Source organism: Saccostrea echinata, unplaced genomic scaffold (genome assembly GCF_033153115.1).
Source record: "Saccostrea echinata isolate AGI-Se365-2 ecotype Australia unplaced genomic scaffold, CSIRO_AGI_Sech_v1 ptg000058l, whole genome shotgun sequence".
NCBI lineage: Eukaryota > Metazoa > Mollusca > Bivalvia > Ostreida > Ostreidae > Saccostrea > Saccostrea echinata.
In genome coordinates, this window is record NW_026889807.1 from 5,101,351 (window position 1) to 5,245,529 (window position 144,179).

Sequence of the window (144,179 nt, forward strand, 5' to 3'; positions counted from 1 at the left end):
TTTCAAAAAGGTGTTCACATACATGTACAGTACAAGAACAAATTTTAAATTATCATAACAAACTATGTTTTAACGTAACTTTGCCATCTAGGCCTATTTCAAAAAACAGGCAAATTGTGTGTGTGTGTGTGTGTGCGTGTGTGTGTGTGTGTTGGGGGAGGGGGGGGGGGCAAAATTGATTGGGTATGGCTTTTCAAGGAGGTTTTTGCCTAATCAAATACTAAAAAGAGTTTGCACATTTTGATAAATTAATCAAAAACGCTATTACTAAAGTAATATTATTTGTTGAGAAAATAAATTTAAAAAGTTCAATCATGGGCCAAAAATTTATATCCCCCCTTTTATTAAAACCTATTTTGCATCATTAATTAAATTCTGTTATTTCAGACTGGTAATGAATTAAGAAAAGGAAATACCAATAAGAGACTCATAGGTCACATGGTCACCTGAGCATTTTATGCTCGAATTGACGAATACATGTACATGTACTGTGTAAATTATAGCATTATTTATGACTTTTTCCTTAGTAAGCCCAATATGAAGGAGTGTGCATTTAGAGGCAAACACCTTAGTGTGGGTATTACTGTCTCATGACAGCATCTAGTTCAATTTGCATTTAGTTCAGTTTTAAAGAAAATTTTCAAGATATTTTTTCCAGCTTTACACCAATTATATATTGATGAGAGCTGCTCAGCTATTACAAATTATGATACGTTCCTATGAGCTTGATGTCACTTCGACATAATTTGTGTAAAGCTTTTGGTTCAGTCTTCATTCACTGATACTTATTGATGAGGGATATTCATCTTCATAAACATTTGCTTTTAATTTTGATTATCTCTGTGACATTGGGACATTGACCTCACTTTTTTTCTCAATTTGCATGTAGGAAATTTTCAAAGAAACGTTCAAGCTATTTTTTATCAAACTTATACACTTTAAGGAAAACTATTCAACTGTATAATTATTTTCCTTTAACTTCTTATGACATTGAACATATTTTGATTCAGTCTGTGTTTAGTTCAATTTCAAAGAAACTGTTCAAGATAGAATTAAGAATTATAATGGAGAGTCAAAATTAATGTGAACGTCGGTGAAAATACAGGTATGTTTGACTCAGATAGTGATACCAAAATAAACATTCATAGATGAATGTTAAATATACTTTTCTTCTTTGATTGAAAATAAAAGAATTCTGAATGTCATATTAATTTTTTTTCACAAATTGATTTTAGAGCATAATTCATAGTATTACAAAGAATTCTGATCTGTTAAATTGGCCAGTTTCCTCGTTGAAAAAAAATGCAACTCAGTGGTTACAAAAAATTTTCTGATTGCTATCCCCAATTCTCATTAAAACTTGATATGCTGATACAAATTGGTGAGAGCAATTCAAAAGTGTTAGGATTTTCTTAGAACATTTCAACCATACATACTGTCCCTGAAACGTTCTACTTTTCCACTTGAACAGTGATTGAACGCTGAATGATCGCAGAGTGAATGAAAAACGGTGAGTGAACGATGTATGAATGCTTAGTGCAACTTGATAATTAGTTAGTGAAAGGAGAGCAAACACAGAATGCAAACTGAGCGTATGCATTGTAAAGCAGTGATTAACTTCTTTTTATATGACAAAAATCTCAACACTGTTGATTCTCGAAAAAATCCTTTGATGTATCCTTAAAAATTGTTTTCAATTGGTTATTCCAATCTATGCTTAAAAGTCAAACAATTCTTATTTTTTTCTTAGCGCGGTCCAAAAAATTCTATGTAGGACCCCTGTGTGATATTTGATCGGTAGATGAGATGCTTGACCACTATGACGGTTTTTGCGTTTTTAGGCAGGGTCAGCTATATGATATCTGCAATTGTTGGGGTTTGATAAAGTTAAATCAGAAGTGCGAGTAAACACAATTTACAATCAAATATTGTCAATATTGAAGTCAGTGCAAGATAAGTTATAACTAGTTCTAATTGTAACAGAGACCGTTACAGATGTTCCCCAAACGCTCCCCCTACTACTTTTGGGGCCCCATTCCTTAAAAACTTCATTAAGTTAAGGAAAATGTTTTACAACTTATTTTCAAAAGTATATATTGGGGGTAATAATAGTGCATATATAGCACAATGAGTGTCAGTAAATCAGTTTAAAGTACACATCCATGCACATGATTTCGAAAATTACCATATACATATATATCATCTCATTTTATACCATATTAAAGAGCTCCATTTTAGATTTCAAGGATTATCCCTGAAAACGAAGAAAGACAAAGCAATATAAATATTAACCAATCAAAAATCTGCACACTTGCATGCACATCCGTGTATTCATTTCTAATGATTGAAAAATGAAGAAACTCGCATTTTTCACACATACTCTGAGTTTCATCTTCTTTCGTTAAAAACTAAGAAAGTTATAAATACTAACAATCTTAGCCAATCAGATTTCAGCACGTGTGCTTGCTCATATTTTCTAGATTTCTCGCATTTATATTCTTATAGTGGTTTATAATATATACAAATGTCTTAAGGTATTCAATGTATAACGACCTTATTTTGTACCTAATAAATGGATGGTCCGAAATGATTAATCATGGTAACATTTTGAAGGTGTTATGAAATAAACATACCCCACAATAGGAATTTACAAAATTTTAATTGCACCTTAAGTTTTACATTGAAGTCTATGGGCAGCGCATGTTTTATTAAGATATTGTAAAAAGTAATGTGAATTTCATACAAATCTCTTGGTGAAAATATGCATAGACTCTCTTTTTATTAAAATATGAAATAAAATGAATCATTTACCACAGATATTTTGACAAAATTAAAATTTTCTTCTTTTCATCAAGGGCAGATAACTCTTCAAAAACTTTTCAGGTGCAAAATGATCAGCTTCTTATTTGTTATCAGTCATGTGAATTTGGCTCATTTCACTTTCATCGTTATCTAGCAATGTATTTTTAACTAGTTTAAAACGACTCAAAATTGTTCAAAATCCCTTCTTTATACATTGAATACCTTAAATTTCAAAGAATTATATTGAATAGTTAGAGAGATACAGCCTATAAAGTATCACAATCAGATTTCAGCACACGTGGGTGCATGTCCATGCATTCAGTTTTGATAGTAGCTAAATGTAGGAACCCATTATACCTATTTATATTCTAGATTTCATTCTTTTTTTCTTGAAAACTAAAGATGTTACAATCATTTAAAGTTTCAGCCAATCAATTTGCAGCACACGTGGATGCGCGTGTTTTCAGGAGTTTCCATGATATCATATTGTAGAACTTTATAATATATACCTATATCATAAATTTCAAAGTGTTTTGACAAAATACTAGGAAGTTATTGAGGTTTTTGTTTCAGCCAATCAGAGCGAAGTACACGTGCAGGCACGTGCAGGAATTCTTGATAATTTGTCCATGTCTTCTTGTATACACTACTAATATGTCTTCATTATATGAGTTTCAGAGCATTTCATAAAAAAATGAAAAAGTTACGCCTATATCAAGTATATTGCTTATTTCACTTACTGCGCACGCATGCACGTGTATGCATGTGCATGCTGACCATGTCGTCTAGTCTACACTATTTAAATATCCTTATATTCTGAATATCAAAGCATTTCATCAAAATATATAAAAGTTATAGCTATATCAAGTATATTGGTCATTTTACGCAATGCACGTGCACGCACATGCATGCATGTTCGCGTAAAATGACCTTGGTTCCGCGAATCTACACAACATGCCTATTGACCCTAAAAAGTTTCACCTTAATAGGATGAGTAGTTTCCGAGATCACTCACGGACAAAAAAAGTACCAGGAAGAAAAATAATAATAAATGAGTAAAAACAATATGTTCCCAAAACTTCGTTTGGGGAACATAATAACAAGAGACCCACGGGCCACATTGCTCAACTGAGCACACTGGCTAGGAAGAAGCAGAAATCAGTTCAGTATTTTGAAAAGCTCTAAGGGGGGATTAAATTTACACTACCTCAGGATGCTTCTATATCAACATAACTAATCATGGTTTTGCTGTTCGTAAACAGAAGAATTTTAAAGCTTTTTTTTTGCCATGTATTTCTATCTAAAACTCTGACTCGTCATTGTGGCCCCACAGTACCCACCGTAAATTTGAACAAATTTGAATCTACAATACCTGTGGATGCTCCTATAATAATATAATTAACCATGGCTTTGCTGCTCTTGAACAGCCAATTTTTTTCAAGATCGATGATTCCTATATATTCTTATGCAAAACTTTGACTCTCTGTTGTGCCCCAAATGCAACCCTTAGGGATCGAGTCATGATTTGAACAAACTTGATTCAACAATACCTAAGGTTGCTTCTGTATATATACAATATCTGTATGACTAATAATGGCTTAGTTGTTCTTGAAAAGAAGATTTCAAATATATTTCCTATGCATCGTGTATGATCAGGTTCTTACAAGGGATATATAGGTTTTCCTTTTACTCTGAGTTAATGCTTGGACAGCTATGTCTGAGAGTATATCACATAGTACTTAAATTTTCTCTTTCATCTAGAGATGGGGACTGGGTAAGGTACTACTTGCACCGTGTTTCTCCCGTACGTTTCTATTGATAGATAAGAACCAGTTGTCTCAATCTTCTTCAGATTTACAACACCCAAAACTTAAGTACTTAACAAAGATTGCATTAAAGTCTATGGAGCATTTTTATCTAAAATAAAGATTCAAATAATAAGAATATCAATAAGTACTGTAGTGAAAAAATGAACTAAAATACATGAAAAATAGAAGGACAATTGAACATGATATTTTTTACCAGGTAACGCAGCTATGTTAAGGCTGTCCGATGGCTTAATATGCATTAAAATATACATTTCATTTTAAGCTAGATTTTAATTTCAATTAGTAATCTATGTATGATTTTACAGTCAACTTGTGATGAGAGTGTAATCAGGTATTATAATAATACATTTTTGTGATGTCACATGACGTTGTTGATCACGTGATGGACACTTATAAATTCTTAAATGTTGCACAAAAATCGCATCGGCACAAGTGCAAGACAACATTATTGAGAAAAACTTGTCACATAAGTCAATTCATCGTGATCTTTGGTACATATAAAGTGCTGGGGGCAAGTCTGAATTTTACTTCTTGAGAAAATATTCCACGAGAAATTCAAGTTACCCACATACAAGGGGACATTTTCCACTCTTTATCGCAATTTATACAAAATAGGATAAATTACATACAATCCCCCAGCAAAATTCAGCTAGAGGGCATACTTCTTTAGTAGATTCACACAAAATATCTTCAATTTATCCTTATTAATCACTTGTGCCAGTCAAATATATACACGATTTATAAATTCTAACTCTGTCCACGGACATGTAAGGGGGTGCGTTTCTCAGTACAATTTTTGTTATTGTTTGAATATATGAAATTCTTACAAGTTAAAGGAATAACGATGTTCAACTTCATAACAGCACACTTATGCATAAAGAACAATCCATACACTTGAATCAAACAACAACGCTAAAATATTTCTACATGTGAAAGGAATGAAAAAGTTATGACACTTTCCCCGTCATGTCAGCTCAAGTATGCAGTGACTTGACGTCATATGCAATTATGACGTCATATCTAGGTAGTTCAGAGAAGTTACTACAGTTGGAACAGTTTGACATTTTACGGACAGCCTTATCCTAGCCGCGAAGATTTTTAAAATTGATATTTTTTTATCAATTAAAATCAAATAAAATAAAATAACTCTTACCAAAATTCAAGGTCATAAATTAGGACGCATCCCGCCCTAACTTGCTTATAAATAGTAATCAATGGGATTATGTCTAAATATACTGAGTATTAAAAACCTACACATCTACCTGTTATGCATTCAATTTCATTGAATATTTTACTATTAGGATGGAATACATTAACTTCTTTATTGCTGATTCATCATCCAACTTCTTCAGCTACCTACTTTCCCAAAGCTTTGCCTTACATTCCCTTAGGCTGGTCCATTCCAAGGGTTGTCAGGTCATTCCACTAAGTCTTTAATGCGTTTTACTCTTATGTACCTTAACCATTACACCTATATATCTATATATTCATATGTAAACCTTGACCCACTGTTATGGCCCCGCCATACCCCCAGGGATCATGATGTGAACTTTAATCTACGCTACCTGAGGACACTTCTGTATTAATATGTCTAATAATGCCTTTGCTGTTCTTGAAAAGATGAGTTTTAAAGATGTTTCCTACATATTCCTATGGTAAACTTTGACCACCTGTTGTGATCTTGCCCTACACCCAGGGGTCATGATTGGAACAAACTTGAATTTACACTACCTGAGGATATTTCCATATTAATATGTCTGATAATGGCTTAGCGCTGTTCTTGTAAAGTAGATTTTTAAAGATATTTCCTATATATTCCTATGGTAAACTTTGAACCCCCAGCCCCCTGTTGTGGCCCTGCCCCACCCCCAGGGGTCATGGTTGGAATAAACTTGAATCTACATTACCAAAGAAAAATTTTGTAATAATATGACTAAATATGGCTTTGCTGTTCTTGAGACGATTTTTAAAAATAGTTTTTCTTATATATATATTCCTATTGTAAACTTTGACCTCCTTGTTGAGACCCTGCCCCACCCCCAGGGGTCATGGTTGGGACAAACTTGAATCTACACTACCTGAGGATACCTTTTAAATAATATGACAAATCATGGATTTGCTGTCCTTGAGAAAAAGATTTTAAAGATATTTCTTATATATTCCTATGTAAAACTTTGACCCCCTCTTGTGGCCCCACCCTACCCCCAGGGGTTTTGATATGAACAAGTTTGAATCTAGAGTATGTAATGAAGCTTTCACATAATTTTCATCTTCTCTTGCCCAGTGGCTCTAGAGAAGAATATTTTTAAACGATACCACCAAATTTTCACGAATTATTATTTATCTCCCCTTGAAAGAGGGCGTGGCACTTCCTGTGAACAAATTTGAATCCCCTTTACCCAAGGATACTATATGGCAAGTTTGATTGAAATTGACCTAATGGTTCTTGAGAAGAAATCGAAAATGTGAAAAGTTTACAGACGACAGACGCTGGACATTCTTTGTTCAGAAAAGCTCACTTCAGGCTTCGGCTCAGGTGAGCTAAAAAGTAAAAGGTATATAACAAAATATTTGTTGACTGTTCTTGTGCAACATGTGTTTACCGAATCCTCGAATGAAATTGTTTGCCTTCTGCTTTTAATATATACTCAATATTTTTACAGAAGTTATTTTTATATAAAATCATGATTTTGTTTCTTAAACTCGATATAAGTCCATTATTGAATTTAAAAACCTGTAGACCTCTGTGCACACATTCTATTTTTTGACAGATCAATCCTTTCACGATTTCTGAATTACAATGAAGAAACAAAGAATGAATGATGATAGCAAGCTGATAGCAAAGCAAGTATAACGCAAAGTAAAGGAATGGTGAACGAATGTTAAATGCTTTGTATACTGTAAACGGTTTGTTAGTGCTTAGTGCATAACTGTGAACGATAAGCGCACGCTGAACGATGAATCCACGATGAACGAATGGTTAGCAAAAGGAAAAATGGGAAGTAGAACGTTTCAGGGACTGTACTAATGGCCAACTTTTTTCCCCTGTATTATGAAGTATTATTGGAATACATTGAAAAAATTTTTAGAACTCTTCTTAAGAACATCATGGCCATGATTAATTAAATCTAGTTTCAGACATCCTCAGGTAGTGCAGGTTAAAGATTGATCAAATTGTGGCCCCTTAGGGTAGGTGGGGATACATTAAAGGATCAGTTTTTTTTTTTTTTTTTTTTTTTTTTTTTAACTTTGGAATATATCGGGAATACTTTTATTTGAAATCTTCTACTCAAGAATAGCAGGGCCATGCCTAGTCATATAAGTATACAAGTATTCCTCAATTGTTCTGATTAGTATATATATATATATATATATATATATATATATATATATATATATATATATATATATATAGATATAGATATAGATATATATATATATATATATATATATATATATATATATATATATATGTTATAAAATTTTTAGGTGAGCATCTATGGCTCATGGGCTTCTTATATCAAGAGTTCATGATTTTGGTCTCAAACATTTATCATTGCAGAAATATAGCAACAGTATTATAATGGTAACCACAGGTACTCTTAGATATACTTACTATTTCTTGTCAATTCTCTGTATAAATCAGCAAACTTTACGTTTTCCTTTCATGCTGTAATAAACATCCTGGATTAATATTGATTTTGGTAGCTATGGTATTCTGAACAGTTGATTTAAATTTACAAAGCCAAACTCAGACTGGATCATTCTTCTATATCGATTTCATATGGTTAATAACAGAATTGATTTTTGCTGTAATGAGTCAGACCTAAAATTTGACATTGGAATAACAGTCTATTGATGAAAGGGTTGTTATCTATAACCTGAGAAGCATTTGTTTTTCAACCTCCTTGTTATTCCCTCATTACAACATAAAGCATGGCTATTGTGTATGATTGCGTGTGTGAGAATTTGCTCTTTAATTTTATTCTGAACATCATTCCATGCAGTAAAGAGCTTGCAGGCTTCAGGGTCTACAGTAGAGTACCAGTTACTTGTGCCTGAAAGATTATTAGAAACAGGGCTGAATGCTCCTAGAATAAGGTATTTATCAAGAAAAGAAATAAATAAAAGTTGTTTCTGTATTAAGGTATTTTCACCCTCACAATTTTAATGGTTAAGAGTACAAAAACTGCATTCATTTTAACTGAATATACTTTAAAATAACTAATAATTCCAAAGATGTATAGGTTGTCATATTTTTTGAAGATGTTAGACATGAATAAACAGAAGTATATGTCAGCATAAATATCTTACATTTTTAGTAAACAGATTTATAAAAACTAGGTTAAAATACATAATTCTGATGCTGAAAGTTCCAAAATAATTGCTACTTTATACATGTGTTTCAATTATGAATTTCAGGGAAACCATTTTCCATTGGAAGTACAAGAAAGGAAATGCCTGAATAGAGAGACATACCCTAAGCAACATTTTTTAAAGATGGATTAATTGATCAAATAAAGAAAATGTACATTTTTACTTCATAATATGTTTCATTGCAGCTATTGAAAAGCATTCCCCCAAAGGATATTTTTTCTATTGGGTTTGAATTTAAATCATTAACAGTTTTTGTAAAGACATCACAAGAGGATGTACAATGTAAAGGCCATAAACCTTTGGTTTTTTGCTCTTCTGAATAAAAGGCTTAAAGATCTAATGATATGGTCATTTGTGTGGCGTGCAGTGTGTGTCAACTTTTTTGGAATATGGATCAAATCTCAAGAACCCCTTTGCCATTTTGTCAAATTTGTAACAGAATATCCTTGGCCGAAAAACTCTCTTTTAAACTAAAAATAGGGATATGACCCATAAACAGGGGGAGATAATTAAGGAAATGAAAGTAGTGGTTGCTTAAAGATATTCTTCTCAAGAACCACTGTGCAGATTTTTACCAAACTTGCACACAAGGATAAGGATACATGTTTGTTGTCACCCTGGGGAAAAGGGCGTGGTCTCAAGGTCACTTAATAGTTGTTAAAAAAGTTACGTTTTGTTAAATCTTTGATATTTTGCCAACCATAAGGACTGCGATCATCAAATCTTGTCAGTTGATGCATCACAGGAACTGATATCATACTGACACAAAAGTAGGTCATGGTGACCTACTTTTTGAATTTTTAAAGTATTCATTTTCAATTTGACATTGTTGTATAACTTGGACACTTTAACGCCGGTATGTTAAGGATACACCCAGATGACCTACATGTCTATACAATATGACGTCTTAGTAAGGGTTTCCTTAAATTTTGACCCATTGACCTTGACCTTGGAGTTTTGAGGAACTTTAATTTTGGATATAATACTCGAACGGTTAGAGCTTGGGCTTTCATATTCCACAGGTATATTCATTGAGACAAGTCTTTTCTTTTCGGTAACAACATTTGTATCGCCTAACTTTGACCTTGGAGTTTTACTTCCATTTGAGAAACATTAACCTAAGCAATAATTAGATAAGCTGCCATATGTGGGTATCGGTGTTTCACAAACACATCTTGTTATTGTTTAAGACTCTATGAATAATCATTTAAACACCAAGCTAATGAATTTATTTATAAAAAAAAAAAAATCCCAACTAATACATCTGCAATTTTAGCGAAATTAGCCATTAACAATGTTACATGAAAAAGCTAGAGAAAGAAAATATCCCAGTACAATCCTTTCGTAAGCACCCTTACATTTTACCTTTCAAGCCACAGGGGGTGCTTGCAAGTAAATACAACTTCAAATAAAATATACAGCTGTAAAACATATTGCCCAAAGGTTTGCAATTTTATTGTAGAAACTCTTTAAATGTAGAGGGGGGCAATGATAAGATATTTTTTTTTAAAGTTGCACTTGTAATGGTAAAAAAAGCTTTAAAATCATAAATTATAAATTCCTCACTAAATTATTGTTTGTTTTTCCAGTAATGATGATGGTTCTCTTAGATAATACTTTGTTGCCAATATATATTAAACATGTATTACATAATCTAAAAATTCCAGAATATGGTCTGGAAGATGTTTTACGTACAATATAGGTCGCCCGCGTGGCGCAGTGGTTAAAGCGTCTGCTCTAGAGTCGCTAAGAAAGGAGTTGATCCTTACGTCGCGGGTTTGAATCCCACTGTGGGACGTGGAGACCGGTCCTTCGGATGAGACCGTATAAACCGAGGTCCCGTGTCGCAGTAGGTGCTGGCACGAAAAAGATCCCTCACTGCTCAATGGCCGTAAGTGCCGAGTACAGGACAAAATTTGCAGCTCTCCACCGGCAAGTGGTGACGTCTCCATATGAGTGAAAAATTCTCCAGAGGGACGTTAAACAACATATAAAACAAAACGTACAATATAGCAACGATTTATCTCATGGTGTCAACTCTTTATTACATATCACCGACATGTACATTAAAAAAACTCAAAATTTTTTAATACTTTAATGAATTATTTGATGAATTGAACAAATTACAACAAAATTATACTTTGCATAAATAAGAAAAAAACTGCAGGGTAAAGTTAAAACAGAAAATCATCAAGTTAATTATAAAGTTTACCTCATTAGATTAAAAAAAAAACATATTTCGAAACATATTTCAATTATAATGTTGAATCATAACTCTTTACCATTGTAAACACTTGTCTGTATTGACACTGTACATAAGCATTCCCGTTTCCTCTAACTGACTGTTAATAACTTAACATTATCATACATACTTGGAAACTGATTGGTATCATTACGAAATAAAGGAGAAAGAATTGTCCTGTCTTTAGCTTTCCTCACCAAGATATCTAATAACTTTTATTTTCTCGGACATCGGATCTCCTATAACCAGATTTCCATCAATATCCAGGTATCAATGATATTCTAAATAACGGAGAAAGGCGCCATTACAATCAATAAGGTGGAATATGTTGTTCGCAATGTCACTTACAACCATTTGATACTTGACATCAGTAGCGATATGGGATGGTTAACAAGAGGCCCATGGGCCACATCGCTCACCTGAGCACACTGGCTAGACTAAGGCACAAATCAGTTCAGTAATGAACGGGGGAGGGGGGGGGAGGGGCTTGAATTTTAAACTACCTGATGATGCTTTCATGTCAATATAACAAATGAATTTGTTGTACATGAGAAGATTTTAAAAGAATTTTCCCATTTATTCCTTTGTAAAAATTTGATTCCCCATTGTAGCTCCTCCCTATCTCAGGGGTCATCATTTGAACAAACTTGAATCTATATTACCCGAGGATGCTTCCATATCAATAAGACTAACATAGCTTTTCTGTTCTTGAGAAGAAATTTTTTTTTCTATATGTTCTTATGTAAAACTTTCGATCCCCCATTGGGCCCCACCCTACCCCTGGGGGTCATCATTTGAACAAAATTGAATCTACACTACCTGAGGATGCTTCCATATAAATTTGACTCATCATGGCTTTGCTGTTCTTGAGAAGAAGATTTTTCCAATATATTTCTATGTAAAACTTTGATCCTCCATTGTGGCCCCGCCCTACCCCCGGGGGTCATGATTTGAACAAACTTGAATCTACACATCCTGAGGATGCATCCATATAAATATGACTCTTCATGGCTTTACTGTTCTTGAAAAGAAGATTTTTTAAGATTTTTCCTATATATTTCTATGTAAAACTTTGATCCTCCATTGTGGCCCCGCCCTACCCCCGGGGGTCATGATTTGAACAAAATTGAATCTACACTACCTGGGGATGCTTCCATATAAATATGACTCTTCATGGCTTTACTGTTCTTGAAAAGAAGATTTTTAAAGATTTTTCCTATATATTTCTATGTAAAACTTTGATCCTCCATTGTGGCCCCGCCCTACCCCCGGGGGTCATGATTTGAACAAAATTGAATCTACACTACCTGGGGATGCTTCCATATAAATATGACTCTTCATGGCTCTACTGTTCTTGAGAAGAAGATTTTTAAAGATTTTTCCTTTATATTTCTATGTAAAACCTTGATCCTCCATTGTGGCCCCGCCCTAACCCCGGGGGTCATGATTTGAACAAACTTGAATCTACACTACCTGGGAATGCTTCCATATGAGTTTCATTTTTCCTGGCCCTGTGGTTCTTGAGAAGAAGATTTTTTAAAGATGCTATTAATTTTTCACTAATTCTTAATTATCTCCCCTTGAAAGAGGGTGTGGCCCTTCAATTGAACAAACTTGAATCCCCTTCACCCAAGGATGCTTTGTGGCAAGTTTGGTTGAAATTGGCCCAGTAGTTCTGGAGAAGAAGTCGAAAATGTGAAAAGTTTACAGACAGACGGACAGACAGACAGACGGACAGACGGACTACAGACAAAATGTGATCAGAAAAGCTCACTTGAGCTTTCAGCTCAGGTGAGCTAAAAAGCCGATTTTTCTCCCTTGTTAGAAAAAGTACCTCGGTAATTAAATCGCAGTCTTCCCAAGGCATCCAGCACAACAACATCTCTCCCGCCATAATCAGCAATACAAATATCCCTATTTCTGTTCTCAGCCAGATGAAGTGCAAAACTAACATTTATGGAAAATAAAGCTTTCCCCTTGTTGTTGTATTGAATATTTAGTGTCTATTTGGTACCTGCATACTTCAGGACTCTGCTGTGGTCCTTCCTAATTGAACGCATGCTTATAAACAATTCTCCATTCATTGTGCAACATATGCCAACTGGACACCAAGCGTTAAGATCCATTAGTGTTTGGATTTTATTGTTTTTCAATAAATACACTTTTGTATTTGGCAAGAAATGCAAATATAAGTTCCTTTTTTTACCTTGCTTGCCAGTATTAAAGGCCGATTCACTGTGTTTATTTTTTGTAGAAGAGTTCCAGCTCTGTTGATTCGTTGGATTAGACGATTACTTCCGCTAAGCCATATCTCTGATCCTATGCAGTACAAAGAGCAAGAGCCACATAGGGCCTTTTTTGGCCCTGTGAATTTCTGAAAATCTATAACTGTATGGTTTTAGTCGACAAGGCAATAAATAATACTTGAACACTTGCTGAATGAATATGTACTGAAAATGACGTAATTTTCTTTCTAGTTGATGCATTATGACGTCATGAATTGCGTCATTATTCACATATCCTGAATATTTCTTCAAAAATGGCCAAAATATATCATTTTTTTAAAATTTCGTATACAGCACAACCTCCGATCCAAAATGTGTAAATATATTATAAAAGAACTGTTAATGAAGATTATAAAACATATTTTAATTTTTGGATCGAGGGGTGTGCTCATATTTTAATTTTTTGCTGAAGGTTCTCAAAAACACCTGTTTTCTGCAACATTCAATAACAATGCGATTTCACACAACCTGTTTTCCAATGCCTGGACTTTTCAAAGGAAATTCTGTTATATAAACTGAAAGCACTAAGTCTCTACTTTACATTTATGTTGAAAGTGGTACACAATGTGTTAGTCAATAAATTGGTACCTGTACAGGGCCATTTTATGCATAAAGTGAACCTAGCTCTTCTCAAGCTTGGAGAAGACTTCGTAATTGGCATACGGGACTTTGAATATTGTGAACAGAGATATTGTGCATGAAACAAAACGTGGTCAGAAGTGCATCCTTTTCAACAAATCCATGTTGAAACGTTGGACAGGTACCTTTTTGTTTTGGAACCCGAACGTTTTGATTCTTTGTCTCATATCCCAAAAGTGCAGTGGCATCATAAGAGCAGAGAATGCTGCTGTTTTTTCTCAATCATTACATTAAGTTCCCCTTTAGTGTTACCAACCAAGGCTAAAAGTCATTATTTATTGGCTCTCTTTCTTGTTTCTTTTTGTCAATTTCAGCAACCAGCTGATTACCTATCTCATGCACAGCCATGCATATTTTTTCTTCTTGATCTTTTATTGCATGTATAAAAGTATCAAACTTGGCAACTGATGACGCTTCGTTAATGTTGTTGTACATTGGAATAATGATGTCACGAAGATCTGCGGTATCATCAATGATTAGCTGCTTACGATTTTCCAGGACTTTCTCAAGACTCAAAAAGGCATGATCTTTGTGCTTGTAACGCATTCTACACATATGGGAATTTGGCAACCTTTGCAGAAAATCTCACATCATTTTTCATGATGAGCCATGCATTCTGGAGATATGGGTACCTTTCTTCTAGATTTGAACTCAACCACCATTTTCTTGACTTGTCAGCCATGTGCACAGAAATGCACTTAGCACAGAGGTCAAAATTGCACAAATTGCAGTGATATTCAACAAGAATGGGACATAAACGACAACGAACGACATCCTGTCCTTGAAATAAAGCCATGTTCTTTTTTTTCTGAAATTATATTGAAAACCTAAAAATCAAAAATACAATAAAAACAGTCAATGTTGTTTTATCAAATTGTTAGACTTGATACAGAAGAGAAATATGGAGAACCAGAACACTATATACCGAACAAGATACAGTGAGAAATAGAGGTTTATATGCTGTAGATTTGGGCAATTTGGTCACTAAGCATAAGGATGTCCAGCAAACTTTAGTAGAAGAAGCCAAAATGATTTAAACAAGTGCAGGGGACAGACACTAATCATATTTCATCATTTTGTTTGTCCTTTAATTTTTTTTATTTTGAATTGCCGCAAGCGTTATCATTACTTATAAAAGATATTCAATTTAAAGATCCACTAAATCTCTAACACCTTAGCATCTCTGATTAATTTAAGATACTGGTTTTTAATACAAAATTTGTCAAAAGTCTGCTTTACCTTAGTAGCTGTACATTTTTAAACGCTTTCTACATGTGTGTAGATCCAAAATTACACATGCACTTTACCAAGATTTGTGGCATATGGATGAATTTGATATGTTGCCTTTAGATATCAGCAAAAATGTTCCGTACTTACTTTTTTGCTCTTGAATGGAAAATGACATCTTTACTTTGGTTGGTGGTGGCCTTCTCAAATAAGATAGCAGTTTGAGAGAAACTTATGTACCTGAAATCCTTATATACTTGATAAGGAAACTGTGAAGAGGTTAACACTGATTACTTGGAAAACTGTCAACCACGTAGGTATGGGCTATTAAGAATTATTTTAGCCTATAAATCGTCCTCAATTTTCATTGAAATATCGCTTGTTTAAACCATTTATATCTTCGGTAGGGATTAATCTTGTTCCTAATATTTGCATAAAACAAATTCCAAGAAAATTGATTATTGTGTTTTACATGTTTAGAATTCTTCGTATTCCTGAGATCGATCACTTTTTGTTATCTTCACCTTTTTTTCATTTGATAGATTTTTTTTAAAAATTGGGTTTTTCTTTTGAATTGCTTACCTGCAACGGGTGAGATTACTTTTCCCCTCCTTAAATGCCGCCTAGCCCGAGTTATGCAGCTTATAAGTGCTTTACGAAAAAAATGTTCAAATTCAGTTTCTTATTAAAAACAGTGCATTGGAACATTCCTTATGTTAACGGTACTTCCTTTACTTCATTAGGGTGCAAATAAGTATTTTTTTAGGAAAAAAATAGTGTAATTTGATAGCTCTAATAATTATAACATAGAGTTTCCATACTGCATGTTGATAATTCATTCTATAATTTAACGTTCTAAATCTGCAGTTAGTTCCAAACTCAGCGGTAATAAATCATTTTTTTATCAATGATCAATGGCTGATTGTTTATTTTTCTATAACCTATAAGAACTATGTGTTGATTATTTCTGAGTTTGACATAGCGTGTACGAGTACTTTATTAAATAATTGAGTTGAAATGACACTTTTATATGTTTCAATTTCTTTTAAAAAAAGTCATAATGTCTACAATTATTATATTTTACTTTTGCTAAGAATTTTAAATTTTACGATAGCTGTTTATTGCAAGGATGAACTGAATATATCAGAAATGAGATTATGTTTCACTGTTGTTGCTCCAAGAAATTCTTATTTTAAAATGGAGAATCCCTTTAATGCGTTTTGAAGAAACAAATATTTAGTATGAAAAAGAGCTTCTTTTTCTGTTAATATATAGCAGATGGATTTGTTCCCCCTAGATATCTTTTCTATATATCCTTCGATAGAAATATCATTACTCATTACACTCATCACGGTCTGACCACACGTATATCTCGTCTGTATCTCTTTGAAATATAGAACAAATTAATCATAATTATCCTTATCATGTAATTTCTAAACTGTTTTCAATTTGTCTAAGTAAAAAGAGACACCAAAAAATTATTATATTGCCAATCCTTCTGATTTCCAATAGAATTATGTAGTAGGTAACATCCTCTGCTATCTTGCACAAATGCCTGAAAAAGTACCCCTTTTTTAGGAAACGCGTTAAAGTAGCAATACATCAATGACAAATTCTTGGGAAAATTATACATTATTAAGGAAGTGTCGTCTGACCTTAATTGATATTTTGAATGTGTTTGGAAAAATGAATTAAATGATAAAAATATCCTGAAATGGTCAGATTTTAAAATAAGTGATGGATTAAGGACAAGTTGGTGCAGACTTTTATATCTTATTTAGTACACCAGTCCTATTTATATGTCAATCATAAATGTTTATAACCAAAAACAGGACGAAAAGGAATTTCTGCAAAAAATGACTTCAAATAAACTTTAATCCTGTAACAGATAACACATATGTTCCCTATCTTCTTTTAAAAGTACTTCAACCTATATATATTGTGGAAAAACAAGACAAAAATTATTATTTTGGCTGTGTTTAAGTTTGTTTCCTAAAGGTTTAAAAAATGATAAACTAATAGAAATCAACTAGATATTTTTAAGCACTGCAAAAAAGGGGCATCCGCCCTTTAATGATCTTTTTAAAAAAAAATAGACCTTGAATAAGAATACACAATAAATCTTAGGCTTTCTTAATGTAGGTTCACTTTATGCATAAAATGTCCTTGTCCATATAACAATTAATTGACTAATACCGTACGTCCCACAGTAAATCTCAATATAAATTACAGACACATCTTTTGTTAATGTGTTCCCTCTCAGATTCGAATTTTTGGAAAATAAATTCTGTGAAATTGCATTTTCAGAAAACAGGAGTATTTGAGTACCTTCAAGAAAGAAACATAAGCACATTCTTCTAACTATAAACGGAAATGTGCTTTATAACACACAAAAGCAATTATATCATGATATAACTGCACATTTTGGATCAGAGGAATATCGAGAATCAGCAGTGGCCATTTTAAAGTCATTTTCAAGATATTGAAAAAAAGAATCTCAGCTTACGACGTCACAGTGCATTAACTAGCGGGAATATTACATCATTATTAAAACATATTATGTTATCATGTAAATAAAAATTTAAATATGAAAAATGTTTAAAATGTTCTTTAAAATTTACAAATATCTTTCTACAGATTTAAATTAAAACTAGAATAGTGTTACTACTGAGCTTTATCGAGGGAACAAGAATAGCATCTTCTGCAATGTACTTATACAGGGGATATTCAATGTATTGTAGTTTGATGTAGAATTTATTTCACGTATATGATGGGACGTTTTTATATTGTCACAAATATATTGCACAAGAAAAATATATTTAAAAAAACAATCCTGTCTCATGGTAAACTAACTTTATTATACAACTATAAAGCATGGAATTTCCCGCCCATTACATGTCATTATGGGTTTACCTTTTGTCAATATAGGTTAAGAAACTCATCTTGTTAATTTCCGGCTGCTATTGGCTGCGGATGTCCCGGGTCCATTTCCCCGATCTTGACAGGGAGCTGAAGGCGGATGTGACCTGTCATAGGGGTGCCTTTTCTACGATGCATATATGGCACCAGATCCCACCTCTGATGTTTTCATGGGTTTTTGTTTGCTCTGATCTCAATACGGATAAATTGCAGACTCTCATCATTGAAAATGCAATAAACATGATATACATTATTCTTCATAAAATTTATCATAAATAATACTAATTAGAACGATTATGTAGATTGTGATTGAAGATTGAAATCTTTTTAAATAATTTGTTAATCTGTAGTTTAATTTGATAGATAAAGAAGGAAAAAAACTTAAAGAAGTGCTTGATTTTCATGACTCCCACTTCCTCAACTGCAACAAATCTGATCAATCTTCTTTTCCATAGAATTAGAGCACTGGACTTATTTTCAATTTAAGATCAACTATGTGATCTCAAATACCTCTTTTAATATTTATTCTGAAAGTGTTTATGCTGAAATCTAATTAAAATTATTCACTTTTTTCTTTCATTTAAACCAAATAATTTAACGTGTGAGAAAAAGAAAAAAAGAAAAGAAAGAAATGATACACCTCAGATTTTAAACTAAATCAAAACGGAGATAAAAATATTTAACATATATACTATTGTGATGGAGATTTATAGCTTTTAAGTGTTTCTAGCTCAGGGATAAAATGGGGAAATATTTAATAAATTATTTGATAAATACACATGTACTAAGGGGGTTTTTCTAAATAATAGCTCAGTGTTTATTACTTTTTCCAAACTGCAAAAGATGATATTATAAGCAATCTTAGTCATATATTTCCTTATTTAAATTACATTCGTTAACATGCAGGACTTAGTATATACACTGAAACACAGGGAAAAAATCACTTCAAGTTCATATTTTCCCAGGTGATTTTATGTGCAGGAAAAAATAAGAGATTCACACATCTCATAAAATCAAGGTAGGTTTTAAAGCTTTCTCGTTTCTTCACCTATTTTATTTTAATCCAATTAAATAAACAGAAAAAAGTAATTAGCGGATTTAGGAATTTAAAGAAATATACCGCAAATAAAAATATTTTCATCTATAACATGGACAACAAGGAAAACATTTTTTTTTTACATGAGCGAATAACATCGTGATTAAGGAGTGTTTGAAAAAAAAACCTTTAAAAGAGGAAACAGTCATAATTTATACTGTTATACCATAATATTTTAAATATAATAGTCATTTCCATCCTTTCTAAATCTCTATTTAATATGATTCCTCAATCTGCTTATATATTTCATCTAATTTCTAAATTCACCTATGTATTTCTAAATCCGCCTATGTATTTTTGATTTTGTAGAATGACGGACTTTAGAGTAATTGTACTGGGATTTTTTGTTATCATGACAATATTACCTCAAATTCTACCCCTGGATTGTGCATCAATCAAAAGCTGCGTATGCCATAAGGTTAACGGAAAATTATGGGCAAATTGTGAACACCTCCATCTTGCAGCAGTACCGTCATTTCGCAAAGACGTCGTAGGAATTAATTTGGCTAACAACGTAATTTCCCATTTTCCTACCAATCTTCCTTTAGATATCGCATATTTAGATGTCTCGAAGAATAATCTAAGAAATGTTACTCAGCGCTCATTGACAAGATACGGTAATTTGAAAAATATAAGCATTTCGGAAAATTTGCTACAGACAATTGAACTGGGTTCGTTTAAATACACACCAAAGCTTGTGCATCTTGATATTTCCGGTAATCAGGAATTAACTCTAGAGGTTGTGGCCAATATATCGAGTGATTTGGAAAATTCTACTTCGATTCGAGTTTTAAATTTTGAGAAATTACAGTGCACGTACGGAGTAAGTTACATTGTTAAAAAGTATCACATTATTGGTCTGAAGCACACGCGATTGGAGGAACTTAACTTGGCGTCAAATCGCATCAATAGCCTGGAATTTGGTGTTCTCAGTGAGCTTCCTAAGTCCCTGAAACATCTAAATCTGGCCAATAACGTACTCAGTTATGGACTTTATATCGTAGAATTCGGGGGTTTAATCAATGTGGTGACACTCAATGCAAGTTTTCAGTCATCATTTCATCAAATACGAGTTAAAGATTTTTTCTTAAGTTGCAATGATACGAGGCTAGTTTGTAGGACTTTATCAGAAAACCATCGTGGGAATTTAGTACGGAACAACAGATTGTCGTCTTACAATATAACAATCTTTATTCCACCTAAAATACAAGCATTTTACTTTCACGATAATTTGTATAAAATGACTCTTCAAGATTACGCACTCAGTTCTACCAGTAAGCCTGTCTTGACAAAGTTGTATTTGCAGAACAATATTATCTATAAACTGATTGGTCCCATTACAGGCATAGCCAGTGTCTTTCATGCAGATTTCTCCAACAATTTTTGCAGCTATATCTCGCCAAGATTTTTCGAAGATTTTAAAAACTTGTCTTTTCTGGATCTTTCCCATAATGCTCTAGGAGAAAATCTTGAAAATGACCTCGATGGAAATTTATTTCAAAATCTGCGCATGTTGAAGTCTTTGAACCTTTCACGAAACAGAATCGTTCGACTTCCCAAGAAAATATTTCGTAATCTAAAACAACTGGAAATTCTTAACCTCAGTTCTAATTCTTTGAGTAAGTTTACAGTACCCATAAATCATATGGTTCGTCTTTTTTACCTAGACCTCTCTGATAACCAGATATCGACCATGAGTTTAGAAACTAGGAACATGTTAGACGCAATATCACAAAAGAAGCTTGTTTATGTGAATCTAAAGGGCAACGAATTAAGATGCAACTGTGAAAACTTGGAATTCGTGAAATGGATCCTTAATTCCAAGAATATTGATTTTCGTCATTTTGATGATTATGTGTGTACTTTTTCAAATTCCTCAAGACTTCCATTCTATGATATCGATCATCTACTCCAGCTGTTGGAGAAGCAGTGTTCCTCGTATACTCTTATCATCGTCATTATGACGTCATTAACAGTCGTTATTTTGACAATCACCGTCAGTCGTATTCTCTATAGATATAGATGGAAACTAAGATATATGTATTATGTGGCCAGAGAAAGGTATATCGTTAATGTTCGAAGACAGGACGCATTACCAAATGATTTGTATCATTTTGATGCATTTGTATCGTACTCTGACGAAGACAGACTATTCGTCATCGACCTTGTTAAGCACTTGGAAAAGGAATTCAATCTTAGGCTGTGTATACATCATCGTGATTTCATCCCAGGGACAGGAATAGCAGATAATATCACAAACGCCATTCATAATAGCAGGAAAACCTTCTGTATTATGACGTCACACTTTTTAGATTCGTACTGGTGTATGTTTGAACTAAACATGGCACGCATGGAGGCCATTTATTCCCGAAACGGTGAAAATGTTTTATTTTTGGTTGCATTAGAGAAAGGTGTCATGAAAAACTTACCATTAGCATTCATGGATCTGATTGAGTCAAAATCTTACTTAGAGTTTCCAGAGGGTGGAGACGAGAATGAAGTCACAGCCTTTCGATCCAAGCTTGGAGATACACTCAGATCTGGTGACAATCAGTTTAGATCTTTATAAGCATGCAGAAACAAGTTGTATATTATTGTAATACTGCAGACGTACTTTTTTCCGCGTTGGATTAATTTCCGCTATGTATGCTGTCACATGTTTTCCGCGGAAATTTGTCACAGCTCACTAAAGATTCATTAAGAACATATAATGAAAATCCAAGATATCCGCGTTATTTTATACTCGTAGATTGAGCAGAAATTCTGATTCCGCGGAATTATGACCCCGTGGAATAAAGTATTTACAATATTAAAGGGCCTATTACTTTACCATGTAAGATGTATGGAGTGGATTTCACCTTATTGTTATATTATAGTACTTTACCATGTTGTATGTATATGGAGGTTTGACTGTAGAATGTTTCCTTTTTTCATAGGCTTATGGATTTTAATATAGTGAATTAGTGGTCTGTAGAGTAGTATCTAGCTGTAATTTAATTACAAATGATCTTATGTTAATTTTCGTTTGACAATCTGAATGTTTACTTATTAAGGTCTTTCGTTTCCAACGGAAGACCTTCTACTGATTCTGATGGTTAAGATTATTAAGGTCTTTGGTTTCCAACGGAAGACCTTCTACTGATTGTGATGATTAAGATTATTAAGGTCTTCCGTTTCCAACGGAAGACCTTCTACTGATTGTGATGATTAAGATTATTAAGGTCTTCCGTTTCCAACGGAAGACCTTCTACTGATTGTGATGATTAAGATTATTCTTTTTTTTTTTTTTTCCTAGACGCCAACTTTGACGCTTCATATCTTCCTCATTTCTAAACAGATTTTGTTCAAATTTTCAGAGCTTTTAGACTTTACAAAACACTGTCAGAATACCGTAATACAATTCGGAAATTACCTTCTGTTCACGAGTTATTCCCCTTTGATTGAATTTTGCATGCCTCCGATTTCCAGACAAAGGTTCAGAAATGGTTATAATTGGAGCACAAAACCCTTTGAAATTGAAAAGAGGAAGCATTGAAGTTGTGCACATCGGTTTTTGTTTTTTGATTTTTGCATTAAAAATGGCGCTAGAGAGGGGTCAAAAGTTAGAACGCGGAAAACAGCAAAAAATTTGACATATTTTCCTTTATATCTTGAAAACTAGAAATATTTTGTTAAGACATGTAGAACAAAAGTTGTGCATAATTGCAAGGGCTTTCATATTATACTATTTAAAAGGGGCTGGCCCCTATGATTAGGGATCTTGAGCCCTTAAAAGTTTTTGCTTTATAACTCAAAAACGGTAAATATTTCGATCTGGATCTTGGGAACAAAATTGTTCTTTTACACCTTTTTGATCTAATGAAAATGTTGTTTTGTTCGAGTATACCATGGGTATTGCGTAATAGGTATTAGAAAGCAGGCCAGGTAAACAGGTAACGTTTTTCATTCGGCAAGGAAATCAGACCTCTTCATGTGTATAACTTAAACAGACTTGCTATCAATAATATACCCTGCGGTATTTAATGTTAATTTTCTTTTAATAAGGTTTAAAACGTGGTTTATGGTTCACTATTAAATTATTTATTACAACTAGTCTTTCTTTTCTTCTTTTTTAAATTAGATTAATAGTGTTCAAAAGCGGCGAATATTAAATCTATCTTTATACGTTTATTATTACAACAAACTTTGTAAGTGATTTTAAACTGTATGCATTGAATAATTCACGATCATTAGCTGTATGCATATTACGGTCTCCATGTTCAGCTCGATGTTTAGTTATGTAACCCAACGCGCGAATCCCACGCTGTTGATCGAGGTCACCAGTGTACTAGCCACCTGTGGCCATAAACAAAGCTAGTATTTGTGATCGCGTATAATGTCAATTTTGTACAAAGAGCTATTAATTAATGGAAAGTTATATTTTCAATTATATCGAATCAGTAAGACTACTTTACCGATCTTTTATAATCTTAATTCCAAACACTGGTGCATAAAAATCATTTTGAATTTTAATCGCTGTTTTTGTCTGTTCACGCAACAATACATTTAGAAAAGAAAGTATTGCTCTATCCCGTGTTGTTGTATTTTAATTCATCTGCAATTGTAATTGAATGGGGGCTTCGGTAAATAATTGTAATTACTACGCATGCTACGCACATATTATTTTTACCATCACTCTTGTGAATGTCCATTTATTATTTATAAAATTAAATAAACATTAACATAAATAAAAAATCCTTCAAATATACATGTACTATAATTCAAGTCTTTGTAATATAGCAAACAGTTTCATCACTTCACCGACTTAACCACTAGGTTTGCAACAATTTATTTTTCTGTCTCACGTTTTAAACTGCATGTACACATGCATAATAATTGTAAGTGGAGGTGAGTCAGGTGACGTTTTCAATTCTCGGGAAAATCGAAAATTAAATTAATCACTTCTAAGTTTGCATTATTTGCTACCAAACTTATAATTGTATTGTACAGAATGATATACTTATGCATTTCTTTTATTTCGTCGAATAAACAGAATATCCCAATACACGATTTTACGGATACATGCTTGTAAGTACATGCAGTTTTACATGGAAGAGCGCCCAAACCAAATACATCCTAAGCTTTCAGAATACACGTGATTGTGTACAAAGCAAATGGGTAATTCACAGATAAGGAAAAACAGAAAAAACATGTCTCCATAAATTAAATACACAATCGCAATGATGATTTGATTGATCAGCATACGGTTTTTTATCCTTCGTCCATGCATTTCGACTATACGGAAAAAGATCCGATTCAGTAAAATTATAGCAAACGAGGTTGAAAATTGTCGGACTTTTTATCCAAATTAAAAAAAAAAGTGTTGGTCCTTTGAATGGCAATATATCCGAATAGTAATTAAACAGCTTATCAAATATATCACGGCGTCCATATAAGGATGAAACTTTGTTTGGTAAATAAAGTGGTTCTTACAAATATGTCACAAATCTTAAACATCTAAATAATTATTTAATTTTTCTAACAAATACTAATTTGGTTCTAAGAAAGCTACGCAGTTGTATGCAAATATTCCAAAATAATCTTTCATGTTTAATGGACTGACAGGTAATCAAATTTCCTCTAATCACGATACGTACCCCCCCCCTTAAAAGAATACAATGTTTTTCTTTAGAGCCGAAAATGTCAATCGGTTGGTTTGTTCAGGTACGTATACATATAGGTGAGGGCTGGTGTTGAATTCCGAGAGAAATCCACAACCTACATGTATTTTAAAGTAAACCAATAATCATACGCGACATTTGTTATTCGCGAATCGTCAAATGAATGAAAAACAAGGTCTGCAACGATTAATATCTGTGACTAAGCTTTCCTATTTCATAAACTTTTTAAGGTCTTTTATTTTATTTCTAAAACTTAAAAAATGTAACGATTTAATGTGTTCATTGGAGTGGTCAATTGCACATTGCATGAGCATCGAAGTGTGTACTAATAGTTTCTTTGGGTGGGGGGAGGTACCATTTTCGGTGCATTTGATTTCCGGAATTTTGCATTGCACATCCGACAATTAATAAATTTCACTTTTAACATTTATTATTTTCATTCCGGATTTTTTGACTATATTTCCAGCAATTTAATGTTAACAAAATAGATGGAATTAAAATTTTAATAGGATATAAATGGTGAATGGCTGAAAATTTATACATTTTATAATGTACATGGTACTTACGGCCTTTGAGCAGTAAGGGCCGATGGAATACGGAGAAAATGATCAGCATTCCACAGGTAAAATGTTAAGGAAAAATGTACTTTTCCTTTGTGGAAAAAAGTGAAAGAGAATAATCTAAATGTGGAGACCACACTCTCTTTATTTGATACATATGTAGGTTCTGTTCTTCATTATGGATGCGAGATGTGGGGATTTCATAAAGCCCCACATGTTGAGCAAGTACATATTAACTTTTTGAAGAAAATTATGTCGCTTCGAAAATCTACAAATAACTTAATGGTTTATTTCGAATTTGGTAGATGCCCAATGTATGTTCAAAGAAAACTTCGAATTCTGAAATATTGGTGTAATTTGCTCAATACAAATAATTGCATTCTGTGGACATGTTATAAACAATTGTTATGTGAGTATGAAGAACAACAGGAAAATTATACAAACTGGTTAAGTGCAGTTAGAAAGCGTTTTTAAAACGCTATTTGGTTTGAGTGATAAAATCCTTTAAAAAGAATATTGATGACAACCTTAATTCATCTGGAAAATCTGCAGCAAAATTTAAATTCTAATGAGTCGATTTCGACTTCTTTATCAAAATTTTCCCGAACTTTTCCGTAGACCTCTGGCTTTTCCCTAAATTCTGTAACACTCGGAAAACGAGAGTTATCCGCTAGGTGTCGTTTCTGCATCACTTCCGTATAATTTCTACTTTGACATTTCCAACTCTTACATTTTTTACGTTTGGCGATGAATACGCGGATTATTGTGGAATGCATAGGCAATTAAATAGCACGATTAAAGACAAAAAATGTCTACCGATACAAGATATAATAACATATTTTGGTGACATATGGTAGGTATAATATTTTAGGCCCGATATCGAAGAGTTTTCATATGGAATACATTGTAAATGTGTACTAGAAGATTAATTTATGGAAAAAGACAAATAAAAAATATTCTTGGACCCAGGGTGTATATGGGGGGGGGGGGGAGGGGGGGGGGGCTGGCCACAAGCACCTGTGCAGCATTCAAGCTTAAAAGACCATTCAAACAATACAAATCAGGAGCAGTGCAAATCTTTTGAAATCGGAGGTAGAATCAAGTGCCATGGATCTGTCATGTTGTAAATTTTGAACTTACCGGTTGTCAGTAAATACAAAATTTACATGTCATGTCGTAAATTTTGTATTTACTGCCACCCGGTAAATTCAAAATTTATAGCATGAGAGATCATTTTCATGCTAGCACTTACCCCGACACGAGACCTTATACGGTCTCATCCAAAGGACTGATCTCCACGTTATCCAAACTGGATATAAAACATTCTCAACGAATTTTTAAATCATTGTGTTCAGTTGAACCTAACAAATTATTCCAACTCGCTGTATGGTCTGAAAAAACATGGCTGAACTTATCCATTCAGACACCCACAGATTGGGATTGCTCTTAACCAGAGTGTGTTATGGCCAAGGTCATTTGGTCGAGTCAAGGTCACTGACAGAGAAACTGTAATTTCGCTACCGTATTTGTGTACTAGTGAAACATTGCTGGTATCATGCAGAGTGTGACATGGCCTTGACTCAAGTTCAAGGTCACTAAGGATAAGATGTTTTGACTGTATGTATGGACTAAAAGAACATGACGTGTCACTGTGAACTTTTCAAGTCGGTAACACACAGATTGGGTTTTATGACGAGAGTGTGTCATGGCTTGACGCAAGGTCATTTGGAATGTTCAAGGTCACATACATTCCTTTACTGTTTTTCCTAGCGAAATATTGTAAGTTGCTTCCCCTTACAAGATTGCTTACATGTAGAACTTTAGAATGTGGCATGACCTTGACTCAAGGTCACTTCTTTCTTCCGCAGCTCCAACGGAAGACCTATTCGTTGCTTTGCAACGAGCTCGCTCTAGTTCTTATTATTCTTTTTTTTTTTTTTCCTAGACGCCAACTTTGACGCTTCATATCTTCTTCATTTTTAAACAGATTTTGTTCAAATTTTCAGAGCTTTTAGACTTTACAAAACACTGCAGAATACCGTAATACAATTCAGAAATTACCTTCTGTTCACGAGTTATTCCCCTTTGATTGAATTTTGCATGCCTCCGATTTCCAGACAAAGGCTCAGAAATGGTTATAATTGGAGCACAAAACCCTTTGAAATTGAAAAGAGGAAGCATTGAAGTTGTGCACATCGGTTTTTGTTTTTTTGATTTTTGCATTAAAAATGGCGCTAGAGAGGGGTCAAAAGTTAGAACGCGGAAAACAGCAAAATATTTGACATATTTTCCTTTATATCTTGAAAACTAGAAATATTTTGTTAAGATATGTAGAACAAAAGTTGTGCATAATTGCAAGGGCTTTCATATTATACTATTTAAAAGGGGCTGGCCCCTATGATTAGGGATCTTGGGCCCTTAAAAGTTTTTGCTTTATAACTCAAAAACGGTAAATATTTCGATCTGGATCTTGGGAACAAAATTGTTCTTTTACACCTTTTTGATCTAATGAAAATGTTGTTTTGTTCGAGTATACCATGGGTATTGCGTAATACGTATTAGAAAGCAGGCCAGGTAAACAGGTAACGTTTTTCATTCGGCAAGGAAATCAGACCTCTTCATGTGTATAACTTAAACAGACTTGCTATCAATAATATACCCTGCGGTATTTAATGTTAATTTTCCTTTTAATAAGGTTTAAAACGTGGTTTATGGTTCACTATTAAATTATTTATTACAACTAGTCTTTCTTTTCTTCTTTTTTAAATTAGGTTAATAGTGTTCAAAAGCGGCGAATATTAAATCTATCTTTCTACGTTTATTATTACAACAAACTTTGTAAGTGATTTTAAACTGTATGCATTGAATAATTCACAATCATTAGCTGTATGCATATTACGGTCTCCATGTTCAGCTCGATGTTTAGTTATGTAACCCAACGCGCGAATCCCACGCCTTTGATCGAGGTCACCAGTGTACTAGCCACCTGTGACCATAAACAAAGCTAGTATTTGTGATCGCGTATAATGTCAATTTTGTACAAAGAGCTATTAATTAATGGAAAGTTATGTTTTTAATTATATCGAATCAGTAAGATTACTTTACCGATCTTTTATAATCTTAATTCCAAACACTGGTGCATAAAAATCATTTTGAATTTTAATCGCTGTTTTTGTCTGTTCACGTAACAATACATTTAAAAAAAGTATTGCTCTATCCCGTGTTGTTGTATTTTAATTCATCTGCAATTGTAATTGAATGGGGGCTTCGGTAAATAATTGTAATTACTACGCACGCTACGCACATATTATTTTTACCATCACTCTTGTGAATGTCCATTTATTATTTATAGAATTAAATAAACATTAACATAAATAAAAATTCCTTCAAATATACATGTACTATAATTCAAGTCTTTGTAATATAGCAAACAGTTTCATCCATCTCTGCCGCTTTGTGTCTTTAAGTGTTGTAGTCCAGTCCTCGTTTACATACACGTGGCCACAGAGAGCCGCGGGCACCTCGATGTTGAAATACATTGTTGCTCTACACCGCACAAACAACTAACGTGTACATGCAGTATAGTAATTGGCAAAGATTGTTTGAAAAATATAAACTCGCATGTGTTCGCTACGAAGCATTCATTTTAAAATTTTATTTACATGTGGATACCTTATAAGAACAAAATAAAGTAAATGTATAACACCTAGAACAATGTTTAAAAATTAAAATACAAATATCGTGTGCTCGGAAGGGAAGATGGCTTGAAAGGGTGTGTCTGTGAATGCTTAGATCTAGTAACACACTTCGCAAAGTTAAGCATACTTGTGTCCAAATCGTTTAAAAGTGGGGGCAATCCCCAATCCTCGCACCCTTCCTTTTTGAATCTAAAAATATATACCATACTGAGAGTTGTATATAGAGCGGGGATGTTATTTTATTAGTCCTTAAAGGCACAACTTAAGAAATGATTTATACATTTTTTTTTAGATAAGATTGTTTCGCGATACAGCTGTGATAAATCTTAGGAACTTCTAAAGTTATAACTTAGGCATATCTTAAGATAACTTAGGAAACGTTTTTGAAACAGGCATGTCAAGCATTCAGTCAGATCTATTACGACGTCCATATTACCATATAAGAGAATGAAATTTTGTTTTGTATATAAAGTGGTTATTACAAATATGCGTGTTACAAAAATGTATGTTGAAATCTTCAAAAGCTATCGAATTATTTGCATACGTGTACTCGTACATATGAACATTGATCAACACTGATCAACTGTATACCGGGACCCGGGATAGTCTTATTATAGCTCTTGCTTTGTCAAATCATTACTTTCATACCCCTTGCATTTAAGAAAAACAATGTTATTAAAAAAAATAATAATCTGACATATTACAAGTATACATGTAGCGTGTGCAATTTATTTGGCTAGGGGCATGTACACACGTGGTTCGACTGTAGGGGGCTACAAATGCGGCCATAACTAGTATATTTTTGAGGTGTTATAAAAAACAAATAATACTCACAAAAGCTTATAAAATTGCCGTTCTATCGATACCTTATATGCCATGTTTCATCCACCAACAACGCCACGACATCGATGAGAAATACGTTTCTACACGGGCATTTTCTTCGAAAAGGATAGGAAGTTAATGAATTAAAATAATTAATTCTTTTAGTTAACGCATTATGTTTACCTCTTTATTTGTTGTATGCAATAAGTATAGACCTTACTAATAATGACTGTTTAGTTGTCACACCTGTGCATGTGTCGTGCGAGGTACAGCGGTAAGGTAAATTACCGAGAGTCGCGATGTGCGGGGTGATTCGGAATACCCTAAATGACTGTGGTCCATTGAATTTCTACTAGTAAATCAACCTGTCAAATCTAACATGGGCCCACATAATACGACTAAATTCGTTTCATGAATGAACTGGTTCTTAACAAATATATGTACAGTATACAATATCTTTTCTTTAGATCTGTTTGTTTATTATTTTCAACCACAATCTGCAGTACATGTATAGTTACACGAAATCCATGCACAACGGCGCTACACCTGTCAATCAAAATCACTCGATATTGTGAACTCAGTCTGGTGTTACGGCAGCATTTCCGAAGTGATTCAAAATATTCTATCGGCTAATTCTAATTTTTCGCGTTGAATAATAATATTTTGGAACAAAGTTGGAATTAAGGCTGGAGCTGCATGCTGTGAATTTATCACACCTGCAGTCTTCCCTTCTTACATGTATATGAAGCATCTATTGAGTAATGAATCAGAGAGCATAATATGCGGAACAAGTTTGATTGAGATTTTTACTTTTCCTTTAAGATAAAATGATTAATAACATAATTTATGCATCTAATAGATACATATAAATGTACATGTATAGCTTTTTAAAAACAAGAATCTGTAATTGAAAATGTGAAAGTGAAGAGTTTAGGTAATAGTTTTTAACCAAAATTTAATGACAGTTCATTCCTTCCTAGTCTCTATATAACTTTTAATTAAGGCCGTGCCCTCTCCCCTTCAAAAGATGTCTAATACATGCTTTTAAATTCTGTTTATGTATCAAGAAATTTCCACAGGTACTTGTGGACAGGATCCCCCCCCCCCCCAAATTCAACCCCAATGTTTGTTGGACATTTTTTTCCACAAATTATATTTATTACACTTATTCATCATGTGTACCATAGGAAAAAATCGAGTACAAGAACCTGTGGAAATTTCTATTTGCCCCCCCCCCCCCTTCCCAAAAAAACTGAAATTGTTTTCTACGGGCTTGACAACAGGTACTTGTGGACAGACCCCCCCCCCCCCCGATATTCAACCCCGGGGCTTGTTGGACATTTTTTCCACAAATTATATTTATTGCACTTACTCATCATGTGTACCATATGAAAAAATCGTGAAAACCCCAAAATAATCGTTCCATACAAAAAATGCCTAACTATGTACAGTTAAAACATTAATTTTTCATATTTCTTGATGAAATTAACATTAATAAAATCAACAAAAAATTAATACCGTATTACATATCACTTGAATTTATCATAAAGCAGAAAATCTGTTCTGCGGGCTTCAAGGCCAGCTCAGGAACCTAAAGATGTCCTCATTTTCCAAGTCCAGTACAGAACGTAAATTAAATGAAATAAATCACACGATCACTGGGAAGAACTCAAAGAAAGAAGACTCTTGAGGAAAAGATATTTTGATTCGACTTATAGACTGAAATAAACCGATATTCTCTTTTTGCCACTCTTTCCTGGTGCCCTGGGACTCTGAATGTAGGATCAGTATTTTTCTCACAGGTCCGTTGTACGGATTGTACGGGGGGGGGGGGGGGGGGCAGACCTTCTGAAAATAGTCTTTTGTTGTAGTTTTAATATGTAAATTTTGATTTAGTTGTTGCTTGCACCCTCCCCACTCTTTGTTTCTCTACGGTCATACATAGGCGAATCCCAGCAAAAATGTAATGATCCCCCCCCCCTCCAACACACACTTTTTTTTAAATGTGTATTGCGATAGGACTTAAAATTGGAAAACATTTTCTGTATATCTCTACATCGAAAAATATAAAACAAATATTTTTTTTTATATATTTCCTTTTAAAACAACATAGATAATTATGCATAGCTAATTAAATACTGAATTAAATATTTATCTTTGCAGACAATATGCTCTGGGTTATAGAACATGATGTGAAAGCGTATCGTAATGCACCTTGTAATCCTTTGGATTTTCAGATTTAAGGCCAATGCGAAAACCCAAAGACGCCGACATTTTATCATGCTACTGTAATCGAAGATCCGGGGGGCATACAGTTTTTGTCCTGTCCACCTGTCTATTTGTCTGTTAGACTGTGTTAGCCTCTTTGTCCGCAAAAACTTTAACTATGCCCATAAAATTTGATTGGTTGGAACTACTGCTTTCATATTTCTTATGTGTATTCCTAGTAACAAGGACTTCCTTCAGGTACCAACATATTTGACCTCTTGACCTTGAACTTGGAGTTTGATCCTCTTTCGCAAAATTTTACCAAACTATAACCTTGGCCAAAACTTTTGAACAGTTGGTGCTATGGCTTTTATACTTCACATCTGTATCCCTTGTGATAAGTCTCCTCCTTGGGTATAAATATGTTTGACCATTTGACCTTGACCTTGGAGTTTGACCAACTTTTAAACAACTTTAGCCTTGACAATAACTTTTGAATGACTAGTACCAGGGCTTTTATATTACATAGGTAATTTTCTTGTGACAAGGCCTGTCATTGTATACCTTTAATTTTGACCATTTAACCTTGACCTTTGAGTATGTCCTACTTTTGAAAAGTTGGTGCTAAGGCTTTTTTAATACCACATGTGTATTCCTTGTAACAATTAAGACCTTCCCTCAAGTACAAACAATTATGATCCCTTGACCTTGGAGTTTGACCTTTTAAAGAAATTAACCTTGGCCATAACTTTTAAACTGTTGCTGCTGTGGCTTTCGTACTTGTATATATTTCACAGTATATTCTTTGTTCAAGACCTTTATTTGGGTAATAACATTTTTTTTTTATCTTTTGATCTAAACCATGGAGTTTGACTTGCATTTGAGAAACTTTTAACTTTTGCCATAAGATGCCATATGGGGGCATCAGTGTTTCAAAAATCACACGTTGTTCAGTATCCAAATCGGGCATAAAACATTTACAATGATCCTTTAAAGCAGTGAGTTGAACCTAATAAATTACGACTATAGAAATTATGATAATTTATTTCGATGTATGGTCTAAAAAAACGTTCATTATACCTCTGTGAAAACTAGCTTACAAGTGAAAAATCACTAGTAAAATAGAATTTGATTGGCCGAGAAAGTCACGTGTCCATCATGTTTGCCCTGCAACAAAACGTCGTGTTTCACGATTGTGACGTCACAATTAAACGAGTGAGGAGTTAGATTGTTTATAGCGACGCTGCTAACTTCGTTCGCGCGGTAACAACAACTAAAAATTCACCCCAAAAAATCACCTTAATTAATGGAATTGCATACAGATAGTAGATTAAACGTTCTTTGTTAAAATGTTTGCACTTTTCAAAATTCGTTTATGGAAATACAGCTAACATACGTCATAAGACGTCACAGTCTAGACGTTCCAAATGTCTCGTGCTGTTTGAAGAGGCGGATCTTAAAATTAAGTGAACAATGCACTCAACCAACGGTCGCACCGTCAACATATTATCGTTGATTGATTGTGTCGATTTAAATGTGTAAAAATGTAATCGTGTTTGAATGTTACTGGTGTGATCACACAAACTTGTCACGTAGGAATTTTTTTTTAATGAAACGAGGCTATTGGTGTACCTGTAACTTACATCTCTTTCATATCGTTCTCATCAAATGCATGTTTGCTTTATTCATTGGATCTCCTTTGTAATTCCTGCATTTTGGTTAATTCGGTATTATAAACAATTTATTGCATAATAGAGACATAAAGATTTCTTCGCAAATGAAAAATCATATTTCCCTCGGGCGTTGCCTTCGGGGAGTATGATTTTTCATGGGCGAAGAAATCTTCATGTTGCCCTCGCGGAATATGTTTTTCTGTGGGCGAAGAAATCTTCATGTCTCCCTCACTATCATGCAATAAATGCAAACTGTGAACTTGTAAAGTCCGAAACACACAAAAGGGTATCGCTGATATCATACAGAGTGTATCATTGCCTTGATCAGGCCCATAGGAAGCAAATTCAGTTTTTAGCTCACCTGAGCCGAAGGCTCAAGTGAGCTTTTCTGATCACATTTTGTCAGTCGTCCGTCCGTCCGTCTGTCTGTCTGTCTGTCCGTCCGTCTGTAAACTTTTCACATTTTTGACTTCTTCTCAAGAACCACTGGGCCAATTTTGACCAAACTTGATACAAAGCATCCTTGGGTAAAGGGGAATTTAAATTGTTAAAATGAAGGGCCAAGTCCCCTCACAAGGGGAGATAATCAAGAGAAGACAAAAATAGGGTGGGGTCATTAAAAAATCTTCTTCTCAAGAACCACAGGGCCAGTAAAGCTGAAACTTATATGGAAGCATCCTGGGGTAGTGTAGATTCTAAATTGTTCAAATCATGACCCCCGGGGATAGGGCGGGGCCACATTGTGGAATCAATGTTTTACATAGAAATATATAGGAAAAATCTTTAAAAATCTTCTTCTCAAGAACCACTGTGCCAGAAAAGCTGAAACTTATGTGGAAGCATCCTGGGGTAGTGTAGATTTTAAATTGTTCAAATCATGACCCCCGGGGGTAGGTCGGGGCCATAATAGGGAGTCCAAGTTGTACATTGAAATTAATAAGAAAAATCATTTAAAATTCTTCTTCTCAAGAACCACTGGACCAGAAAAGCTGAAACTTATGTGGAAGCATGCTGGGGTAGTGTAGATTCTAAATTGTTCAAATCATGACCCCCGGGGGTAGGGCGGGGCCACAATAGGGAATCCAAGTTTTACATTGAAATATATAGGAAAAATCTTTAAAAATCTTCTTCTCAAGAACCACTGGGCCAGAAAAGCTGAAACTTACGTGGAAGCATGCTGGGGTAGTGTAGATTTTAAATTGTTCAAATCATGACCCCCGGGGGTAGGATGGGGCCACAATAGGGAATCCAAGTTTTACATTGAAATATATAGGAAAAATCTTTAAAAATCTTCTTCTCAAGAACCACTGGGCCAGATAAGCTGAAACTTACTTGGAAGCATCCTGGGGTAGTGTAGATTCCAATTGTTCAAATCATGATCCCCGGGGGTAGGGTGGGGCCACAATAAGTACTACGGGGGGGGGGGGAGAGAAATCAGGTGAAAAACAGCAAGGCCAAAGTTACTCAGGTGAGCGCTGTGGCCCATGGGCCTCTTGTTTTTTTTTTTGGGGGGGGGGGGGAGCCACACATTTTCAGTTGACAGTTGAGGGGGCACTACTACCATAAATTTCCTGACAAGCAAAAAAAAAAAAAGGTCACCAACTACCAAAAATTCCTTGACAAGCAAAAAAAAAAAAAAGAAGGTTATCAGACGTTTTTATTGAGGTGGCACAAGCTATAGTATCTATGTCTACTATAGTAATCTATATATCGGCAAAATTATTGGGGGGCACGCCCCCCTCGGTTCCTACGGCCATGTTGATTAAATTTAGGGACACTAAGGAAAGAATGTTTTGACTGGATGAATGGTCTGAAAGAACATGTGTTAACTTGTCGAGTCGGTAACACATAGATGGGGTTTTCTTATAACCAGAGTGTGTCATGGTTTGATGCAAGGTCATTTGAACGAGTTCAAGGTCATCAAAGAAGAAACAACATTCCTTAACTGTCTTTCTACTGGTGAGACATTGCAAGTTGATACCCCTTACAAGATTGCTTATAACCTTAGAATGTGGCATGACCTTGACTCAAGGTCACTTCTTCCTGTTCGCAGCTCCAACGGAAGACCTACTTGTTGCTTTGCAACGAGCTCTGCTCTAGTTCTTATTATTCTTTTTTTTTTCCTAGACGCCAACTTTGACGCTTCATATCTTCCTCATTTTTAAACAGATTTTGTTCAAATTTTCAGAGCTTTTAGACTTTACAAAACACTGCAGAATACCGTAATACAATTCAGAAATTACCTTCTGTTCACGAGTTATTCCCCTTTGATTGAATTTTGCATGCCTCCGATTTCCAGACAAAGGCTCAGAAATGGTTATAATTGGAGCACAAAACCCTTTGAAATTGAAAAGAGGAAGCATTGAAGTTGTGCACATCGGTTTTTGTTTTTTGATTTTTGCATTAAAAATGGCGCTAGAGAGGGGTCAAAAGTTAGAACGCGGAAAACAGCAAAAAATTTGACATATTTTCCTTTATATCTTGAAAACTAGAAATATTTTGTTAAGACATGTAGAACAAAAGTTGTGCATAATTGCAAGGGCTTTCATATTATACTATTTAAAAGGGGCTGGCCCCTATGATTAGGGATCTTGGGCCCTTAAAAGTTTTTGCTTTATAACTCAAAAACGGTAAATATTTCGATCTGGATCTTGGGAACAAAATTGTTCTTTTACACCTTTTTGATCTAATGAAAATGTTGTTTTGTTCGATTATACCATGGGTATTGCGTAATACGTATTAGAAAGCAGGCCAGGTAAACAGGTAACGTTTTTCATTCGGCAAGGAAATCAGACCTCTTCATGTGTATAACTTAAACAGACTTGCTATCAATAATATACCCTGCGGTATTTAATGTTAATTTTCCTTTTAATAAGGTTTAAAACGTGGTTTATGGTTCACTATTAAATTATTTATTACAACTAGTCTTTCTTTTCTTCTTTTTTAAATTAGATTAATAGTGTTCAAAAGCGGAGAATATTAAATCTATCTTTCTACGTTTATTATTACAACAAACTTTGTAAGTGATTTTAAACTGTATGCATTGAATAATTCACAATCATTAGCTGTATGCATATTACGGTCTCCATGTTCAGCTCGATGTTTAGTTATGTAACCCAACGCGCGAATCCCACGCCTTTGATCGAGGTCACCAGTGTACTAGCCACCTGTGGCCATAAACAAAGCTAGTATTTGTGATCGCGTATAATGTCAATTTTGTACAAAGAGCTATTAATTAATGGAAAGTTATGTTTTTGATTATATCGATTCAGTAAGATTACTTTACCGATCTTTTATAGTCTTAATTCCAAACACTGGTGCATAAAAATCATTTTGAATTTTAATCGCTGTTTTTGTCTGTTGACGCAACAATACATTTGAAAAAAGTATTGCTCTATCCCGTGTTGTTGTATTTTAATTCATCTGCAATAATGAATGGGGGCTTCGGTAAATAATTGTAATTACTACGCATGCTACGCACATATTATTTTTACCATCACTCTTGTGAATGTCCATTTATTATTTATAGAATTAAATAAACATTAACATAAATAAAAATTCCTTCAAATATACATGTAGTATAATTCAAGTCTTTGTAATATAGCAAACAGTTTCATCCATCTCTGCCGCTTTGTGTCTTAAGTGTTGTAGTCCAGTCCTCGTTTACATACACGTGGCCACAGAGAGCCGTGGGCACCTCGATGTTGAACAAATTATTTTTTCTACTTAACTTGTTACTGTATGCGAACAAAATGATAAACGTGTAATTATTTATAGGTTCCCATTATTTTTTCTGAAAATCAGAACACATTTATCAGCTCTCTTAAGGTTTTACGGACACATACAATGTACACGCATGCAAGTACAGAACATGCACGTTTTATAAGTGCATATGCAAGAGCGCCCCAAATATATGCATATTGAGAGTTTGAAATACAGAAAAATTCTAAATCCCGTATTTTTTTTTTTTCATTATTTTTGCAATAAAATATCGACTACACTGAAATGATTTTATTGATTTACAGCATATATTAAAGTGAATTATAGGTCCGCTGAGTTGATCATGAGTTGTTTTTATAACGGGTAGTCCTCCTGGCCAGTCATCGTCACGGTTTGTAACATCGTAATTACACAGGTAAATGCTAAGATGTCAATCCATATATTTTCCATAAGAAATGAATTACCGGGAGATGTCTCGTTTTCTCTGATCATATATTAATTGACAGCGTTTATGAACAGCTGTTAAAACACAGGCCTTTGTAAACCGGTAAATCACAAAAAAGAAAAATCCGAGACATAAAAAACAGAAAATATAAATATCTCTGGAAATAACATTGCCTTTAGATAACTAAAATAAATTAATGTCCGCCGATTTTTGAATTAATCCGAACATTCATTGAACAGGGAATTATTTAATCTTAGACTAATTATAAATCCTGGATTTTCAGAAAATTTTGAAATCAGGTGTAGTGCCTGAAAACTAACTTAGTTTTGCTTGAAATATCAGTTTTCACAGTAGTAGATACTGTCTAAATGGGTAAGTGTGTATATAAGAAGCTAATATAATTGAATTATTGTTTATTTTTATTCATTCATGTTTTTATTGTGTTCCAATTTCATATTTTTATTGTTTATTTTCAGTCATAATTATTATTTCTGGGGTAAATGTCTTATATAGTGTATCTGGTGTTCTAGTGTTGTATCTGTAGAAAATAATGACGCATGCGCAGATGGGGGTTAGTCGATGCCTGGCATCAAAAATCGACTAACCCCCATCTGCGCATGCGTCATTATTTTCTCGCTAAATTCTGCAGTTTTCTGCAATCAAACGGCGATATTAAAATAATCCATCGAATGTCCGTCATTAAATTAACCTACGACTCCACTGTTATCGCAAAACGTTCCTTCCGAGTTGTAGATATCCATTAAACATTGCCAACAACGCACGGCTTCATAGTCCCCATGAATGAAGACCCGACTGAAGAAATGACTCGCAGCAAACGAAAATACATACCGATGCGTATTCAGCACGACAACTGCAAACACCTACATATGTTTTCACAACCGTAACAACTTTTAAATCCAACGAAACGCCCAGAAAAACGCAGCGATGTAAACGCTACCAAATTTACAGCAGCTTCCAAATGCAGACAACCACTACTCGACGTCACAGTCGTAAAATACGACGTCACAGGTACACCCTTTTCCCGAACTTTTCTAAAGCAAAATGGTGATTAAGCATTGTGCGTAATATAAGGCATACTGTCTTTGTTGTTCAGCACACGTACTTTTAATTGTTTGCAAAAAGTTCTCCTTTAACCAGGTAATTAAATATCACAAGAGGAAAAGAAACTGGAATGTCTTTAGTACAGAAATCGGTCTTTGAAAATTGAAGATCCATGATCCGCCCACTCGTTTCACCTCCAGCTAAGAGGTGCATATTTAGTGTGCAAATCGAGAGTTTTCAAGCCATTGTGACGTCACCCTCAATAATTTGTAACAGATCAGTGAAATCTTACAAATGAATCAATAAAAAAAGTAAGGCACAACGAAAAGGGGATCGTTATCCAATATCATATAAAATCGCTGGGGATTTATAGATATTTTAACTGAAATCCATTTGCTATTTGCTAAGGCACCTGTATAAACGATAAGAAGTCGAGCCCCCTGTTCCAATCACCCCCCCCCCCCCCGTTCCTGTCAATCCACTTCTCGTTAGTTCTTGATCATACACAAATTAATCGATAAAAGGGTTCAATACAAATTCATTTCGGGGGCAGGTGGGGTATCTCAAATAAACGGATTATCTACAGTATATTTACATGTACATCAAGTACTAACTATCATATTGTATTACATGTACATCAAGTACTACTATATCAATGCTGCCTTGTGGAGAATCGTTGTGCCTTACACCTGATTAGTCAGTAATAATTTGTTTATAGTACACAAGACTTGAAAACTAATGATTTCCACAGTTTAACTCTTTATTACTTTTTTTTTTATTGATTCATTTGTAAGATTTCACTGATCTGTTACAAATTATTGAGGGTGACGTCACAATGGCTTGAAAACTCTCGATTTGCACACTAAATATGCACCTCTTAGCTGGAGGTGAAACAAGTGGGCGGATCATGGATCTTCAAATTTCAAAGACCGATTTCTGTACTTAAGACATTCCAGTTTCTTTTCCTCTTGTGATATTTAATTACCTGGTTAAAGGAGAACTTTTTGCAAACAATTAAAAGTACGTGTGATGAACAACAAAGACAGTATGCCTTATATTACGTACAATGCTTAATCGCCATTTTGCTTTAGAAAAGTTCGGGAAAACAGTGTACCTGTGACGTCGTATTTTACGACTGTGACGTCGAGGAGTGGTTGTCTGCATAAGGAAGCTGCTGTAAATTTGGTAGTGTTTACATCGCTGCGTTTTTCTGGGCGTTTCGTTGGATTTAAAAGTTGTTACGGTTGTGAAAACATATGTAGGTGTTTGCAGTTGTCGTGCTGAATACGCATCGGTATGTATTTTCGTTTGCTGCGAGTCATTTCTTCAGTCGGGTCTTCATTCATGGGGACTATGAAGCCTTGCGTTGTTGGCAATGTTTAATGGATATCTACAACTCGGAAGGAACGTTTTGCGATAACAGTGGAGTCGTAGCATAATTTAATGACGGACATTCGATTGATTATTTTAATATCGCCGTTTGATTGCAGAAAACTGCAGAATTAAGCGAGAAAATAATGACGCATGCGCAGATGGGGGTTAGTCGTTTTTTGATGCCAGGCATCGACTAACCCCCATCTGCGCATGCGTCATTATTTTCTACAGATACAACACTAGAACACCAGATACACTGCATAAAAGACATTTACCCTAGAAATAATAATTATGACTGAAAATAAACAATAAAAATATGAAATTGGAACACAATAAAAACATGAATGAATAAAAATAAACAATAATTCAATTATATTAGCTTCTTATATACACACTTACCCATTTAGACAGTATCTACTACTGTGAAAACTGATATTTCAAGCAAAACTAAGTTAGTTTTCAGGCACTACACCTGATTTCAAAATTTTCTGAAAATCCAGGATTTATAATTAGTCTAAGATTAAATAATTCCCTGTTCATTGATGTGTACCGGTATAGTGTACCTGTACAGGCTGTGTGTATATTTTTATGAAGCCTTCGTCCAAACGAACAATATAATAAATCTTGAATGAATTAACTAACCCCTTCAGTACACACACTTTCGCCTATACCTGAGATCTAATCAAAATCAGATCTTTTTTACGGCCCAGAATTCTGATAGTCGCTGTATTTCTAATCTGATTGACTATACACGTACCTTTAACAAATATTCTTTTTCTTCGGGACCCCTGCATCACTTGTCAGGTGCTGTACCGACTGAGCTACCCAGGCCGATATCCACGACCCAAACCATTACAGTTTAAATAATAAATAATTAATAAAACATTTATTAACTAATATCTTCATTTTTTTTAAAATAAATTTTTAACTTAATTATAAGAAATCAATGCAGGTGCTCCACGTATCAATTATTGTGATAGAGGTACTTACCACGTGACCTGATCATAATGCATTCATATTGGTCAACTCTGTGATGCATGACATTGTGTGTATTTATCAAACCTTTCAAACTCTTTCCTCTTGACACCATCTTTAAGTGTATTAAAAAGTCAAGCGACTTCCTGTCAATTTTGAATATCGCCACCGCACGTGTATTTTGAACTTTGATTACCAATTTCATTATTTTCATCAATAATAAATATCCTTTTAGCCTGTCATTTTCGGAATTTTAAAAACTAAACTTCACACAAAAAATCACGGACTTCTTGTTAAGTTATAATGCAAACAAACGACTGAAACATCTTGAACACAAGAAGGGTTGGTGAGGTGCATAACTACATGTATAAAATAAAAAAAAAGCAAAGGCGGATCCAGGGCCGGCGCGCTGGGCGCACGCCCCCCCCCCCTTCCTTTCCGTTTTCGAATTTTTTGTATGTAGAACTTATATGTCCATTATCCTTAAATCAAGGAAAAAACATCTCTTATTTGTAAGAATTTGTCAACTTCTGGGGGCTTTGCCCCTGGATCCCCACCAGGGCTTTGTTATAGACCCTCTGGGGGCTTCATTGCAGCCCCCCCCAGACCCCTCCCCTGCCTTCTACTTTGCCCCCCCCCCCCCGTTATGAAATTCCTGGATCTGCCACTACAAGGGGCATAATAAATAAGAATAATATAACTTTGAAGGGATGTGATCTTCGGTATTGGTACTTTTACCTATGATATATACACAAAGACCTCTAGATCTACACGACAGAAATAAAGCTTGAGCGGCAGCTCTGCTTTAAAACATGTATCTACTTTTCTGTACAATCATAGAATATTATATTAAGTATTTAGCAAATCCTTGCTACAAAGCACAAACACCATAATATTAAACTTGACATGTAACTAAAATTATTCCATCAATAATCCACGAACATACATTGAAAGGATTATAAATATCTGTAGAAATTAAAAAGCAATTTGGAATTTAAAAAAAAAAAAAACTGTCGGCGAGTTTCTTATTGCTGCTATTGCGTTGAACATGCCATTTGATTGACAATCTCTCTATACATGTAATATAGAATTTTTTGTATTATTTTCATTTTTTATCTTAATAATTAATAGCCATTCTCTGTAAGCATTTAAACTCTTATATAGGGAGTGTGGCACGCTTGGCACACATTCCTATAATGATGTATGAAACTAAAATTCATAATAAAATGGTTGCTATGGTCAATGGTTACCATGGCAACCAACATACATTTTTCATGGCCTAAAAAATGCTAAATTTTGATGAAAAATGACCATTTTTGACTAATTAAAAGTCTTTAATACAACAAGATATTTACATGACTTTATCTTTTTGTCAAAATACATCATTTTTATAGTTCTTTAGATAATTTCTAGTATTTGAGTAACTTAACCTCATAGAAAAAATATCCCCCCTTTTTAAGTATGATTTTTCTAAGGAAAAATTGTAGATTTTAGGCTCTTTTGAAAAGCCTGGTATAAATTTTTGCGGACATATTGGAAAAAATAAATACATTGGTTTGAAAGTCCAAAAATAGTTGTAATATAAATTGTAAAGAACCACTTGGTATTCATATCTTGTTTTCGTGTTACCATGGTTACAAACTAATGCTTTTTTTAAGAATTCCAGACAAGGGCAATAGGTATCTACTATCAGTTTCCAAATAAATACCTGAGTATTTTAAAATGGATTAAAACCAAATTTGTACATGTAGTACACAATAGCAAAAACAAAGAAAAAAAATCAATTTTCATAACAAAAGGTTAAAGGTCAAGGTCAAAATGGCTCGATTTAGATGGAAAAGTAAGGAAATTTTTTCAATATTTTTTTCAATGCCATAACTAATACTTGTGATTTAAACAACATAATTATGAATAAACAAAATTACAGTTCTGTTGGACAATACATGTAACGAGCATCACATGAATTGGTAAATACGGACAGAAGGTCAAAGTTCAAGGACACAATGGTATATAAAATTTGCCTTTTTGTCCCCTGCTTTCACTTAAAGTGGGGGATATTTATTTAGGTCTGTCTAACGTCCATCCGTCTGTCTTTCTGCAACACTTTCATTTCTGCACGATGTCTCGTGAAGCCTTTGAGCCTTTGCAATGAAAGTTTATATAACAACTCCCTGTGGCCTAAGGAAGACCCCCATTGATTTTAAGGTCAAAGGTAAAGGTCATGAATTCATAAATTCTGTCTGCTTTAACACTTTATTTCCGCGCAATATCTCAAAAACTTCGAGCTTTTGCAATGAAATTTTACACTGAAACTCCCTATGGCCTAAAGAAGACCACTATTGATTTTGAGGTCAAAAGGTCAAAGGTCAAAAATTTATACATTCTGTTTGTGTGTAAAATTTTCATTTCCGTGCGATATCTCAAGAAGCTTTTAAGCTTTTGCAATGAAATTTTATATCATAACTCCCTTTGGTCCCGCCCGCAACTCTTAAAGTATCCCGTCCCCCCAACCCCACCATCCTCCGACCCCACCCCTCAAGATCCGTACATGCTCTTTTATCCTTAAGAAGGGTCACAGCTTCCCTGAATTAGCTTGTTAGTATAGCATTTAAACTCGGATATTGTGAATGTCGTATCCTGTTTTATATACAATGCATTTTACTGAAATTGGTATTACGTTCTCACCTTTAGCTTGATGCATAATGTTAAAATGCTATGAGAATGGTTTCATTTATTGAAAAAAAAGTAGCCAACTCAAAATATTGAAAGCCTATACACGTATCATATTGAGTGACTTGTACGTAGAGCATTGTGCTACGTGCATGTAAAAAATACACTCTTTTGTTGTTTTGGTAGACTAAGTCCTTGTTCTAAAATGTACAGTTTTAGACCCTATTCAACACTCCACACTTTTCCAGTGACAGTCAAAATGTGTTTTCCTGTGACTTTTTTTCAGAGAAGTTCACAGAAAAAGCCTAAATCCATTTTACTTTGCAATACAGTAAAAATCTATCATGTATTATTCTTAAAAACTTGAAAATTAAGAGACATTGATGATAAATATTTTAACCCAAATATGCCTGAATTTACGTAATAGATTTGCTACTTCCAAAATGTAATCAATAATAATCTTTTGTAAAAATCTGCTGGACCTGCTCAGATAATCTGATTTTGTGTTTTCTCGAATTTATGTCGGTTGCTAAGTTTGAGTTGGTTGGTAAGCGTGATAGAATCGTACACCTTATGGTTTGTATTGTAAACATAATTTCTAAACTTGAGTCCTTGAAAATATTGAAAATAATCTGTCCCTGCCTTCTTCCTATGATTTTCATTTTTTAAAATGAACATGATAAAGTAACCAAAGACCAGGACTTACTCCATCCCTTCCAGGAACAATGTAAAAGCACTTACCCCAAATAAATAAAGAGGCATTTGTAAGAAAAACACGGATCCCTTGTGAAACATTAAGAAGCGTTATATATAAATATGAAAGAAAGCGGTTCATTCATAAGTGATTAACCCCAACCCGCCCTCATTTCCGAGTATAGATTTTTTGTGTTTAATTTTATGATTTTTTTTTCTTTTGGTACAAAGGGGTGGGGTGGGGGTGGGGGGCTTGTCAGAAATTTATTTATGTTTTCATTATCAATAAAAAAAAAACAGCTACACAGATTTACTATTAATTTTACTGCTACAAGGTTCAATCTACATTTTTCTTAGTCTAGAGAAATGATAAACTTGATAAAAATGATAACTTTAAAATATGATTCAGACAATTTGTATTTCTATGCAACCCCCCCCCCCCCCCAAAAAAAAAAAAAAAAAAAAAATTGAAAGTATAATTTTCACTGGTCAAAAGGAATCAATTACAAAACAAAACATTTTCATTACTGACCGTAACAATTTCTTTTTTTCTTTTTTTTTTTTTTGGATAAAGACCATTCACTTAAAGAAAATACTTGGATCAGGAACATGATCAATTTCTTTATAAAATATTTTCAAAGTCATTGAATAAAAAGTTCAAATCTGAAATATACACAGATAACTTTTCTCTCTTTTTTTCTGAATCAGATACAGATAAAGGCAAACAGTAGTATTAAAAAGATTGAGTTTTCTGTTACATCCCTCACTAATACAGGGTTTTTAGGTGTGGATTGTTTTCTACTTGTAGCCTTTACATAGAGATAAAATATACTTTTACGTTCTTTAATTTCAGAATGAGGGTGTAAAGAGTATCAGTTTATATTTTAAATGTAGCAAATTCTATCAAGTGAAAACACTCATCATATAAAAGTTGTAAATTATGAATGACATAAATTCTGTTTAAAACTGCATAATATGACTGCGTTGACTAATGGGTTAAGGGACGACCATTTGATTCAGAAGGGGGGGGGCAATTTTTTTCCAAGTCAGATTATTTATTTTCATGGAATTGAAGGACACATTATTTATTTCCAATATGATCCAGGACAGATTATAAAAGTCTGAAAATAAAATAAACAATCCATCCCGCCCCAAGGGAAAACGCCCAAACTTTATTTCGGGGGGGGGGGGGGGTGTAGGCAGTTGTTTCGGTAATAATTTTTTTAACCCATAGTATAATAATAATACTTATTAAAAAATATTACCGAAACAAGTGCCTTTGGGTTGGAGGTTGTAGCACTTATTAAAGATGGATTATTTATTTTTCTGCCAGTTGAGGACAGATTATTTATTTTCAACATTTTCAAGAACGGACTTTAGTTTCTAAAATCTGTAAACCCCCCCCCCCCCTTCGCATCAAATGGTCATCCCTTTAATGATAGACATCAACTTACATACATCATTCAGTATTCAACTTCAACTTCCAGTTCTGTACAAACATGTAAATGTAGCTTGACTTTAATTATTTAGGTAAAATCAATAGCCTAGTTCTCTCACATTATAATTCAGTTTTTTTTTCCCACATTTGTTTTAAAAAGGCACTGACTTTCCAAGGCTGTATTTATTATAATATATCACTCTGACTAGGACATTGTACCTCTTCTTACAACCAATTCAGTATAATTCTGATATCTCAAGTTTATCTTTTATCCCCATTTTAAAACTCCTAAGACCTTGAGGCTTAGGCTTCAATATCATGAATGTGTACAGAGCTGATTTCCTGTACCATGTGGTCTTTTACATTTCGCCACTGTTCACTCATCACAATATTTTTTTTGCATGCAGGAAATAAACAAAGTGGTTAAAATTTGTATGCACATTAAATAAACAGAAAAAAACACTTGATTTTACTTGAAATCCAGGATACATGTTGATAATGTGAACAACTTCCAGTCAGTTTTGTCCAATGATTTTTTTATCTCTCGCACTAAAGAGCTCACAATTATCAAAGGGAGATAATTCAATTTTAAAATGAATGTTTGCTATTTTAATCATATATTTCTTATATTTATAGACTGAATACCAACAATGTTTTTAAATACCTTTTAAAATCAGATATCATACTTTTTATTTCTGTGAGTAACATGAATTGAATTAGCCGCATTTCATTGATTGACATTCCCAAAAATTGCATTTTTTCAGAAAAAATCAACTTTAGACACCGTTTCCATGGTAACTACTCAACATTCATATGATCTAACAATATTTTTTGGAGTAGTTTATGAGGTGGTAAATTCTAGCCAAATTTGAAAAAAATCTGTGACTATGCGTGCCACAAAAGTTTAAGTGGTTACAGAGAATGGCTATTAAATATTACTGATTATTTCTATTTTTATCATTATTTTGTACTACACGTATGTGTTTGTGGTTTAAGTGCAAAGTTAGGCTGTAGATTATAAAACTATAACATATGCCAGGACAGACATTTCTACATGTTACTTTTCAAGGACATAGCATCGTTTTTGAAAGGGGGGGGGGGAACCAGAGAAAAAAAATTAACTTACCTGAAAAGACTTTACAAGCAAAACCAAAATAGGAAAATAGCCCAGAATCCTATTTCCTGGCGGAAAGGGGTGGGGACAACGGGACTATACTGCAACAAAAAGTGGGGGCCAACGGGACTTTCAATGAACATTACTAAAGTAAAAAATTAGGTCTGAAAAAAAGGAGGAGGCTGATGCTACGTGCCTGCTCTTATAGCTCATGCTTTATTTGATCTGCAATATCATAAGTTTACTTGATTGAATATCTCGGAGTCTCTCTTATCCTTTTAGTTTGACCAACTATGCAAAATTTAGCCTTTTGAACAGTTGGCGTTAGGGCTTTCATACTTCACATCCGAAATTCTTTGTGACAAGACCTTTTCTTTGGAATAAATATTTTTGACCTTGTGACGTTCACCTTGGAGGTTGACCCACTTTTTAAAAAATCTAACCTTGGCAATACCTTTTGAACGGTTGGGACTAGTGTTTTCACATTCACAGGTGTATTCCTTGTGAAAACGCTGTTCATTGAATATCAACAATTTTCACTATTTGACCTTGACCTTGGAGTTTGACGTACTTTAAAAAAAATTAAAAGTTTTGACTTTTTACCTTTGACCTTAGAGTTTGACCTACCTTTGAAACATTTTAATCTCATTCATAACTTTTCAACGGTTGGTGTTAGGGTTTTCATATTTTTACATGTGTGTTTCTTGTGACAAGACCCTCCCTTGAGTACCGACAGTTTTGACTTTTGTCGTTGATCTTGGGGTTTGACCTACTTTTGAAAAAAAAACGTTGACCTTTGTCATAACTTTTGAATAATTAATGCTAGGGCTTTCATATTTCAATGTCTATTTCTTATGACAAGGCATTCCTTTGGACACCGTTAATCTATCCTTGACCTTAACATTTGACTTGAGTATAAAAAAAAATTAACCTTTGCCATGCTTTTCAATAGTTAGTCTTATAGCAGTTTCATATTTCACAGTTATATTCACTGAGACGAGATCTTTCTTTGGGTAACATAATTTCTTATCTCTTGACTTTGACCTTGGAGTTGGATACGGATTTGAGAAACTTAAACCTTTGCCATAAGCTGCAATACCGGGGCATCAGTGTTTCACAAACATGTCTTGTTCAATATCCAAACTGGACAGAAACATTCACAATGAATCCTTAAATCATTGTGTGGAACCTGATAAATTATTTGACTCGATCTATGGTCTGAAAGAACATGGCTAACCTTATCCAGTCAATAGCTCACAGATTGGGATTTTTCTTAACCAGTGTGTGTTATGATCTTGATGAAAGGTCATTTGGATGAGTTTGGATGAGAAGCTTTAAATTCGTTACCGTCTTTTTCTAGTGAAACATTGTTGGTATCATGCAGAGTGTGACATGGCCTAAACTCAAGTTCAAGGTCACTAAGGATAAGATATTTTGACTGGATGTATGGACTGTATGAACATGTGTGAATTTGAGAAGTTAGTAATACACAGATGGGGTTTGCTCATAACCAGAGTGTGTCATGGCTTTCGCAAGGTCATTTGGACAAGTTCAAGGTCACATGCATTCCTTTATCATCTTTATACTACAGAGTGAAACATTGTTAGTTGATACCTCTTACAAGATTGCTTATAACCTTATGATATAGCATGACCTTGACTCAAGGTCACTTCTTCCTGCCTGCAGCTCCAACGGAAGACCTACTCGTTGCTTTGCAACAAGCTCAGCTCTAGTATTATTGATGCAATACACATTGCACTTCGACGTTGTCATGTAAACAGATGTTGTTACTGTATTACTAGGTACACGATCTAGTGACATATTGTTGAATAGACAGTAAGAGACAGTGATACTAAGATTTTATATCTGGTTGTCAAAATTATCTCCCATATTACGACTGGAATTTACTTACTTTGTTTTGGTATTGTAACACATGTTGTACCTTACTTGTCTGCCATCTTTTTTACGCAGGAAATGGTCATGTGACATACATACTATCGTTTTACAATTGATCAGACACTGTCTGTGTTATCAAGTACTTATAATTGCATGATACTTGAATGTTACTTTCTTACAGAATTGTGATTTAATATTGTTTGATTTATTTGATTAAACGTTTTGGAACTTGAATGTGTAGCGTAAGACGACTGATGTGTACGTACTATAACGCCGTGGATTCTGTTTCCGTTTTATTACAGCTTGTTAGTTGAACTTATTTTATAGTGCAAATGAATTAAAATTCAAAGCTTTTGTCTTACATGTAGAAAGGACATTTATCGTCACATTATTTTCTTTGTATTATATAAAATATACGTAAAGTAGTTATGAGGGGCTCAATAAAGGACAATTTTTCAGTTTGTTTTAATCATGTGACTATTTTGGAAGCGTATATATGAGGACTCAGCATCAATTTCATCAGCAAATTACGACATCAACATTACTGACTAATTATACTTAATGCAATAGCTACTTAGGTATGATACAAAGAATGTAAATTTCAGTACAAAGTAGCATAGAACTCACCACCACAATCCACTTGATTAGGCCAGAAATGTCAAATTTATTACATACTAGTGTGCAGATTATTTATGAGTTTGCTACCGCGTGATTTACTTCTCATTAATTATTCAAAAGTTCCTGCACAATCTCGATATGCCGGGAGGTCACTCTTTGTTATTTGTAGAGTTTGTTTACCTCGCGAATTTGAACATATAACATCTACGGACTATGATAGGCTTTATTTTACCTATTTCAAAACGGTATGCATATAAAGTTCTCGACTTTAAGTACTTTTCTTTGTATGTCTTCGTCCTTTTCATACACCAGACAAGACCTTGTTGAATACCTTCCTCATTTTCTCGAAGATCTAGGCCTATATCATGTACGTATATATAACAATCATGTTTGTCGGCACTGCCGCAAAGTACATCATATAAGTAAGATTGAAAAAAATGTCCATTGTTAAGTTTCAATCAATTTTGATATACATGTAGATCTCCCCTCCCCCGTATAATGAGAAACCGTTTAACCCCCCCCCCCACACACACACACACGCAGACATAATAAAAAAAATATAAATCTATAGCAGAATGAAGTTTCACAAATGGGTTTTCCTCAGTGGCTCTCCAAAATCTTTTTTTATTTAAGAGTTCTTGTTAGTTTATAAATAACTCAGATATAAAAACCAAGTGAGGGTTATTTACACCGGTGAAGGAGAAACTTCAAGAGTACTGTGCAACAATATATTCGAGAAGAGGTGTAAATCAGATGTGGATACTTAAAAAGTCCAAGGAACTTTGTGAATATTTGAAATCACAAGATTTTACCAATATCAACAGCTTAAAAACTTATGACTTTTCAACTTTATGCACAACCATTCCCCAAGATAAATTATAGTCCAGACTTTCTGACATTGTTGACAGCTGCTTTTTCAATAAAAATGGAACTCGTAAATTTACTTACCTTGTCATTGGTCATTTACAAAATTATTTTGTGAAAAAGCACTCTGATTGTACACACAAGTACTCTTATTGACATTAAAAAGATGCTCGAGTTTCTGATTGACAATATCTGTGTGTTTTGGAGACCTGGTCTTCCAACAATCTATCGGAATTCCCATGGGTACCAATTGCACCCCGTTATTAGCAGACATATTTTTGTATTCATATGAAGCAAAATTTGTTCAAAATCTTTTAGGTGAAATGAGGAAAACACTTGTTGTGGACTTCAACTCGACATTTAGATATATCAACGACGTATTGTCAATTAACAATGGACATTTCCATTCTTATGTCGACACAATATATCCCGGTGAGCTTGAGATAAAAGATACAGAAGTGCAGATTCAGGTTTGTTTCAATTATGGCTCTGGTGGGATCGAATACGATAAAAAATTTAAATAAAATAGAGGCTATATGCATGCTATACATGCAAAGAGAAAATACATGTACCATCATGATCTCAATCAAGAAACAGTGGGTCGTGATTGTATTATATGTACAGTGTTGCATGTGCAGCCAGGATAATTCATATATTGTTCACATATAAAATTGATATTGGCACCGCTGCGGCATGGACAGGGCTACATGTAAAATAGAGGATACAATTAATTATTTACATAAGAATACAAAACAACTTCGAGAAAATTAAATTGCATGAGGTCCAGTGTTGATTCACAGAAATATACGCACACATTCCCAAGTTGCCTGGATCCAATTTCCCCCACAAATTACATGAATTATGTGGGTTTAAGGTACGTGCGGTTTAAATCAGGGGTCAAAATAATTTTACATCATTAATCATTTGTATGTATATACCGGGGGAATTTTTTTAAAAATCTTTTTAAGAACAGCATGGCAAGACATGATCATGTTGTGTGGATTACAGTTTGGTTTAGTACGTCATGACCCGTAATTGGACTAGGCTATATAGGGGTCATAATGTGTATCATTTTTAGCTGACCAAGAAAAAAAAACGAATGTATTGGTGTGTAGAGACGACTATTAACGGTCATGGGAGGTGGATGGAATATACAGACTGGTTAATTATAGAGTATGTATAGAATTATATATAGGGAATGGAAAGTAGTAATTAAAATGATTGACCAATGCTGGAAAATGGAGAAACACACCCCAGAACGTGCGCAGAAAAACTTGCGTCGTAAATTGCATCATATTTGCATTACCGGATCTTTAGCGTAATGGTCAATAACCAAAAAAATATATATAAAACCATAACGTACGCTATACATGTATGTACAGTTCTATACAGCTACATGTAGGTCATTTTTGCATGGGAAAAGGGGGGGGGGTTGAGGGAAAAATCTGAAGAACATCAGTCAGGGACGTGTCAATACCTTCTGACCCTTTCGGGCCTCTAATCCCCCATACATTAACTTCTGAATCCGCCACTGTCAGATCCAGTTACACAGATGAGCCTTGTGGCCCATGGGTCTCTTGCAGGAAATCAAGTCAGGACCTGTGTCTGAGTTGAATACGTCCAAACAGTAAAATCTTTGTACAAAGCAAAAAATAACACACACAAAATTACGCTTGTCAACAAAAAATAAAAAAAAGATTTTACATTTGTTTACGTTTGATATATGGCTAGTAACGCCTAGTACTACATGTGTGATTTAAATAAATAAGCCTAAAGGACAGTGCACACACACACACACACACAAAACAAAAAAAAACAAACTTCATTCATTTTTATTAAACAATGGTACCAAATAAAATCGGATTGTTCTTTTCTATTTTAAAATTTCTTTTTCATTTTTTTTATGACGAAATTACAAAATATACATACCATGAGCGGTAACTCCGTCTATTCATTTGAGATGTCTTTCCCCTAATTAGTCGTCACTTGCTTAACTTCCCTTTCAAGAATTATGGGATATGTTGTCAAATGGCGCTATCTTCGAAGGGATAAAGAATGTAAGCACACGTTTTCACTTTTCCTACATAGTTAATTACCTTTAAAAGAAAAATTAATGGAAGCCTTTTTGTCAGATTAAATGATAGATTTTGTAGAATATTTTTATTGCCAAGATTTTTCGAGCAGAAGCGACTGTTTGGGTTTCAACCGCGGCTCAGAAAACATGTCGGCACATGCTGAGAAGTTCCTGTTTTAGTCTGGGATTTAAATTCTTCACGTTGAAGCACGATTTGTTTTATGTATGACTTTTTGAAAAGGAGAGAGAGTCTTTCTTTCCACGAAATGATTATTGTCTGAATGGTAAGATTATTAGAGTCTGTGTAAATATTGCAAAATAAATTGCTGACAAGTTATGGTTTTGAGAGAGATCAGTCAGATTATTCAGCAGTCAGTGAAGTAAAATAAATTGGGGATGGGGGGGGGGGGTTGACTTGTACCAATATGTATGTTGATTGTATGTTGCATGGAGAGTGAAATTTGAAATTCCATACACAATAATAAAAAAAGGTTATCTTTTGATAGTATATTTCATAAATTACCAATGTTTACATCATGTTGATACCTAAACCAATGTAAACATGACATGATTATTTCAAAGTAATGGTCCTATGGTTTTACATTCAATTTGCTATTGACCAGATAATAACCTTTTTTCTACATTGGACAGGGTTGGAAACTCCCTAAAATTACAACTCGCAAATAATTGCGAGTACCAAGAAAGTGAACTCGCAATTTTATAAGACTACTCGCAATTTTCATACAAAGTTAAATTTATATAAATTAAATACATGTAACTTAAGGAAAAAGTAACTACTGTACAATACACAAAATACAGCTACAGTGTGACTTTTATTTAAATTACTGATTTAAATCAAAGGCATTGTGTTCTGTCATATTATATAATTTTGCTACAGTTTCAATGCAAAAAAAATCAACTCGCAAGTTTTTGCGAGTTACCTAATTTTTAACTCGCAATTGGGGAATTCTAACTCGCGTTTTGCAAGTTGTATATAGTGAATTTCGAACCCTGATTGGACATATTTATCTGCTTTGTTTGGAGTCCCTACATTAAAAATCTCTAGCTTTTATGTCATTGGTGGTGTATTCAGTTGGTGCTAGATCATGTTGATGGTCAGACAAAGGGTTTTGCTCTGTGAAAATCTATATTTACAAATTAATAAATTTTGCAAATAAACTCCGAAACGGGTGCACCAGAGTTCTTACTTACTCCTCTAAGAATACACTAGATACAAGATGATGTCCGTAAACTATATTCGGATTCCACTCGCATAGTAAGTATCGTACATTAAATTTAAAGTCTACTTTCATTTTCTGGAAACAGCCATGAAATAGCAAAATCGTAAGTATGGTGGTGGTTCAGGTTAATTGATCTAAGTTACTGGCAATTTTTAATGAAACTGACAACAAGCAAATGTTTGTTTATTTCATAAAACGTCATCACTGAATTATTCAATTAAAAAATGATTTGAATGATATGAAAGAAATAGTTGTGATAACCGATTAAAAAGGGAAATGTACAAATTATTTTCATCATTCACCAATCTTAATATTCTAGAACATCATATTGCATGATCTCGATTTTTAAACCGAAAACGAGGCGATTATAGGTGCATGAACATAAAAAAAAAGCTTTTTGTAAATGGTTATTGAAATAATGGTAAATCATTAATAACACTTTAAGTTGTAAATATATTTATATATCAAAAGACTATTTATTAGTAGGTTTTCCTAATAAATGTATTGTAAAACTTGCATATTTATCACTGAGAGCATAGTGGCAACGAACCCCAAGTACAATTTGAATAAATTTGCTTACATGAAAAGTGAAAATTAATGAATAAGGTATTGTTTTACAATTAAAAGCTGTTAAAATTTTGTGCTTTTATCAATACATTTCATTTTTTTTTTCTGAATACAGTCTTTTCTATCAAAAACTCGGCCTATTCATAGAGAGTTAAAAGCTAATGTTTTAAAAAAAATACAATTCATCATGGGGGGGGGGGGGGGGAATGTACATCTACTTCTTTTGTGATCCAAACTAAATGTGGGATTTTGACTTTCACACTTACAGGTGTCAGAAATGTTTCGACCAGTATTATCAATTTCATATGACTCTTGATTTTGTTTGTTTTTTCTGGTATTTGGTAACAAAAACCAAGGTGCATGCGGATGCTAAACATAGAAAACTTTGGAATGGCCTCAGCCTTCAAAAAAAAAAATTAAATAAAATTTTTCAGGTTTGTCAGGTGTCCCATGGCCATGAGCAAATTCAGGGTCCCAGATGTGAGGATACATTCCTATACTTTCTTTGTCTTAAAGATTTTTTTCATTTGCAGTTTGACATCAGCCATGTGACTGATGAAGCTCAAGGTCGTTGAGAGAGGTCAAGGTACAAGATGAGTACAGACCGAAGTGCATTGAATCCGGGTCTGAGTATGATGAACTTTGATGGCCTTGACCTTCAGAGTCAGCAGGAGAAGGAGCTTCAAAGGGAAAATGAACAGCAACAAAATGAGGTCAGTATCTGCATGGGGTCAAAAAGGACAGGAGTCGTTGGGTCATTGCATTTATATATTTCTTTCTTTTAAATTTATGAATTTGATTGTACATCTACTTGTTCATCCTTCTTTCTCTCTTCACCCTCCCCCTTGCAGTTTGATCATGGTTAATTTCAAATTATAAGGGTATTTAATAAAAGTGTGATTCTTAAGATCAAGCATGTATACTTGAGTGTACACATCAATACTGTATAGTTGTATTCTCCTGGGGGAAAATATAGTTTAGGTCTGAATATTACAGGGTAATATGAGATATGATGCTTATCACGACTTATTTTTCGCAGGTCTTATAAATATCTGAAGTTAATGAATAATATTCTCAAAGATTCAACGTGTTTCACTGTGGACAGATGTATGACCTTTTAGACCTGGATTTTCTAAAGCCTGTTTGACTTAAGTCTTAATTCCCTTGTCTTCTCAATGTCATTTTCTCTAAGATGTCCCAATCATAGAGTGATTATTGATGGAGATTGTTACCATAACAACATGATGCTAATTAATTGTTTCAATCAAAATGCTAGCTCCTAATCCTTTTTCCAGACTCTGTAAGAGATTGAAAATAATGCTCCAAGCAGTGAAGCTACGATCTAATGAAAGCAGTTGATGTATACTGAAATCAGAATTCATCCGATTCGAGAAAAGGGTATTAATGATTGTTTGATTGTTGATGTAATAGACACAGTCAGGTAGTTGTAGAGCAATTAAGATCTCAATGTAAAAGTCTGTTTTGAACTTTGCAGAATACATCTTTCTCACCGCATTTTAAAAAAAATAATATGGAATATATATAACTTCAACATTTTCTGTTTGGAAATCATGATATATGGAAAACATGTGATCATGTTGGATTTGTTAAATATTTTTCCTTGGAACCTATCAGAAAATGTTTTTCCATAGGGAAGTGTGATATGAAAAAATTGAAATTTGTTGAGGTTTTTTCCCAATTCCCTGACAGAATAATTCAGGATTATATTTTGAATTGAACTCTACTTATGTTTTGGATTTTATTCAAATTCAATTGTTTGTTGGTTGCCATGGAATTCCATGATGTTCAGTTTGGCACTGGAAAGGGAAACATTGAGCACTGTGTTAAATGATCTGAATAAGAGGTCAGATTTGTGTACATGTCAAGGTTATCTTCAGGTCAAAGTTCACCCTGCTGTGTATGATGATATAAGAGATCTGTATGTGCTTTTGTTACAGGTAGAGAAAAGTGTCAAAATTGGACACAATATTGTTTAAGACACCAGACATCAACAGTTAATGATACAGACCCTAAAACGTGCTACTACACCACTTGCACGGTTCGGTTCGCTTTGTGTACGGTACGGTACGCTTCTTGCATGGAACGGTACGCTTTGTGAACGGTATGGTTCGCTTTGTGCATGGTACGGTACGCTTCTTGCACGGAACGGTTCGTTTTGTGAACGGTACACTTTGGTTAACGGTATGTAAATTAAGTGGGCGGAGCCTGTATGCTTTAGTTTATGATTGGCTACTTCATAAAGTCGTTTATTTCTGTATTATAATCTCTTTATTTTATATAAATGGAAGGACGGTATCGCAAGCATTTTTAATAAGTTGTTTTTAAGTCAAAGCTGTTATAAATATTTCCTTTTTACAGCTGTATTTTCGTTATTACATGTAACTTGTCGTCTTATTAATTAACTGTATCTTTTTTTATTTACTTTCTGTATGAACTACTTTCAATTTTTAAAATAAAATAATTTAAGCTGTCTATTTATTATCATTTTGTACAACATCGCCTTATGGTTCAATAACTTTGAAATAAATTGAACATATCAACAAGCACTGCATAACAAGGATGAAAAAATATATTATGGTTGTGTCGCCATAAAGGCCTTTCTGTAATTTTTTTTTAAGAATAAGCATACATATTTTTTTTTCTTTTAATTTTCCTAATTGAATACAAGTATTAGTTTAAATATTCACTTATCACACTTTTATACAAATGAGTTTGATTTTATAAATCCCTCATGCTTTCATTTCGTCTACCATTCTTTTTACGTTTTTGTCGCTGTTGCTTCATTAAAAAAAAACAAACAAACAAACAAATTTTCTCTTGACCGAATGATCAAACAAACAATTAAAAAATAAGTTATTATTTTCATATTTATTTGCGAGGAATTTTATTTTTTTTTTTTTACACAGATTGCTTAGGCTCACTAGGAAAAAAACATTGAAAAGTAATCGGTAGAAGTGCACACAATTAGTGCAAAATATTACTTAATTTTTGTGCGCATAATTGTTTTCCTTTACACAATGTATAAATGTATATAATATATATATTGACTGCAAAGAAAGATTTCCGAAATAAATAATATGTCAAAATGTTAGAAATAGTCCGTTTTCAATTACCTAGAAAATAAATAATATGCAGCCATGTATGTCCTCAAAAACTTTGAAAATGAATAATTTGCCCATGCCGGGTGCTAACCCCCCCCCCCCCCCCCCCCGCCCTTGTTTCCTTGTCAAACCCAAACTTTTTTTATTAAAGATCTAGAAAAAAAGCTGACTGCACATGAAATTCTACTTACCTGCTGATTAAAACTGGTTCATTGTTGTAGACTTACTGTATAAGACAGCAAACTGTTGATACACATGTGAATGTAGGCATATCTAGACAAACGGGATTAGATACGGTTCAATATACACAGTTTAAGTTTTTATCTGTGCACGTGTGATGACAATACTTGATCGAGATTTTCAAATGTTTTAGAGTAAATAACGACAACATAGAAAGATGTCAGTCTAGATAACAAGACCATGGCAAGAAATGTACAGTGTTTCTTAAAAAAAAAAAAAATTGGATGAACATGCATGCACGGACTAAGCATTAAAAAAAAAAAAAGATTAAGCTGGGCTTTACAGGCCCGTAGGAAGCAATTTCAGTTTGGGGGGGGCACAGCCAAACATTTTTCAGTTGACAGTTGAGGGGGCACTACCAAAAATTTTCTGACAAGCAAAAAAAAAAAAAAAAAAAAAAAGGTCGTCAACTACCAAATATTCCTTGACAAGCAAAAAAAAAAAAAGGGTCATCAGGCGGTTTTATTGAGGGGGCACATGCTTATAGTATCTATGTTTACTATAGTAATCTATATATCGGCAAAATTATTGGGGGGGCATAGCCCCCCCGTGCCCCCCCGGTTCCTACGGCCATGCTTTATGTGTAAATTCCAGGTAAAATATTTTACCTGCAGGTTTCAGTGAATGAAGCAAATAAATAAAAATTAATTCTGAAATATATCCATTTTTTTTTTTTTTTTTTTTTTTTTTTTTGATTACGTGTATTAAACTGAAAATTCCATGCGAAAATGTGGCGATTGAACATTTTGACATTATGTTATATTGGCAATAACATCTTAGGTTGGTCAGAAGAGTGCAAACCAACACACGTTATTTATAGGCCTTTTTTTTCCCTAGTGATTGAGAGGCGTTTACATTTGAACATGTCCGGTTTCAAATTGACAATTCAGTTCTTGGTTTTTTTTATTTTTTTTTCCTGCTAAATCTGTAATCATTTCTCCCTAAAACTATTACTTACATGAATAAAAAATGAAACTAAGGGCTTGATTTCGGAAAATAGCATAGAATCCTAATACATTTTTCAATTTGTCTTGGTTTCCGAGAACGTTCAAAGAGACAAGAATAGGGTAAATAAAAGCTATAGAAATAAATGATAAAGTACTTAATTCACTTTTATTTATTATAAATTGTACACGAAAATATCACGATGCTGCATTTGATATGAAAAAAAAAAGTCAGTCAAGCATAACCTGATCATGCATAGTGAATAAGGAATCCCCTCACACTCTGTCGAGTTGTTTTGAAGTTGTTACTAGTTTTGGGTAGTTTCCTTATAATCAACAGATGTAAGTCCAGATGCACGGTACTAAATAATAATATTTTGAATTTCTAAGGTTATTTTCCATCCTTCTTTAACGGGCGCTGCGTCTAAAGAAATAAAAAAAAATACTTACTGTAATTGGTCATTGTAAGATCGGCGCGTGGCTTGCATAATTATTTCAAAAATTATTCATGAACGGTACGGTTCGCTTGTGCACGGTACGGTAGGCTTCTTGAACAGTATGGTTCGTTTTGTGTACAGTACGGTTCGCTTTGTGCACGGTACGGTACGCTTCTTGCACGGTACGGTACGCTTCTTGCACGGAACGGTACGGTTCGTTTCTGAGGTGTAGTAGCATGTTTTACGGTCTGTAATTTACATTCCATAAAAGTAGGGCTGTCACGGTTCCAAAATTTTTCGGGTTGGGTTGGTTCTGTAATTTTTCGGTTCGGTTTCGGGTTTTCCGGGTCGGGTATTGACATCTATTTTAAACCTTAATTTCATGAATTTATCTTGAAAAATCTTTATTTGTTACATTAAATTTACATTGAAAACAAGTCTTAACCATGCGAACGTCTAGACATCGGTGACTTGGCCTACTATTACTGTATATACTCGCCTATAAGTCGGTTTTTTGGGAGTTAAATTTTGGTCCAAAACTTTATGTCCGACTTATAGGCGAGTCATAGAAAGATTGGTATTTTTCTTGACAGCAAAATGTAGTATTCTATAAACATTTCCAAGGATTATCGTTGAACAAAGTCTGGATATATTATATCATTTGTGTACTCTAAAATTATACATAAAGTACAAGTATTTACATATTTTAATAACTTTATTTTTATCTTAAGTGCAATTAGTCTTTTTCTTGATGATTTAAAATTAAATATCTGCGTCATTTCTAAAAACATTAATCGAAACCAGGTTAAGACAGTAGAGCATTCATTTGAAATTGTCAACTGATTCTTGCAAAAAGTTGCACCGACTTATAAGCGGGTCAATGGCCAATTCCTCCAAAATAACCTCAAAAAATACAACCGACTTATAGGCGGACCGACTTATAGGCGAGTATATACGGTAGCCACAACCTGACCATTCCTGCTCGTTTTGATAATTGTCTAATACTTCCGTGACACGTGTTTTGTCATTGGAATGAAGTAGATTTCAGTTGTGATGTTTATTTATCACTGTTATCGTCATCATTCCTTTGATTTCGACGCCATTTTTTGTATTGAACAGACTCTAATATATAAACCAGACCCGAACCGAAATCCAGAAAAATGGAACCGGAACCGAACCGAACAACTTGGACCGTGGTTCTCGGTTATTTCGGGTACTCGTGACAGCCCTACATAAAAGCTATAATTCATACCTGTGTCATACTGTTTTATAATTAAATCTTAACATGGACACAGAATAAATTTTTCTGTAAAAATAGATTATAAAATATACACAAACAAAATATCATAAAAAATAAACAAAATGATATATTCTGATGTATACATTTATAGCTGAAAGCTTTGCTGAAGGATGCATTTGATGATTTAATTGATGAAGATGATGAGTTTTCTGTGACATCTGATGAGGGTGGAGACTCACGGAATCAAAGCCTCCATTTCAGATCTAAGGAAGATACGTAAGATTTTACTACTTTTTGATTTGATTGACTGTAAAATTTGCTGAAGAAACAAAAAAAAAAAAAAATAAATGGTTGACAAAATTATTTTTATGTAAACTATTTGAATTGAAAATAGAAATTGAAGAAAAAAGACCTATTGCTTATTATATTAAATGCAGGAAACTGACCATTTGACCTAATTCTGACTTTATTCTTGCAGGGAACCCATTGTGGAGGAGGATGAAGAGCCTTCTGGAATGGTGTTTCCCAGGGAAGGATGGAACAGAAGAACATTTCCCCTCCCCACCTCCACCCCTCTTGGGGGCCTCCCAACAATAGCACAGAGTCCATATGGCTCAATGTCTTCACTGAGACAATCTCAAGAGAGCCTTAGGGCATCTCAAGAGCTGCTGAGATCATCTCAAGAGGGAAGTACGTATTATTAAATCTCTCTGTAATCAGAGTATCAATACTTGCACTTAGCTTTATGTAAATTTACTGAGATAAAAGTCCTGCAGAGATTGGACTCCTATCCCCCTGTTTAAATTAGAATTTATATTTATGACAATTCAAAATTTTATTGATTTCATTACAAAATATTGTAGTGTTTGTTGAATTATTACCTACCCATAGTTTGAAATAAGTTATGTATCCATATCAATTTTATTTTATAAACAGTTTTGAGAAGATCCCATGAAGGTTTGTTAGAGAGTGATGGTTACCATAGTAACAGTGAACAAAGCAGCACCAAATCATCCAATCATCATCATCGACCTCAACGACATCATCACCATCAGTTTCACCAGGTTCCTGATTGGTCCAATCAAAATGTGTTCTCACACCAGGGTCAGCCAAATGTTTACGATCCCTCTCATCATGGTAACACATACATACCACATCATGTGACTTCGGAGGATCATTTTAGGTATGGGAAAATTCCAGAGAGACAAGAAGCAGAGGGAGGGGCAGATGAACACTCAGATGTTGGGGGTTTGCCTGGGCATTACCATTATCATCATCTTCATCATTACATTGGCTATTACAGGTAAATATTTATACATTTACGATTCTTTTGAACTTCATTTAACCTTTTAGTATATTTTTCTGTATTCTTTTATGAACTGTTGAATAATGTTTTAGAGAACACTGATTTGAATTTTAATTATAGTGACAGACAGGATGAAGAGGAACATCCAAGGACAGACAATCCATACAAGCCATACTCAGACACACCCCATTCTCAAGGATACCAACACACTTTACAGTCAGACCAAGGTTATGTCACAAATTCTACCTCAGTTTCACATGGGCATCCTGTTCATGCTACCCCAGTCTCAACAGGGTATCCTGTTCATTCTTCACAAGAATATCCAGTTCATGACAATGCCCCAGAAAAAGATTTCAAAGGAGAATACCAGGTTACTTACAAACGTAGAGAAGACCGAGAAGAAAGTGAAAGTGAAGAGGAGGTGCCAGAGGTCAAGGAGAAAAGACCAAAACTTGAAGAGGGACATGAAAGTTCTGGAACAGGTTAGATTTTATTTTTCTGCACTTAATTTCTTATGGGAATCTTATCCAGATAACAGGTGTATAAAAAAAAATCAGCAAATTTATTGGGTCTCAATAGCCCATTGGTTAGAGTGCTGGCACAGGACATGAGAGGCCCTTGTTTTGAATCCTGATGGAGGCTTTATTTTTCACAACCTGTGACAGGAATATTTTCCTCTTTGATAAAATTGAAAACTTCTTAAATCCAAAAATAAATGAGGGATACAAGAAGTTCCGCAATAATCCATTCACATCGATATTATTTAGTTTTTATGCACATTTTCTAGCTGGGGCTTTTGACAACAGACAGTTTGCCCAGCTTCAGATCCTATACAAAGCCAGAGGAAACAAACTGGAGGAAATCACCCGAGACTTTGAGCAGTACAAGCAGGAGACAAGCAGGGAGATCCGCATATATAAACATCAAATTTCATTGGCCAAAGGTAAATTCACCAAATCTCAATGGCTGAACCAGTATTGACACTAAACAACATGATATAATTATGGACTGTTAAATAAGAAGATAGACATCACAAATTATCAGGCCTGAGTAGGGTTGTCACCCAAGGGTGCTTGCATGTACACATATGCAGAAACATATACATGTAGTTTTAATCTGTTCCAGTAATGTGCGTATAAAGAAGGTATTATTCTGAAGGATAATAATATATCTTCCAGAATGATATCATGGAAAATATTCACTGAATTTACCCTTAATTTGTTACATTTATCATTTAAAAAAGATAAACATGTAGTATGTTATAATAATCAATAGTTCAAAATACCAAAAGATTCATTTTTCAATGAAAAAGAAAGGGAATTAAAAGTCATAGTATGAATTTTTCTTTCTATTTAGAACATGTAGAAAGAAATTCATTATGAAATACCAAAACAATTTGTGGGCAAGAGAGGTAACTCTTAAGAAAAGCATATGGAATTAATGTAAACTTGCTCACAGTACAGTACATTAAATGTAATGACTTAACTATTAACTACAGTGAATAAAACTTCTACTGTATCACAGAAAAAAAAAACAAACAAAGCAAACAAAAACGCATGTTTAGAAATATAAATTAAAACCAAAACATACACCATCACCACCATTTTTTTTTTTCTGAAAAGATATTTTGTATATATCGAAAAACTTGAGCTCTGAAGACATATAAACTACATGTATAGTCAATTATTACACAATTAAAAATTCTGACCTGTTATAATTTATGAATTAATAAGATGAAATACGGAGATAAGACCGTCATTGGAAACCTATGGTCAATTTTGCATATTCTTATTTACCTCAGTAAATGTATGCAAGATTGAGGTCTTTGACACACGTATGAGCATTATTAATAAGTGTCTCTTATCTAGGTGAGAAGGAGGGAACATCCACCAGTCTCAAACAATGCCAGGATCTTCTAGTGGAGGCAAAGACAGAGAATGCCCAGCTAAAGGGGAAACTCCAGGCCACAGAGAGTCAGGTGGAGGCCCTACAACGGGGGAAGGAGGAGGTTAGTTGTGAATGGATTATGGAATTATCCTGTGGATGGCTTTCTTCCTCAAAAGGCTGACTACTGAATTCTATTTTGTTGAAATTTCTCCCTTTCTTTTTTTTTTTTTTTTCATTCTTTGGCCTTTGAAAAATGGTTTCTGTTGTTAGGACAGCAGTACTTCTAAGGCATTTTATATCATATTTAACAGAACCTAAATAAAATCAAGCAAATTTCCCATGTAAAATTCCCAAAGAAATATGGTTATAGTATAATAAAAAAAAGACAAAATGCAAAACAAAAATATGTATGTAAGTTAACATCTTGAACATGGAAGGGCATGGAGATTAGAACAACAGAATATTCATCCATTTAAGGTCAAGATGTAGTAAATGATTTTAGACTGCATTTTTTATGCTAGATCCATTATGACGTCATAATCAAATTAAACTTTCTTTTTTCCCGTACTTTACAGCTGTAATAGAATTATGTAGAAAATAAAGTATTTTCCTGGAATTCAATTTGAAATCATGTGAAAAGTAATCCCGAAACCTATATTCAATTTAATATTATTTTAAAGAAGAGGCTAAGAACATACAAATTACCATTTTCTGAGAGACTGTAGGCAATCTGGATTCATTTAATTTATCTGATATGGAAAAAAAACTCCCCATATTCATGACTGATTTTCTTAATTTTTCAATGAAATTGACAGTTTATAAAATATGATTTTTCATCTTGTTTACCTACAAATTATGCCCCGAAACACCTTATTTGACCAAGCTATACTTATAAAGCTTCATTAAAGGGATTTATTTCTCAAATTTGAGAAATCTGTAGGCTCCTTTTATTTACTAGATCTTGACCTTAAATAATCAAAGTTATTACTGGTATTCATAATAAAGTTAGGAAAAAGGACTTTTTAAACACGTTTTTTTGTATACATGTATAAGATACATGTACATGTATGAACATTTGAGTTACAGAAGTTGCTAGGGCTAGGGCTAGGTATGGTGGCATTCAATAGAAAAAAAGATAATATCTGTATACCAGAGATGAAATTGTTGATGCAAAAGCATTAAAGATGCACAAAAACAAAATATTGATGAAAAAAAAAAAACAAACTTAAGTAATAAAAGAAAACAAGAAATAAATAAATGAACAATTGATAGAATATAAATTTAAAGTGGTAGGTGAACATTTTTTTCATATTTTATAATTGTAAAATACAAATTAAACTACAAAACAAGAAATTTGCATTATAGTGAACTTAGAATGCCCCCAATTATCATTGAAAATACCGAAATGCTTAATTTTCTAGGGCTTCTTGACCTGGGCCCCCTAGGAGGGTTTCTCTCCACTCTGACAGGGGGTCTGCAACCCCCAGACCCCCTGCTAAATTTCAACCTTTTTCAGTTATATACACTTTGATCTGTGGTACACAATGCTTTTAAGGCCATAAAAATTTAATATTTTCTCAGGCCAAAAATGTCAAAATTCAATGCGGCAGGCAAGTTTTTTTTTTTTTGTTTTTGTTTTTTTTTTTGGAAGCAGGTGTTATACCTTTTTTTTTTTCAAATAAGTTGTTCAACAAAATGATGATATCAACTGATTCTTACTTTTTTTTGTTCTCTTACATTAATTATAATTTTTATTCAACTTTAAATAATGTTATTCCAACAAATTTAATTTATAAAATACCATATTAACAAGAAATATATTGTGTATATAATAAAAACATATATCTATTAGCATTAATGAAAAGGGGAATAACTCCATTTTCTTTTTCAACATGGAAAAATAGAAAATTGAGTTATTTCCCTTTTTAGTTTGTCATTAAAAATTGCAGATCTTTTTACTCTTACGATTTTGCTGTATTTTGTACGGATTTTGAGTCTAAAATGTGCCTCACGTTTTGCTATAATCGAAAATCCGTTCATTTGGATTTCAGCAGTTAAGTTTTCATTATGATCTGTCTCAGTTTGACGCTTTTTATCGCTAAAAAAAAGAGAAAGATTTCAAAAATTTAGGTGATGTCCAGGTGCCGAAATGCGATGGTTTAAAAAAAAATGACATAAACCCCTCGAAAGACTGCAAGGTATGATTTTTTCTTTGTTATTAAACCATGTTTTGGTAATCAGAAATGTAGTTGTTCTCTAGTAATATATGTAAATTTGATGGAATATGAAATCTTACGGGCAAATGCCAAACCTCACTGACAAATCTAATAAAAAATACTGAGAGACAACAATATGAGTAAACAGGTCTGAAATTGATCAATGGAGCAGTGTTTGACCTGATGCGGCAGTGCCTGAGAAACAGTCTATTTTTCTGAAGATTTCTTACACTAATTTCGAATTTTGCAAAAACAAAAATGATAATGAATTAATTAAAGGTCCCTCTAAAACCTTTACAGAAATAATGAATAATAAAGGTCTATTATAGAGGTGCATGTAGTACATGTATTTACTACTTGGAATGGTTGAATTCTCAATTGCTGACATAGTTCTCCATAACTGAGGATTTTTTTTTTCCACATAGTAAAACCAAGCAGAGTCAAGGCAAACATGAAGATGTTATGTTTTTTTTTTTTTCATCGAACATTCATAATGTCCATCACTCCAGATATTTGATGATTTGAATTTTTCCAGTGAGTAAGTCTCCTAAAACAAGATTGTGGTCAGCATCAATACTTAGTCCTCCATAAATATATTTATTTTCTATGTAACGGACAAAATTGCCATCACTGTCAATGATATGGATGATGTTGTTAATGTTGTCAGACATCAGTATTTGAGCATTGGCATCAGCAACAATTTTAGATGGTTTAAATTCTTCGTATTTTGATTGTTTGGAGATATTGCCCAGATACCTGAATCGTAATCCCCCAGATGAATCAATCACAACAACTGCTCGTTCAACATAATCAGCAACACAGATATCTCTATTGCCATTCTCAGTCAGGGGAAGTGTATTTAAATGACCAGTAGAAAACAAAGGTTGTCCCTGACTGTCATACATGATCGTCTGTATCTCTGTTGTTCCAGAGTACCTCACCACTCTACTCTGTGTCTTATCTATGGAACGCATGCTCACCAGTAAATCTCCATTTTCTGTATAACATAGACCAACAGGAATCCAGCCGGGAATACTAAATAATACTCTCACATTGTCCTTGTATATGTAAATGTTAGTTTTTTTATGTGAAAAGGTACTTAAAGAAAACACTGGCTCCATTTGTAAATTAGTGGTCAACACCCGCACATTATCATTTGTATGAATTGTTTTTAGAATTGAACCATCCCTGTCGATTTCTTTGATTGTGCTATCATCTCCACTGATCAAGATCTTATCACTCCCTACACACTGTAGTTGCCACAGCAAGTGATCATCTCCATAAGGACTTTGTATAGTGCCTAGTACCACAGGGTTATCAATCATTTTCATCATTACAGGCATTTTCTTCGGATCATCACCTGTCTTCAGTAAACCAAACATGGCAACAATTTGGTCTTGTTTAATAATACCAGGGAGTAACCGTGGACAAGATATTCTTGGAAATTCTGGGCCTTTTAGGAAATCCACATTTCTTGACTGATATCTTAATATGGCTGTGGCATCACTGCCTCTAAGGATATCTTTGTTCTGAAGAACAATTTGATTGAGTTGTTTTTCAGCCTTTTCTGCCAAAGACTGGCTTCCTTTGTTCTTTCTTACAGCTTCTTTCCTCTGTTTAGTGATTTCATCTGTGAGTTGAAGGCCCACTTCACGTACAGCTCTGCAGATTTCATCCTCTTGCTCTTTTATGTCAGAGAGAACTTTGTAAAACTCTGCAGTGGTTGTAGTTAGGTTATTTTTTCTGTATCTTGGAAGAATGGTATTTTCCAGTTCTTTTGTATCGGCTATAATTTGCTGTTTCTGTTTTTGAAGAATATCATCAATGTGTGTAAATTCATGCTTTTTGTGTGAACCCATCACACACTGAAGACATATTGGTATTTCACATTCATGGCAATATGTCTCACATCGGTTTTTCTTATGATGTGAGCATATTGGAAGAACAACTGTATTTTCTTTTCTTGAAGAGTATCCAACAACTTCATGTTCCCTTGATTTGTCAGCCATGTGTTTTGGTATGCATGAGAGGCAGAGGTCAACATGGCAAAGATTACAGTGGTGTTCCACAGGGTTGGAACACATATGACAGCGAATGACATCTTGTCCCTGGGCAGTACCCATTTTTATTGTAAACTGTAACAAGAAAAAAAATCATCTCAGCTAACCTAGGCCAAAAAAAATATATATATATATATATACTGTATATACTCGCCTATAAGTCAGTTTTTGGGGAGTTAAACTTTGGTCCAATACTCTTTATCCGACTTATACGCGAGTTATAAAAAGATTGGTATTTTAACTGGTCAATCCCTCTAATAAAAGCTTAAAAAATACAACCACTTTATAGGCAGACCAACTTATAGGCAAGTATATACGGTATATTGTAATCATTTTTAAATATATGATTTTGATTTAATATATATATATATGCTTGTATGCATTTATATGTGAATATTATAATATCAAGATGCTCATTGAATTATATTTTTAAATCTGTAAATAGGATAAGACTTTAAAACTTACAGTTTTACACACAAAAAACTAATAAGTAAAAAGAGATATACAAACGAAATTTTAAAAAGAAATTCTGAATCAGAATTTTTACCTCACATTGACAAAATTTATATAATTAAGAAATATGCCAATGCCCCACCCCGTCCTTTCCCTAGTTAAAGTAAGACCAAAGTAGACCAAACCTGGATAATGCTTCTGAGGATACATTTTCTGAATTAATGAGCAGATTAGATTTATTGGAGGAGGTCAGTTTTAGGGTTGGGACAGTAAGCTGAAATATTGATTTTGTTTGGGGCTGATAGACATATCAATAAGTTGCAGAAATATTAATGGAGAAAACAAGATATCAGACTTGATGTTTTATTTTTAGCTAACCTGATCCAAATGCTCAAAAATGAGCTTCTCTGATCAAAGTTTGTCCACCATTTGTAGTCATTGTAGTTATCATTATTGTCATAAATTTTAAAAAATTCATTTTCTTCTGCAGAACTACTGGGTTAAATTCAACTAAACTTGGCACAAAGTATCCTAAACTTGGGTGAAAGGGATTCAAATTTGTTTAAATGAATAACCATGCCCACTCTCTAGGGGAGATAATTAAGAATAAGTTAAAAATTAATGATTATTACATCAATTTAAAATCTTTTTCTCAACATGCTCAAGAACCTCTGACATAAAAAGATGACACTAAAATAATTATGATAACTTCATAACATATAGAGTTGATTTAATTTTGTTAAAAATCATGACCCACAGGGGAAGGATAGGGCCATGACATGTGATTAATAAAGATTTACATAGTAATATAAATAAGGAAAAAAAATATATATATATTATATATATTTGAGTAAGAGCTTAACCATGAATAGTCATATTTTAATTAATATATGGAAATATTCTCAGGTATAATACATCTGATTCAGGTTTGTTTAAATTATGACCCCTTGGGGTAGTTAGGGCCACAATGGACAATCAAAATGTAACATACTACGAACATGTAGGAAAAATCTTTTAAAACCTTCTTCTTAATTAAGAACAGCAAAGCCTTGATTACTAATTGTCATATTTATATAGAAGCATCCTAGGGCTGGGACTTTATATCGAGATATCGATAATTTATATTAATTCAATGTGAGGATGATACGCATATTGATACTTATGCAGAAATATCGAAATATCGTCAAAAAAATTCTGACTTATGTTTTTCTTTGTTTACCTAACATTTTGGGTTAAATATATAAAATAGATATGCTAAATATAAATATGAAATACATAATGATTAATACCACTTGTGAAAAATGATTTTGTTTTACAACAGATATACAGCTTCTTTGAATAAATTATTCTTGCTTGTGAAGAAATGTTTCGTTCATTTCAATAAAAAAAAAAAAATATAACCAATTCAACATATCGTGATACATATCGTATTGTGGCTTAAATATCGTGATAGGTATCGATATAGAAAAAGTTGTATCGTCCCAGCCCTAAAGCATCCACAGGTAGTGTAGATTCAAATTTGTGCAAATCATGACATCTGGGGGAAGGGAGAGGCCACAATGGGCAAACATTTTACATAGGAACATAACAGAAAAAAATCTTCTTCTCAAGAACAGCAAAGCCATGATTAGTTGTATTAATTTATGAACTTGTCAGCATCTTCAGGTATTGTAGATTCAAGTTTGTTCAAGTCATGATCCCTGGGGATACAGTGGTGCCACAATATGTGATCTAAGTTTTACTTCAGAATATATAGGGATAAAAATTTGATGATGATGAGAAGGGTGATTAGTGACTTGGGTAAGTGTTGTGGCTCATGGACCTCTTGTTTCATGGATGTGTCCAGATTTTCTGAGGTATGTCCAGTGTACAATGTTTTATTGATATTGTCGTCATCACTGTATATATAGTCTTCGACAAATCCCGGGAGTCCGAAGCCCGGGACCTGGTAAAATTGGAAGGGGGCATGTGAAAATTGCATACTTACAAGCCCGAAGGGCATGTAAATTCTGAGGCCTAAGCCTCCGTATTATCAAATTAAATAATACTAATAACATAAAATGTACTTAAAAGTCTGATTTTTCATCTAAAGTTGAGCACCAAATAAAATTTTAAAGATAGTTTATTCTACCGTGATTTCCAAGGAACTCTTTTGCAAAGGAGACACAAAAAGTATACACGTTGAAAATAATACGTGACTTCCAAGGAACTCTTTTGCAAAGGAGACAGGTTGAAAACAATATTAATGGCGAGACAATAGATCGATAAAAATGGATTTCAGATCATTTCCTTGGCATGAAAAGGCAAATAAGAATGAAATTACTTGTTAATTTAAAAATTCTGGGCATGTAAATATTTGTTCGGGCTAGCATAATAAGTGGTTAAACCTGCCCAAAGGGCATGTACTGAAAAAAAGATTTGGCCAAGACTGATATATACCTCTAAATTCATAACAAACATTTACACATTGCTCCTCATTCATCTAGCATACTTAACTATAACAACATCCCAATTTTGGATGACATCAAGTCGACATCGTGTCAACATTTCACTCTCTTATTCTGATTACTTTGTCAATATAGCAATGTTGGACAATATCTTTGTTTATCTCTTTGCAATATTAAATGACATCGAGTGCATTCTTTTTTATTGTTAACATCGTTCACATCATCGACATCGCAGTGTGTGACGATATCAAGTCAACATTGCTTCAATGTTGCATTCTGTTTTGTTGTTTACATAGTTCACATTGTCATTATCATAACATTGGATGATGTACACTAGATAACATATCAACATTGTCTACATGTAATGTAGAAATAATAACAATGTAGACTATGTAAACTCGATATTGCATCAATATTGTCAATATTGCAATGTCGATGATGTCAAAATAGTGAATGGAAATAATGTAGATGCATGCAGATGTAATCACGATATCGTATCAACATTGTCGACATATAACTATAGGAATAGTTATGAAAAATAATGTCAGTTTAATATTTTATATTTGAAGATACTGAAAATTTGAAATGTTGTAAAGCATTTAATTTTTGTTACTTTTAACATGTTTAACCTCTACGAGACACAAACATGACAAATAATTGCTATATATCTCGTATAAAATGAGCATGTTTTGGATGCACAGAATTCAAAGAACCACTTTTTCAGGATTTTTCCCCATCTTTAGGGGTGTGCGCTATTAATACATGGGTATTATGCATGAGTTTCAGACTTCATGGTAGAAATATGCTAATGCTGCAGTGTAATTTTTATAGATTAGTTTACAAATTTCACCTACCTTTTAAATAATTTTGCAGTAATCAAGGCACAAATAAAGTAACAGATAAATACTTGTCCTTATTATTTCTTGTCAAATCTCTCAAAAAATCAACAAATGGTACATTTTCATTGCACACTTTAAAGAACTTCCTTAATCATGTTAATCAGTGGTAAACAGTTTGGTATCTAAGGTGTACTGATAAGATGATTTAAATTTACAAAGCCATTTGAAAAATGTAGTCTTTGTTTTATAGTTTACACCACATATTGATGTAAATAATTCAGATTTAGATACATGAGATATGGAGATTACAAACAATATTCAAGCTCAAAGTCCATTTAAGCAATACAAATCAGGAGCAGAACAAACATGAATCTCCAAAAAACATCAGAGGCAGGATCAGGTGCTATGGAGGAGTAAGCATCCCTTGTTGATAGAAATTTGGCTTTTGTTTATTCTGCTGTATTTCGTCATGTACAAATCAGGCCAATTTGAGAAAAGATTGTTCCATTTAACCTGAAAAACTTTTTATAAACTTCCCTCACAGCTTGTAATCCTCACACATATATAACAAATTGCAGAGGGGATAAAGATCGCTAATGAGCATATGTATTAAAGTTGGTGTGTTAGTGTGTGAATATGCATATTTTTTAAGTTTCTGATATCATTCAAGGCAGTAAAGAGCCATCAAACTGCAGAGTCCACAATAGAGACTTTGAACCAACAGCTTGCTGAGATGGGGGCATCAGATAGTCTCAACAGAGCTCGAGTTGAGCATGAGCGAGTTTTGTCAGGAGTCCAACAGAAACATGACAAGGAGGTCAAAGTTCTCAAAGAAAAGATTGAGGATCTCTCAGATAAACTCAATGATTTGGTAATTATTCCTATACATGACATTGTGCCAGAATTCATTTTTCCAAATTGAAAAAAAAAGACTCTATCTTTGCTAAGGGAGACAACTCGGAAATGGAAAAAAAATCTGTTCTAAAGATATTTAATCTTCCTATATGATATGTAACAAGTTTTTGCCCTACATTTGAATGTTAACTATGAAATTCAGAAAAAAAAAACTTCAAAATTTTACAAGACAAATTTTTAAGTATCACTTGGATACTTTGTGGCTACATGTTTATCTAAAACGACACACTTTTCAAATGCACTGTAGTAGGGTGTTTTGAATTGTGTCATCATTCCTATAGCCTGAAAAATATTTTAAGCTGTCTTAAAATATGTTGAGTAGGGTACAAACTCCTATCCAAAATTTATAAATATATAATAATAAACATGATAAAAGTAAATTTAAGCATTATAGATTTAAACCTGTTTTATATTTTGAATCATGGGATTGGCTGAAAATGACATATTTCTTTGATGGAGGTACTCAAAAACACCAGTTTACTGCAAAATTCAAGAACATTTCAATTTCACAAAACCTGTTTTCTAATGCATGGGCTTTCAGAAGGAATTTCCTTTCTCTATTGACATGAAAGCAACAAGACTCTTTATATCAATGACTGGACATGCAGTGAAAGTTGATTAATATATCTCACTCAAAGTGAAACAAGCTGTTTGATTGAATTTCTTTTATAGTTATTTCCTCCATTTTCTGTTAGAGAATTGTTGTATTTAGAAAAGATCTCATTTAAGAGAAGAAGGTTTATCTTTTCGAATTTAAAAAGCAGACTGGTACATTAGCAGCATTACATGTACAATTCGTTTTAGTGGTAGGATTATTCTTTTGAATTAACTAAGATTGATACACTGAATTCATATATTCATTTCTTACAGAATGCAGAAAACTCAGTGATGAGACAGAAGCTAAACGAGAGTTACAAAGAAGCAGAAAACTCGCAGATCTCACGAGCCGAGACGATCAATCGTCTGACCCGCAGCCTGGAAGATTCCCAGAAACAGTGCCGAATGCTCCTAGAATCAGGTATTTTTTTATTGAATTTATTTTTTAGACATTTAATATAAAAATAGCATTTGTCAATATTATTAGTTAAAAACCACACATTCCCCTTAATCCATTTAATTTATTGAGAAACTTACTGGAGCTTTTCCTAGCAGATAATATGGTTTAAAAATTCTGAATGTTTATGCATTTTATATGGGAAAAAAGAACACATATGTAGAAAATTCATCTTTATAGGTGATGTTAATATTACTATTTTTAGCTTCCTCACATGAAACAAGTCAGTTGAAGATCCAACTTCAGCAGTGCACAGCCTCTAAGAAAATAGCTGATGAAATGATTCTATCTTACCAGGTATTTTTGTCAACACCTTTTTAACCACTTATCCCCCCTCCTTTTTAAACCCTCTTTTTTCTTGTTCTGTTAACAAAAATTTGAATTCCATTTTTACAAACAGTGCCCCCCAAAAATACAGTATGTTGCCAAATATGGGCAATGCAATAGTATTACATTAGCATAAAGGAAAACGTTAATTAGTTTTCTATCCCTATTGCATACAGACAAACATTTATCATGTTTATTGTGCCAAATAAAATGAACAGAAAATGTGTCTAATCCACAGACCTGTTTACTCTTAGGATTTTGCCGTATTTTATTTAAGGAATAACTGTCTAATTTTTTGGTTTCATGATGTGATCAATCGATTGGCTTGCGTGAGAATTTGCATAAACGCCGAAGGTGTTTATGCATAAAATTATCACGCAAGCCAATCGATTGATCATCATCATGAAACCAAAAAATCTGACAGTTGTTCCTTATATTTACATGCTCTTCATTCTGCCGAAGGCGTTTATGCATAAAATTATCACGCAAGCCAATCGATTGATCATCATCATGAAACCAAAAAATCTGATAGTTATTCCTTATATTTACATGCTCTTCATTCTGCAAATTCACGTAGTACAAGCCCCACTTCTGTCTCTATTTGTCCCGCCCCGCACATGATTTTTTTTTCATCACTCCTATCGATGAACCAGTAAATTTATGTTGAAAGAATGTATTTTTACTGTTTGAAATTTTATCTCAAACAAAGACATTGGAAATGTAAATATACAGATTTTAAGTCCAAAATGCGTCTCACGTTTTGCTATTATGAAAATATGGAAATCTGTTCGTTTGGATATTAGCACTTAGTTTTCATTATGATCTGTCTAAGTTTGACACTTTTTAATTCCTAAAAAGGAGAAATATTTCAAACACTTCAGTGATAACGGGTTGCCAAAACGTGCGGCTTTAAAAAATGACAGAAATGGTAATCAAGTTTTATTTACATGTAAATATTAGATAACACATTTATATGTTCTGTTACAGGAAGAGGTTAAGGACTTGAAGGAACAGCTGAACATGTTTGAGGCCGCGTCTTGTCTGGGTGTGCTCAGTCAGGAGACCACAAGGGAGACAATTCATGACGACTCTATGATGGACCTCGGAATCAAAAAAACAATAGACTTTGATGAAACTCCGGAGCCTGTCAAGTAAGGAAGAAAAATTTGTTTTATTTTTTGAGATGTACTGTGGAATCATTTTAATTCATGGAGGGCAATGTTTGTAGGCAAGCAAAATTTTGTTGGTTGATTTCATGGTTAACTCGTATATACACAAGATTCATGGAGTAAAAGGGTGACAGAATTATTGTTTGTGGGGATGTAAATTGAATTCATGGATAAGGGTGACCCACAAATCCATGAAAATTCTTCCTTTACAAACATTAATGATTCCACAGTATTATTACTTGGGATATCTAGAAATTGTGCTTACTAAAAAACAATATTCAATTGAGAAGTTAAAAAGAGAATTTTATTTACAACTTGTCATGTATCGTTTAAACTATTTCTGTGCTATATTACAATCATGATAGGAAAAAATGTTAATAATTTAACAAGTGTATTTTTTTTTCTCATGTGCAGGTTCAGTTCTGTGCCAAAAGGAGCAGAATCTCAAGACCTGGTGACCAATCTTAAAATAGAACTTGAAAGATGCCTTCTTAGCAACAAGGAAAAGAGAATTCAAGTCACCAAGCTGCAGGAGGAATTAAGGACTTGTAAGAAGGAACTAGAGGAGTTCCGAATGCGCTGTGAAAGAGCCGAGAAATCAGAAACAGATTTGAAGGTATAATGATATATTAATTTAAAAAGGAAGAAAAAATTTGCTATGAAAATCATTGAGTATTAGAAGAGTTAAAGATTATATATAATTATGTAGATTTACCAGTTGAATACAGAATAATGTCTTTCAAGTCAAGGATTTTGTTCTTGCAAATACTTGATATGTTTGTCATCTTTCAGTTTTACATGTAACTTTCAAACACAAACTTTCTATGCAGTTTGTTGATACAAAATACTTAAAAAGCAGTTTTATTGAAATCTTTGATACTCTGAAATACTAATTGTTTTATGATTCAACATACATTTAGCATCAGTGTTAGTTTATTTGATTTATTAAACTCTACACCATATCAGTACGTTATACAAATACCTGTGTCTATTTATAGTCCAAGCTTCAGGAGTGGGAGGAGCTAGTGAGGTCTGATGACAAGGTGTCAGCTGTCGAGGCCCGCCTACAAAAGGACATCAAGAATCTCAAACGGGAGAAAGAGGTCCTCAGTGAAGATGTAGAGGTAATGGAGGGGCCTGGGGAAAAAAAGGTGTAATAATTGGTACACCCATGATGTAGAGGAAAAGGAGGAGAGATTCTCTTCATTACATGAATGTGTTTTCAGTAAAAAAGTTATGTTCTAAGAATTTATTAGGAATCATTAGATTTTTTCTCATTGATGTTAGAGATGTGCTTATTTTTGCTTACAATTGAAAGTCAATTACTAAAGATCCATACTGATGTTAATTATTGATTGCAGTTTTCATACATGGTTAAGTTGAATATGTATTAATAGCAATTAAAATGCTATACTAATATGGTAGTGATTTATAGAAAGTTTAGACTTAGTATACACAGTCATACTGAACATTAAACCACTGATATATGATGTACGCTCTGCATCATATCAAAGTTTTACCTCTTCAGAGCCATATATATTTCATAGACGGTGTGTGCAGCATACAATAAATAAGATATGCTTACATCATCTGGTTGTTTGTCAGTGATATGTAAATGTCCAAACTGTCAGTAAAAATGAGTAAAATGTCTTATCTTGTAGGATTTGAAAAAGAGGCTGGAGGAGGTCGCATCCAGTGAGGAGAAGCTGTCCGAGATAAACCAGCAGTTAACTCAGCAGATGTCTCAGATGGTGAGAGAGTACGACGAGGACAAACGAGAGGCGCTCGATCGGTGTCAACGAGCGTGCGAGTCCGTACATGAGACAGCCAAAGAACAACTGAAGCTTCACATGATTGACGAGTTCACAGCAGAGAAAACCAACCTGATCACAAAATATGAGAGGGAATGCACACAGTTAAGGTAAGTTAATTATTAAAAACAAAAAAAAAAGAAATACTTCATTAACAGATCTTACATTGCCTTAATTTAGTGGACTTTTTTCACGTGTAAATGACCTGAATAAGGCAAAAATAGCAGAAGTTGTCTTCATTTTCTATATTCCATGTTTTTGAAGCACTAAGATTAAGACATGTGTAAAACATTTTACCATGGAGTTACACTGGAGTAAAATATACTGTATTACTAAATGATTTTTAAACATCAGGAGGAGATAACTCATGACTATTCTACTATGTTTGTTAAATTATCTCACAAGTATAGGATTATATACCTTTTACATAAAAAAATATTCATGGCATAATGCTTTGTATTACTTTCTCTATAGTTGAAGATTTTTTCACAGCTTGTCTACAAATGGATTTGTATGTATTTTTTTCTTTTAAGAAATGATTTGAATTCAGCCTTACATGAAGTGGATCAAGTCAAACAACTCTATGTCAAGGTGTGTTCTGAGAAAGACCTTTTGGAAGAGAAGATGAAAAAAGAAAATGAAACTGAAACCTTCCAGAAATTACAAGAGGTTAGCATTCATCCAAGGTTAATTTGTTGTTTAATTTGTTGTCACATGTAAGGTTGCATGGTTCACCAATAACTGTAAAACAAACTAGACCAGTCAGAGTAGTAGCTGAAAATGTCCTCAACTTCACTAGTCCTGACCTCATATCTGTGGATCATTGAATGACTCAATTAATATTACTAGAATATTCACATTAAGAAAAAAAAACATAGTTGAATATCAAATGTAAACAAATTAAGAGTTACTGTGAAATCACTTATTTTCGTTGGGGTTTAATTTTTGTTGTCTTCAAGGTAAGGAGAGACCCATGAATTCATGTCCACCACAAAATATGAAATTCCATATGCATTACTACTAGGGATGCGCGATTTTATCGGTATACCGGTATATCGCGATTTTTTATTGCGTGATACGTATCGTGATATGGAGACTAAAGTACCGGTATTAGGTATATAACTATAAATTCCGAAAATTATTCATTTTTTCTTCAAACTATTGAATGACAATTACAGGAAGTGTAAAAAATGTTGAAAACAGTTAAATAACGGCATTCAAACATGTTAACATTAAATAAATAAAAATTTAAAAAGTAAAGTTATGTTTTTAGAGCATATTTTTAAGAAATATTCAGGAAATTCATTTGAAATTGTAGTAAAAATTGTGTGTAAAAATACCACGATTTATCATGATATTTTTGGGAAAAAAATCGCGATATATCATGATATAAAATTTTTGCCGATACCCATCCCTAATTACTACTCAACACTTCTCCAACCACGAACTCAAATCCCCAAAAACCCATATTTTTTTCTCAATCCTCGAAAATTTGACCCCGTGAAAATATGTGATTTTACAGTATCCCAAGTTGGTTTTGGTGCAGAAAAAAATATGTACATGTAATTATATTATCGAATAAACTTCTTTTTATTGAGTTCAAGAAAATATCAGAGAGGGAGATGTATCGTGTTTCAACTCAATTAAGTTCTTGGCCTCGTTAAATTAAAATTTGCCGCACAACAGTTGTCAGATAAAATGGCCTAGCAGGAAGGGTTACTCTTGGTATAGCATTTATGAGAAAATTGAGTGACTGCAAGATTAATGAAAATTAATGTGTATACAAATAACAATGTATTAAATAAATGTCTCCCAACTGGTAAACTGTTATAGTACAATAAAACATACAGAGTTTACCAAAACTAATCTTTCCATGGTTATTTTATTTTTCATTGGGATCAAAATATGAAAGTAAAACCTGATCAAACACACCGATAAATGTATGGGAAATATCCGAAAAAAATAATAGTTTTGCTTCATTAAAACTTCAAGATATTTAAGGAATGAATTTAATAGCTACCCAAGTTATACTGGTATAACCTGAGTTGGGGCAGTTTACGCTTTATAAACTGCAAAGCGGTTTATAAAAAAGCGTAAACTGTTCCAACCCAGGTTATACCAGTATAACTTGGGTAGCTATTAAATTCATTCCTTATAATTTAATTTTCCATCATTAAGTGTAAAAAATAAGACAATTTCTCCTTCAAAAATGCCTTCAAATTGTACGTATTTTAAATGTAACGTCAAGCGGATTGATACGTTTTTGATGTAAGTCATTGTGACGTAGGCAACCCAGGTTATACAATATATTCTAATTTTTTATCCAATCAAATGACGCATTACAACCAGAATTAAATTATTTTTACATAACCAGTCGGGCTACCTTGAAGCAATTACCGAACCAAACTTTTACTACTCTGAGTCAGTCAAACATGCTTTAATGTTGAGACCTGCAAGGTTATTGGATTTATATGTAGTAGGTCCCTTGAATGTGATTCATTTGTTGGAAAATTTATTTGTTTGGGGGTCAGTTAGGATAGTAGTTGTTAATAGACAATAATATATTTCTTGCTTATATAAAATACTCAAGGAGTGTCTGTCTGAGATGTGCATATTTTTCAAAGACCATCATTTAGATCGACTGAACTCAAGATATCAGTTTAGAAAAGATCTGTCCAGATATTATGATATGCTTGTTTAGTGATTTCCATTTCTCTGGTCGTCTGAACTTTCCAGAAAGAACTTTGATAATGGTCCTGTGTAAATATAGGGAATACGTGAATTTTAGCCAATCTAAAGTATGTCTATCTTGTATTTATAATGACTTGTCAACATAGAAATAATTTTTTTCTTCAATTTTTCAACTTATTGAGAGCAGGAATACAGGGAAAAAATTAACACAACAAATAATTTTCTCCTATACAACATATGTTGTAGTTGAGAGCAGAACTGATCAGTGAGAAAGATAAGGCTGTAGAGAAAGTGAAGGAAGAAATGGCTGCAGATGAAGAGGAAATCCGGTCAGAAGTTACAGAGTCCTTACAAAAGAAAATGGAGGCAGACATGCAGAAGTTACTGGAAACTAAGGTACTTTAAAAAATAAAATAAATTGTTAACTTTCACAGTATTATAAATGTGTATCTCCATGGAAATGTGGCTACTGATATATCAGTGAACAAAAGAATTTTGTATCCTCTTGCGCTCACAGTGGTCATGCCTCAATGGTCTAGATCATAAAATGCGCAGGTGTGTTAAGGAAGCACTAAGATAATCTGACTTGACTAAATCAGTGATACCATATGACGTCATAGTAGGCGAGATGACGTCAATTTTAGAACACAAGTTTTCTAAATACTGTTATTTAGAGATATAATTTAACTCCTGAATTTGAATAGAAACTTGCAAATATTAACAAAAATAAAATGTTTTTATTTTGTTATGCTGTATCTGTCACCTGAATTAAAAACTCCGACCGATGACGTCATATATGTTCAACAAATAACTTGAATATTGATCATGTTGTGTAACGAGAATTTGGCTAAGACGGCATGTAAAAAAATACGTAAAAGGGGGTTTAGAAGCAAATATCGTGAATATTTTGTGTGATTCATGTGAAGTTCAAGTTTGTTAAACAGGTATGCTAATTCATTTTTATTGATTATATCTTCTATTGAATACAGTCAACTATTTACGTATCCCGGTCGGCCTTTCCTCTGTCATTCGTGACAACAATAATGCAAAAGAACAACACTAAGCTGGATACTTCAAAACCTGATATTAGTACATATCGAAAGATTGCGTTCTATAAAACTTGGAAAGTGCTGCTAGAATCGTGAGGTAAACTTGGTTTGAAGAAATATCTCGGGTTATATGTATAAAATGCAAAACATTGGGTAAGGTTTCGTGCAAATATGTGGAATAATTATTTTCTCGACCGGACAGTGGGATTCTAGCAGCACTTTTTAGGCATAAGAGATGTTTTTCAACTATATTATTTACTAAAAGAAATTATCAAACCCCGGGGTATTGTTGTTCTGTTAACTTTTTTATTAAGGAATATTTTGCTATTAATAACAGTCACCTGATGACGTTGTGGTGGTGCACTTCTTGGTCTCAGACACTTTGTTGTCTTTATATAATAGTTAATAATAGTTTACGTTTTATCGGCGACTTTGATAAATTATCAAACTTTATTTTATTAAAAAAGTCTAAATTTCCCGAGAAACGATTTATATGCTTCCTTAACATACCCGCGTGGTCATGCTTAGTGGTCTAGGTCATATATTGGCCATGCCTCAGTGGACTTGAGGTCATCTAAAAGGTTATACCTTGGTTTACTTAAGGTGGTTTTAAAATGGCCATGCACTTCAGGTGGTCCTTTGGTAGTGTATTGTATGTTGTATTTCTGCGCAATGAATATATTTTCAGTTTTAAGTTTAACAAGGTTAACACAATTAAGGTTGGGGGAGATTGTGAATCATCTTTTGTAGAATTTATCCTATTCTTACTTCTCATCGTCACTGGAATTTTCTTTTGTTTAGAGAATGCAAAAGAACAAGACTTGGTTCCAAAATGATTGATGTTTGTAATTTCACAAAATAGGTTTAAATTCTGACATGTTAATTACATGATTGATTTGCAAAGATAAAACAGCAGATTTAAAGAGCTCAATACACAATTAGCAGGTAAATGATACCTGATCGACCAGTGTTCTGCATTTCTACATAATGTTTTTCCATGTGCATATAACAGCAAATGCTGGCTGTGTTTGATTGTACATGTATTGTCTGGTCAGTTTTCTTAAAATTTTGATCTTGTCCATAGTTTCATATGTCCATGTATTGAGAAGTCAAAAGGTACATGAAACTTTAAAAGTTTGTAAGAGAATTCACTGGCAGATGTAACCATTATAGAAGTCTATGCAAGGTACATGCAAGTTATGCAACAATTTACACATTTCACTCCCCCCCCCCCCCCCCCCCCCCCCCCCGACACCCACACACCCACACACCCCAGCCCAGTCCAACCCCTTAGAGCCTTGGAAGTGTTTCAAGATATGGTTGGTAACACTGTCATCCAGAATTAGTGAGTCAGATATTTAACTAAAAGTGCTTAGCTGGCCTTTCAAAATGTCTCGGTACCCAGGGTACCCAGTATTTTTACCCAGCTGAATCATGAATGTATGTTGGAGAATAATTTGATAACATATTTAGTTAACATCGCTTCCACAAGGTACTTCCTATTTTTGAAAACGTTCCGCCTGTTTCTAATCTTTTTGAAAGCCCTGGCTTAGGTAACATGAGCATTGCCTGCAGATGACCTTTTAGTGAGAGGGTGACAGATAGAAGGATGGACAGATTGCAATGATCTTTATGCTTTCCCCAGGTCTGCATGGGTCACTAAAATATTAAATAGTTAAAACAATTTAATCTGTATGGCTATAAAAGTATTTTTATAGTTTTTTTATTTTTATTTTAAATGAATATCTATTTGTTTTTGTTTTTTTTTTCTAACTAAAGAATGGGTTGGCATCCAAACATGGCAGACACACACATAGCTAGGATGTGTCTGTATACAGATAGATGTACGATAGTTGTCAATGTACAATGATAAGTGTAACTCTGGTCACCCCCCTAACACATTGATAATCTACCCTAATCACTAAGGTGACGTATTCACTGACGAACCTTCTGTCATTATCAGTGTATATTGGACAGATAAAGGATAAGGTTTTAATGTGTGACTGATAAATAAAATAATTTACTGTGCATCTATCTGATCAAAATGATATGTTCCATTGGATTATTTTAATATGCTCCTCTACAAGATAAGAGATCAAGAAAGATTTCATTTAAATTTGAGGCATTTAACACATTATGAGGAGGATCGATATACAATGATCCAATATCATACAAAGAGGATTTATTGAATATAATGGGTTTACACTTGCTTTGATACTTGTAACTAAGGCCTAAAGACAACCCACTTCTTCTCTCTAGACTTAAGTTTTAGGAGCAGATCAACGATTTCAATATGCAGAGGGGATGCAATTTTAGAAATCATTAAATCTTTAGAAGTCCCACCCCCTTCCGAAAAAAAGGAGGAAAGTGCCTTCATGTATAATTTAGTTAAATTTTGTTGGGAAAGAAATTTTTTTATTAAAATAAGTTATTTTATTAAAATCATTAGAAATATTTATTATTATTAATAATAATTAGAAACAAACTTGGAAAGTTTTTCTTTTTAAATTCAAGTGTATCAGAGTAGGGTGTCCCATCTTTATTTTTTTGGAGCAGATTTATTTATTTTTTTTTTTTTTTTATGTACATAAAAAAGAATGTTACTTTCAAAACTGCTAATATAAGTGTTTGTTTTTTTTGTTTGAATTATTATTTATAATATTCAGACAGAATGCACATAGCACTAGTCTAAATAACACCATCCTTAACCCAACCCCATTTGAATTAAACTGCCATGAATAAAAAATCGAGAGATCATCAACTACCTAGTGTGACACACTTCGCATATATCTCAATTGACATTTTTTTCATGTGCAATTCCTGCATTGTTAATGAGTATATTTAAATCTGTCTGTAAAGGTTGGGAGGTATTTAATCAGTCCAGCTCTAGTAAATTCCTGTCACAGATTAACAATGGATTAAATTATTAACTTTGGTGGGAGAGAATTTGACAGGCCTATGTGTCATTATTCCATAGTTGATGATGTTGGTCCTATGCATTAATAATTCAACCATTCTACAGCACAGGAACTTTTAAACTCCATCTCTGAATTTCTGCTATATTTGGCCAAGGCTTACATAAAGAACAGAATGTTTAAGTGCATTGTATAAAAGGATTGTAGACAAAAAGTGCATACCATTTCATGCTGTGTCTTGCATAATTAGGATTTGCAGTTTAGTGCATTAGGAGTGAATGAATGTTCTTATGTGATTGACCATTGGAGTGAACTTTGACCTGAGTAACTGAACTCTGACCTGTGTAATTGAACTCTGACCTTGCAGATTTTTTGGATTTATTTTAAGTTAGTGAGAATATATATAGCAATTTCCTGTGAAGATGGATCAGTTTTATACAAGGTAGAAATCAATAAATCCTTCCAGTTACAAACTTTAAAGAATTCCCTTAGACCAACTTAATTTTTCATTTTTTTAAAGAATGTATGATGCTTAAGAGCTCATGTGGATCTGAATTTGTTAGAGTCTGAAATTTGCTTTCTCCATTATCGAGTTTATCAATTTGATTTAATTTGTGTCTCTCTCACACTGACTCACAGTATATGGTCATATGTGCTATGTTATTGACATGCCAATTAGTCAAAATTAATTAATGTAAATTATTTATGTAAATTGTAAAATAGTGTTAAATTTCAAAAATTTAAAAAAAAAGAAGTTGACAAATGTCTGTTTCATTTTGACCTTTTTATTATGTTGAGTAGCCCTATATTAGAGTTACATACTTTGAAAAAATCTTATGATTTGAACTTTTATCACATCTCTATTTATATGATATTTTCAGATTGCTATGTGTAAAATGGAGTGGTTTGAGGAACAGAGGGCTTCTAAACAGGCTGCAGTGGACAATGCGATCAAACTGACCGAGGCAGAGTGGAAGGCAAAGTTAGAGACAGCAGTGGACACAGAGGTTGAGTCCCGACTACAGGAAGGTGAGGGCATCGTCTTATTCTGGAGTTAGATTCTATATATATCTCCCATATACTAATCTCTTTAAACTTCCAACACATGCACTTTAGGGATAGTTAAGATGTACACTTTAACTATTTTATTCATGACAACTTTTATTCGAGATTGTGAGTTTCAAATCCATATGCAAACACAACTACTAATTGTGATTGAGGAGACATCCTAAGACTATCTAAATACACAGATAAATTGTTCACAGTGATTTTCACAAGTAGAAGAAGGTTGCACAATTCAAGAATGTTCCTTGAATGTCACAAAAGTTGGTTAACAGTATTTGGGAGGAAATTGATTGTGATTTGTTGTATTTGTAGCTAAGACAGAGTGGCTAGCACAAAGGAAGGAAGTTTTCGACTCTCAGCTGAATCAGGAAAAGGAAAAGTGGAAGAAAACTGCGGAAAATGAGCTCCAACAGAAAGTGAAAGAAGAGAGAGAAAAGTGGAAAAAGACATCAGAGAACGAGCTCAAACAGAAAGTGGAAGAAGAGAGAGAAAAGTGGAGGAAGACGTCAGAGAACGAGCTCAAACAGAAAATTCAGGCAGAGAAGGAAAGCTTAGAGAAGGACACAGAAAGAATTATACAAGAAAAACTAAAGGAGGAGAGAGAAACATTGAGAAGGGAACTAGAGAAAGAGAACCAGATAAGAGTGTCGGACAACAGAGAATTGTGGGAAAAAGAAGCACAAGAAAAGCTTGAGAAAGAAAAATCATTGTGGGAGAAGCAAGCAGAGGTAAGAAAAGATAAACAAGTCAGCAAAACATAAAGATCAATTTGTATCAGTTTGGATTACATGTATATAGTGGAAGTTCTGACATTGCCTAGCATGTATTTAAGGACCCTCTATACACTGATGAAAAATGTTTTTTGGACTTTAAGAAAATTATATTGCGTAAAGGAGGATATTTTGAAATTAACTAATGCATTTTTAATAGGGAGCGTGCCTTTTTTATCCAGGAAAAATCCTCAAAGATAATGAAGTAATTATAAATAAAATTCGCTTTTGTTTACTCAAATGGAGAAAATACATGCAAATAAAGTTTTCAACTACTCTATCTTGGTCTAATATAATGTTTAGAATTACAATTTATTCTATTTCTTTATCAAATGATGGGTCAGTCTACTACACAAAAGTACCCTGAAATGAGGGTGGAGTGTAGAGAGGGTCCTTAAATATTTCTTTTTAAATTTTTTCCCTTTCGCCAATGATTTCAAGCAAAAAAAGAGTACTTAGTCAGTGCTTTCAATAAGGGGAGGCAGGAGGTGGTTTTTCACTTTTTCAATCATCAGAATTCAGCCCTTCAAATTTCCTTACTTGCAAAATATACTATTCGAAATAATTTTAAAACATCCTCAATTTCTTTTTTCAAAACTTGTCCTCCACGTATATATGCGTAGGAACAATGAAGTGTTTTATTTACAGGAAAAACTGATGTCAGAAAAGAGAGCTTGGGAGAAATTGGCAGCAGAAAGTCTGTCAGCTGAAAAGGATGCCTGGGACAGAGAGGTGGAGGAGAAATTTCGAGAGGAGCGAGCGGAGTGGGGGAAGGCGACAGAGGTGGATATACAGAGGAAGGTGACAGAGGCCATTGAGAAATGTCAAAGAGAGGCTGAGATGGAAATGAAGCGGGCAGTCGAGAGGGAGAGGTCAAAGGTCACATCTAAGTAAGTTACAGCAATGATTAGTTTGACATTGAATTATCTTTCTCTTATAATGCTGTAAAGCAACTTTTATACTCATGTGAAAAATATCAAAGTTTTGTGAATTGCGAATACCAAGTAACTCCATCTCATGGATAAATAAAACTTGGAAAACAGTGAAAGACTCTAAAAAGATTATTAAACAGGAAACCTTCATTGCAAATGTTTGGTTTTTGACAAGCAAATAAATATTAAAATGCATAATAAGTTTAACAATTGTAGAACATTTTTTATGAACCAAATTTCATTGGCTTATATTTGAATTAAAATTTTGCCTTGTTAAAAATTTGACTGTAAATGAATTAAAATTTTCATATCAAGGGCATTATTAAAATTAAAAAGAAGGAATTACTGCGAACTAAGGGAGATTATGCTAAAACTCAGAAATTAGTATCTTTTTAAATTTTTCCTCATTGACCATGTTTTGTTTCAACCATTGTCCCATGTGATACACCACACTTTACTTACATTCTTTTACTGTCTCCTTTAGTTTATCTTTAAATAAAATAATTTAGAAAAAAATGTGAGCAGAGGGTATCTTTTCTGAAGGAATAAAAGTTCAGGGATTTCGGCTTTTGAAATAATCTATTCTTTTTCTTTGAAATTTCAGGACAGAGTCAGATAAGGAGTCTTGGTTGAAGAAAGAGAAGGAGAAATGGCAGAAAAAATCTGAGGTGGAATTAAGGGAGAGGATCCAAAAGGAGCGGGAGGACTGGAAAGAGAAAGCAGAGATAGATATTCTACAGAGGATCCAAACAGAGAAGGTAAATCTAGGTCATGAAAGGTCAAAGGTCATAGAAGAAAGTCAAATGGCAATTTTTAATTAGGTCACAATTTTTTTTTATTTCATGATTTTAAAGAAAGATAAACAATAAGTTATGATGTATGAGCATTATCCCTTTGCCTGAAATTCCTGGTTAATGCTTGAAGTGTTCTAAAGATGAATTCAAGTTCCTGAAAAATAAAAAAAAATTCAAACATTAAAGTAAAACAGAAATTTAAAGTGAAATTTTTGTGTATTTTCTAGCAAAAATGGAATGAAGCTAAGGAAAAGGAGATCCAAGTGAAGGTAAAACAAGAAAGGAAGAACTGGGAGCAGAGCCTGGAATTGCAAACACAGGAGAGGATCGAAACAGAAGTGGAGGAGAGGATCTCACAGGAACGGACCCAGTGGAAAGCAGCATCAGACAGGAAGTTGTCAGAGGAAATTCAGGCTGCTGTAGAGCAGGCTCGCAGAGAATGGGAGGACAGCCATGAAGAGAATGTGCAGAAAATCCAAGACGGCATGGAGGAGTCCATCCAGGAGCGCATTGCTGCTGAGGTATGCCTCTCTAAGATTGTATATTATCTATTAATGTCTTATTTATAATGAATTACCTCTGGATCCAATCTCTGTAGATTGTTATCATAGTTACATTTTTTTATCTTTAAGAACCCTCTCTACAGTGCACACTAAAGAGTTCTGATTCTGTGTTATTTTTCTTCAGTTAGAGTGATCTGCCCTTAGATCAAAATTCAAATAAATTGAAATCTAGTGTGTATTACTCAGTTTATAATCAATTCAAGCATTCTAAACATTTTAAAAGGCCAAAATAAATTAATTGAACACTTTATCTGCATGTATTTTCTCCACTGAACTAAACAACAGTGATTTCTTTTCATTGATACTTTGTTGTCTTTGAATATTTTTCTTGAGTGTAGATGCCACGTACCATATATTGAAAATTTAATAGATAAGCTCAGTGTAAACACATTAATACAGTATAATTTTCTCATTGTCCAAAAAAAACCCATTTTGCACTGGTGTATAGAGGGTCATTAAATGGAGAAGGATGGTACAAGGCAAAAAAGAAAAAAAACTTGATACTAGGATTAAATGATATTTCTGAAACCAACAATTCAGAAAATGAGAAGAATATTCAACTTTAATTTTGCATTCAGGTTTCATTAGCCTTGGATGATGCCAAGAAACTGTGGCAGAAAGAACAAGATGCAGAGACAGCGGCCAATAATTCATCTTTCGAGATTTCCCAGAGTGTGTTAAAAGAGGTAATCTTGTATGTTTGATACACCCAGACTTGTGAGAGAGAGTACAGTCGCTAAGTTCATTAAATCAGTGATGATTCTGTTCTGATATTTATCGGAATTCCACTATTTGAGTCCAAGAATCCGATATTTAGGAGTGTTTTCCCAAATTTTGGTACTTTCTATTTTGCAACAATCCGTTTCCATTTTTGTTTGGGTGAAAAATTCATGTTGTTTTGTCCGTGTTTTGATCTAGTCTGCACCATCCAGACATTTGATTTTATCTCCTAGTTAGGTAAACACAAACGTAGGGATGATTCAGACTTCCTTACAGTGGCATGGCTGTTCATTCAGCCAGGTCAAGATGTAAAAGTTGTTGAAGAAACTGTCACACCTCAATTTTTGTCACTCATTTAAATCCATTTTTGGCTTGTAAAAGCCCATATTTTGTCAGCTCCTCAACCCCCAAACTATTTCAGATATTTTGGCCAATTCACAGAATCATCACTGTTCAATTGATTTGGCAAAGTACAGTAAATCTACTAAACTTCAGAGTCGAGCAAAATAAAATGTCATTCTAATTCCAGCAATCTGATTTTTTCCACAATTTTCCTTTACCAAAAATATATGTAGACATGTTTGCTTTTTTTAATATTACTTTCTTAACCTCTCAGTGCCCCCAAAGGCCATTTTTAGGTCACCTGAGTCACTCAGGTGACCTATTGCTATCCGTTTTCGTCCGTCGGCGTGCGTCGTGCGTCGTGCGTTAACATTTGAACATTTTCAGCTTCTTCTCTGAAACCGCTCAACCAATTTCAACCAAATTTGGCATATAACATCTATGGGTGAAGGGGGACAAAATTTGTGAATTTCATGGTCCCTGCCCCCCTGGGGCCCGAGGGGTGGGGCAAAAACCACTAAAATTAATGCAATCTTTAAAAATCTTCTTCTTTACTCCTGGACATCAAGCAGTCAAACTGTTAGCATGATTGTAATAAGCATTGAGCCCTCTACCAAAATTGTGAAATTCATGGCCCCAGGGTAAGGGGTTCTGGGGCTAGGGTGGGGCTATATAGATCATATAGTAAAAGTGCATTATTTCTTCAAAAATCTTCTTCTCTGCTCCTGGGTATAAAATAAACTAACTAAGTACACAGTTATGATAAGCAAGAATGCCCCTTCCAAAATTGTGAATTTCATGGCCCCTGGGTCAGGGGTTCTGGTGAAAGGGGGGGGGGGCTCTATTGATTATATAGTGAAAATGCATTATTTCTTTGAAAATCTTCTTCTCTGCTTATGGGTATGAAATAAACTAACTAAGTACAAAGTTATGATGAGCAAGAGTGCCTCTTCAGAAATTTTGAATTTCATTGCCCCTGGGTCAGGGGTTTTGGTGAAGGGGGGGGGGGGGGTTATTGATTATATAGTGAAAATGCATTATTTCTTTGAATATCTTCTTCTCTGCTTATGGGTATTAAAGAAATTAACTAAAAACATAGTTATGATGAGCAAGAGTGCCTCTTCAGAAATTGTGAATTTCATGGCCCCTGAATCAGGGGTTCTGCTGTTAGGGTGGGGCTCTATTGATTATATAGTGAAAATGCATTAATTCATTGAAAATCTTCTTCTCTGCTCCTGGATATTAAATAAACTAACTAAGTACATAGTTAGGATGAGCAAGAGTGCCTCTTCCAAAATTGTGAATTTCATGGCCCCTGGGTCAGGGGTTCTGGTGTTAGGGCGGGACTCTATTGATTATATAGTGAAAATGCATTAATCCTTTGAAAATCTTCTTCTCTGCTCCTGGGTATTAAGTTCAGTAACTAAGTACATAGTTATGATGAGCAAGAGTGCCTCTTTCAAAATTGTGAATTTCATGGCCCCTGGGTCAGGGGTTCTGGTGTTAGGGTGGGGCTCTATTGATTATATAGTGAAAATGCATTAATTCTTTGAAAATCTTCTTCTCTACTCCTGGGTATTATTGAAACACATTAAATACATAGTTATGATAATCAAGGATGCCTCTTTCAAAATTGTGAAATTCGTGGCCCCTGGATCAGGGGTTCTGGTGTTAGGACGGGGCTCTATTGATTATGAAGTGAAAATGTTTTAATTCTTTAAAAATCTTTTTCTCAGCACCTGGGTATTATTTAAACAAACTAAGTACATTGTTATGATAAGCAAGGATGCCTCTTCCAAAATTGTGAAATTCATGGCCCCGGGGACAGGAGTTTTGGTGCTAGGGCGGGGCTATATAGATCCTATAGTGAAGGTGAATTATTTCTTTGAAAATCTTCTTCTCTGCCCCTGGGTATTGCTTAAACAGACTAAAGTACATTGTTATGATACACAAGGATGCCTCTTCCAAAATTGTGAATTTTATGACCCCGGGTTTAAGGGTTCTGGTGAGGGGGAAGGGGGGGGGGGGGCTTCTATTGATTATAAAGTGAAAAAGCAAAATTTCTTTGAAAATATTCTTTTCTTCTTCTGGTTAAAAAAGCAAAGAAGCTAAGTGTATAGTTATGATGAGCAAGTGTGCTTCTTCCAGAGTAGTGAATTTCATGACCCCTGGGTCAGATGTGCTGGTGTGAGGGTGGGGCTCTTGATAATTTAGTGAAAATGCATTAATTCTATTAAATAATCCTGTTTGCTCCTTAGTGTTAAGCAGATAAACAAAGTGATGATGAGCAAACATATGGTCCCAGGGTCAGAAGCTCTGGTGTTTTGGGGGTGGGGGGTTGGGGGTTGGGGCTCTATTGATAATATAGTGAATCTGTAGTAAAAATGCATTATTTATTTAAAAATCTTCTCCGCACCTGGGCATATCTGAGGCAAACAGAGTAAAAGTTTTTATAAGGAAGGGAATTTTTACCAGATTTTTGAACATCTGGACCATTTGGTCAAGTGTTCTGGTCCTGGCCAGGGCTCTATTAGTTTGTATTCTACTGAGAGGAGTTATTCCCCTTTGCCATTTACTTTTGATAATTTATCACTGTAAATAATGTACTTGAAAGGTAAATAGAACAAGAGAATTATGCAAAAACTTTTATTGTATAATACAAAAAGTACTTTCATAGTTTTAATGATCAGATAGACTTGTAAGTAGTAGATAAATAAAAATGAGACAAAAATTACTTGTCTTATTAAATATTCATCAAAGACCAAGAGATGCCAATGTAAGAGATTTCAACAAAGGATTAAAATAGTACAGAAGCATTGATAATTTGTTAATATACTGTATAGTGATAGTGATAAAATGGGGAACAGATTAGAACCTAATTTATGAACTGTTAATGAATATTAAGACCAATTATTTTGTTGATCATGATCACCCTATTTTTCTTGCTTTTGGGCAACAAAGCTTCACCTTTCAGTTCATTTAATACTCTATGCATCCTTGAAATTGTTGTATCATACTCAGGTGACCGTTAAGGCCCTTGGGCCTCTTGTTCATTATACTCATAATTTTAAAATTTTGCATATGCAATTGAGAGAAACATGTACTGTACATGAGAGAGGTCCATAAAATTTTATCAGTCAAAATGTTGTTGTGAGCAGATTTTGCAATAAAATCATTGTTTTCAAATAACAGGAAATAGAGACACTGAAAAAAGACCTGGAATCGCTGACCATGGAATTAAAAGTGCGGGAGGAAAAGTTCCGGAGGGAGAAGTCCGAGTTGTTAAGACAGAAGGACGCTGAGCGAAAACAAGCAGTGGAGGAGGTACAAGATCAGTGTGAGAAAGATTATGAGCAGTTTACGTCCGACCACCATGACACACTGACACTAGCACTGAAAACTGCACGTGAACAACATAATAGGGAGAAGGTAAAGCACGTAGCAATTTACACTAAAAGATTCGCACAGTCAACACTGTAGTTTGTTTCCACTGTTTTACACAATTTCTTACTGATAAATCTTGATCTATGAAGATTTGGTAAAGAGAATTTGCCAAAACTTTTTCCATGATCACCAAACAATTTCGCACTTGCAATGAAAACTGCATTTGGAATAGGTATGGACAGTATATTCTCTAAATATAATATTGGTGAAGTAAGTTGAGGGTTATGTCTTACATCAATATATTCTGTGATATGAATTCCACACACAAATAATGAAAAATGGTGATGGTTGATACAGAATTCTTCTACATGAATTCTACAGTTTTCAGAATTTGGATTTCTGAAAAACAGCATCATTTAAATTTTTCTTTTTATGACAGAATTAAATTTCCCGTACTTTTGCAGATGGAGCTGGAGAAGAGACATGCTGAGGAGATCAGGAAGCACCAGTTTAATGAGATCCAGTTGAAGGAAGCTTTAAATAGCACCACCTCTGATAAGGTTTTTGTAGAACTCTGATTTACTAAGAGAGATAACTTAATATTTTAACAAGTCATTTTTTTTCCTTTCTGAATTATTTGTCTTTGTTAAATGATTCATCTTTAATATTTTTTTCCATTGGGGCAGTAAAACATGCCTATAGTGAAGTGCCAGGGAAGAAAAATTATAATTTGCTAAAACATAATTTGTTATATTTGTTAAGTTCATTATTGTTTTAGAACTAGGGAATTAAAAGCACTTCACTGTAAGCCTGAGTTCATTAATATTCGTTGTAAGGGTGTTTGCTGTAGCCATGTTTTACTCAATACTAGATGGACTTTCACTTCATGTTTATCATGTTTATCTCTGTTTTCTGTTTGAAAACAAAAATTTTGCAGAAAAATCCAATCTAAATCTGTTCTTTCTTAAAGTAAGAGATTTAAAAATATTTCAGAGCTTGCATCTCACATCAGGAGAAAATGAGAAGCACGAGAAAGAGAGAGAGTTATGGGAAAAGGAGAACTACCGCTTGAAACAGGAAGTGATGGAGCGAGACCAGCTTCTTGAGAAAGCCGACAGACATCTTTCACAGGAAGTGGACCGCCTACGTCTAGAACTAGAATCTGCCTATCAAAGTCGACTTGATGCTGAAAAACTAAATTTGAAGAAAGAGTTCGAAAAAGGAAACCATTTGGACAAATCTGATAGGTCTGAACTGGAGGCAAAATTAATGGATCTTAGACATGAGAAAGAGAGATTCAGGACTGAATTGGGCAAAGTCACTGAAGAAAATAAGAAAGTGATTGATGAGATCCACAAGGTCACGGATGAAAGTTATAAGGTCAAAGGTCAAGTTCATAAACTCGGGGAGGAGAACAAGAAATTGAAAGAGGAGATAAAAGTCATGAAGGAACAAGGCTTTGGTGAGAGTAAGAGATATGTGAAAGAAATTCAGGAATTAAAGGGGAAGTTAGAGAACCAAGACAGGAGACTTAATGAGCAAAAGGGTCAAGAGGTCGAGGTTCAGAAACTCAAGGCCGAATGTGAGAAGTTGAGGTCAGAAAATGATGTGATTTGTACTATTCGATCAGAATCCGAGAGATTAAAAGCAAAATGGCAGGAAATTCTGTGTGAAAAATCTGAAATGGAAGCTAAGTTTACGAGTATAGAGTTGGAACTTAAGCAGAGTGAAAAGGAGAAATTGGAAATGGTAGAGAATTATGGGATGCTGAAGTCGGAGCTGGATAAGGTGGCCTCAGAGAAAATGCTCTTCTCAGAGAATGTGAAAAATCTTGAGATGGCGTATAAAAAAGACCTGGCTCAACAGAAACAGAAGCAGGAAGAAAGTCAGACTCGGCTCACTCGCTCAGAAAAAATGTTGCAGGATCTCAAGCATTATTACAAGTAAGCAGTTTTATTAATAATGATTAAAATTCACTGTGGAACTTGTATTAACAGGACATGTTTGATTACTCAGGTTAATGGATGCAAAAATATAATTCATATATTTTTCTTTACTCAACTGCCTCATTTGAATAAAATTCTGAAATTCACTAAATTACTATTTCATATATATATATATATGTGTGTGTTGAAAAAAGGGTGGATGGGGGTTTCAACTCTTATATATATATACCCTGGTATATATATTCTTTGTATTAGGAGGTAGCGATTGCATGATATAGTCCTAATTTGAAATTAATTATGAGAATTTGATGACATATCATCAGGTCAAAAGAAATTAAAAGTTTTTAGCTCACCTGAGCCGAAGGCTCAAGTGAGCTTTTCTGATCAAAATTTGTCTGTTGTCTGTTGTCGTCGTCTTTGTTGTCATAAACTTTTCACATTTTCATCTTCTTCTCCAGAACTGCTGGGCCAATTTCAATCAAACTTGGCACAAAGTATCCTTGGGTAAAGGGGATTCAAGTTTGTTCAAATGAAGGGCCACTCCATCCTCAAAGGGGAGATAAATTACGAAATAGCGAAAAATTAATGGCATTATGGAAAAATCTTCTTTTCAAGAACCAATGGGCCAGGAAAGTTGAAACTCATATGGAATTATTGTCAGGTAGTGTAGATTCAAGTTTGTTCAAATCATGACCCCGGGGGGTAGGGTGGGGCCACAATGGATGATCAAAGTTTTACATAGGAATATATAGGAAAAATCTTCAAAAGTCTTCTTCTCAAGAACAGCAAAGCTATGATTGGTCATATTTATATGGAAGCATCCTCAGGTGGTGTAGATTCAAGTTTGTTCAAATCATGACCCCCGGGGGTAGGATGGGGCCACAATGGACGATCAAAGTTTTACATAGGAATATATAGGAAAAATCTTCAAAAATCTTCTTCTCAAGAACAACAGAGCAATGATTGGTAATATTTATTTGGAAGCATCCTCAGGTGGTGTGGGTTCAAGTTTGTTCAAATCATGACCATCCGGGGGTAGGGTGGGGCCACAATGGACGACGATTAAAGTTTAACATAGGAGAATATAGGAAAAATCTTCAAAAATCTTCTTCTCAAGAACAGCGAAGCCATGATTGGTCAAAGAACAAGGTTCATTTGACATAATATTTGGCCCTGAGAATTTCTAAAAATTAAAGTTTATGCTGAATCAAAACTTTACATTGAAAATAAAGGTTGGATATATGCTTGTTAAAAAAATAAACCCAAACTTTGAGAATGTGTCCCCTGTATACTGTTTATTCGTGGTCAAATCATGCACGGAATGCGTATTTCCGGAATAATCGTTAAAAATCAGGGACTTAAAAGCATTTTTCGATAGGTCCGCATCATATCACCACTTTGAAATTTTCACAAATGAAACATCGATATGAAAGCAATTTATATGCAAAAAATTACGATGGTGATATTGTGCGGACCATGTTTATTTTCAAAATATGTGTTCATTTTACAGCATGCAATACAAATACATTAGACGGTCATTTGCCAGATATAAATAATATTGAGAATATACCTCGCCACCATCGCTAAAAAATCCTTTAATATCAAGCATAAAATCATAACATCAATATTATGAAGATCTGGTATGTATTAATTCTTTACATGTTGTTCGAATTCAAATACATTGGGCCTATATTAGTCTATCTATAGCATCTTACTTCCGCGCCCCCTAAGTAAGAGACAGTGGTCCGAGTTAGACTGTAATCTTAACGTTAGGTGGTTAAAGAAAGTGGCAGTTCAGGGAAAAAATGCAGTATTTACACTGGTCGTATTTATAAATGTTATTTTACATTTAGTTTATAGCCCAGTGCCTGTGTCCATAATCATGTGAAGCTGAACATTAAAACAATTTATACGTCATTTTTGAAAATTGACGTCACAATGGTTTCGCCGATCTATTTGGCCTGTTCGGAAGATGGACTATTTACATGTACATGGACATGAATATTTTGAGCTATTATAGTGAAAATTAGAGGCTAACTTTCTAAGATAGAAGACAACTTGGCAAAATATCACAATAGATTTAACAATGCGCTTCTCAGTGTAAAATATGTGAAATGTAGATCAGTTCCGATTTTTTTATGTACTTAATAAAATTAAATAAAGGTTAGGTGTAATGTAAAATAATAATAATGTAAAAAAAAAAAGTAAACAAATAGCTTGAGAGGGGGGGGGGGGGTATTAAATACTACATGAGTGATGATCAATATCGGATGAAAGGGAGTCAGGTCCAATTGCTCCTCTTATATTCTTAACATTACTATATATACACTGTAGATTGACGACCTATGGAAACTGTATATAGCAAGAAAACATAATGTAGCAGTAATTATAACGAATGGAAGAGGATAAAAAAATGTTTTCTTTTGATTGTCAAGAATCACGTAGTTTACTTGTGCTCCTTCTGTATTGATATCCAAAAAAGTATTGCCTTTTTGCGCGCACATGCAAAACTGAAATTCTGATTTGTGTTTACTAAAACAAATATTAATCTTTGCTAAGAAATGATAAGTATATATCCACAAATCTCTGTGGATAAGTGAAATATTCTCGAACTGTAATGCAGTGATCGTAGAAAATATAGCTGATTTTATTCTTGTTAATTGTTTCAACTGAATGGTAAAATTGAAATAAAATATAAATAGGGTGTCATAGAACATAGAAAATGATTAATGAATGCACATACAATGTACATGTATAAGCATCGGATTTATTGTGAAAAGGATTCCTCGGTGCTGGATTTTGTAGAAAATGTCGTTCTCACAGGTTATTTAAATAATGCTTGTGTGCATTTTCTTTGTTTAACCTGTTCATACTCTCAATTTATCCATAATACGTAAAGTTCAGGAACGTAGTTTCAGTGCTGATTCCGATTCAAAAAATGTTTCATGTCGAAAAAAAAAAATGTGAACCTGCCCCCTGCATGGGTAAATGGTAAAGTTTTACTTGAAATTTCATTACCACGATGAACATAATGATACTTTTTCCACGTCAACCCCTTTTTTTTTCCTTTTTTATTTTTTGTCATCTTGAAAATATACAATTAATTATCAATAATTATTTACTAAGTAATTACTAATTACTTATGCTTTAATTTCTACGCCTACTATACGTGATATAGGAACTATAAATATTTCATGTAATCAAAGTTCTCTTTGAATAGACCCCCCCCCCCCCCCCCTTAGAACGTAAAAATATCAACTGTACTGCCTGCTTCCTTTCCCCCGAATTACAAAATAAAATTAATATTGCTTTCTGTTTGTTATAAACAAATGGCCATCTATTTTCAAGAGTTCAGGTTCACAATATTAAATTGACGTATTCTTAATATTATATTATTATACAGTCAGTGTTCGAAATTCAGAATTATTTTCTATGGGTCCAAAGGACCCACAGAGAAAGGGACCACATGAGTCCTTCCAGGGCAGCGTAGGCCCAAAAATTATACCATAAAATATTTGGGAAAAATAAACTTTTACGTATTGATGATCTCGGTAAGTTTATCGCTTCATATGAAATATGTCAATTTAATAAAGGGTAACTACAACTCGCAAGTATTAACAATATGAAACGGTAAAACATTAATCGTCAAACAGTCTTACTTGGTCATATATAACATGCAAAGAGCTTAACATGTGTTTAGATTTTTCCTTGGAATTACAATTTCTGTTTTTAAAATCGGCGGGTAGAAAATTACACAGGTTTCTTAGATTACCACAATATGTTGTTAAAATGTACTTAAGTATACTTGGACAATTTTCTGTAGAAAGTTTGTAACCGCATACATATAGCGTAAATTTTTTCCAGAAGGAAAAAAAATTAAATCTTCAGTATTTATTTAAAATGCACATGAAAAGAAGAAATCATCATCGGCCCAAAATTATTTCAAGGACCCATTTAGTCATACTATTCGTGAGTCCTTCCGTCTGTACGTCGGCGCAGGACCGACGGGCCGACGCTAATTTCGAACACTGTATACAGTTAAAGTATAATTATCATTGAGGGAGTTAGCAAGTTCCAGTTCCCCAAGACCAGGACTATTTCCCGAGGTGAAGCCGAGGGAAATAGTCCTGGTCGAAATGATATACTTTTAGTCCTGGTCCAGATGATATACCTTTAACTGTTTTTTATACCGATACAAACGTAAAATGTAGAGGATTCAGATAGCGTGATTTCAAAGCAGGGATTAGCTCACTGAACTAACACATGGACATGAGTCCATTCACATATCACACCAATGTAAAAGTAAAATCTAGAGGATTACGGATAACCGTGAATTAGCTTTCGAAGCAAGGATTAGCTTACTTGACTAACACACGGGGATTAGTCCATTCTTAACGATTTATAGGGAATTAGTCACATCTAACGATCTAATGTTATATAGGGAAAAAATCAGTAGAGGTTTAATAAACCAAGATAAAGTAATTGAATACAGTATTTACATACTGATTACCAATTTAAGTAAACAACAGTGATTTCTGTTCACTAACACTCGATTGTCTTTGAACACTTTATCCTGGAAATGAACTAGATTAGCTCATAATGTACACCTTTATATGATAAAATGTTCTCAAAGTCTAAAAAACATTTTTCCCTTGGTGTTTAGAGCTTCCTTAAAACACACTCTTGCATAGGTTGTCGTTACAAAGGTATATCGATTACTTAGAGGAAGCAGTAAGGGATCCGCAGGGGGGGGGGGGGAGGGGGGTATCCGGACCCCACCCCGATCAATACCCACCACTTGTATAAAATTCATATAGCAAAATACCAAAAATATGAAGGGGGAAGGGTCAAGTAAACTTTGTAAAGTTGGTAAGACATGTAGGAAGGTAAAGTGACATCCCCCCTTTCAAAATAGGTTTTTCAGATTTAGGTTAGTTTTCTTTTCTTTAAATAAGGTTTTGTCCTTTGGGTCGATCTAGTTGGGTTTTTTTTTTTTGAGTTGGCGTGGAACACCTTTTTCTGGGAAAAATTACAGGAAAATTCCTCAATAGCTCTGTTACACTTTTCAGCGAGACCACATTGCTTTTCTGCGAAAAATCCTTCTTTACTGTGAAGTACTAGTGTTTTTTTCTTTTCCGCGAAATCCTCTATGAACCAGGTAGTACCTTTTGCTCCTTGTCTACCACAGGGATGAATTATTGTAAAAGTCTCTAAAACATCCTTAATAGACCAGGTAGATTGTAGGTCATCTACGCAATAACCTATACATCTTCACAATGTCAAGGTTTTAATTGTGAAATCGTTCCTATTTAAAACGGTAGTGAAGAGAAACAATATCACAAAACCTTGACAATGTGAAGATGTATAAATTAATACGTATAAAATGTCGTTGAAACATGCTGTCTGTTCAATAACCCATAGATCCTAATACTTTCATGTGTCGGAAAAAGCAGCAATTTTGAAGAAAAAAAGGTAAATTAATTGCTGATAACTTCGATGTTGGAATATTTCCGAACTGCTGAAAGAAAAGAATAAACGAAGGTTCACATCCTTTCCTTTTTTAAGGATGGGCTGTACCTCTGGACAGCGCAAATAAAATATTATAAAAGGTAGACACAGGTAAACTTATGTAAATCAAACCACAGAAAAGCAGTGTCAAGTAGGAAGCGGAAACTTTTTTTTTTTTTTGGTTTTGTTTTGTTTTTTGGTTTTGTTTTTGTTTTTGTTTTTTTGAAAATATAATGCAGATAAGCAGGAAGACCGAAATCTTGTGAGCCTTACTGATATATTGTTACACACAAAATCATTTCCTTGAATACATGCAATCAAAATCCAAGAAAAAGTTTAACGGTCCTTTAAGTCTTTTTTTTTTTACAAAGCTTGGCAATTACGGATCGTCAAGTAAAAAAAAATAAAACCAATACTTTGCTTGTGCTAATGCAGGGCTCGGAAAGTCAGAAATCCGCTTAGAATGTATTGTACATGTACACCCCCTTTTCCCCTTATGATTCAAAAATTTTCAAAGCCAACCATACCAATTGATTTAAAGATTTGTCTTTAATTATGAAAAACAGGGAATTATTTAATCTTAGACTAATTATAAATCCTGGATTTTCATAAAATTTTAAAATCAGGTGTAGTGCCTGAAGACTAACTTAGTTTTGCTTGAAATATCAGTTTTCACTGTAGTAGATACTGTCTAAATGGGTAAGTGTGTATATAAGAAGCTAATATAATTGAATTATTGTTTATTTTTATTCATTCATGTTTTTATTGTGTTCCAATTTCATATTTTTATTGTTTATTTTCAGTCATAATTATCATTTCTAGGGTAAATGTCTTTTATGCAGTGTATCTGGTGTTCTACTGTTGTATCTGTAGAAAATAACGCATGCGCAGATGGGGGTTAGTCGATGCCTGGCATCAAAAAACGACTAACCCCCATCTGCGCATGCGTCATTATTTTCTCGCTAAATTCTGCAGTTTTCTGCAGTAAAACGGCGATATTAAAATAATCCATCGAATTTCCGTCATTATATTATGCTACGACTCCACTGTTATCGCAAAACGTTCCTTCCGAGTTGTAGATATCCGTTAAACATTGCCAACAACGCACGGCTTCATAGTCCCCATGAACGAAGACCCGACTGAAGAAATGACTCGCAGCAAACGAAAATACATACCGATGCGTATTCAGCACGACAATTGCAAACACCTACATATGTTTTCACAACCGTAACAACTTTTAAATCCAACGAAACGCCCAGAAAAACGCAGCGATGTAAACACTACCAAATTTACAGCAGCTTCCTTATGCAGACAACCACTACTCGACGTCACAGTTGTAAAATACGACGTCACAGGTACACTGTTTTCCCGAACTTTTCTAATGCAAAATGGCGATTAAGCATTGTACGTAATATAAGGCATACTGTCTTTGTTGTTCAGCACACGTACTTTTAATTGTTTGTAAAAAGTTCTCCTTTAACCAGGTAACTGAATATCACAAGAGGAAAGGAAACTGGAATGTCTTAAGTACAGAAATCGGTCTTTGAAATTTGAAGATCCATGATCCGCCCACTTGTTTCACCTCCAGCTAAGAGGTGCATATTTAGTGTGCAAATCGAGAGTTTTCAAGCCATTGTGACGTCACCCTCAATAGTTTGTAACAGATCAGTGAAATCTCACACATGAATCAATAAAAAAAAATAATAATAAAGAGTTAAACTGTGGAAAACATTAGTTTGAAGTCTTGTGTACTATAAACAAATTCCCAAGCCTGTGTGACATTACTCTTAAACTTGCAATGACGGGGAACAGACAAAAATACTGCGTCATAGATATAATAATAATAGTATAAAAATACACCAGTCAGATTAACAGATTAATCCACCCTATGTCCTCTTTTCTTGTACTTTACAAACGTGGTTTTTTTTTAGACAGAATACCCCCCCCCCCCCCCCTGGCGAAAAACGGGATCGAGTATTTTTTTTTTTTTTAAATTTTCATCATCAATATATATTTGTACTGGCTCAAAAAAAAAATGAACAAGTTAAATTGATGCAAAACATCAAATAGACCTCAAAACTATATAAGGCAAAAGTATATAAAGCATTCTGAAGTATTTCCAAAAGAAAGAGTAAAAAAAAAAATGCATTTATGGCAGAATCTTAGAGAGGTGGATCTAAAAAAAACTTAAATATTTTCTTCAGTCGCATGTCTGATGCACCTTGGAATTAAGTTGGTTTTTTTTTTATAGCCTTAAAATATTTCTGAATCTAGGGAGAATCCACAGTGTGCAAGTCTTTCTAAGGCACTGCGAGTTACCCCATACCCTGCATATTTCACTTGCCCATTGAGGAGAAGGTAAACATGGCCTATTTACACCCTTCTTACGTTCAAAGGCAACATTCTCAATATTCTAAATTTTAATTCTTTTCCCCAGATACTCTCCTTCCTATCTATGCCCTAAAATTAGTCCATTCCACCCCGTTCTCATCCTAAGACATATGGGGGGGGGGGGGGGGCTGCGTTTTGCGTGGTCAATGAAATGGAGTAAAATTAGTAACCTGTGGCATAGTTATACTTTCTAAAATCAAATTAAGGGTTAGATACAAATTCCAACATTTATTTTAATTTCCTATTTATTTAACTTTGTTTATTGTTACTTGTTTATTTTCTATAATATGTTTCAATTTAAATGTATTATCATAATTATTATTGAGCACACAAAATATTGAAATTATGCCTACCCCCCACCCCTGAAAAAAATTTAAAGGCGTCATGTTGTTCTCTAAAAATAAAATTTAAAGCTTTAATCTTAAATCTGTAAAAGTTTTGGATCCTTACTGCTGACATCATTGTCTCGGATAATGTAAAGATAAGTGTAAGCCAGCGTTAATTGCGCTTTGATTGAATTCAGTCTACATACAGCTACACCAGAGAAAATCCACAGAATTTCTTCCCATGTAGAAAAGTACATCTTTGTGATAGATTTTTACTCTTGTTCGACTTTTTGTGTGTATTTTTTATCCCCTCGCAATGGAGTTGCGTGTTTGTGGGTGAGTGAGATAGTTCTGTGCGAAACGAAACGAAAGTGACGTAATTTGCATTCGGATCGATGTCGGATGCTGCCTTGCCTTATGGATAATAAATTGCGCAGCTCGATCACTAGCGCTTCATGAAAAATATGCCTACGTGCAAGTCTGCAAGTCCTACGTGCATTTTACAAGTTTAAAAGAACCATTGATATACTCAATATCTAAATTTCTTACTGCCCTATATCGTTACATTTTTATTAATGTCTCTGTAGCCTCATTGCGACGCCACTTTAGCGCGAGTTTCACCGTGTATATTTCTACGCGTGAGTACATGTATGTATACACAAAAATGACTTTCAAATCAATTTCACAGTTGACTTAGTAGAAAAACACAGCAAATGTAAATATTATATTATAGTATGCTGCTAATCTATTTTTATCATTTTTTTTAGCTTCATGTGGTTTTCTACCCTCTCAATATTTTTGTCTCAGTTTCAGACTATCTTATTTGTGGTATTGTAATCTTCCATTAAAACCTACATGTTAGATATAACATGGTTAATATTCTACCATATTACGATATTTTAATATTATTTAATTAAATATGATCTTACTGTAATAATTGTATTCGTCCTCTGAGGGCCCTTGATTGGTAAATAAACATACTACATGTATTATACATCATATTTCAACAACAAGGGAATGGGAAGGGGCTGTAAATTCTGTCTCTCCATATAGCGTTCCTGCATTGATGATGGTTTTCCTGGTCGATGTTCACAGGCTCGACTTGTAGTACTATAAACCTTTTTTAATATGCTATTTTTAAATATCTCGTTTCGGCGGATGATTTCTTTTTATTGACAAGCAGACCAGTAAAATGCCGGGAGGGGGGGGGGGTTGTTTCAAAGTATAGTTTTTCACTGTAGTAAATCTTTATTTAAATGCTTCCTGCAGTCTCCCCGTTTTGTTGCAGCATTAAGATCGAGCACTCGCAAATTCCTGCAGTCCCCCCCCCCCCCCCCCCCTCGAAATAGGTGTTTTGAATTTGGAGACTAGCATTTTTTTTACTGCATAAACATGATAAATATTGCATCTCAAAGTAATTGCCCCCCAAAAATCTCAGTAAATGCTAATGATAGATTTATAATTAAGCTGTCAGTGCATAATATCAAATAAAGTAGTTCGTCGTATAATGTACATGTAAGCATTATTGTTTATATTTGCCGTGACATGGAATCAGCTACATGTACAAGCTTATCCTTTAAAAAGAAAGCTGACCTAGCGCTGGGGCCATCATAAAACACAGAAGTAGATATCTGAACCATTGGTTTAAGTTGCTGAATCGATTAATTATAAATAAAAAGGCATAGTGAACTGGGGGAGGGGGGGGGGTTCAGTTCAGAAAAGTGAATCCAGAGTGGGCTTCACATCGGCAATGGCATTACTCATTAGTCATGTTATAAGCATTCTGTAGTTTACTGTAATTTAAATTTTGAGCTGAAAAGTAAGAGATCAGTAGAACCAATGAGCACTTAGTTTAAAATATTCCAGTGTGGTACTGTTTTGTAGCAATCGCATCTTCTCGGGTCTTTCCGGCAAGCTCGGCAAGCATATCCAAGGTTGTTATCCGAGCGTGTCGGAAAGTAGTTAAGAAAAGCTAGATATTTATCATAATTTTAGAATTAACTGATATCTTCAGTCTTTGCATTATTAGACCTAAGTAACTGTTACTTTTCGTACATTTATGTACAGGTTAAACAACAAATCTTTTAAAGATAATGAAACGGAATTGTCATGGTACAATTTATCTACAGTTGTATTCCCAGAATGCCCTACCATTAGGTCGAGGATGCGTATTCCAGGAAAAAAAAGAGTAATGTAGTCGCCAGCGAACCGATCACAAAAAATTAACAAGTAAAATTGATGCAAAGCATCAAATCGGCCGCAAACAAAATTTAGCATTTTCAAAAAGTACTTTCCCAGTTAAGCATCCAAGGAAAGCACAAGATATTCGAAGCTGAAAGCGGGATCGTTTTTTTTTTTATTTTCAGACTGTCTTAAACGCAAAAACTAAATAAATAAAAAATTAAGAAATAAAAAAATTAAGAAATAGAAATTCAAGTACATTTGTTCATCAAAATTGACTCCTCAATTTAATAAAGTCAATGATAAATGATAAAAATTCCTTGAGATGATGCCGGTGATGATTTCTGCAGTGCAGACTATGCTGCACGACGCAGTGCAAAATGTAGAAGAATTATCCTTGTGTCATTCGCAACTGTAGCATATTCAAAGCAATATTTGCTTGTTGCACAACTTTTCAACTTTTTTATTCATCATATATTTTACCACTTAATTATCATCCGGAAAATCATAACGATTTGCGTTCATATCTTACTCACTCCCAGGTTGGGGAGTACCTATTGTTAACTCTTCTTATATAATCATAAATTAATAATTATCTGAAGAGAAATGAAAATGGAATATAATAACACAATAAAGAAATTTTTCAAAGCAAATTTTCCGCATAATTCACTCATCATTTTTTTTTTACATGTTATCATTAAAGAATTATTTTACTGAACAAATAGAAAAATAACGTCTCGTTTCCCCATGTGCATTTTCTAACACAACCACAAATAGATCGGCCGCTGCTTCGGCCGATCATAAAGAGAGAAAATATGTAGTAAAATTTGTTGTGACACCACGATAATTTATTTTTGATACATCACATTTCAGTAGTAATCATTAATATTGTATCATCACGTAACATAGATCCAGGGTAGTATGATGATCCACGTGGAGAGATTGCTGTCGATTTCTTCTTTGTTTCCTTCTCCAACTGTTATTGGCAAAATGGCAGCAAGAACATTTTAATTAAGTTTTTTTTTTTGTTTAGCGTCCATTCATCTTTCAGAAATCTACCCATCTATATAGTTCTTACTATTATAGGAGCGATAATGAATCGACAAAAGGAAAACTAAGTGTTTTTCATAATAAACAAAGAAAAAATTAAATATTCTAAAAATCACGGTAATGCCTAAAATGAATACACTTGCACTTGGATGGTGTTGTATTTTCGCTGTATTTTCCTCAAATGTTTCCGATGGTGAAAACGCAAAGTACACTTCAAATTATTTTAAATAAATAAATGCTTATATTCAGTACTTCGATATAAACACAAACATTGGGCTAATCCAGGAGAGGTAAGGTAACAACACTTAAAACGACATCAGTATTTGAAAAATAAAGAGCTTAATTAAGCAGTTCAAATTTCAATTGAAGTTTTTGCAGATAGAGACGGGGGGATGATCGTCCAAGTAACTATATGCTAATTCTTACAGACAAAGGGTAAAGCATTAATTCATGTTTGTGGCCACAAAATCCATGACTTCAAAACTTTTTATCTGGATTGCACAAAGAAAAAAAATCATTCAAAAGAATTCATAAATGATTTGCTGGCATCATGAGGAATAAGCCAGGCACGAAGCATCGTTTTTCAAGAATTGGGGGTTAATTGATGACGTCTGAAAAACTTTGACAAGCATACCCCCTTCCCCGAAAAAAGAAAATAAATAAAAGAAAAATACCAAAACTTGCAAAACTTATTTCGGGGGGGGGGGGGCAATTTATTACCATTAAACCTGCTGAAGAGACTTCTATACAATATCCAGGAACCTTGCTAATGCCCTTAAGTACAAAACAGTAAAGCTTCAGTCTCATCAGACACTTCTATTGTTTTAAATACAGATGGAATTACAGGTACAGGTATTGAGATGCATACATACATGTTATACGTTACCTTAGATTTTTGTAACATGATTTTCACCTCTAATTTTACATACTCGGTAAATTAAAATGGTATCAGATAAAAATATACAAAAAACAGTATCACTATATTTCATTTAACCGAAATCCAAGGCTTGATGCGCGAGTCAAAGGAGGACGAAATGTGTATGTAATCTCTTAATTATTTGTCTTTACAAAATTCAGGAGGCAAAGACATGTTATGCTATTACTTTTGTTTAATTCGTTTTAGACTTTCCGATGAGGATGACAGTTATTAGAATAATAATAAATAACTTAACATGCAACTTCTGGAAATACAAGTACTGTACCCCACCCCACCCCTTTTTTTTTTTTTTTTTTTTTTTGTTGTTGTTGTTGTTGTTGTTGAATGGATTATTCAGTAAAGGTCGACAAAATATTCTCATGGTGTTTTTGATAAATATTAAAATGGTTCTTGAAGGAATCTAACTTGCGAAGAACAAAGTAAAACACTCACGGCCAGCACCTAGACCATTTGACAGACTAATCGATTTATGAAAGTATCTTTTAATGATCGAGTTTTCACTTGATAAATATATATAAGCTTCTCTGAAACAAAAATCGTAAACAAAGTTTTAAACTTCAGAATGTTTTAAATGTAGAAGAACTGCTCTCTTAGACGATAGAAACTGAGCAATTGTCATTTAACGGAACTAAAAGCACAGCACTTCCTTGAGCAGTGTTTGGTAACACACACCCCCCCCCCCCCCCCCCAACCGCCCTTCTTTTCCTCGGCAATTCTGAGTGACATTTCCTTCACAGGTGGCCTGGCAGGTATAACAGTTCTAGTAAAACTGATGAGCATGTTATATCTCTATATTGCTATTCATAATTAAATAGATATGTGTAGCACAAGAGTTTTGATGGAAATGTGCTACATGTATTACATTTGTATATTTGAAGAATTTTCCCCCGTTAATGACAGATCTACTAGAAATTATAGGGAAAGAATGGAGCGACTAATACATGTAGTTTATTTGGGGGGATATCATACATGTACTTAAAATACGTCGAAAGTAACATATATCTTAGTCATTCCATATACTTCGATTTTTCGGCAAGTGACAATATCGCTAAGATTTTAGTCGAACTTATAATCTATAAAGACTAGTTAAAAATTATTAAAAGCGATTTCATATCCATATATCTCGGATGAACCAACGGTAAATATTTATAGAAATGTCTTTTGCACCTGTGCTCAATGGAGGATTTCAAGGGGATGTTGGGGAGGATGTCCGCAACAACCCCTACACCCCCCCTTTCACACAAATACACACAGAAACACACTAAAAATTCTTACAATACATCTTAATTTTGCTTGCATAAGACTCTATAAAAAAAGTGTGAACAAAAGCATGTGTGACTTTCGATATTTTAATAGAGAAAATTACGAATTTCACCGAGTATACGGGAGCATTTTTCCTGGTGGGGGTAGGTATCTAGAATTTTTTTTAAAAATATTTAATATAAGAAGGGGGGTCATTATCCAGTATCATATAAAATCGCTGGGGATTTATAGATATTTTTAAGAGAAATCCATTTGCTATTTGCTAAGGGACCTGTATAAAGGATAAGAAGTCGACCCCCCCCCTCCCGTTCCAGTCAACCCACTTCTAGTTAGTTCTTGCTCATACACAAATCAATCAATAAAAGGGTTCAATACAAATTTATTTCGGGGGCAGGTTGCGTATCTCAAATAAACGGATTATCTATATTTACATGTACATCAAGTACTACTATATCAATGCTGCCTTGGAGAATTGTTGTGCCTTACACCTGATTAATCAGTAATTATTTGTTTACAGTACACAAGACTTCAAACTAATGTTTTCCACAGTTTAACTCTTTATTATTATTTTTTTTTATTGATTCATGTGTGAGATTTCACTGATCTGTTACAAACTATTGAGGGTGACGTCACAATGGCTTGAAAACTCTCGATTTGCACACTAAATATGCACCTCTTAGCTGGAGGTGAAACAAGTGGGCGGATCATGGATCTTCAAATTTCAAAGACCGATTTCTGTACTTAAGACATTCCAGTTTCCTTTCCTCTTGTGATATTCAATTACCTGGTTAAAGGAGAACTTTCTACAAACAATTAAAAGTACGTGTGCTGAACAACAAAGACAGTATGCCTTATATTACGTACAATGCTTAATCGCCATTTTGCATTAGAAAAGTTCGGGAAAACAGTGTACCTGTGACGTCGTATTTTACAACTGTGACGTCGAGTAGTGGTTGTCTGCATAAGGAAGCTGCTGTAAATTTGGTAGTGTTTACATCGCTGCGTTTTTCTGGGCGTTTCGTTGGATTTAAAAGTTGTTACGATTGTGAAAACATATGTAAGTGTTTGCAATTGTCGTGCTGAATACGCATCGGTATGTATTTTCGTTTGCTGCGAGTCATTTCTTCAGTCGGGTCTCCATTCATGTTCATGGGGACTATGAAGCAGTGCGTTGTTGGCAATGTTTAACGGATATCTACAACTCGGAAGGAACGTTTTGCGATAACAGTGGAGTCGTAGCATAATATAATGACGGAAATTCGATGGATTATTTTAATATCGCCGTTTTACTGCAGAAAACTGCAGAATTTAGCGAGAAAATAATGACGCATGCGCAGATGGGGGTTAGTCGTTTTTTGATGCCAGGCATCGACTAACCCCCATCTGCGCATGCGTCATTTTCTACAGATACAACAGTAGAACACCAGATACACTGCATAAAAGACATTTACCCTAGAAATGATAATTATGACTGAAAATAAACAATAAAAATATGAAATTGGAACACAATAAAAACATGAATGAATAAAAATAAACAATAATTCAATTATATTAGCTTCTTATATACACACTTACCCATTTAGACAGTATCTACTACAGTGAAAACTGATATTTCAAGCAAAACTAAGTTAGTCTTCAGGCACTACACCTGATTTTAAAATTTTATGAAAATCCAGGATTTATAATTAGTCTAAGATTAAATAATTCCCTGTTGAAAAATAATTTAGTAAGCATGGAACTAGTATGTTATCACATGTATATCAATACATCGAAATGTACGTTTATATGAAAATGAGATTTAATATACGTACATATAGTAAAATATACATGTAAGCTGGATTTATTTTAAAACATGACGTCCCATTCTTGTTCATGACGTTGCATAAAGCAACGTCGAAATATCGCAACGTTATCGTAAACTATGCTACCTTTACGTTTATATAAAACATAAATAAAGCTTTGTAAATGCATATATTGATAATTTCATGAAAATATGCACTTTCTCAAAGAGTTTTAAGGAATACTATTTAATTTTGACACGGGGCCGAATTTTGCACCAAACGCACCTTGTCCTTTGTATGGAAGCATCTGCAGGTGGTGTAGTTCAAATTTGTTCCAATTATGACCCCCGGGGGTAGGGCGGGGCCACAATGGACAATCAAAATTTTACATAGGAATATATAGGAAAAATCTTCAAAAATCAAGAACAGCAAAGCTATGCTTTGTCATATTTATTTGGAAGCATCCTCAGGTGGTATAGATTCAAGTTTATTCAAATCATGACCCCCAGGGGTAGGGTGGGGCCACAAGGGACGATCAAAGTTTTACATAGGAATATTAACGAAAAATCTTCAAAAATCTTCTTCTCAAGAACAGCAAAGCTATGATTGGTCATATTTATATTGGAAGCATCCTCAGGTGCTGTAAATTCAAGTTTGTTCAAATCTTTACCCCCAGGGTTAGGGTGGGGCCACAATGAGCATTCAAAGTTTTACATAGGAATATATAAGAAAAATCTTTTAAAATCTTCTCAAGAGCAGCAAAGCCACGGTTTGTAATATTTATATGGAAGCATCCTCAGATAGTGTAGATTCAAATTTGTTCAAATCATGACCTCCAGGGATAGGGTGGGGCCACAATGAAAGTTCAAACTTGTAGAAAAAAAAGTCACAGTTAGTCAAAAAATTATGTAAGCATCCTTAGTTAGTGTAGATTTAATTTTGTTCAAATCATACCCCCCCCCCCCCCCCACACACACACACACTCCCTTTTAGGGGTAGGTTGGGACCATTTATGCATTTAAGCTTTTCAATACTAAACTGATTTTCCCTTTTTTCCTGGCCACAGTGCTCAGGTGAGCGATGTGGCCCCTGGGCCTCTTGTTCAGTCATCCTGTTATGACAATGTAGTCTGCATTAAATTGCCATTTGGAACACGTATACCATACAGTGTACCTTTATGAGCTGAAGAGGTTATGTTGTGAATTCTTCTTAGTACCCTTATTTCACTTTCTTCTGGTTTCTAACAATTTAAATATGTTTATTGAAGACAATCTTTCTTAAGGTTTTGAACTAAGAAAAGCTGTTCAAGGCTTTGACCCCTAGAAAAACCAAGTACTGATCCACCTTGAGAATGACATTTTATGAACCTGTTATTGTTTCTCTGTTTGCAGGAATGAGATAGAGAAGGTGAAGAAATCTCTAGAGAAAGACAATGCCATAGCGATGGAGTCCATGAAAAACAAGATGAGGGAAATGGCCAAAGCTCACAATGCTGCGATGTCTGCCCTGACACGACAGTATAAAGAGGAAATAGTGGAGATGAAGGAGCGATCGACAGACAAGTGTCTCAGTGACACAGAGGTTCAGGTTTGTGTAAGATTGAAACACTCATACAAGAGTCTCAGTGACACAGAGTTCAGGTTTGTGTAAGATTGAAACACTCATACAAGAGTCTCATTGACACAGAGTTCAGGTTTGTGTAAGATTGAGACACTCATACAAGAGTCTCATTGACACAGAGTTCAGGTTTGTGTAAGAATGAAACACTCATACAAGAGTCTCAGTGACACAGAGTTCAGGTTTGTGTAAGAATGAAACACTGATACAAGTGTCTCAGTTAAACTGATGTTCAGGTTTGTGTAAAATTAATGCACTGATTTAAACAATTGTCTCAGTGACACAGAAGTTGAGGTTTGTGTAAGATTAAAACACTGGTACAAGTGTCTCATTGACACAGAAATATAGGTTCATGTAAGATTCAAACACTGAATGCAGAAACAAGTGCCTCAGTGACACAGAAGTTCAGGTTTGTGAATGCAAGGTTACACACTGAAGCGGGGTAAATCAGACTTGTTTTAAGAAAGAATCTGATTTATTATACTCAAGTAGACAAAACTTGAATTAGTATTTTTATGTTTCAATTTTTAAATTAAAATTTTGTTGCTCAAAGATTCCTTCTATCTTTAGACTGACTCTGAGGACCTCAGTGATGAAAGCATGTTTGAGTTGAGGGACCAGTACCTGGACACTGTCAATAAGATCAAAGGTCAGGGTTCAAGTTATTTTTAACCTGCTGCAAAATCAAAATTTCACTTTAAATAGATCTTCAATGTGAAATCATTGTGCTGTTACATGTACATGAAACAGCTGATGTTGCTTAATTGACTTGAGTACGCCTTGTTCATGTGCAGAATCAAGCCATGGATAGGTTCTCTCCATTCTGATCTTATTCTATCTGGCAATATAAAAAAGATTTTTTAACAATTTATTGACATTTAAGTGCCAAAACTAACTTGCTAATACAGTAATGTAATTTGTTAGCAATAACTGAGGCAGGCTACTGACAGATAAGTTGTTGTTACAGTTTAATGGATTAAATGCTTTTAGATGATGTCATGAAGCACATAACAGATACAAACATGCGAGCTGCCGAAACTGTCCGACAGGAAATGCAGAAGGAACGTCACACCACACTCGCTCAGCTCAAAAAGATTTATATGGAGAACGTCCGCAAAGTCCTACACAATGAAATCATTGGGTAAGCTTAATTTTGCTAAGGAGAATTGACCCTATGGTGAGGGAGGTAACTCAGAAATTCATAAATCAGAATTCTTTAAATATTTATTTTTTCTTAATCTTTATTAAAAAAAAAAAATACTGAATCAATTTGTGCTGATTCATATTAATATTATTCAGTTTGAATTATGGCATAGTGATTATATTTAAAAGAGCACACAATCTTAAATATTGTGTTTTAAGAAAGATTGCCAAAAATGTTCTATTCAGACAAGTTGGAATTAATTTCATTTGATGATTTGACCATGTTTGCTTATTAAGATAATAAATGTTATTTAATTTATCAATATTTTTATTGACTATCATTACTGCATCTCATGCAAATATCGTACATAGCTTTAGTCATTCAACATCATTTTCTTATAGGCTCACCGATATACCATTAGTTACCAGTAGTTGGGTAAAATAAAAGAAGAAATTACTAGTCATCCCAGATTATCCTTGAAGATCCATTCCCAATATTTGTTTGCTATAATAATTGATGTTTATCCTTTTAATTTGTCTATGTTATAATTGACTGTGTACAACAATGACAATATGAACAAAAATCTGGAACTATCCCCATGTCCACATGATGTCAGAATCTCTTTATTTGTTAATACTGGATTCAAATGTGCAACTTCAATAATGTCTATTAGCAGTTATGGGTAGCCTGCCCGAGTCTGTCAGGCACCTGTTGCTATGCATGACTGCTAAAGACCTCCTGTTATGTGATAGTATCGTTTACCTGTCATCCAACTAAAATTAAACTGATGGTTTGAAAAGTTGTTTCCATTAAATTTAAATGTTACTCATCCCTTTTCCTGGAAAAAATGTGTTAAAATTTGTTTTTAATCATAGAGGTGAAAATTGTTTATATTTACCATCATGATGTTTACTGAAAGTGAGTGTTTGTTATGAGTAAGAAACAGAATTAGTCCTTGAATATAATCGGTCAAATTTCTCTTTCCCTTTAAAATGAATCATTCATGTATGTTTCAGTATCTGATGTTCAAACTGTAAGGTCAACTCTATGTAGTTTGACAATTAGAGCACTTGTCATGTACAACCAACCATTTTCAACTCACTAAACTTTTGCATTGGTAATGGTGTTTCAGGGTGCATTTTTGAAGCATGTTCATTTCCCACCATTACTTTACATCTATCTGGACCAAACTTGCAAAGATATCACATCTGAGACAATTACTCTTAAGTATGAATTTAAGCCCTGCCTGGACCAGACTGAAAACTGTATTATGTCTTACTTTCCAGATGAGTGATCAAATTGTACATGTAGGTTCTGGAGCAGGTACACTTCTGAGTTAATCAATCTGCAGCAGAAATGACATGTTAAATAATGCAGGAATTTTGATTTAGTAGTTAAATCTGACTTGCATCTTCAAGATGAGCAGCTTTAATCGTTAAAAGGGACAGGTCTAGTGTCAAGCATAAAGGTCTGCAAGATTTACCTAGACTGGGCCTATTCAGTAAAAAATCTCTAACTTAAAAGCTAATGAAAACATTGAATTCATTATTTATAATCATGCAACTTTCCTCACTAATCCATTACTTTATTGAGGTGTAATCTGTAATCATGGAGTACCTATGTTTCATGTGTTATCTACAAAATCATGTTTTGAAGAGAAAAAAAATAGGTCTAAAAATACATCATTACCTTACTTTTTAATTTTTCTAAAACTTCATTTGATGTTGTCAACACTATGATTGTTATTTTCAATGAAGATTAAAACATGATCCTTTTGTAAATCTGCTATTCTGCATGGAAAAGATGTTTAATAAACAGTCTTGGATGTCATGCTTTATTTGAATTTATGAAGCCTCTTTGATCAATATTAAGTCATCAAATTTCCTGAAATTTCACAAAACATTGACATTTTTTTTTTCTTAATTTCAGAGCCAATATCGAAGCCAAGCTAGCAGACATAGAAGAAGCTCTGGATGCAATTTCTTTTGATAAAAGTTCAAGGTCAAGTTCAAGGTCAACAACACCAAGGAGTGATATGTCAGCACCCATTTCGGGTCAGGGACATTTAGAATCAAAGTCAGACTATGGGGTGAAATTTCAAGGAAACAGAGATATGAACTCTGGACTGGGAAAGTCTGCTTCTGATTTTAGACAAAATGATTTTCACTCTAAACACAATGGCTACTCCACTGTGTCAAGGTCATACCAGGATATCCGTGTTGCACCCATATCAAGGTCAAATGATTACATGCCAATGACAAGGTCACATGATTATTCCAGTGAAAGGTCCAAGTCACGTCCACGATCAGCAGGTGATGGATCTGCAAGAAAGACAGAAGACCGGGTTCCATATAAAATGAACAGTGATTTGCATTTGGAAATTTCATCAAAAGGATCGCCATCGAATAATATTTACCACAGTCCACCCCAACGTAGCTTGAAACTTTCTCCAGAAAGGCTAGAAAGTCATCATCCAAGAGAGAAAAGTCGAACAAATCGTATTCAGAGAGACAGATCGGTCAGCAAAGAAGTGACATTTAGTAAAGACTGCAAGAGGTCGTCTCCAGATAGAATGGAATACGGAAGACTGCATCCCAATATCACCTCTAGAAAACTTTCCCCGCGTGACCATTCCACTTCAAACGAGAATTCTGATCAGGAATACAATAGCCCCCGGACATTTAAATTGGGGCAGTTCAATGGTGTCGACTTGCTTCCTAGTAGATATGTTGTTCCTTCTTTGAGGGATCAGAATTCAAATAAATTTGAAGCAGTTGATCCACATCCTGTGGAGCGGAAATCCAAACTTCAACAGGAAGAGATCGCAAGTCCCACTTCTTCACTTAACCACAGTGCCCTCTATAAAGCGAAATCAGAATCAGAGCTCAGTATGGAGCAAAAGAACAGTTCATTAGGAGGAAGCTACAAATACCTTCCACTCAGGGATGCCCTCAATAAACCCAGTGACCTTACTGATTCCCCCAAAGGCAGCAGCTTGTCCCAGGAGGATATTAGATTTTCAAGCATGCAGGCTATGAGTTTTGATGGTAAGAAAGCTTACAGTGTTGATGTGGGTTTGCAGAGTTTGGGTTTAGACTCCCGCTCCCCCAGAAAATTTAACCCCTCCCCAGAAAAACTGACCCCTCAAAGAGATGCTGGTGAATCTCCCATGGGCACACCAAGAATGCATAGGAAGAACTACTCCCATGATAAAGATGGCTTCGGTGATGTCGAACATGTACGGAAAAATCTTGGCCAAGGTTTTAGTGCGGATAGCTGGACTGAGGTATTACTTAGAACAAAAGAACCAGTTAAAAACCTTGTTCAGAAGTTTGAGCCCAAGAGTCAGTAACTTTTGTGTGGATTAAAATAATTAATGAGCTGTTGGGATGTTATAAATGTTGATAACTTTTAAATGATGGGAAAATCTGCCTTTTAATTTTATTGACTCCAGATATTATGAGATTGTCTATGTGTATGAGGGTTTTTTTTTTTTCCTTTTTACTTGAACAATTGAAAAATATTGGTTAAATTCTTGAGATTGCAACTTTGATCATCCAACAATTTTTACAGTTTTCCTAATGCAAAGGTTACTTGCCCAATGTTTAACCTAATCAACCAAAGCATCGATTCACAATAAATTGAAAGTAATATGTTTCTCCACTGTTGAAACGGGTAAATATAAACACTTCCAAACCAGTGTTATATCTGTGATAGACATTTTAAATCCGTCCATGCTTGAAGTATCAGTGTACATGTACAAAAGGCTGTAGTCATGCATATAAAAACATTATTAATATACATTAGACACCCTGTATGTAAAGATATGTATTAATGACATTCATGTTGTGTCCACTATTTTTACATTAATGGAATACCATGTACTCCAAAAGTAAATTAAAAATTGATAGTTTATGATTATTTGTGGACAAAGAATGAAGAAATTTCGCATACAAATATTGAATGTAATGTAATTTATGATGCATGTGATTTTTTTTTTCTATGTAATACTGATAACTTTTCCAAATTAATTCAACAATTCATCTGACAGTTTATACAGCAGTAGATTTTGATTACATTCTAAATCGAGTTTATTTACGCTTAAAAGCATCTTATGATGAAAATCACTTAAAGGAGAGCCCAAATGAGAAACACAAAAAAATTTCCATATGAAATTCATGTGAATTTCATGTGCAAACTCTTCTCATAGGAAAAAGAAATCATGAAACTGGTTACCTGTGTTCTCTTGAAACCTGGCAAAGTAAAATGTTAAGTGGAAGATTATAATGTTCATAAGCTCTATATTAAACATTCTGTGACTTTATTTGTAGAATTTTGGTGGTCAAGGTAAAACTGAAGTTATACTTGATAGCTTGCAGTTTTATTTCAGTTTTGATTGTTAATTATGGGATTGCAGGTGCTTGTTTTGAAGTATTAATTAGTTCAAGCCATAATCTAGTTGCAGCAGTTATCTGTTGCCTTTACTTAAAGTTCTTTTTTTCTTTTCTTTTTTTTTATAAGAGATTGTGCAGAATTAATTTTTATTTGTAGAGTTTAAAGTACAGAAAGGAACATGTACTTATTTAAGCTTGTATGATTATTATATCCACTTATTAAAATTAATATTTGATAGAACTATCTAAATCTTAGTTTAAAGCTCTCCTTGTTAAATAAATCTTACAGTTTTCACTGTCTTTTCTTTATCTTCACTGTGTTTATGGGTGACTTTGAACACTTTTCTGTTGTCCTTTTTCTTTTGTACTCTCTTTTATGAAACACCCTAAATATTAACTTGTGTGCTATATTCACACCTGCTTTATTTTTTTTTTACTTAAACTTTATATCCAACTGATAAATAAATAAAAAAAAACACAGTTAATTAAATAATTAGATACTGTAACTTAGGCATTGGGTTTTCTATTCTTAATATACACTGTTAATGCCCCTCGTGTCACGTTACTAATATTTCTTGTACTTTCGCTTTCTCTTTGTGTGTCTAACATACTAACAAGAGATATTATGTAACTATATGAGAGCCAATTAACTTTGAACTTGAAAAAAAATCTATTAATAATACTATTAAATAAAATAAATAAGAAAACCTATTTGCACTATTTTGATGAAAATTTATCGAGAAACAAAAATATAGTGCAAGTTTAGTGTAATGTACGAATGAAAAAAGCTGTTTCTGTACGTAGGCTTATTCAAAAGGATCCATCCTTTTTACATAGAAGAGTTCTTCAGTGTTTAATACGTTTGTAGGAAATATGTTTCCTTAATTGTTTTTTTTTTTTGGGGGGGGGGGGGGGGTAATTTATGTTCAATGTGTAAATTATGGACTATGTTTAACATTATGCAAAGTAACGATAGAAGTGTATTTTTAACTGCATTTACTTACCTTGGAGGGAATGTATAATATTTGTATATTTAATAAAATGAAAGATGCTTTTATATATATATATGAAATGTATATATTTTTAGTTTTAATTTATTTTGTTTCAAATAATGAGTCTGTAAAGGGACCAAACGTAAAATAAATATTTAAAAGAAAAAGGATTATTTTCTTCTTTGAAAAGATGCTAACGAGATCTGATTGGATTTTTCATGCCTATATAATTGGATGTGATACCTCATCCCATGTTCATGGCATTATAACTAGTCAAATACGCTTAATTATAGCAAAGTGTCTAGGACGACAATTTTGATTTGTTGTAAAATTAATTATTATAACTGTTTAGTTCATGATTTGTTTAAAAACAACAGGGAAAACTTACACATAAAACGTCCATTCATAATAAGTGTGTTCGATGTAACCCTGTTTAAGGAAGCTCTGAACACTGAGGAAAAATTCTTTTTTGGACTTGAAGGGGGAAAAAAAATTAAGTTGTACATATTGACTGTATCTAGTTCAATTTCAACACAGGGTACCTGCCTAATTTCCCTAGGAAAAATGTTCAAACAAAGTAGACTATTTGTGAACAGTTATGAACATAAAAGCGTTGTGTACTCACATTTGGAAATTTATGGAAATAATGAAGTTTAATATTACAAATTGTTTTAGAAGATTCCCATTTATTCTATCGTACCTTCTAATGGCAAATCGTCCTTACTGCATAAAACTACCCTACAATTAGAACTCAAGTATGTGGGATTTAGAGCTTCCTTAACTGTAATTTATAACCATTTGTCTGTTGAGATGGGTTTTTTTTTTATAGAAGGGTGTGTGCGGGTTTAATGTTGACCCATTCTCAACTACCACCCTATTTTCCTTTGTTACAAAAATTGAGGAATGTGATCCGAATGAATGTTGCCAGTATAGATGAAAGGTCAAATTAAATATCCGTGTACATTGTAAAGAAGGTCTGATAATCCTTCCTGGAAAAGGAAAGTATTCATTTAGTTAATGAACTCAGAGAAAGGTAGATCATGGAAGTATTAAGAGGATTTTTACTGGCGAACCAGGATACAAGAGAAAAAAATGTCCGGATTGGAGTTTGTCCCCAGTAATTTGTATACTTTGGATGCTGGTTTGAAATCAGCTGTTAATTTTCCTTTCAATTTGATAAACATTTGAATTTGCAAGAAGACGATATTTTTTACATAAAGAAAAGTATCAGGTTAGCAAAATATTGAAGTTAAACAAAGTTTTTAATATTAATGTAACAGCATGCGTCCATACTTGTAAAAAAATTAGTTAGATTGTAATTTTGGTCTTTTCTGGGGGATATGCTATAAATGATCACAAATGATGTCAAACATTTAACCTTACACTTTAGTAGTTTCTTTTAGTGGCGAGTATACTAGTAATCAGAGCTTGGTCAATCATGACGCTTCTTCATTATTTGCGTTTGTGCTTCATGAAATATGCCTACATGACACACCAATATCTCACACAAAACTTAAAAACAGTCCTTAAGGACCCTCTATACTCCAGTAAAAAGTGTTGAACAATGAACAGAATCACTGTTGTTTACTTCTGTGGGGGAAAATACATGCAAATAAAGTGTTCAATTAATTTATCTTGGCCTTTTTAAAATGTTATGAATACTTAATTGATTACAAATTGAGTATAATACACTGTAAATTTCAATTTATTGGAATTGAGATCTCAGGGCAGATCACTCTAACCGCAGAAAAATACCATAGAATCAGATGACAAAATGCGTTCCATCCATCCTTCTGTCTTCAGAAATTCAGAAGAGAGAAAAGAATTGATAGGTTACTTGATCTTGTCAGCTGGAACCTGTACAAACTACAGCTGACCAGGCATGTAAAAAATCTTTATACATGTAATGTCATATGATAATTACAGTTGTATTTCAGATCCAGGATCTTCTATTTTAGAAGTGGTAATCTTTTTTTTTTTTTTTTTTTTTTTTTTTTTTTTTTTTTTGTTTTTGTTATTACTCATACTTCTCTTTTTAATTAAAAGATTTTTTTTTAATCCGTTGATAAGTTTTCAAAATTTTCAATGTTCCCAAAATATACTAAATTTGAATTATTCCAAAGCTTCCTAAAACCTTTTCATATATAGATACATAGCAGGACCTAGTAAATGTTCTAGCAAGCATTTTCTCCTCATGTCAGTAACAACTTGAAGGAGAAAATTTAGCTGTATTGTGCAGCAACATAATTGAGAGGTAGTGTTAAGAAATCACCGTCTATTTTGTTGGGTATGCCTGGTCATTAACGACAGAGGGCAACGTGGGATAAATTGTAAAACAGGCCTCTGTCGATAATGACCTTGCATACCCAACTAACTACACTTCAGAACAATTTAAAAGATCTAAGAGCCATCAATATTAAACATTAAACTCCTTCTCAATAAAGAGAGCTTTTCGCTTATAGTTAGTGTAAGTTTTTTTTTATTTATTTATTCCTTAAGCCATATGCATGGCTTATCAGATTACATACTCATTAGGCAATTACAAAATACAAGATGTACATACATAAAATATTTACATACACATAGAATTATTTGTGTACAATATATCCAACCAAAAAAAAAATCCTTAGTTTACAGATTTGAATCTCTAAGTGCTTCTGCTTTCTGGAGGAATTTGCCTATATTACTTAGTTCACTCACATTTTCAGTTGATAATAATTGTAGAAGTTTATACATACTAGGTTTATACCAAAAATACTTTTTTATATATACAATTTCCTGCACTCATGATAAAGTGAACATTTCATAATAAAATGGTACTCATCTTCAACCTCTAATTGACAGAAAATTCATTATCTATTCTCTCTAGGAATATGAGTAAATCTGCCTTTCTCAATCATTAATAAATGTGCACTTAATCTATATTTTGCAATCAGTTGGATATACTTGTTAGAATTGGTCTCATTAAGTAGGATTGCATACACAGCTTATTTGTTAGAAAGCTATACACAGAACACTTTGGTGACGAAGAAAAAAAGCCTCACATTCTTCTTGAAAACAGTCAATTAATCTCTCTTGAAAATTGTTTAAAAAGATATTTTTGTTTGTAATATTTTGACAATACCAACATGACCAAGCTTCTCCAAACCCTAATGAAAATAGTAAATATTTTACATTAAGTAACCAATTATACTTTGTACAAGGACTTGTCACAATTCCTTCAAGCATATCTTGGTAAATACTTTTCAAATAACAATTTTCTGACTCCAATAATTTTAACCAAAATTTTATAATACGGATTTTCCTTCGAATTAAAAGAGGTAAGCGACCAAGTTCATTATCAAGATCATCAACGAAGAGGTATTTTTTTCTCTCATTTTATTCATAATTTCGAGATATTCTAAATGTATTTTCTTTATAGCATTATCATTGTGGAATCCCCATATTTCACTTGCATAATTCAATATACTACTTACATAAGTATCAAACAAAGATAATTAAAATGCACATTTTTCATTGACTTCAAAAGTTTAACATACATTTCCTCCCTTGAGTGGCCAATTTTACCTGAGAATAAGAATTACCTGTGTATGTCAGAGTGAGACCAAGATAAGTAAACTGATTGACAGTTTTAACTTCCTCGTCGTTATATTACCACTTAAAATTATAATCGACCAGATTTCCTAAATACTTCTATTTTAATTTTACTTACATTTACAGATAATTTCCAATCATTACAATATGAGTAAAGCACATCAAGCATTTTTTGTAAACCCTCAGGAGAATAAAAAAAATAATACCATGTCATCTGCATATAACATTAAAAACAATGACACTTCTTGGAGATTAATATCTTGACAATTAGACATGATGAAAGCATTCTCAAAATCATTTAAATATAAAGAAAAAAGTAGAGGAGACAGTGCCTCTCCCTGAAGGACTCTTTGTTCTACTCTAAAAAAGTCACTAAAATTGTTTTCGTATGTCACACAACATTCACCTAACATTCTTATACAGAGACCATATACTGTTAAACAATTTCTCGTTGATCCCTAATGTTTTGAGCTTTTTGAAAAGATAGTTTCTATTAATACTACCGAATGCCCTAAGCTCTTTCTTGGCCGTTTATCTTCTTCTTCTTCTTCTTCTTCTTCTTTTTTTTTTTTTTTTTTTTTGATATGATTATATTTTTGGAAAAGTAGAGTTTGATAAAGTACGGCGTTTTGATAGAAGAATTGCAAATGGAACGTCATTTCTTGTACATTAACATCGTAGGGCGGTAGAATTTCCAGCCATTACTTAAACTACGTGTATTAAATGCTCTCTTTGGTTGTCACATGTAATTTGGATATTAATTTTGCAGCTGTTGAGGGAATAATACATAACCTGCGTTATCTGTCTATATAAATAGTCATATAAATTAGGATTAAAAACATTGAATATTGTTCATACGTCATTGTATGGCTTATTGATGGAAGAGCCACCGCTCAAGAAATCCGTACAGGTGGCCTGTTAAGCAGCGTTTAAGTTCTGAATAAGGACCGTGGTTTTCATTCAGTGATATTCAGTGAATGTAAATATGGGAATATGATTTAGAATTGAATATTATTGGGAATTTCGAATTTATCTTAAATATTAACGTCGAGATCAGTAATGAAAATAAAATGCAATTGTAATTGAATTTCATCATGTAGTCTTTGTGGAAACTGCCTGTTTCATTCATTGAATTTTAGCCAATATATAGTTTAAATATTCTACAAGTAACTTGTCTGAGAGTGTCTCGGCAAATTTCCCCTCCACGTGGTCTTTAGGATTATATCATTTAAAGAATGCATGAATGTGACTCAAATAAATAAGAAAATCGGTAAAATTTATTCTACTTCTATTTCCATTCTTGTCGTTTGGACTTTTTTCCCCAATTTTTATAAGCAGTACCCTTTAAGTGTCTGAAGACATTGTCACACGATTTAAGTGTCTCTTTAAGTTCGATCTGAAAGCTGATACTTCCTCTTCGTCTCCTCCCTCCGGAAATTCTACATACGATTTTGATTCTATCAGATCCATCAGAGAAAACGGCAGTTTTTTCATGACATTTTCCTCTAAAGCCACGAGAAAAAGAACATTTTCACCATTTCGCGAATAAATAGATTCCATTCGAGCCATATTCAGTTCAAACATACACCAGTATGATTCTAAAAAATGTGACGTCATAATACAAACAGTTTGTCTGCTGTTATGAATGGCATTTGTAATGTTATCTTCAATACCTGTCCCTGGGATGAAATCACGATGATGTATACACAGCCTTAAGTTGCTTTTATCTTCCAGAAATTTCACAAGGGAAATAACAAATTGTCTGTCACTGTCAGCATAAGACATGAATGCATCAAAATGATATTGTTTTCCATGAGTGTTGTGGCTATATAATTCGTTATCTTTGTACTTTTCTCTAGCGACATAGTACATATATCTCAATTTCCACCTGTATCTATAGAGAATGCGACTGAGAGCGGTTGTTAAGGCGACGATTATTAATGACGTCATAACCACGATAAGAAGAATATAAGAAAAACACTGTTTCTCCAAAGTCTGTAGTAAATTTTCAATGTCAGAAAAATGAATCTTTGATGAATTTGAGAAAATACACGAATAACTATGGAAATGTAAAAATTTCACCTTTCTAGAAGTGTGCATCCATTTTATAAAATCTAAGTTTTCACAATCGCATCTTAATCTGTTTCCCTTTAAATTCACTGAGATTTCTTTGTCTTGTGATATCGAATCTAGTGCGTTTCTCGTTTCCTCATCTAAAGACGGTAACTGGTTATTTGAGAGGTCCAAATTTAAGAGATTTGTCATATGATTTATAGGTATCGAAAACTCATTCAAAGAATTATAACTGACATCAAGATTTTCCAATTTATTCAGATTGCGGAATATTTTATTCGGAAGGGAAACAACTCTGTTCCGCTTTAAGTCCAAACTGGTCAACATACGAAGATATTGAAAAATATCTCCATTTTTATCCCTTTCTAAAGTTTCGCCTAATGCATTATGGGACAGATTGAGGTAAGATAAATTTCTAAAATATTGAAAGAAATTTGATGAGATGTGGCCGCAAAAATTATTGGAGAAATCTATATGTTCAACACTGCCAACTCCTACAATAGGGCCATTTAATTCGTAGATGATATTGTTTTGCATATAGATATGTGTCAACATTTGTTTATGGACATACTTGAAAACATAATCCTGTAGTGTAAACTTGTACAAATTGTCGTGAAAATAAAGCGTTTTCAGATTTCGTGGCAGGTATATACTTATATTAACATTTCCTTTCAAGGATGATGACAATTTAGAGTTCCTCCTCCAGATATTGGGATGTTCTTTGAATCTAGTGCCGACTGCTCGGGTATCGTTACATTTTATCAAAAATTCTTTGGTAAGCAACTGACGGAAAGAAGCTTGAAAGCTTACATTTAGACTGACTATATTGGGCAAATCGCCAAACTCCGCCAAATAAAATCCAAAACTCAGAATATTATTAGCCAAATTCAGACGTTTGAGGGACTTTGGTAATTCTGTTAGAACCCCTGTTTCTAGACTGTTGATGCGATTTGACGCTAAGTTCAGTTCCTCCAGCTTTGTATGCCTAAGAAAAGCAGTGTGATATTTCATGAGATTGAAGCTGACTCCATATGTACATTGTAATTTTTCAAAATGTAAAACTCGGATTAAAGAAGAATATTGCAAATCTCTCGATACATTTACAAGAACTTCTATAGTTAATTCCTGATTACCTGAAATATCAAGATGTAGCAGTTTTGAGGAGTTCTCAAAAGTACCAAGCTCAACAGTCCTAAGTTTATTGTTAGAAACACTTAAATTTCTCAAGTCTTTATATTTGCTCAATGACGTTACATCAATTTTTTGCAGTTTGTTCTTCGAGACGTCTAAATATAGTATTCCCCTGGGAAGGCTTTCTGGGAAATTCGAAATTCTGTTTTTTGCTAGATTTATTCTTGTGACGTCATCATTGAAAGATGGTGCTGTTGTAAGGTGAAGGTTTTCACAATTTGCCCATACGTTTCCTTGGTAGTTTTGACATCTACATCTTTTGTCTGACGAACATTCAAGAGATTCTACTTTGAAACGTGTTGCAAGTAAAACAAAAAAGCAAAGAAGTCCAAACATGGCGTTTGAATATTCCGATTTTCTACAAGCAGATTGGATAAAATTAGTATATGCATTAGATAATAAAACAGTGATGGCAATTCTTTTTCTGCATTATTATTTTTAAGAGAATACATACCTCTAAATGAAATCTTTTCAGGTACAATTTACTCTATCTGTTAGAAAAAAAAAAGATAAATGAAGACAATAATCTCGATTTTTAAAATATATTCATTTAGTCAAACATGGATCATAATGAGATAATTGAAAAACAACTGATTTTTTTTTGAAAAGCTTACATTAGAAAGTGATTATACAAGGGCTATATCGAGATAATTTAAAAAAAAAGAGTTTCTTTTTCTCTTTATATATATATAAAAAACTTACATGAATAAACTAACGTCGGAGAACTTAAGAACGTCAAAGCCAAAGCATTTAAACTAAGTGGGATGAATGAGTTTTAAACATTTAAAATATAATTGCATGTATTTACCTTTGTAGCAGGAAATGGATAGCTGGAAAGATTTAAAGTTTATCCATCTAGTTTTTATACTTAATATGACTGAAATCAGTAAGGCATAAATATATTATGTACAGGAAGGGTGATTATTTTTGTCTCTCATAAGACAAAGTACAATACATTTGCTTTCACTAACATGACACTTCCTTGCATTGCTAAAAATTTTATTTAACAAAAAGATGGGATTGAAAATGATAATTCAGGTACATCTAATGCACCTCCGGAGGAAAAGTCGAAAAAAGAAGATTTCGCGGAATTATTGTTAAAGAGAAAAGTTTCATAATAGAAACGTTATGATTTGTAACTTTCATAATACATGTACTTTTTCTTACCACAGGGAATTTTCTTTATGAGACACATTCATTTAAAGCCTATTGCTTTGGTATATTTTTTTAAAAAGGATTCCTATTCCGTAAATGAAAATATTCACAGGTGTTTATAATGGTCTTGGATGCTATATTAAGAATATTTTTTCCCTGATTCAAAAATATCGATTGCTGAGTTAAATAGTTAATTTTTCTCCATAGCGCTTATTTGAGAGTTACTAGGAACAGTTTTTCCTTTCTATAAATAGAATAATCATAAAACAAACATACCTTTAAGATTTAACACTTTATTTAAAGCAATGCAAAAAATAATTTTTATATAAAAAAAGTAATTGCGCATTCAATTTAAAAATTATTTAAGAAATAAGGTATCATTTTTAAACATCTATCGGGATATAAATACGGGTTGGTCACGAGATCAAATTCCATAAAGCCCGAAGGGCTTTATGATAAATTTGATCTCGTACCAACCCGTATTTATATCCCGATAGATGTTTTAAAATGATACCTTATTACTTATATTTACATTTGTGACTTCTTCATATTATATATTAGCCTGATTATAACTTTAACGCGTGAAATGTTTTATTTTTTCAAACTCAACGGCACGAGTTTGATCTATTGATTGCGCGTCAATCCTTTATGACGTCACTGAGAAATTACGTCGAACGTTTATGACGCGAGGAACCTGTGTTTATACGGATATAGATACGCGTTGCTTTTAATAGTGTTATATAAAAGAAAACATTTGCAAATGTAAATATTTTAATTTATACTAATGAATTCAAGTATGAGAGAAGAGCTTATAATTACCTACGAAGCCTATAACGAGTGCTTGTGAATGTTAAGAACAGTGTTGAAAAACTTTCTGCGATTGTATACAGGCTGTATGCTTTTACTTCTATATGGAAGTAAATCCTTAAATTGAAAAAGTAATGATTAAATCTTTCTCTCTCTCTCTCTAGTTCTCTAGCGATGCATGTCTCAAGTCAAATTTGTTACCTAAAGGCTTAATCCTCTAAGAAATATGCGCATCATCATGCATTAAATAGATTTGTGTTTTTTTTTTTAAAAAAACCTTCCGGGTTGTATTGCAATCTTCTAAGTATTTCAAACGGATGTGATCTCTTAGCTATATTTTTATTGCGAATATACAGAAAAACCTAGCTATTTAAATTTAAAAAAAAATAGTAAGATAATTTACCAATTGCTTGCCACACAATTTTCTTTTTTTTTTTAAATTGCACAATATTTATCCTTACAAAATGGAGATAAGAACAACATCAAACTACGCATTTAAAGATCCATAAAGAAAGTTGGGTCGATCTGAATCACGCCATTGAATTTACGATAGAGGTCACGACAGGTTAACATGAATGATGGAATCAATTTTTATTTTTTGCCTCTGCTCTTTGTTGTTCGGGAAATTTAATGCACACAAAGCTAACGTGATACCTAGGTAAAATGGTTTTTTTTTTTTGGTTCATCAGATAAACTAAGGAGACCTTTCAGTGTATGATAATGACTTAAATTTCAGATTGCATTTTTTTTTTAAATTGCTGGATTCGTGAATTTAATCTTAATTAAAAAATGTCAAAGATAACAGTGACTGATAATATCAATTGAACTATTAAATACTTACCATGGTGTATTACACAATTGATTTTTTTTTAATCTTATCAAGACTTGCATTTAAAAAAAATGTATTAATTTACTCTACTTTAGAAAAGGAAGTTTTCATTTCCTGCTCTTCTTTTTAATTAAATTGCTTTTGATAATACATCCTTAGATAAGTATTTCAAATAGCATTTGTTTTTCACATATATCTGAACAGATGAATAAAGGAATAAAAAATAAGAATACCAATATTATATATATATAAACCTCCTTTGTTAAGTAAATTTTAAGAAATTGCTCTATTACAAACAGAAAATCTTATTAATAGTATGTGGTATGTACCACCCGAGCATAAATGGTTGATAGAGATTAATTTGCATTTATATTCCAAAATGTCCAAAATCATTCAGTCATCACTCCTCATAGGTCATAGGTTATGTTTGTGTAACATGATGTGCTTCTGTTTTTTTTTTTTTTTTTGTAATTTTCTTATATTTTCTCTCTAAACATAACATGCCTCCGATATCTTTCAATAATTAAAAATTTTGTTTTAAAATGGACTCTTTTTCACTGTTATTTGCTTTTATAGATATGGAAAAGATTTAGGCTCGTTAAGAAATGCCAATTGCAATAATAAAAAAGGATAACTGTGTACAGGGAAATTTTTGCCCCCGTTTTATTTTTGTCCCTTTCGCCCTACTCACACTTGGGCAAATTTAGAACGGGGCGAATTCGAAGAACACAGCATTATTTATTAAACAGAACTGTGACTGTACGGATTTAAAACGGGAAAAAAATGTTTGCAAATGTGAAAGGGCGAAAATAACCCTGTATACAGTAGTATCGTGTATAGAATCTATAATTTCTGCAGTAAAAATTTTCTAAATTCGGAAAACATAGCATTCAGAATGGAATCAATCGAAGCAAGTTAACGTATGGAATTAGAGCAGCTATTTGAGAAATTATATTCTACTATCAGAATGAAGAATCTGAATAGTTTTGTTAGATATTACAGTCAAGAAAACGTTATTATGTATTTGTAAAACATCAGAAGATGATAATGAAAGCGCTAACTTTTTAACCTGTGTTGCCTTTCTTTTTTTTAATTTTATCTATATAAAAACCGGACACTGCGAATGTTTCAAATTTCGATATATATATATATATATATATATATATATATATATATATATATATATATATATATATATATATATATATATATATATATATATATATATATATATATATATATATAACAGTTTCTTTATAGCATAGGTTTCAACAAGGTGTAATGTTTTGAGAGAATGCTTTGGTTGTTTTTCCTAATCTTTCAAATTGCTGAAAATGTCAATTTTCCAAAATTTTCCAGCTGTTGCCATGGAAACCAAGACACAAAGCAATTTGATATGTTTCTGTTTTCAAGCAGTAATAATTTTCAAAGTTTCATCAAAATTGGTGACGATACGTGGCAAAGAAATTTACGTGGTTGCATAATATGGCAATTAAAATCACCATGAGAAACCAGTGCATGAGTAATTATATGTATTTTTCTCAAGTTGATGTGTGCTGTATTTTATTACTAATTATATTTAATCAACATAATTATACATACCCTGTACCACAACACGTCCTGTAACAGCCCTCGACCAATATCAGCCTTCGGCCCTGTGGATGATATTGGTGTCTCGGGCTGATAAAGGATGGAAAAGGGTACGTATTATTCTCTATTTATTTATTTCCAAGCAAATTAATTTTACTGTTTGTTAATTATTTCTTATCAATCAAAGAAACAGCTTCAGGTAACCGTCTCTCGTTGCGCCCTTTCAGTGGTTACTTTATTTTCCTACCTCATTCTCAGGAATAACTATTTGTTTTCTTCTCCTACCATTCCTAATTCTTTTTTTCAGGTCCTGCAATGAATAATAGTCTTTATAATTTATGCAGTTGTTAGATAGCTAAAGTACGTACAAAAATTACATCATTTTAGTTTGGAGGAAACAAAACTATTAAAAGAAAATCAAAATACAAATATAGACCTATATGCAGTTTTCAGAAGAAAATAACAGGTATCATAATATTAGTAGTTACATACATTAAATACAATTAAAATGAACAGAAAAGTTACATATACTTTGGCGAACATGACACAGGGGAATACAAACATCATCAGTTCTGTTTTATATCCTTGTTTGACAGAAATGGGTTAACTACAAAACATTGCAATTATATTTTAAATGCCTTAATCATACATTATGAACAAAATATATGGAAGGCCAAAAGGATATATATACTACTTGGGGATGCATAACACTCTATTATAGGCCTATAGTTAGTAGAGAGTCAGTACATAAACATCAGGGACTTAGTGTTTTCGTATTTGTTCATAAAATAAAAAAAAGTTGATGTTAACATAAGTATACTGTGTTAAGTACCATTATAATTAAAATACAAGCTATCAGTACGTGTAATTCCACCTTATTTCTTCTATTCATGGTAACTTCCTTGTTCATTTTGTAGTTTTCATTTTGTCAATTGTATATTATTCTTAACAATGTGTCTTTTGCTTTGTTTTGTCCATTGGTAGTTGATAGTCCATGTCATATTGTGAGTTATAAGAAAAGAAATACGTATATATTTAACGCTGCATTTTGGACTAGGTCCGCTTTGAACTGTTTGCATAAATTGAATCTGCAAAAATCTACTTGAACAAAATTAACCATCCCCTTACCATCATAATAATGTAAAATACAATGAAGGGGGAAAATATTGAGGACTTTGTTAATTACAACATTATTTCTCTGTAGAAAATATTTTGAATAAGTTTGTTTTCGAATCATTTATCAAAAACAAGAACCCCCCCCCCCCCCCAAAAAAAAAAAAAAAATCCAAAGCAAAAAAAAAAAAAACAAAAACAAAAACAAAAAACAAAAACGAAAACAAAAAAACAAAAAAAAAAAAAAAAAAAAAAAAAAAAAAAAAAAAAAAAAAAAAACATTACCTACCATCACTTCGTGTTTCGTTGAGAGGAAAATAGTGACCGACGCTATTGTTTCTTCCCGCCAAACAATTGAGTCAAAATGACCATCATATGGCCAAAGTTAACTAGAGCTAGGATTCAGATAGCCGAATTATGTTTTGACTACCTGAACGAAAGAAAATGACTTCAAATTTGGTCAACGTGAATAATTTATGTTTTCAGTGAATGTAGCGTAATTTCATTTGTTTTTAAGAAGTGCACAGCTACTAACGCGAGGGCACAACCAGCAAATTAAATTATCTGCAACCAAAATATACAGCTTGTTTTATGTTTTTCTTTCCTTCTTTTTTTTTTGAAAGACAAACGACCATATTTTTATTCCGTAGAATTTCCTAAAGATATTTTCAGCAAAAACTGTCTGGACGGCAATACTTATTGGGGGGGGGGGGGCTTACATTTTTGCAAAGAAAACTTCACCCTCCTTATTTTATGGCAAAATATAAAGTGAACACAAAACTGCAATTTAAGTTGTACTATTTTATTAACAGTAACGTTTGTAATCTTTATAAGCCCTTATCTTTCATTATTTTAAAAGTTTTAAAAAAGCATCTAAATATGTCGAAAATACAACATGCCAGGATATATTTTATAGTACTATATAATATATACATAATATATACACGTCCTAAATTTCAAAGTATTTAATTGAATAGTAAAAGAGATATAGCATTTAAAGTATTAGCCTGACTTTCAGCATGCATGTCCCTGCATCATCTTTGATAGAAGCATAATTCTGGGACCCATTATACCTACATGTATCTATATTCTAAATTTCATTCTGTTTTATTGAAACCTAAAGAAGTTGTAGCCATTTAAAGTTTCAACTAACCGAATCGCAACAAACTGACATGGGCGTGCTTTTACGAATTTCTATAATAGAATTTATTAAAAAACTTATAATGTATACCTATGATTAAAATTCCAAAGTATTTATTTTTTCAAGAAACAAGGGAGGTTTTCCCATTGTGCGCGCGCGCGCGCGTGTGTGTGTGTGTGTGTGTATCAGCCAGTCAGAGCAAAATGCATGTGCATATGCTGGAGATCATCCTTATTTTACCATTTCTGGACAACTAACATGTTGGAGTTTATCTCGCCACTTATTAACAGTTTATTATTTCCTGCACACATTATTCTCCAAAGAGATTTGTTAGAACCCTGAATTGTACATGAAAACATTATCTCCGGGCTTTCTTTTGAATGTAAATCTTGTTTGACTGTTTTGGCCTCTTCACAGGATATATGACCTAGCAAACGAATGATTTGATCGTTTTCAATTTCACTGCATACAAAACGTGGATGAACACACTTTTGGAGATTTAAATCTGTTTTGAAATTTTCGTTGATACACTCATAATTCAATATACAGTCAAACCTGTATTAAGCAGTCACCTTCGGGAATCATTAAAAGTGACCTTTATAGAGAGGTGACCTTTGAAGAGAGGTTCATCTTTTTCAAGAAAATTCTTTTTCAATTTATGTTAGTTCCATGTTTTACAATACTACATCATAGAATATTAAAGAAGGATGTGTATTGGACATCAATGGTCTCACTATTTTTTTTTAAATAAATTTTTAATAGTCTCAAGAATAAGTTCAAGCTAAATTTGATGACAAAAAAATATGTGAGTTTAATAGGGCATTATCCTCCATCCAAACAACAACAAAACTTTCTTTTATTATAAGAAATTATCATGCATTTTTATGCATTTTATCATATATTTTTATCTAAACTGCATCTTAAAAAACACGTTTAGTTACGTAAAATTAACAATTGTATGTTTAAAAATACATAAATCATTGCGTAATAAACAGAAAAGTCATGTACTCTCAGTTGATCAAAGCAGTGCACAATACAAATTGATATCAAATTCACAGGTGTTATGAGCAATGAAGCGTGACTAATCCTAACGATTGTCTTACCTAGGTGAAAATCACGAGATAATCAGGACACATTGTGTATACAAAACAGTTTTAGGGTTTCTACAAATAATACGTTTCCTAGGTGTTAAAAACTGCCTGCCATGCGTTTACACAATAACACCTATCGGAGTTGGGCATGCCAAACGTGAACTAATAATTAGGAAACACCTAAATATTATACCCATTAATAGATAAATAAGGATGCGTTGTTTTTTAAATATAACTCAGAATTTTTTAAACCAGATTCCATTTCCATAATGTAAGATTTTCACAAGTTCGTTTTTCTGATAACCATTTCGGTCATTAACATCCTTATTTGAGTTTTCTTTAAATAAAATAAATAAATTATCCAATATTTAAAACAGTTTTAATTAGGTTAATTAATTTCCCATGATCTCGCCATACTAGACTAATCATTTACATTAGTGACAAAAATTGGGAGTCACCTGACTCTAGATCTGGTCACGTGATTGGACAAAATGGCCGCTATATACGAGGTAAAACGGCGATTTTACATGAAATTTGATGACCGCTGACCGCGTTACGCAGGTGACCGCTTAATAGAGTTACATTATATAGGAAAATTCATTGGGAGGAAATAAAATGACCGCATAGGACAGGTGACCGCTGGATAAAGGTGACCGCTATGACAAGTTTGACTGTATCCTGAATCTGTTGGGACTGTAAAATCTGTCTATTCTTTTCTATCGCTTGCTTTAGTTTGCTTTCCAATTCAGAAACTTTTGACTGATTTTCTGAAATGACATCTCTATTTCGTTCCTTAACAAGAACAACATCTTTCCTTATCTTCTCTGCTTCGTCGTGAACCGCAACCTTAATTTGGTTTTCTCTTTGAGTCAGCTCATAGATGACATTATCAACCATAACATTGCTTGAGGAAACATTTTCTTTCATAAGGGTAATTTTTAGCAATACATTTCCTTCTAATGCCTCTGTATCAGACTCAATACGTTTTCGCTGCATTTGAAAAATTTCGTCTATTTCCGTAACATCATGCCCTTTGTGTGAACCGATGAGGCATTTGATACATATGGACGCCTTGCAATTATGACAATATGTCTCGCATTTTATTTTGTGAGACTGACACTCGGGATTCTCTATTTTTTTCTTTTTGCTCTCAAATGCAACAACCTCGTGATTTTTCGATTTATCCATCATGTGTCTCAAAACGCAGCTGCTACATATATCCGTACTGCACAAATTGCAGTGAAATTCTGCAGGCTCTGGACATAAACTGCACCGTATCACATCTTGACCTTGTGCAGTCGCCATTATACATGTATTTTGATTTCTACGACCTGTAAGAAGACAATTGAACATGTTGTAAACGTACATGTGAACTTTATTTAGTAGTAATCATATTTTCGCGCTCTGTGGACTGATTCTTATTCACTAATTAAAATACGAGTTTATGTTTGATAAAAACAAATGCATATTTTCTCTCATCCATAAGCACAGATTTATTGTTTCATTGAACAATTGAAGAGGTAGATTGCACTAAGTTTAAGGTGCTAAAATGTATTCTAACGGTATGTATACTTAGTATCATTAGAAAATTACAGAAAAGGTTATAAAAATTAGACCTTAATTTTCAACATTTTTACTAAAGTGCATATCTGTATCTCGCTAGTTAGAAAGATTTGGAATGGACAATTAAAAAGCTACAGTGTCATCCACTGAAAAAAATGTTTACTGCGCTCAAACAAATGCAACAGTTTATTGATTATATCTCCGTATATTTAAAATAAGCTATCAAATCAAAGTTTTATTGTTCTTGTAGTCTCAAGATATTCTTTTTACATGTATTACAAATTTACAGCAAAGCATTGAAAAAAAAAACAACACAGTTTAAATAGCCCTCTTGAGCCTAAAGAAGAATTCTAATAAATACTGTATGAATGCATGTGGACCTTTATTTTTTTTCTTGTGTTTTTTTTTTTAAATTTTTTTCTCTCAATTTGTTCATATATAAATATCACCAAATATAATGCTGGCTTTTCTTGAGGAAAAATTTCATCGACACATTCATACAGCAACTTTAGTTAAAAATATCATTCCCGCTTGTGGCCAAAACTTCTCCTAGAGGGCCATGTTTTAAACAAATAGAATCTGCATTGACTGGGGCTGCTTACGTAAAATCATTACTTATTTTGGTTGCTTTTTGGAAGAAAATTTTTAAACATTTTTCATATATTTTCCATGGTTTAATTTTGATTCCCCATTGTGCCCAGCCATAGTCCTGTAGGCCATGATTTAAGGAGGCTGGGAGGCCAACAAATTAACCATCAGATATAACTTATTTTTTAGATATGATATCTTAAGCTGTCAACTATCATTTGGCAAAGAAAAAAATTCATACATTTAGTTTTAAAATTTGATCATTTTTGTATATCTTTATATGGAGCTCTTCTTCTAAAGGAGATCAATATAGTCTAAAAATGGCCAAAACCACCCAGCCCTCTTAAACAAATTTAATCTGCACTTCCTAAAAAACCTTACATTTACCTTGCTTTGCGATGTTTTCTAATGTATTCCTGTTGTAAAACTTTCATCGCCTATCTTATTTAAACATTATCCCAAGGCCATTGATTTTTACACTACCTAAAGTTGCTTGCATACCGCTAGGATGAAATAATATTAACAAATGGTCCTTTTGTTCTTGACAATGATTTTTGTGGTTCAAGCCTACCCAAGGGAACAGAATAGGAAAAAAACCTTGAATCTGCAGTATTTGAGTCAAATGGCATGTGAATTTGACAGTTGGACCTACTTTTCTAGGGAAGATGATTTTAAAAGATTTCCTAATTCTTTGTTCCTCTGTTGCGACTCCAATCTTACAACCAGGGAGCATTTTTTGAACAAAACTGATTTTGCAATACCTGTGGATATTGGGTATTGTTATGATTAATTACTGTCCTACTGTTCTTGAGAAGATTTTAAATGTGTTTTTTTTTTTTTCTTTTTTTGGTATCATTCTATGAAAAATTAAACTTTTATCATCAACCCAGGCCCATAACTTGAACAATTTCAATTTTATGTTGGTTAATTTATTTTTTTTTAAATAGGCCAGGGGGTTCTAAGTAAGAATTTTAGATAATATTTCATATAACAGACTGATGGATAGACTGACAGATGATTAGACGGATACAACAACAGACAAATTCAAGATATCAGGTTATCACAAAGCTGAATTAAGCTTGCGGAAGAACCATTTGATTCAAAGGGAGGGGGCTGCAGATATTGCTGTTTTATTTTTAATTTATTTAGGATATGACTATATGTTTTTGAAGTGAGTAGATTTTAAAAATAATATCTTCTTGTGAATGTTTTAAATAGTTAGTTGCTTGTCCTCCAGCAAGAAAATAAATAATTATTCTTGACAGGTTTTCTTTAGTTTAGGCGTTTTGCTTATCTATTTATTATTTATTTATCTTATCAAACTTTTTCAGTGAAAAATATAAATAATCTGCCCTTGATCATGTTAAAAATGATTAATCTAGCCTTGACTGTAATCTGACTCAAAACTTGTACCAACCCCAACCCACCCCCATTTCAGAATAAAAAAGTCGTCCCCTTAATGTTCATTTTTTTATTGTGTTTATAAGCAAATCTGCAATTCTTTTTTATGTCATACTTAAAGCTGAACACGGTTCGTAAAAGGAATCTGTCCGCCATATTCGACTGGTTTCTCACAATATCTGATGGTCCTTATATGACAGGTTGGAAACAATTCCCCTGTAGAATTATCTCTCTCTAGCGGGAAAAAAATACATCTCGGAAACCCGAAATTTACATTCCGATTCCATCTGTAAACGTGTTAACTACCGTAAAAGGAAAATCCGGAAGCATGTCAACCCATTTGTTAAATATTTATTGTCTCATCTCAATATATTTGCTTTAATATATTGCCTCTTCTGCTGCATATTTTGGAAATTTGATCAAGATCATGCACAATTGTATAGACTTTCTACGGAGGACCAGAGGTAGATAAATATTAGTACGAGTAAACTTGATTATTGCAGATGTACGTATATCTTTCGCCTTATTTTTTAATAACCCCGTTTGAAAAGCGGGGGGTATATAGTGATGAGGTGTCCGTCAGTTAGTCTGTCTATAAAGTTGTCCGTCAGTCCATTACGATTTCGGATAGCCATCTCTTATCAGCAACTCCTCTTATACAATTAAATAAAATGTAGTGATACGTTTACAGATTCTTTTTTAAATTGTGACTTCCTAATTTATCTTTTTATCGGACATATATTTAGACTTTCCTATATCAACAAATGGACTTAATCATTATACACATGTGGGAGCAGGAGTATCATTTCGTGAGCTCATTGTTACACTCGTCAATGTTTGCAGGATCTTCTATATATTTATTCTTTTGTATATTTTACCCGTGAATGAAAAAAAAGTGTAAATTTCAGTTTCTCATCCTACATAAATGATTCAATTAAAAAAAAAAAATGTAAATTTCAGTTACTTGTCCGACATAAATAACTCAATTAAAAAAAATAGATCATACTATTGCACATGTATTGCTCTCAGAATATGACTGTACATGTTATTTTGGAAAAATAAGTTTTCGGAGGCGCGAGACGGTAGATGGGGAGGGATGACAATTGCAAGGAACAAATACAGGAGGTAGATTATGTGACTAGATTTCTTTAGATTATACCGAAGTTCAAAAACAGATGCATGGTAAAAGCTATCAACATTACACATCTTCAATTCACAGTGAATCTAATTTGAATAGTCTTATGGGTGACCTTCAAGTATGACTCGACTTACAGGAAGCCATTTATAACCTGCAAATCATCGCTTATGCGTGACGGTCCCCTTGTTAACTTAATAAAAATATAATTAATTTTTTTATTGTAGGAATTATAAAATGTTAATTACGAAGAATTTCACATAGTGTTGGTAAATCTTCTTTCTAAATATATGCATACCTTTAAAAGCGTTTATTTCCTTGTCACTTTTTAATTTATTATTTGGTCAAATTTTTTGGACGTCAACCCCCCCCCCCCCCATCCTTTAAAAAAAAAATTCTACGGGCCTGGGTTCTCCTATGCAACCTCTGTATTGGAAAGGATCTGTGAACTATTAAAAGTTACACTTGCATTGTTATGCAGGATCCCAGTGCAAGTGTTCTCAAACGTGGAATTGTTCATTGCCACCGGGAGAAAAAACCCTTAAGAATTTATGTTATTGAAATACAAACACTTAGGGCCTACTTCCTCAAACTAACACAACACGCGGAAAGCAATGATCCCTCAACAATTTCGCATTTTTGTTTTCTCTATTTGTGTTATAAAAAATTAATTCATACTAAGCTGTTATGTGTCGTTTATCGGTTAGGCTTGACTATGCTCCTATGAATATTGATGAGCTAAGACAACAAATAAAAATCTAGATCACCATTTGACAGACAGTTATTTTGCGTCGAGAATATCACGCCTTACTGCAATTCCAAGGTTACCATTTATCAACATTATGTACTATGTCAATATCGGTTAGACTTAATTTAAACTTTTTTAATTGATTTGTTTTCAAATATATTTAATTATTTAATCGGGTATCCAGCTTGTATATATGTCATTGATAGTTGTGTTTTTTTAATCATGACTTTTAAACAAATGTTACAACCCTGTTGCGCTTCCGTACTTCTTATAGTCCACCAAAGATCAAATATTTCAGCAATGGTCATGGGTTTCTGAAGAACGTAATTATTACCTTCTGTGCAGGAAGTGAAAGCTAAAACCTTAACGAATGTAATTTGGATATCTATTCATATTTCATATTGCTTCATAAACATATATAGCTGTAAATTTTAAAACCTTTGCAAAAATACACGATTTACACTTAATTTTCGCCTCCTATTCTCACATTCATTGTCTTAAATTTCTAGCAGAGGTTGTCAGTTTTATGTAGGAAATTCAAGCTTCAATGCAGTCTTCTCTCGTATTTTTAAAAATCACGAGACTATTGATTATTTTGTTATCAAAACAATAAAACACCTGTTTATGGTAATGTTACCAAGTCAGCGGTTTCATACAGGTCGGGAACAATTCCCCTGTAGAGAGACCATCTCGCTAGAGAGCGATATTCCCTCTCTAGCGGAAGAATAAACATTACCATAAACAGGTGTTTTGTTGTTTTGATTACAAAATAATCAAAAATCTCGTGCTTTTTAAAAATCCGGGAGAACGCTGCATTGAAGCCTTCGACAGGTTAGGAACAATTCCCCTGTAGAGAGATCATCTCGCTAGAGAGCGATATTCCCTCTCTGGCGGTAACTGTTCAGCTGTTCAGTGTAATCAATCGCCACCTGTCTAGACGGACGCATGCAACACAGCACTCGGTTGCGACAATGCATAACTGTGTATACTTCTTCTAATGCAGAAGAGTAAGAATACCAAAGAAACTTACAACAGTTTGGGTCAGGGCAGTATACAAACAAACGCAAATACACTTAAAGGTGCATAGACACAGATTTGAAGTTTATATTTTCTCAAATTTTCTGTATAATATCACAACTTATATGTTGCTATAGCATTTCACACGAAAATAAAATTAAAAACTTATTTAATCTGGAAATTATTGAAACTACGAATTTCGGGAGGCGTTTGATTAACACATCCTTGCACTTTCACGATTTTTAACTTCATACTTAATACTTAAGAAAAGCAGCAATTTTGTTGTGTATTAATGAATAATATTACATCTATAATCCAGAAAATTCAGAGTAAAAATGTGCAAAGCAAAACCCACTCACTTAAGTATTGTCAGCCCGTGCTCAGTGTTGTGTAGTTGTGTACAGAGTTTAACAAATTGAATGCACCCGTGAAACGTAATATGTTTTTGTAAACAGGGCACGAGCTCTGTTGTTGTTAATGTTTACGTTTCACCGGGGGTGTTCAATTGTTAAACTCTGCACACCCCACTGAGCACGGACTGACAATACTGGTGAGAGGATTTTGCTTTCTATATTTCTACTCTGAAATTTCTGTTTTATAGTTTTAATATTTTTCATTAATAAACAACATCATTGCTACTTTTCTAAAGTAATAAGGATAAAGATAAAATTTGTGAAAGTGCAAGGATGTGTCTATCAAACGCGTCCAGAAATCCGAAGTTTCAATAACTTCCAGATAAAATAAGATTTTTATCAAATTTTCGTATGAAGTGCTATAGCAACATATACGTCATGAAATTATACAGAAAATTTGAGTAAATATTAACTTCAAATCTGTGTCTAAGCACCTTTAACTGCAATAAAATGTAAACAAAGGTAATGTAAGATAATCAGCAGGAACACGTGTCGCCATTCTACGTCGATATTCGATCGTGACAATAAAGCAGTTAGGTGTAACGAATGCTAAGAGTATACCCCGGTGCTGATATCGTAGCTAGTAGTACTTATCGAAAATGGCGTATGTCTATTTACGAGTCGTGTTCAGCTCATCTTAGCTAGCCAAGTGTCCGATTCGTTATGAGGGTAAAAGGCTAGCGAAGATGTGTTCAGCTTTAAACCTTGAACTGTTAGATCAAACACAGATCACATTATTTAAGAGTCTGAGAGCGTTAAAAATTAAACATAGAGACTTGAGCAAGTCATCTTTTGCCCGCAACAGAAGCACTTAAAGTGCATTTCAATATTTATTACAAATGTACGGATATGTGTGTGCACAGATACATGTATGTAATCATGTCCATACTCAATACTTTCATTAACTTCCAGTACCCTTGGTCCTTGTGGAAGAGATTGGACATGTTACAATTGAATAGCATAATGTTCAAAATTCAACATTCATTTCTACTAAATACTGTAATTACTCTGGAAAAACTTACAAGCGCTAAATATTAGGTAGAAAGTAGAAACTCTTGTTATTTCAATTGTTAAAATTCCAGCTAAATACCTGATAATCATCAAAAACCACAGAGAAAAGTTTCTTTAGGAAAGGGTGTAAGCAAACTAATCTTCGATTATGGTTTGCAAATCGTAGGCCGACAAATCATGCATATGTCGCACAAATCACGTGATCTGAATGTTTGCTCGCTCCCTCTCTCTCTCCCTCTAAGGCACGGATGCAGGATTTCGAGGATGGGGCAAACTTATATAATTCCAATTATCTCAATTTCGCTCTCTGTGCTTTCATTCATCTCCTGAAATAGCCTTGTAAGGGGGACAAATATAACGTGTGAAATATAACTTTTTATGGAGTCCGGATAGGGCCATAATATGCAAAAGCTCAACATTATTATAGAAATCAGGTTTTATTAAAGTTGCACAGTGAGTCAATATCATGTGTTTATTTTAAGATAATTGTATCATAAAGCTAAATATTTATAAGAAATGAGTTTTGAGATATCAACTGCACGGTAAAATTAAGCAAGAAAAGACTGCAAAATGTAAGTGCCGGTAAATGAAAAGTTGTATCTATGGCGTTGTTGTTATCGTAAATGTCAACAATGTCAAGTTCATGTGACTTTTATTTTTAGCGTGGAACTTGTAAACAACATTGAATTAGAGAAATTAAAAGTGAGGAATAAGTTTTGATCACTTTTTGAAGATTATATCAAAATCCTCGGTCATCCAACATTTAAATCTATGGAATACACACCATGGTAACTTCTTCAACTTTTCTGCGCATGCGTACCTTAAAGAGGAAGAAGTGAAGGAAAATTTTCGTGTTGGGGCAAACTAAAATCATTTTTACTTGTATTTTTCTCCATAAGAGTAGATTTTTTAGGTTCTGAAATCTGTAATTTTTTGAAACCTAATACTTTCAAGAATTGAATAAAATTTGCATGTGCCTTGCAAAAAGTTCTACTTTTGTAAATTTCCCCGTTTGTCCGTCATAGTATCTCTTTAAAGTTACATAATGAGTCAAAATCACAAAACAAAACATTTATGTGAAATATGAAAAAAGCGAAGTTTTGGTAACTCAACTGCAAGAAAAAAGCTGCAAAATGTAAGTGCCGGAAAAACAAATGTTTTATATCTATCGCTTTGTTTTTATCGGCAATGTCCACAAGGTCACGGGTCCTCTATTTTTAGTGCGAAACTTGTAAAAAGCATTAAATTGGAGCAAACAGAAGTGAGAAATAAGTTCTGATAATATTTTTTGAAGATTATATAAAAATTCTCGGTCATCCGACATTTATATCTATGGAATTGAAACCATGGTAAATTCTTCAACTTTCAGCGCATGCGTGCAACAAAGAGGAAGAAGTGAAGCAATATTTTTGTGTTGGTTATGGAAAGATTTTTTTTTACTTTTATTTTTCTCTGTTAAAGTATATTTTTAAAGTTCTGAAAATTGTAATTTTCTGAAACCTAACACTTTCAATAACTGAACAAAATTTGCATGTATCATGCATAAATTCTACTTTTGTCGATTTTCACATTTTTCCTTCACGGTGTCACTTTAAAGGTTTACTTTTCCCCTTTATTAATCTAGTATTATTGTTTAAACATTGTTTTTGAAGCAAGAGGGGAAAAAATAATAAATGACACAACAGCGAAATCTAGTTTGAATGGAAGCCTCACTATTATTGGTTGGGAGGGGGCCCGGAAAAGAGTCGCCATATATAGCCACTCTTCCCCACAGGGTTAGACTTGCTGTATATCTAGTCTTTCGGAGGAAAGTCTGATAAAATTCCTCTTTCCATTAATTGTTATTTTTTTTTTCTTATTTTTGTCACCCCCTCCAAACTGAAATAATATCGTCATAAGAATGATACTTTTATTTAGGGGGAGGGGTCAATTTTAAAGATAAAAATACTTTTCATTTATCGATACGAGATATCTAAAACAGCTCAAAAAGACAAAAAGTTACAATATCGATTGCATGTTATGTATACCAGTTATAAGAATACCACTAGGGAAAAAAAAGAAGAAAAAAAAAAAAAAACTTGTTCGATCCAAGATTAAAAAAAATAGAAGGGTGTGGTAGGCCATGACCTAAGTGTCTGTGAATAAAAAAAAAATATCATTGAAAACGTAATCACAGTTCATGTGATAATTTTTTTTTTTTTTGCTTTTGTTTTTTCAACTAAAAAATTATTTTAAAAAAAGACGCGGAGGAACACATGTCCGAAATGCATGGGATTTAAGGAGGAATGCCACACCAGAATTTTATCATTGATCGTTAAGACATACCTTTTAAACTATGGTTTCGGCATTGAAAGACCAATATTGACTTTTGATTATTTTATAAGATTTTTTTCCCCATTTTTTCAGAGAAAATGGAAAAAAAATGTTTTATTCGCAAATAAGGTGGTTTATGGTTAAACATTTGCTGTTCATAAATATATAATATGAATGTCTAATATAATATGGAATGAAGGGTTGGAAAGACATTTTATTTTTTAAAATAATTTTTTTTTATTTAAATAAAACATATTATTTGTGAATATTTTTTAAACCTATGTTAAAATCTTTCTAAAACTAGAAACAACTATGGAGAAAATGTTAGTAAATCTTATTTTAAAAAGAAATTGAAATGAAACTACGAAAATTTCGGTAAAATATATTTTTTAAGTATTTGGACCAACACCGATCAATTAACTCAAAATGAATAAAATATAATTTATTGTCCTCTTTACATTTGTTTGTATTTACCACTAAGAAATCTAATATTTGATTGTCAAGTTCAATTATTCTTTATTCCATATTACACCTTATCAAACTAGTTATATCTATCTATCTATCTATCTATCTATCTATCTATCTATCTATCTATATATATATATATATATATATATATATATATATATATATATATATATATATATATATATATATATATATATATATATATATATATATATATATATATATATATATCCATTAATTATAAAATTCCGGTTATGATTGGCCAAAATAAAAAAAAAAATAATTTCTGTAAAATTTCACAATTTCACTTCAATTTCTCTTATAAAATATGATTGTCTAACTTATCCTTTGAGCTGTGACTTTCTTTGAATACATTATCCATAGGTTTTGAAAATATTAATAAATAATGTGTATTATTTCATAAGTAATTCTTATTTAAAAAATTAAATGTCTATATGGCTTTTCTTTTTATATTTTATTAGATATTCAAATGATGCATTCATTAATAGCAAATTTTTAACTCTAAGATATCTTATTTGCAAATAAAACATTTTTCTCATTTTCTTTGGAAAAAATGCAAAGAAATTCATATAAAATAATTGAGAGCTAATACCGTCCTTTCAATGCTAAAACCATAACTAAAAAGGGATGTCTTAAAGATCCATGAAATAAAATTTTAATGTTGCATTCAATCTTAATCACTGTTGACAGCTATCATGTAATCATTGAATGTGTTGACAGACATCATGTAATTATTGATTGAAGCAGCCAAAATAAATGGATGCACATTGACAGTTTTCTTCAGGATGTTGCATCTGACCTAGATACGCGAGAGAATTAAAAAAAAAATTCAAAGTGTTGAATGTACTAGGAACTGCTAAGCAATAGCTATTCTTATGATGCTGTAGTTAGTAGTGACTAGGTGTTT

The 144,179-nt window shown here is 33.5% G+C and overlaps 3 protein-coding genes across 3 annotated transcripts; 2 read left to right on the top strand and 1 right to left on the bottom strand.

Moving 5' to 3' along the window:
* Positions 1-18,374: 18,374 nt before the first annotated feature.
* Positions 18,375-22,396, top strand: LOC133174487 (toll-like receptor 4). Its single transcript, XM_061309606.1, has 3 exons — positions 18,375-18,438; positions 19,525-19,581; positions 19,827-22,396. The coding sequence occupies exons 1-3, from the start codon at positions 18,375-18,377 to the stop codon at positions 21,983-21,985; spliced, it is 2,280 nt and encodes a 759-aa protein (XP_061165590.1). The 3' UTR covers positions 21,986-22,396.
* A 30,510-nt stretch (positions 22,397-52,906) lies between these two features.
* LOC133174705 (centrosomal protein of 290 kDa-like) lies at positions 52,907-116,113 on the top strand. Its single transcript, XM_061309786.1, has 30 exons — positions 52,907-52,963; positions 55,322-55,501; positions 60,923-61,047; positions 61,250-61,461; positions 61,708-62,074; positions 62,198-62,559; positions 62,865-63,020; positions 63,946-64,085; positions 72,650-72,850; positions 73,765-73,912; positions 74,154-74,245; positions 75,263-75,426; positions 75,859-76,060; positions 76,443-76,568; positions 77,106-77,365; positions 77,789-77,924; positions 80,193-80,342; positions 84,792-84,939; positions 85,288-85,703; positions 86,394-86,635; positions 87,282-87,435; positions 87,699-87,992; positions 88,613-88,720; positions 92,289-92,525; positions 92,945-93,040; positions 93,474-94,423; positions 111,255-111,450; positions 112,051-112,129; positions 112,471-112,621; positions 114,554-116,113. The coding sequence occupies exons 2-30, from the start codon at positions 55,382-55,384 to the stop codon at positions 115,974-115,976; spliced, it is 7,455 nt and encodes a 2,484-aa protein (XP_061165770.1). The 5' UTR covers positions 52,907-52,963; positions 55,322-55,381; the 3' UTR covers positions 115,977-116,113.
* Positions 116,114-122,219: 6,106 nt separating this feature from the next.
* LOC133174466 (toll-like receptor 4) lies at positions 122,220-125,360 on the bottom strand. Its single transcript, XM_061309588.1, has 2 exons — positions 125,323-125,360; positions 122,220-125,226 (listed from the first exon to the last, which is right to left on the bottom strand). Exon 2 carries the CDS (start codon positions 125,202-125,204, stop codon positions 122,949-122,951), a length of 2,256 nt encoding a protein of 751 aa, XP_061165572.1. The 5' UTR covers positions 125,205-125,226; positions 125,323-125,360; the 3' UTR covers positions 122,220-122,948.
* Between the last annotated feature and the right edge of the window lie 18,819 nt (positions 125,361-144,179).

Bases quoted from the DNA above. Each gene is read 5' to 3' on its own strand.
- LOC133174705 (XM_061309786.1), top strand. From the start codon at position 55,382: ATGAGTACAGACCGAAGTGCATTGAATCCGGGTCTGAGTATGATGAAC. The intron at 61,048-61,249 runs GTAAGATTTTAC...TTATTCTTGCAG, and splicing joins TTCAGATCTAAGGAAGATAC to GGAACCCATTGTGGAGGAGG. The intron at 112,622-114,553 runs GTAAGCTTAATT...TCTTAATTTCAG, and splicing joins CTACACAATGAAATCATTGG to AGCCAATATCGAAGCCAAGC.
- LOC133174487 (XM_061309606.1), top strand. From the start codon at position 18,375: ATGTCCCGGGTCCATTTCCCCGATCTTGACAGGGAGCTGAAGGCGGAT. The intron at 18,439-19,524 runs GTGCCTTTTCTA...ATCGTGATTAAG, and splicing joins GGATGTGACCTGTCATAGGG to GAGTGTTTGAAAAAAAAACC. The intron at 19,582-19,826 runs CCATAATATTTT...AAAGCTGCGTAT, and splicing joins TCATAATTTATACTGTTATA to GCCATAAGGTTAACGGAAAA.
- LOC133174466 (XM_061309588.1), bottom strand. From the start codon at position 125,204: ATGTTTGGACTTCTTTGCTTTTTTGTTTTACTTGCAACACGTTTCAAA.